The sequence below is a fragment of the Prionailurus bengalensis genome, chromosome A1, assembly GCF_016509475.1.
Source record: "Prionailurus bengalensis isolate Pbe53 chromosome A1, Fcat_Pben_1.1_paternal_pri, whole genome shotgun sequence".
NCBI classification, from domain to species: Eukaryota; Metazoa; Chordata; class Mammalia; order Carnivora; family Felidae; genus Prionailurus; species Prionailurus bengalensis.
The window spans coordinates 136,407,071-136,525,073 of record NC_057343.1 but is presented as its reverse complement, the minus strand read 5'-3'; the positions used below and the strand labels follow the sequence as shown (position 1 = coordinate 136,525,073).

The following is a 118,003-nucleotide window of genomic DNA, read 5'->3' as shown; positions in this document are numbered from 1 at the left end:
GAGTAGGCATTTCGAAGTCTATACAAGGCTACCTCTTACTCTCTGCCTTACTGGCGTTACTTGATACGGTCTTGTTTTCTCTGCCATTAGTCCTGATATTAAACTGCCGCCTGATTCCAGTATGAGAACTCAGAAGTTCATTTTTCTTTTTTAATTTTTTTTTTTGTTTATTTTTCAGAGAGAGAGAGAGACAGAGTGTGAGCGGGGGAGGGGCAGAGAGAGAGGGAGTTAGACTCCAAAGCAGCTCCAGGTTCTGAGCTGCCAGCACAGATCCCCACCAGCCGTGGAGGGGTGGGCTTGAACCCACCAGCAGTGATACCATGACCTGAGCCGAAGTCAGACACTTAACTGACTAAACATAATTCTTCAATATCATTCCCTCAAAATTACATGAAATTTTGTGAACATTAATTTTTATGTTGTTATAATTTCTGATACACAATATGTTGTGGCCATTTAACATAATTTTGTAGGTAATGTAGCCATAAACGACTTCAAGCACAGTGATAAATTTGTTTTGATGACCTAGGTTGGCGGCTTCTGAATCTGGGAAGAGTTTTAAAAATACTTTACCAAGCGCCAAAATGGGCCCTTCTAATAAAATTTAAACTATGCTGAAACACTAGTTTCACCCATCCAACTGGTCAACATACATAATTTGGGTAACACATTCTGGGGCGGCTGTTGGGAAAGAGGCACTCACACACATCATTGGTGGGATCAAAAGATGGTATTTGAAAACTTACATACTGAATGACTCCAACTATATGACATTTTGGAAAAGGCAAAATTATGGAGACAGTAACAGGATAATTGATTGCTAGGGACAAATAGGCAGAGCACAATGGTTTTTAGGACAGTGAAACTCTTCTATGATACCATAATATAAGTATGTGTCATTATACATGTTAAAATCCATACAATGTACCACCTTTGAGGGATAATGACATGTTAATATAGGTTCAGTTGTAACAAACATACCAGGCTACAAGGAATGGTGTTAGTGGGTAAGGCTGTGAATGTGTAGGAGCAGTAAGTATATAGGAACTCTACTTTCTCTCAATTTTGCAGTGAACCTAAATCCAATAAAAATAAAAATAAAGCCTAGGCCAAAAAAAATTTGTTTTGGGGCACCTGGGTGGCTCAGTTGGTTACGCATCCATGTCTTGACTTTGGCTCAGGTCATGATCTCATGGTTTGTGAGATGGAGCCCTACATCAGGGTCTGCACTGACAGGGTGGAGCCTGCTTGGGATTCTCTCCCTCTCTCTCAAAACAAATAAACTTTATTTTAAAAAATTGTTGTAAGTCACCACTGATGAAACCAGATACTGTGTTCTTAAAGCTCAAAAGTGGTGACTATAGTAGGTAATACTGTATTGTGTAACTGAAATTTGCTAAGTAGAACTTCAAATGTTCTCACCAAAAAAAAAAAAAAGAAAAGGTAAATATGTGGGGTAATGTGTTAACCCAACTGTGGGAATCTCTTCACGATGGATATCAAATCATGTTGTACACTTTAACCATCTTACAACTTTGCCAATGACCTCAATACAGGTAGAAAGCTCAAAAGCAGCAGAAGCTTAGATTTCTAGTACAGAGAGAAAAAGCAAGTTTCTATGTAAATATCTACATCAGATTCTCATTCTGAAGTCATTTAAAAGACACAGACTTTCTGGGTTACTTTTATAAATAAACGCTTTTCATTTTCCTTTATGACTGTGTTTAAGAAATGAATATGGACAAAGAAGTGCCATGATTTAGAGCCTTTATTAAAAAATAAACTTTCCAGGGGCACCTGGGTGGCTCTGTCAATTAAGCGTCGACTTCAGCTCAGGTCATTATCTCATGGTTTGTGGGTCCAAACCCCGCATTGGGCTCTGTGCTGACAGTTTGGGGCCTGGAGTCTGCTTCGGATTGTGTCTCCCTCTCTGCCCTCCCTGCTCATGTAAATGAATAAATTAAGTAAGTAAGTAAGTAAGTAAATAAATAAATAAATAAATATAAACATTAAAAATTTTTATTTAAAAAAAGTTTTAAAAATAAACTTTCCAGGACACCTGGGTAGCTCAGTTGGTTGGGCATCCAACTTTGGCCGAGGTTGTGATCTCATGGCTCAGGGGTTCAAGGCTTGCGTCAGGCTGTGCCCTAACAGCTCCGAGTCTGGAGTCTCCTTTAGATTCTATGTCTCCCTCCCTCTCTACTCCTCCCCCACTTGTGCTCTCTCTCAGAAATAAACATTAAAAAAATAAACTTTCCAATTCCTCACATACACAACAGTTTCCTGGGAATACTTGGTGACAAATTCAGAAAATGTCAAATGCAGTACAAATTATTGGTCACATTGGTATGGATTTTGTTTGGGGGAGTCAGGAAAATAATGACTTTTCTCTAATGTGGGCTCATTTATTTATTTATATTATTTTTTTAATGTTTGTTGATTTTTGGGAGACAGAGTGCAAGCGGGGGAGGGGCAGAGAGAGACATAGAATTCAAAGCAGGAGGTGGGGCTTGAACCCCAGGAAACATGAGATCCTGACCTGAGCTGAAGTTGAACACTTAACTGACTGAGCCACCCAGGCGCCCCCTACTGTGGATTCATTTCTAAGTGTTGACATTCATACTCCTTCACAGAATTCTCATCCAGCTCCCTTCTGGATTAATTCTAGGATGAAGATGATAAAGTAGTTAAAGTGAAGGGAGCAAATTGCCTTAACCCCCAAATCCTGTCTTCTCTTCCTACTGCCACTCGGTTTCTATCAGCCACCATCAGATCTGTAATCAGATCATTTGATTACTTACCCCATTCAGACTCTCTGATTTTTGTCTACACCCTCAATTCTATTATTTGACTATCTTCTTCCTTTTTTTTTTTTTTTATGTTTATTTATCTTGAGAGAGAGAGAGAGAGAGAGAGAGAGAGAGAGAGAGAGCAAGTGTGAGCAGGGGAGGAGCAGAGAGAGAGGGAGACAGAGAATCCCAAGCAGGCCCCATGGCCTGCACGTGGAGCCAACATAGGGCTCAACCTCATGACTGCAAGATCACTACCTCAGCTGATATCAAGAATTGGATGCTCAACTGACTGAACCATCCAGGTCTCCCTTGATTATGTATGTTCTTAACGTTACTATCTCTGGGCCTTTGACTCCTTTCTTGTATGGTATACCCTGTTCCTGATACTGGCTGTAGATCTCTTAGGCAAAACCATGAATAACAGCCTTCTGATGTAATGCAATATGAAGTACCTAGTCACAACTGTAATTTTTCTTGATAAAAAAGTTTGAGAGACGCCTGGGTGGCTCAGTTGGTTAAGCATCCAACTTCAGCTCAGGTCATGATCTCATGGTCTGTGAGTTTGAGCCCCGCGTTGGGCTCTGTGCTGACAGCTCAGAGCCTGGAGCCTGCTTCAGATTCTGTGTCTTCCTCTCTCTCTGCCCCTCCCCTGCTCATGCTCTGTCTCTGTCTCAAAAATAAATAAAAACATTAAAATTTTTTTTTAAAAAGTTTGAAACTACAAAAAAAATTGAAACTATATTTAGTAAAGCAGATCTAAGTTTTAGTTTAAAGGAATACAGAGGTCAAACAAGCTACATAAACTACTCGGAAGCAATCAGACAAATCATAATAGAAAATGGTCTGCAGGTCAACAGGTTTCTTTAAGTCAGTCGACTGTAAGAAAAATAGGGTGCCAGACATATAATCTTTTGCAGCTACTCAGTTCAATTATTAACCCAGTGTAGAGGGAAAACAACCAGAGATCATATGTAAATCTATGGGCATAGCTTTGTTCCAATAAAACTTTATTTACAAAAACAGGCAGCTGGTAAGCCACAGTTTGCTGATCTTTAACACGGATCAACCAACCAACCAAAACAACTATGACCACCACCAACCACATTTAAAATCTACATTAACAAAAGCACTGGGTACCTGGGTGGCTCAGTCGGTTAAGAGTCTGACTTCGGTTCAGGTCATGATCTAACACTTTGTGAGTACGAGCCCCCATTGGGCTCTGCTCAGACAGTGCAGAGCCTCCTTGGGACTCTCTGTCTCTCCCTCTCTCTGCTCCTACCCAACTTGCTCTCTCTCTCAAAATAAACAAACTTAAAAAAAAAAACAAAAAACAACAAACCACTGGTCCAAATTTAAAGACTGACAGATGTAAAAGTAAAATATTTGAATCCCCAACTGAGAAAGCTGTTCAGGACACTCTCTAATGCCCTCTTCAGATATGGCCAATGTTAGTAATGCAAAGGGAGAACACAGCAAAGGGCAGAGTCAAGAAAGGAACTTCTTCCAGTGAGCAGCACAAAAGCCTAATCAAAACATGTTCCCTCTCCTTAGGAAGGAGCACCTCCTATCATTTGCCAAGCAGGATTTCAGAATCGCCAACCTTGTCCACTATTGTTTGCTGACTGCGAAACAAAAGAATTTGTCTTTTCAGTTTATAGATCTCCAGATCATGAAAAGTCACATCTGGACCTGATGGGAAAGACTATCAAGAGATCCTGAACTTGGGAACTGTTATGACTGGATGACACTATTAACTTTATTTCCTTGGGCAATGTTGTGCCTTTTACATGCACAAGGAAAGTTAATATTTAAGACCAAGATGGCAGACTGTGGTAGACTGTACTCTTTCCAGCAGATACCCATTTTCTACCCCCAGCTCTGAAACCTAGCACTCCCTTGCTCTGGGAGTATACTTTCCTGTCTCAGTGATGTCTGGCATGGTGAAGAGAGCCTTGGTGGAAATACCGTACACTTCTAAGTAGAAACTTTAAATGTGCTTCTGCAATTTTGCTTGGTCACATAAACCATGGAATGTTTCATATAGTGAATGCTCTTCATGTCATCTAGAGATCAAACTATGGACCTAAGAGCGTTATCAATGTTTGTTACAATTCAGTACTTCAGGAAAAACTGACTAATGAAATTTCTCTCTCAGAGTTGGACTTTGGAAGGGAACACACAGGATAATAAAATCCCAGGAAAATACAGAAAGTTTTTCAGATGATGATAAGTCTTTGTTTCAGGAAGGCATTTTCCAGAATAATGCTTTTCCATAAGAAAAATATAACTTGAGCCAAAATCGTCACTTAGCCAACTAAGCCACCCAGGTGCCCCTCAATTAGAGTTTTCAAAACATGGAATGGGGGTCACCTGGGTAGCTCAGTGGCTTGAGAGTCTGATTCTTGATTTCAGCTTGGGCCATGATCTTGTGGTTTGTGAGTTCCAGCCCTGCATCAGGCTCCATGCTGACATTGCAGAGCCTGCTTGGATTCTCTTTCTCTCTGCCCCTCCCCCACTCTTTAAAAACAAACAAACAAACAAACAAAAGGAATGAGATGCTATACAAGAGGCCAAGTTCTATTTTTTAGAAGTTTATTTACATGTTTTTTAGTAATCTTTACAACTACTGTGGGGCTTTAACTCATGACCCCAAGACCAAGAGCTGCATGCTCTACTAAGAGCCAGCCAGGTGCCCCAGCAAGTTTTATTTTTTAATAATACAAAGTAACATTTGCTCTTTTTATTATTTAACTTATAAAAGTAATGCGTGATATAGAAATACAAAATTTTATAAAAAGTCACAATTGGGGGATGCCTGGGTGGCTCTGTCGGTTGAGCGTTTAACTTTGACCCAGGTCATGATCTCATGGCTCGTGAATTCGAGCCCCACATTGGAATCTGTGCTGACAGCTCAGAGCCTGGAACCTTCTTCAGATTCTGTGTCTCTCTCTCTCTCTGCCCCACCCCCACTCATTCTCTCTCTCATAAATAAACATTAAAACAAAACAAAACAAAACAAAACAAAGAGTCACACTTGGGGCTCCCAGGTGGCTCAGTAGTTTGAGCACCTGATTTTGGCTTACGTCATGATCTCACCATTTGTAGAATCAAGTCCCATGTTAGGCTCCATGCTGATACCAAGGAGCCTGCTTAGGATTCTCTCTCTCCCTCTCTTTCTCTGCCCCTCCCCTGCTTGCTTCTCTCTCAAAATAAATGAATGAACGGTTTTTTTTTGTTTTGTTTTGTTTTATAAAAAGTCACAATTACTCTACAACAACCACAACAGTTACACTCTGGATATTTTTTTGTTTTATTTTTCAAGGTTGAGGTGCTTTATTTGCATCTCTATTTAAAGATGTTGATGGGGTGTCGGGGACTTGGGGAGATGTTGGTCACAGGTCACAAACATGCAGTTAGAAGATGGGTAAGTTTTTGGAAATCTGACGCACAGCATTAGTGGGTGGTTATAGTGGTTACAATTAACAATATTCTATTACATACTTCAAGGTTGCTAAGAGACTAGATCTTAAATGTTCTCACCACAGAAAAAAGAAATAATTATGTAACACGATGAAGATGTTAGCTAATGCCATGGTGGTCAAATCAGCCCCTTGTACACCTTCAACTTACACAATGTTTTGTCAATTTTATCTGTGTATTAAAAAAAAGAGAGAGAGAAAAAAGAATCTGTGGGGAGATAAATATAAAATGAGATTTATCTGAATAAAATACAACTTAGAGTTGGAAAAAAACACAAGAAGTGGATATCATTTTCTAATATTTCTAATATTTTAGTTGACTGACAGATGCACAGAAGTATTCCAAATGATGGTGGTCGGGAGGATGGGCTAAATGGGTGATAAGTATTAAAGTGGACACTTGTGATGAACATTGGATGTTGTATGTAAATGACAAATCACTAAATTTTACTCCTGAAATTAATATTACACTGTGTGTTAACAAACTAGAATTTAAATAAAAACTTGAAACTGCAGATAGAAAGACATACAGAAAGAACAAAAGAACGAAAGAACGAAAGAAAGAAAGAAAGAAAGAAATTCCAAATGACAGTTGGGATTGCCAGGAATGTTGTAAAAAAATGTCTACATTCAGTGGAAAGCCAGATGAGATGTCTTTTGGGAGGGAACTTTGCAAGACTAAAATCTTCAGATTCTTTTGGAGTATGCCAGTCACTTTAATTATCATATTTAAAACAATAGATTCCGTATTATAGTGTTAAGTTACAAAAAATTTGCAGTATTAGAATAGTTCCAAACACACTAAAAAAAATTACTTGAAATATGCTATTTAAATGATATATGAAAGATAGAAATAAAAAATAATAAAACAGAAATTCTTATTTGATCATGGTGAGATTCTTCTCAAGCTGTAGAACAATTTCCTTAAAGGCAGAATCCTCTGCCCAGTTGGCTTTACTTCCTAAAATGAGGTTCTGTAATTAAAAAAAAAAAATAGAAGAAAATTTTTACATTAAATTTTTAAGTACTTTTGAAAATTTAACAAGCTTTTTAAAAATCTGCTTTCAACGATGTTTTGAAATATTTACCAAACTAGGTGTCAGCATTTACTCTATGAAAAAAATACATTCTTGAATATTAATTTCCACTTTAAGTAAGACTTCGGCCTTGATCCCCATAATGCTAAGGAATATTTACAATGTTTATAACAATTTTTTCTGCTTCATCAGTTTTGTGGATAGTTTTTACCTGCTAAGGAGTTTTACAATGGTATTCTAGATTAAAGGAAAAAGACTGCAGCTCCGATTCAGAGTCATTTTGCACTTCTACGGTGAAAAATAGCTTAAGCATAAACTGTTATGCCCTATTTATTATTTTAAAACTATGGCTCAATGATAGCAAGTTACTAATTGAAATCCTGTTAAAACAGATTTTAGAATATAAATGTTATATTGTTTTGTACAAAATTATAAAATTTGGTCTATCTATAGTATTTTCTTGCTCTTGGGCTAGTGTTTATAAATCCAATTAAATTACAAAGGCAAGTGGAAGTAAGCATTCAAATAGAAGTAAACCCATTAGGGGCAGGAGCTCCTAAGGTAGCCACAACTATGTTCTGCTTAACAAAGCAATGATTTCATTAAATAAGACTTAATTAAGAGTATATGAATAAAACTTTAGAAAAGCAAAATAACAGAAGACTCAATGTAGTAGAAAGGAACATGTACCCCAAAAAATTAAAATAATCCTGTCCTTATAATGCAATCCTCCACTTGAGGATAGCCTAGGGGACTTCCTTAACTCCTAATCAAGTAACCCACTGTTACTAAAACGTAGGTTTAAGACCTGAGGACAAATTTCTTATGCTCAGATACAAGAACTCATATTCTACAAGGATATGCTTTACACATAATAAGCATTTGCTTTGACACATAATAGGCAGTTAATAAAGGAACACATAAAATTTAAGAGGTGAAAAAAGTTTTTAATAGGTGACATGATAATAACTACCAACACTTACTGAGAATTTAATTTGGCCAGACATTATACTAAACAGATTAACATGAATTATCTTCTTCAGTTTTCACAACCTCTCTTTCTAAACAGGGAAACTGATGTTTAAAAAACCTTAAATTATTTGTTCAAGGTCCAGAACTATTAAACTGCAGTCAGTATCGTAATTCTAGATTCCCATCACCCCCATCCATGTTTTCCCCATTCTCCCTAGTTCAAGTCTAATGGTCTCCACCATTATACCATTCTGCCTTCACGGAGCTGCTAAAATCATTCCACTTATAAGTGCCTAAGATTAAACATAATAAAAAAATCAAAGCCTTAAATATTAAATACACATAAATTCCAAATATATGTAAGCAGACTAGTATACAGTATTACATTCATGATTTTTTCAGGGTCAAAGACTAACTGAAAGCAAATCTGAAAATAAGAGAAACAATCATTTTTAAAAAGTTCTTTACCTCCTTTCCTAATTTATATAAATGTTACCTGGAACACATGTTGAATCACTGTAGTAACTTGTATCTCCGTCTGTAGGTTTTGTTGTACGGTCTTTATCTTGTCTGAATTTTCCATAATGGCCAAATCATCTTTCTGTTTGTTCTTTTCAGTCTGTATTTCTAAAAGCTTACTTTCTGAAGCTTGTTTTAATTCTATTAGGTTAAAAATAAAAACAAAAAAACACTACATATAACAACTACAAACAAGAATACTGAAAAACTGTGAAGCAGAACAGTTCCTGTCTATTTCGGTCAAAAGAAAATATGTAATAAGCATCATTTTAGGGTGCAAAGTTCCATTTTGATCTGAAAATGACTTTTGTGGTACAAAATACCAATATTTTAATTTTACACTTAGCAATGTCCTCCATGAAATGTTTACAGTATGTATGTATGACAACGATGGCTGTCTACATATATTTGAAGGGGCATCATGTTAAGTGGACTTATACCGGGCTGCCAAAAGAATAGACAGAGATATACATAAGGAAATATTTTTTCCTCCTTTATTTACATAAATGACATATCAACAAGATAAATTTTCACCGAAAAGATTCTCTTCTCCAGAGATAAAAATATCAGCAACCTTTTAGTGTAGTTCCTGAAATGTTCTAAGAATTAAACGATTTGAAAACATAAATGGGTGTGTCCCAGGAGCTTGGTTCCTTGACATTAATGGATCAAAAGTAGGTTGGGATCAATGGAAAAAACATTAAACATCCAAAAGATGATTAGATCAGATGACCAAGACTACTTCTGACCCTGAGATTACTTACAAACAGGCAAATTTGTGTGATATTTAAAAATAAATTATGCCTATACTATTAAGTAAAAAAGGCAGTTTACAACATAGAATAAAATGAGGCCAACTTTGATAAGAAATAAGCACTGAAGATGATTATCTCTTGATAGTTTACTTTTCCTAAGTATACTTTTCTGTTTCTAAATTCTGAAAATGTGTATTACTTTTGAAATAAACATTTCAATAACTTTAATACAAAAAGCCATCTCATTCATGTTCATTAAGTTAAAAAGCTGTAGAATCATATGTATCAACCGATCATTTAAAATAATGTATATGTATATTAAAAAATTATGTACATATTAATATGTTTATATGAGCAGGGAAAAATGCTGGAATGATATATGCTTAACTGTGGTCACATAGGAAGGAGGTTATGAATTTCACACTATACTTTTCCGTATCATTTTTTTTTCCCTGAGAATGTATTAATTTTGTGATTTAATGGTCTAAAACAAACAAACAAAAAAAATCAAGCTAAATACACTTTAATACTACTTTTATTTATTTATTTTTTAAGTTTATTTCAATTTATTTATTTTGAGAGATACGGTGTGAAGTAGGGAGAGAGAGAGAGAGAGAGAGAGAGAGAGAGAATCCCAAGCAGGCTCTGTACTGTCAGTACAGAGCCCGAGACAGGGCTTGAACTCATGAAACTGTGAGATCATGACCTGAGATCATGACCAAGAGTCAGATGCTTAACCAACTGAGCCACCCAGATGCCCCTGACTACTACTTTTAAAAATGCCATGTGTAGGGGCACCCGAGTGGCTCAATTGGTTGAGCATCCAACTTCAGGGCAGGTCATGGTCTCGAGGTTCCTGAGTTCGAGCCCCATGTCGAGTTCCGCATGGACAGATCAGAGCCTGGAGCCTGCTTTGGATTCTCTGACTCCATCTCTTTTCTGCCCCTCTCTCCCGGACTTGCACACGCTCTCTCTTTCTCAAAAGTAAACTAAAAATTTTTTTTAAAAATGCCATGTGTAAAATTATGAGAAAATTTGAAAGCTAAGAAATTTCTCAATGGCTGAGATAACTGGCCTTATCAATCTCCATAGTAAGTGAAAATGTTTTCTACAAGAAAACAAAATGAAAGCCAAAACAAACTGTTCTACATACGTAATCTCTTCTTTCTAACATCAAGCAGTTTTTCCTCCAAATCCCAAGATTCCTGTTATTAGAAATAAAGATTAAGGCACATTACCTAAGAACAAACCTGTAACACTTACATCATTGAATTTTATCTATTAGTTCTCCTTTTCCAAACCTCTATCTAGCTCTCGATCCCTTTATTTCCATACAAAAAAGAGACAAAGGACAGCAGCTTAAATTACAAGTAGATAATTAGCCACAATGTCAGAAATAACTGAGTTATGAAAAAGAGGAAACTTCAGGACTGTGAATTCCAATCATACCAGTAACCTCTGGGAAATCCTATATAATGATACACAATACAGTTGCCAGCATCAAGTTACTGAAATCATGAGAATGTGTAAAGAGCCCAAAGTGCAGTTACCTGCTGTGACTTCATGATTAATTTGTTTAGCTTTAATATGTGTTTCATGTTATCGATGAGCACACTGAAAAGGAATAAAAAATATGACTTGTTAACCTGAATTAAAAATAAAAAAATCTCATTAATGAATACACATCGATTACTGTCTATTTCCTTTCATGGAATTTACTGTATACTTTAATAGAAAGTCATCATTTAACAAAATAAACTGGAGAAGTTTGATGTAAACTAAATTTGCATTTAAAATTAAAGATGCAGGGGCGCCTGGGTGGCTCAGTTGGGTCAGATGTCCAACTCTTGATTTTGGCTCAGGTCATGATCCCGTAGTTCATGGGTTTGAGCCCCATGTCGGGTTCCATGCTGGGTTTGGAGCCTGCTTGGAATTTCCTCCCTCCCTCCCTCCCTCCCTCCCTCCCTCCCTCCCTTCCTCCCTCTCTCTCTCTACCCCTCTGTCCCTCCTCCTCCCAGGGCCTCCCTAGCCGTCTCCGCCCTCCTCCCCCTCCCCCCCCCACAGCAACCCCCCACTGCTCACTCTCTCTCAAAATAAGTAAACTAAAAAAAATTACAGATGCAAAAAAAATAATAAAAACAATAAAATTAGAGATGCATTTCCCTAGAAAAATCTGTAATCACAGACAAAAAAATATTAAATTTAAGCATGTATGAATGTTTCTAAAAATCTATTTTGGAGAAAAAGCCCTAATAACTTGCTAATAAGCTGCTTTAAAATAAATACATTTTATTTTTTAGAGCAGTTTTAGGCTGACAGCAAAACTGAAGGAAGGGACCCATTTGCCCCTGCAATGACACAAGCACAGCCTCCTTGACGATCAACATCCCCCAGGATAAAGAAAGATCTGTTCATCACAAATGAATCTACATTTAACACATCATTATCATTCAAAGCACAGTTTACATTATGGTTCACTCTTGGTACTATACATTCTATGGATTTGACAAATGTACAAAGACATGTATCTATCATTATAGCATCAACAAGAATAATTTCACTGAATAAGCTGTGTTTTTACCCTCATGTCTTCAACAAAAACCTGTGTTAGGCACCAGGAATGTAAAGTAGAATAAAACACAGAGAGGAAAAAAATCTGTTGAAAGAGATAAATAAATCCACAACTATAGCACAGTGCCACTACAACCAGCAATAAATATGAACTGCTGAGAGTTAAGCACAGAGTACAACAAGGGAAACCCTGGAATCTTAAAGGACATGAAATAATTACCTAGATCAACTAGTTTGGTATGGCTGGAGCCAAAGGGTGTAATGTAAGACTGGGTAAGAACAATGGTTCTTATACTTCAAAGTGCCACAGTCCTTTGTGGATCACCAGATCACCCCCACCACCCTCATTTATCTTCAGAGACTGAGTCAAAAGGTTTGGAATGGGACCAGGAATGTGATCTCTGTGATAATACTAAATGTTCTGATAAACAGCCAGGCATTTGAGAACACTGCAGAAGGAGTTTGTTAAGGAGGCTGAAAATGGGAATCTTTGCAGAGACCTGGGAAAGCTAAACTCATTTTCTACTAATTATAGCTATACTGGTTTGTAAACTTCAAAACATGCTAAAGGCACTATCACAGCCTACTTGGTCTTTCTGTCCTCTTTGGGTGTCAATATGTCCTGTACCTCTTTATTTTTTTAAAAAATTTTTTTTTCAACGTTTATTTATTTTTGGGACAGAGAGAGACAGAGCATGAACGGGGGAGGGGCAGAGAGAGAGGGAGACACAGAATGGGAAACAGGCTCCAGGCTCTGAGCCATCAGCCCAGAGCCCGACGCGGGGCTCGAACCCACAGACCGCGAGATCGTGACCTGGCTGAAGTCGGACGCTTAACCGACTGCGCCACCCAGGCGCCCCATCCTGTACCTCTTTAACTCAAGAATGTTTAAAGCTCTCCTTTCAAGGAGGGCCTAAATTCAGATTTTAGGATTTATGGAATCCTGGAGTTAAAGGGAATATGGGAGAATGCATTACCAGTCTGAACTAAGACACCCAAAAAGGGGAAGTGCTCAAATGCATCCAGCACTTTTATGGTGCTAATGGTAGGGGATCTTTTATCACAAGATTTTTAGAACAGGTAAGGCCTCTAAGACCAGACACATAGGACAAGATCATAGAGAACCTTAACCGCCAAAGTTTTTATTTTATATTCCTTCGCAAATAGTTTAACACATACAAACTCATTTCTGCCAATGAAAAATGAGGCATATAATTCCTATCTCATCGGGTTACTGGATTAAATGACATTAACCCTGTTCCTGTTTTACAGTAAACACTGAACAAAAATAAACTTTCAAAACCTTCCTTCAAATTTTCAGATTTTCTGGCTAAAAATCTCCATTGCTTCTTAGGGCTGCAATACAAACAAAATATTGGCAGGACTATAAAAAGTATAATGCTGAAGAGGGTGCACAAAACTTCCATCACTTTTCTTATTCCTCAGATACAGGTGGTTGGCATTGATGGTAAATTAAAAAAATGTCCACAAAACTGGGGTGCCTAGGTGGCTCAGTCAGTTAAGCAACCAACTTCAGCTCAGGTCATCGTTTGTGAGTTCGAGCCCCATATTGGGCTGTCTGCTGTCAGCACAGAGCCCGAGTTGGATCCTCTGCCTCCCTCTCTCTCTGCACCATGCCCCTCCTGCTCATGCTGTCGCTCTCTTTCTCTCCTTCAAAAATAAATAAAATCATTAAAAAAATTTTTTTTCCACAAAAATAAAGTCATTATGCCAATGTCCCTTCTTATTCTCATCCTTAACAAATCCAGAAGAAAAAACAAACGTACCTAGTCTGGGGGTTAATTTTCTCCAGGTTTTTTTTAAGTGCAGCCGAAAGTTGCATCCTATAATGCAAGGGAAAAAAGCTTGCATTATAAAACATGGATAACATTTGTGGTACATTGAAAAGAAAAAAATTAAATATTACAAGTTAAAGATTGATTTCCTTAAATGTAACCTAAACCAAAGTAGTTTTTAATACACTACTGTAAGGGAAATACTTTGACAAATAAGTTACAGAAATGAAAATGACAAGATGGCTAGGGCTGTGCACTACTATGCTGAGGGGCTGATGACACTTGAAATCAGCCTGAGGTTTGCTCTCCCAGCCATTCACCTTGGCAAAGGGCCAGCAGGAAGCATTAAGCATTAACACAGAGATTAGCACAGGCCTGAAATGGAGAAAGGGAATATAAAGCCATACTTGAACGTAAACTTTAAAATACACCTATATACAAACAAACTCCATAAATTATTTTTAAATTCAAACAGTTAATAAATAAATAATAATGAAAATGCAATCAACTTAGCAATATTTAGGTCATTTCCTCACGTATGTCACACAAAAAAATTTGACTCATTAAAATAAGATCTCTTAATAGTTCTGAAGTCATCTTGAAAAATATGATCTAGGGCACATGGCTGGCTCAGTGGGCAGAGTATGCACTCTTGAATTGGGGTCATGAATGCAAGTCCCATGTAGGGCATAGAGCTTACTTAAAATTAACTAATTAATTAAAAAAAAATATATATATATATATAATCTATACAATGAGCCAGCTTGAGAAGAGGGAAAAATGTTCACTGCTGGAAATGATTAAGAGGACTTTAACTACTTTTCAATTAAATGTATAAGAAATTCATCTGGGAAGGCCACAAATCTAAGGAAACAATTTAAAGTCATTCATTTAAGTGGAATTATTAATTCAGATCACAAATCTATAAGATAGCTTATTTACCTTATTCATAGCTGTATACCAACACCTACTATAAAGCTTAAGACATAGAAAGCACTCAAATATTTGTTGAATGAATTTTAAAACATGAATGAATGAATGAATGAATGAATGAATTTTCATATAGGCAAACCTATATGAAAAATATACTTAGGAGCGCCTGGGTGGCTCGGGTAAGCATCCAACTCTTGATTTTTGGCTCAGGTCATGATCTCACAGTTTGTGAGTTTGAGCCCCACTTCAGGCTCTGTGCTGTCAGAGGCGCTGCTTGGGATTCTCAGTCTATTCTCTGCCCTACCCCACTCATGTTCTTTCTCTCAAAAAAATAAACATTAAAAAAAAAATTATATATATTTATTTATTTAAACTTGATGACAATTCTTTTACTTGACTAATAGTTAACCGCAGTAATGGAATCTAATAATCCTTTGAAACATTGAATGGGATTTAAGCTCACCCTTCTACTTCCTTGTCTGATATTTCCTTATTAACTGAATCTTATATAACTACTTCTAATGAAGGTATAATGAATGATGTTAACTTTTCTCTCAGGGCTCAAAATTTGTGTGACCATTATCTGATGATCATTTCACTTGATTAATCATTTAGACTAGTTAAAATATTAACTCTACCTCAAATCATACCGATTTTGCATTCAGTTCACGATGTTTATACCAAAAATTTAATAATTACCTGTGTAATGCAAGCCTTTTTATTTCAAAAGCAGTTTTCACCTCTTCAATTTCATTTTCCAGGTCTTCAATTTTACTATCAAAGAAGCATGAACAAAAGAATTTCAGCAATATAAAAAAAAAAAATTCCCCATTAGAATAAATATATAAAGCAAACCTTTTAAAAAGTAAAATGACTCTCTTGATAAAAACATTCTACAGACTCCCCACATTGATGCATTTATAGATTTGATAAACAGATACCTCTGAGATACTTTACTAATTATGTTGTAAAGGGGATGCCAAAAGTGCTAATGGGATCACTAATGTAACGTAAGAACATACCGTATATCAACAACTTCTCAGTACATGCATGAAAAATTACTTGGAAAAATAAAGAAAAGGAAAAAGAAGACAATGGTGTAAGATGGGTAATAGTATCAAATCTTAGTAAAAAACACAAAATTGAGGGGCACCTGGGTAGCTCCGTCGGTTAAGCCTCCAACTCTTGGTTTCAGCTCAGGTCCTGATCTCACAGGTTGCAGGATCCAGTCCCACATCAGGCTCCATGCTGACAGCATGGAGCCTGAGTGGAATTCTCTCTCTCTCCCTTTCACTCTCTCTGCCCCTCCCCTGCTTGCACTCTCCCTCTCTCTCAAAATAAATAAATAAAAATTAAACACACACACACACACACACACACAATTTAAAAATATGACATACGCTTCAATTTGCTTATCTTGCATGATTTGTTCTGGAGTTTTTTCTTCACCTACAAATAAATAATTTTTTGAAGTTAGTAACAGTTTAGAAGAGTGCTGTCCAGGGACATCTGGTGGTTCAGTTGGTTAAGCATCTGACTCTTGATTTAGGCTCAATTCATGATCCCAGGATCTGGGATCAAACCCTGCATTGAGCTCCATCCACCTTGAGCATGGAGCCTGCTTGGGATTTTCTCTCTCTCTGCCCCACTCCTTTGCTTGCATTCTCTCTAAACAAATGAACAAACAAAAAGATTCTCTCTCTCTCCCTCTGCCCCTCTCCCTTCTTCTTCTTCAAAAAAAGTGCTGTCCAACAGAAATATAATGGAAGCCAGAGACTCGAACCAAACATTTAATTTTTTTTTTAAAGTAGGCTCCATGCTAAAATAGAACTACCATACAACTCACAGGTATTTATCCAAGGGATACAGGTATGCTGTTTCGAAGGGGCACATGCACCCTAATGTTTATAGCAGAGCTATCAACAATAGCCAAAGTATGGAAAGAGCCCAATGTCCATCGATGGATGAACGGATAAAGATGTGGCATACATATATACATGTATATATACACATACATACAATGGAGTATTACTTGGCAATCAAAAAGAATGAAATCTTGGGGCGCCTGGGTGGCGCAGTCGGTTGAGCGTCCGACTTCAGCCAGGTCATGATCTCGCGGCCCGTGAGTTCGAGCCCCGCGTCGGGCTCTGGGCTGATGGCTCAGAGCCTGGAGCCTGTTTCCGATTCTGTGTCTCCCTCTCTCTCTGCCCCTCCCCCGTTCATGCTCTGTCTCTCTCTGTCCCAGAAATGAATAAATGTTAAAAAAAAAAAAAAAAAAAGAATGAAATTTTGACATTCTCAAGTAGGTGGATGGAACTAGAGGGTATTATACCGAAGAAATTAGTCAAAGAAAGAAAGAAAAATATCGTATGACTTCACTCATATGAGGATTTTAAGATACAAAACAGATGACCATAAGGGAAGGGAATAAAAAATAATAAAAAACAGGGAGGGGGACACAAACATAAGAGACTCTTAAATATGGAGAACAGAGGGTTACTGAAGGGGTTGTGGGAAGGGGGGGGATGGCCTAAATAGGTAAGGAACATTAAAGAATCTACTCCTGAAATCATTGTTGCACTATATGCTAACTTGGATGTAAATTTAAAAAATAAATAAAAATTAAAAAAAAAAAAAAAAAAGTAGGCTCCACGCTGGGCATGGACTTGAACTCATGAACATGAAGCTTGAACTCATGACCCTGAGATCAGGACCTAATTTGAGATCAAGAGTCAGATGCTTAACTGACTGAGCCACACAGGTGCCCCCCAAAAACTTATTCTTTTACCACCCTCCCAATTTCCCTAAATTTAATTTTAAATTTCTCATTTCCATGTTACAAATCAAGTAAAAATATTTCAGTATAACTTATTTAAACCCAATAGGTCTAAAATATTAGCATTTTAACATGTAATTAATTTAAAATTACTAATGAAATATTTTACAATTTTTTTTCTGTATTTTACATTTATAGTTCCTCCCAAGGACTAATCACATTTCAAGTGCTCAATAGTCACATGGACTAGCGGTTACCATATGGAAGAGGCCGGTTTTAGAATAATGGAGAAAAAAAGGAATAAAATATTAACATGAGCAATGCAATATCAAAAAAATCATCTCTATGTCTATCTGTTAGCAACAAACAACTAGAAATTAAAAGATAAAATTACGTTGCAAAATTTTTTTCAAAAACATGAAATATTTAAGGATAAATTTAACAAAATACGTACATGAGCTCTACAATGAACACTTTAAAATAATGAAAAGATACATTATGTATAGGTATTAGAAGAATCAATACAGCTAATACAATTTCCCCAGTATGATCTATAGAGCCCAATCAAATCCCAAACAAAATTCTAATACTTTTTTTTTCTGTAGAAATTGTTAAGCTGGGGATGCCTGGGTGGTTCAATTGGTTAAGCATCTGACTCTTGGTTTTGGCTTGGTTCAGGATGCATCAGGCTCTGCACTAACAGTATGGAGTCTGCTTGGGATTCTCTCTCTATCCCTGTCTCTCCCCCTCCCCAGCTCACAATCTCTCTTTTTCTCGCAAAACAAATAAACCTCAAAAAAAACAAAGAAAGAAAATGACAAGCTGATTTTAAAATGCATACAGAGGGGTGCCTGGGTGGTTCTGTCAGTTGAGCCTCCAACTTCAGCTCAGGTCATGATCTCATGGTTTGTGAGTTCAAGCCCCACGTCGGGCTATGTGCTGACAGCTTGGAGCCTGGAGCCTGCTTCGGATTCTGTGTCTACCTCTCTCTCTGCTCCTCCCCTGCTTGCACTCTGTCTCCCTCTCAAAAATAAATAAAAACATTTTTTTTAAATGCATAGAGAAACACAAAGGACCTAGAATAGTCAAACCAATATTGATAAAGAAGAACAACACTAGAAGTCTTACAGTAGTGATATCAAGATTTACTATAAAGCCACAGTAATGAAGATACTGTGGCATTATTGTAAGCATAGACAAATACCTCAAGGGAACAGAGAAAAGAACCCCAAAATAAACCTACACATAAATAATGGAGAAAGGAAAGTCTTTGAGCAAACGGGGCTAGAAAAACTAGATTTCTGTAGGGGGAAGAAAAATGAATCTTGATTCTTAGCTCACACTATACAAAAAAAATTAATTCAAAAAGGACCACAGAACTGAATGTTAAATCTAAAACCCAAAGCCTCATAGAACAAAACAAAGGAGAAAATCTTTATGACCTTGGAGTGGTCACAGATTCTTAGGACTTAAAATCATATACCACAAAAGACCAAATAACTTGATAAAAAGCACTGCATCAAATTAATGCCTTTGGTTCCTCAAAAGATAGTTAAAAAACAAGGCAAGCAACAAACTGGGAGAAAATACTTGCTAGTTATATACATAGATACAGAGATTCCTAGATATAAATCTATATGTATAGGTAGATACATGAAAAGAAAACCTGCATTTATAAACAAAGAATGCAAATCCAATAACACTAATAATACAATTAAAGGGGGTGCCAGAGTGGCTCAGTCAGTTAAGTGTCTGACTGTGGCTCAGGTCATGACCTCGTGGTTCATAAGATCGAGCCTCATGTCCAGGCTCTGCGCTGACAATGCAGAGCCTGGTTGGGATTCACTCTCCCTCTCTGCCCCTCCCCTGCTCGCACTCTCTCTCTCTCAAAATAAATAAACAAAAAATATATTTTTAGAAAGCCTGGAATATCAGACAATACACGAGAACTACCTTCAGATCTATGGACCTATAAAACAAATTGAGCAGAATCTGAAAAGTTCCTAAGTTCAATCATGTATTCAGGTGAAGTAAGATATCTATGTGGCCCCTCAGGTTTTCCACAATTCTTTTTTTTTTTTCTTAAAATTTTTCAAGTTTAGGGGCGCCTAGGTGGCGCAGTCGGTTAAGCATCCGACTTCAGCCAGGTCACGATCTCGCGGTCCGTGAGTTCGAGCCCCGCGTCAGGCTCTGGGCTGATGGCACAGAGCCTGGAGCCTGTTTCCGATTCTGTGTCTCCCTCTCTCTCTGCCCCTCCCCCGTTCATGCTCTGTCTCTCTCTGTCCCAAAAATAAATAAAAGATAACTTTAAATCTGTTCAATGTTTAGAATTGAAAATTTGTCATTCATGTCTTTAAGCTGATCTCCCTTCTGCCTCTCATCTCTATATTCCAGTGTTTCTCAAAGTATAGATCTTAGATCACTTGCTTAACAATCATCTCATCTGCTAATTTAATCTCCAAGTTGTTGATGGTAGCAAGTTCTAGGACTCCTTCCCACAGGAATTTCCCAATTCTCTGATCAACAGAATTTAATTGTCCGGCATTGTTATTTACTTTTTAAAATCGATTTCCTGAACCCGTAACAAGTTCCTGAGGGCTGGGGCAAGCTTGTTTTTTGCCTTCTTACATAGTATACCACTATATTATGCTGCCACTCCTGTTCCTATAATAAATGAGTTTTTGTAAAGTTGATATTCTTTTCTCTAGGATACTATTCATCATCAAGCTCACAAAATCTTATTTGAAAATGAAAATACTTACTCGCATCAAGCATTGACTTATATTCCAAGAGTTGCTGTTTAGTTTGTGCTCTCAGCCTAAAAACAGATAAAGAGAAGAGAAAGTAATATGTGTGTGTATTTTTTTTTTAATTAAGTAAACTCTACTCCCAATATGGAGTTTGAACTCATGACCACTAGATCAAGAATCACATGCTCTATTGACTGAGCTAGCCAGGTGCCCCAGATGGTCATATATTTACTGAGGTTATATTCATTAATATAGGATAAACCAACTCATTTTTTTCCAGAAGTTTATGCATTTAATGAATGTAAATAAACTCAGCAATAAGTCTTCTAATTTTGCCTGATTTATTTAAAGTGGGCCTAAAGAGGGGTACCTGGATGGCTCAGTCAGTTAAGTGTCCAACTCTTGATCTCGGGGTCATGAGTTCAAACCCCATGTTGGGTTCCATGCTGGGCACAAAGCTTACTTAAGTAAAAAATAGGGGCACCTGGGTGGCTCAGTCAGTTAAACCTCAACTTGGGCTCAGGTGATGATCTCATAGCTCATGGGTTCGAGCCCTGCATTGGGCTCTGTGCTGACAGCTCAAAGCCTGGAGCATGTTTCAGATTCTGTGTCTCCTTCTCTCTCTGCCCATCCCCTGCTCACACTCTGTCTCTCTTTCTCTCTTTCAAAAATAAATAAATATTTAAAAAGTTTGTTAAAAATTAAAAAAAAAAGAAAAAGAAAAATATAATAAAGTGGGCACAAAGAGTTCTGGTTCAAGATGACAACATAGAAAAACCGAACTCAACTCCTCCACAGAACACACCAAATTACATCTATTTTTAAAAAAAAATTTTAATATTTATTTTTGAGAGAGAGACAGACAGAGCATAAATGGGGGAGGGGCAGAGAAAGGGAGACATGGAATGTGAAGCAGGCTCCAGGCTCTGAGCTGTCAGCACAGAGCCCGACACGGGGCTCAAACTCATGAACTGTGAGATCATGACCTGAGCTGAAGTTGGACACTTAACTGACTGAGCCACCCAGGTACCCCATCAAGTTACATCCATTAAATGCCCTATTCCTCTTGAAGAACTAAGGGCTGAGTGAACAGCTACTGAATAAACCAACAATAAAGAGAACAAAAAAACAGCAGGAAGAGAGATGGACACGTGCTACGATTTGGAAGAGAAACTAGCATACATAGCTCCAGCTCCAGCCGGCAAAAGTCACCAACCACACAGTCTGCACTGGGGACACCATACACAAGTGCACCCCTTCAAGTTTAGGAGAAGTAGCTTATTTGCCTAATCCATAGAAACAAACACAAAAAATCAAGCAAAATGGGGAAACAGAGGAATATGCTCCAAAAGGAAAAATAACTCAATGAAACAAACAATATGCCTGAAAAAGAATTTATTTTTTTTATATGAAATTTATTGACAAATTGGTTTCCATACAACACCCAGTGCTCATCCCAAAAGGTGCCCTCCTCAATACCCATCACCCACCCTCCCCTCCCTCCCACCCCCCATCAACCCTCAGTTCTCAGTTTTTAACAGTCTCTTATGCTTTGGCTGTCTCCCACTCTAACCTCTTTTTTTTTTTTTTTTCCTTCCATGGGTTCCTCCATGGGTTTCTGTTGAGTTTCTCAGGATCCACATAAGAGTGAAACCATATGGTATCTGTCTTTCTCTGTATGGCTTATTTCACTTAGCATCACACTCTCCAGTTCCATCCACGTTGCTACAAAAGGCCATATTTCATTTTTTCTCATTGCCACGTAGTACTCCATTGTGTATATAAACCACAATTTCTTTATCCATTCATCAGTTGATGGACACTTAGGCTCTTTCCATAATTTGGCTATTGTTGAGAGTGCTGCTATAAACATTGGGGTACAAGTGGCCTTATGCATCAGTACTCCTGTATCCCTTGGGTAAATTCCTAGCAGTGCTATTGCTGGGTCATAGGGTAGGTCTATTTTTAATTTTCTGAGGAACCTCCACACTGCTTTCCAGAGCGGCTGCACCAATTTGCATTCCCACCAACAGTGCAAGAGTGTTCCCGTTTCTCCACATCCTCTCCAGCATCTATAGTCTCCTGATTTGTTCATTTTGGCCACTCTGACTGGCGTGAGGTGATACCTGAGTGTGGTTTTGATTTGTATTTCCCTGATAAGGAGCGACGCTGAACATCTTTTCATGTGCCTGTTGGCCATCCGGATGTCTTCTTTAGAAAAGTGTCTGTTCATGTTTTCTGCCCATTTCTTCACTGGGTTATTTGTTTTTTGGGTGTGGAGTTTGGTGAGCTCTTTATAGATTTTGGATACTAGCCCTTTGTCCGATATGTCATTTGCGAATATCTTTTCCCATTCCGTTGGTTGCCTTTTAGTTTTGTTGGTTGTTTCCTTTGCTGTGCAGAAGCTTTTTATCTTCATAAGGTCCCAGTAATTCACGTTTGCTTTTAATTCCCTTGCCTTTGGGGATGTGTCGAGTAAGAGATTGCTACGGCTGAGGTCAAAGAGGTCTTTTCCTGCTTTCTCCTCTAGGGTTTTGATGGTTTCCTGTCTCACATTCAGGTCCCTTATCCATTTTGAGTTTCTTTTTGTGAATGGTGTGAGAAAGTGGTCTAGTTTCAACCTTCTGCATGTTGCTGTCCAGTTCTCCCAGCACCATTTGTTAAAGAGGCTGTCTTTTTTCCATTGGATGTTCTTTCCTGCTTCGTCAAAGATGAGTTGGCCATACATTTGTGGGTCTAGTTCTGGGGTTTCTATTCTATTCCATTGGTCTATGTGTCTGTTTTTGTGCCATGAAAAAGAATTTAAAGTAATGATCATAAAGATACTCACCAGGCTGGAGAAAAGAGTGGAAGAACCCAGTGAGATTTTCAATAAAGGCACAGAAAATACTAAAAGGAACCAATCAGAGTTGAAAAATGTAATAACTTAAATAAAAAGCACATTAGAGGCCATCAACAGATTAAAGGATGCAGAAGAATGTATCAGTGATCTGGAAGACATAGTGATGGAAAGCATGCAAACAGAACAGCTAAAAGAGAGAAGAAGTTTAGATGCACAGAGAATTCCAAACCAGATGAACCCAGGGAGGTCCAGACCATGACACATACTAATTAAAATATCAAAGGTTAAAGATAAAGAGAGGATGCCTGGGTGGCTCAGTCAGTTAAGTGTCCAACTCTTGATTTCAGCTCAAATCATGATCTCACAGCTCATGAGTTTGAGCCCCATGTCAGGCTCCATGCTAACAGCGCAGAGCCTGCTTGAGATTCTCTTTCTCCCTCTCACTCTGCCCCTCCCCATTCATGCTTTCTTTCTTTCTCTCTCTCTCTCAAAATAAATAAACATTTTTTAACAAGATAAAGAGAGAATTAAAAGCAGCAAGAGAAAAACAAAAAGTACCTATAAAGGAAAACCTATGAAGCCATCAGCTGATTTTTCAGCAAAAACTTTGCAGGCCAGAAACAAGTGGCATGACATATTCAAAGTACTGAAAAGAAAAAACTAACCTAAACTTGCAGGGTTATCATTAAGATTTGAAGGAGAGATAGGGTTTCCCCAAAAAAAGAAAAAATAAAGAAGTTATCACCACTAAACCAGTGTTACAAGAAATGTTACAGGGGCTTCCTTAAGTAGAAAAGAAATGGCCAAATAAGATATAAGAAAACGATACATGAAAAGATGTAAAATATGACAAGATATATATAAAATGTGGAAAACACAGTAAAAAGGGTAGAGAAGGGGAAAATATTTTTTCTTCCACAGTTTCCTGGTTTTTGTTTTTTTTATAGAATATGTTTGAACTTAAATGAACATCAAATTAATATGGACTGCTATTTATTTGGATGTTATATAGGAACCTCATGGTAGCCACAAACCCAAAATCTATGATAGATACACAAAAAATAAAGAGAAAGAAACCAAACACTACACTCACCGATTACAAAGAAAGAGAGCAAGAAAGGTCTTTTGCAGAAAAATTACAACCACACCAGAAAACACATTTTACAAATGGCAATAAGTAGGGGCACCTGGGTGGCTCAGTCTGTTGAGCACCGGACTGCGGCTCAGGTCATAATCTTGCGGTTCGTGGATTCGTGCCCCGCCTCGGGCTCTGTGCTGACAGCTTGGAGCCTGGAGCCTTCTTGGGATTCTGTGTCTCCTTCTCTCTCTGCCCCTCCCCTGCTTGCACTCTGCCCCCCTCCCTCTCTCTCTCTCAAAATAAACAAATTTTTTTTTTAAATGGCAATAAGTACACACTTATCAACAACTACTCTCAATGCAAATGGCTTAAATGTTTCAATCAAAAGACAGAGAATGGCGGAATGGATTAAAAAGAAAACAAGATCTATCTATGTCCTGCCTTAAAAGAGACTCACCTCAGACCTAAAGATGTACATAGACTGAGAGTGAAGGGATGGCAAAACATTCACCATGAAAATGGAAGCCTCTCCTCACCCCAAAAGAACCTAGGTAGCAATACTTATATCAGACAAAATTGACTTGTTTTTTCTTCTTCAAAAAAGACTTTAAAGCAAAGACTTGGGGCACCTGGGTGGCTCAGTTGTTTGAATGCTCCATCTCTTGGCTTCAGCTCAGGTCATGACCTCACTGTTTGGTGGGTTTGAGCCCCACGTCAGGCTCTATGCTGATAGTGCAGAGCCTGCTTGAGATTATTTCTCTCTCCCTCTCTCTGCCCCTTCCCTACTCACACTATCTTTCTCTTTTCTCTCAAATAAAAATAAACTTAAATACATTAAAGCAAAGACTGTAACAAGAGACAAAGAAGGGCATTACATAATCAGAAAGGAATCAATCCAACAAGAGGATATAACATTTTTAAGTATCTACAAACCCAACAATGGAGCACCTAAATACATAAAGAAATATTAACAGACACAACAAGAGAAATTGATGGTGATACAATAATGGTAGGGGGACTTTAACACTACACTTACATCAATGGATACGTTATCCAAACAGAAAATCAATTAGGAGATAATGCCTTTGAATGACACGTTGGACCAGAGGGACAAAACAACATATATAGAACATGCCATTCAAAAACAATAGAATACACATTCTTTTCAAGTGCACAGAGTGTACTCCAGAAGAGATCATAGATAAGGTCAAAAAACAAATCTCAATAAATTGAAGATTCAAATCATATTGTGCATCTTTTTTGACTACAATGGTATGGAACTAGAAATAAATCACAATACAAAAAAACTGGAAAAAATACAGACACGAAGACACTAAACAACATGATACTCAACAACCAGTAGGTCAGTGAAGCAATAAAAGAAAAAATAAAAAAATATATGGAGACAAATGAAAACGAAAACACAATGGTCCTAATTCTTTGTGACACAGCAAAAACATTTCTAAGAGGGGAGTATACAGCAATACAGGCCAACCTCAAGAAACAAGAAAAGACTCAAATAAACAATCTAACCTTACACCTAAAAGGGACTACAAAAAGAACAAAACCAAGGTAAGTAGAAGAAAGGAAATACTACAGATAAAACCATAAATAAATGACATAGAGACTAAAGAAAAACTGAACAAAACAGAAAAAAGAAAATCATGAGACCAAGAACTTGTTCTTTGAAAAGATAAACAAAATTGAACAACTCTTAGCCAGACTCATCAATAAAAAAAGAGAAAGACCCAAATAAATAATATCAGAATCAAGAAAAGTAACAATTGACACCATAGAAATACAAAGGCTTATAAAAGTATACCATGAAAAATTATATACCAACAAACTGAACAATCTATAAGAAACGACTAATGCCTAGAAACACACAATTTTCCAAAACTGAACAAGGAAGAAATTAAATAGTCTTAACAGACTAATTACAATAACAAAATTGAATTGCTAATCAAAACACCACCAGAAAGTAAAAGTCTAGGACTAGATTGATTCAAAGGTGAAGTCTACCATACACTTAAAGAAGAGTTAATACCTATTCTCCTCAAACTATTCCAAAAAGATAGAAATGATAGGAAAACTCTGAAATACATTCTACAAGGCCAGCATTACCTTGATACCAAAACAAGATAAAGACACCACACACACAGGGCGCCTGGGTGGCTGAGCTGGTTGGGCATCTGACTTCGTCTCAGGTCATGATCTCGAGGTTCATGGATTCGAGCCCCACAAGGGGCTCTGTGCGGACGGCTTGGAGCCTGGAGCCTGCTTCGGATTCTGCGTCTCCCTCTCTCTCTCTCTCTGCCCCTCCACCGATTATGCTCTGTCTCTATTTCTCTCTCTCAAAAAAAAAAAAAAAAAAAATTTTAAAAAAGGACACCACACAAAAGAATTACAGGCTAATATATCCCTGATAAACACAGATGCAAAGATCCTCAACAAAATATTAGCAAACCACATACAACGATACATTAAAAATATCACTGGAGCGTCTGGGTGGCTCAGTCAGTTAAGCCTCCGACTTCAGCTCAGGTCATGATTTCATGGTCTGAGTTCGAGCCCCCCATTGGGCCCTGTGCTGACAGCTCAGAGCCTGGATCCTGTTCCAGATTCTGTCTCCCTCTCTTTGAGCTTCCCCCATTCATGCTCTGTCTCTCTCTGTCTCAAAAATAAATGTTAAAAAAAATTTTTTTTTTTTAAATATCATTCATGGGGGCACGTGGGTAGCTCAGTCAGTTAAGTTCATGGATTCAAGCCTGGTGTTCAAGGCTGTGAGCACAGAGCCTGCTTGGGATTCTGTCTCCCTCTCTCTTTGTTCCTCCCACATCCCTCCCTCCCTCCCTCTCTCTCTCTCTCTCTCAAAAATAAATTAAAAAAAAAATCATTCACTGGGGCACCTGGGTGGCTCAGTTGATTAAGTGTCTGACTATTGGTTTTGACTCAGGTCATATTTCATGGTCAGTGAATTTGAGCCCCACTTGGGATTCTGTGTCTCTCTCTCTCTCTCTCTCTCTGCCCCTCCTCCACTGACACACACACACTCTTTCTCTCTCAAAATAAATAAATAAACATTTTTAAAAAATCATTCACCATGATCAGGTGGGATTTATTCTAGGGATGCAAGGGTAGTTCAATATTTGCCAATCAATAAATGTCATACACATCTACAATACAAAGGATAAAAATCATATGATCATCTCAATAGAAGCAGGAAAATCATTTGACACAATTAAACATTCATACATTATAAAAACTCCCGACAAATTAGAGTTAGAGGGAACATACCTCAACATAATAAAAGTCTTCCATGAAAAACCCACAGCTAATATCATACTCTATGGTGAAAAACGGGGAGCTTTCCTCTAAGGTAACAAGATGAGGATGTCCACTTTGACCCATCTTTATTCAACATAGTACTGGAAGTCCTCTCCATAACAATCAGACAAGAAAAAGAAATGAGGCATCCATATTGGTAAGTATGTTAAACTGTCAGTATTAGCAGACAACAGGATACTATACATAGAAAACCCTGAAGATTCAACCAAAAAACCTACTGGAAGTAATAAATGAATTCAGTAAAGAGGCAGTATTTAAAATTAATACCCAGAAATCAGTAGCATTTCTATATACTAACAATGTCACAGAAAGAGGTATTTTTTAAAAACAACACCATTTACAACTGCACCAAAAGGCATAAAATAACTAGGAATAAACTTGACCAAAGAGGGAAAAGACCTGTACTCTGAAAATTATAAAACACTGATGAAAGAAACTTGATGATGGCACAAACAAAGGTAAAGATATTCCATGTTCATCTATTAAAAGAATATTGCCAAGGGGCGTCTGGATGGCATAGTCAGTTAAGCACCTGACTTCGACTCAGGTCATGATCTCAAGGTTCATGAGTTTGAGCCCTGCATGGGGCAGTCTGCTGTCAGCACAGAGCAGATCCTCTGTCCCACTCTCTCTTCCTGGCCCTCCCCCACTGACATTATCTCTTTCTCAAAAATAAAGATTAAAAAAACGTTTTAAAATATTGCCAAAATGTCCATACTACTCAAAGCAATCTACAGATTCAATGCAATCCCTACCAAAATACCAACAGCATTTTTCATTAAACTAGAACAATTAATACTGAAATTTGTAGGGAACCACAGAAGACCTCAAATAGCCAAAACAAATCTGAGAAAGAAGAATGAACCTGGAGCTTTCACAATTCCAGATATCATGATATACGACAAAACTATAGAGATCAAAGCAGTATGGTGCTATCACAAAAACAGAGAAATAGATCAACGGAACAGAAGAGAGACCCCAGAAATAAAACCACATGTATATAGATAATCTGTGACAAAGGAAGCAAGAATATACAATGGGGAAAAGACAGTCTTTTCAATAAATGGTGCTGGGAAAACCGGACAGCTACATGCAAAATAAACTAGACTTCTTCCTAACACCATACATAAAAATAAACTTGGGGCGTGTGGGTGGCTCAGTCAACTGAGTGTTGGATTCTTGACTTTGGCTCAGGTCATGATCTCAACAGTTCATGAGACTGAGCCCCACATTGGGCTCTGTGCTGACAGTGAGGAGCCTACTTGTGATTCTCTCTCTTCCCTTCTCTCTACCCCTCCTGCATGTGTGCAAGCAAACATGCACTCTCTTTTTTCAAAATAAATAAACATTTTTTAAAAATAAACTATTGGGATTACATCAAAATACAAAGTTTTGCATAGCAAAGGAAACCATCAACAAAAAGAACAACCTACTTGAATGGAAAAAGATATTTGCAAATGATATATCTGATAAGGGGTTAATATCAAAAATATACAAAAAAGTTGCACAACTCAATACCAAAAACAAACAATCTGATTAAGAAATGGGCAGGCAACCTGAAGAGACATTTTTCCAAAGAAGACATACAGATGGCTAACAGACATGTGAAAAGATGCTCAAAATGACTAATCATCAGGGAAACAAATCATAACCACAATGAGATCACTCACATCTGTTAGAATGGCTAAAATAAAAGACAAGAAACAAGTGTTGGCGAGGACCCTCGTGTGCTGTTGGTGGGAATGTAAATTAGTACAGCCACTGTGGAAAACAGTATGGAAGTTCCTGAAAAAAATTAAAAAATAGAAATACCACATGATGAGGGGGGCCTTGTGGCTCAATCTGTTAAGCATCTACCTCTTGATTTCAGCTCAGGTCATGATCTCATGGTCATGAGATCAAGTCCCATGTCAGGCTCTGTGCTGAGCATAGAGCCTGCTTAAGATTCTCTCCCTCCTCTCTCTCTGCCCCTTCCCTGCTCACACTCCCTCTCTCTCATAAATAAATAAATAAATAAATAAATAAATAAATAACAAATGATCCAATAATTCCATTTGGTATTTAACCAAGGAACACAAAAACACTAACTCCAAAAGATATATGCAGTCCTCTGTTTACTGCAGCATTATTTACAATAACCAAGACATGGAATCAACCTAAATGTCCATCAGTAGATGAACAGATAAGGAAAATGTGTGTATGTATATATATATACCTACACACACACAGTATTGAGTATTACACAGCCATAAAGTATGAGATCGTGCCATTTGAGACCAAAAAGGTATTATATTAAATGAAATAAGTCAGACTGAGAAAGATAAATACCATATAATTCCACACATAAATGCAATCTAAGGGAAAAAATGAATAAACAAAAATCAGAAGCAACACTATAAATACAGAGAACTAATGGTTGCCAGAGAAGAGGAAGGTGGGTGGGGGTTGGGCAAAATGGGTGAAGGGGAGAGGGAGATACAGGCCTCCAGTTACAGAATGAGTATGTCCCGGGAATAAAAAGCAGAGCATGAGGAATACAGTCAATGATGTTGTAATAGTGATATCATGGGACAGATGGTAGCTATACTCCTGGTGAACACAGCATAATGTACAAACTTCAAATCAGTGAGTTGTACAACTGAAGCTAATGCAACACTGTGTCAACTACACCGAAATCTTACAGGGTGCCTGGCTGGCTCAGGTGGTGGAGCATGGGACTCTTGATCTTGGGGTGGTGAGTTCAAGCCCCATGTTGGGTGTAGAGATTGTTTAAAACTAAAATCTTAAAAAATAAAAAAGTCCTCAGAATAAGACACAAAACACAAAATGGAATCCAGTGGGGAAACAGCATCTAAGAATAAAAGTTAAAAGTTTGACTTTTAAATTTATTCTTAATACACCACACTGAAGAAATAAATATGGGCCACACAAACAAACAGATCAAAATGGTGAAAACTGCAAACACGGTAATGAGTTTAAAAACAGACTGTAACATTTTTAGGAGACAGAGAAAAATAACAAAGATACTACTCCTTGGATAGATAATTCATATAGTTTCTCAGTTGTCCTATGATTGTAGTTAATTCAAGATCATACATAAAATAAGTAGAAAAGCTATGGGTAAGATGCTAACTAGTTATTAAGTTATACTTAACATGTTTTACATTTACATGGTAGTTTCATAATTCTGAAACTGCTTTGTGACTTTGAGACCTACATAAGTAGCTAAGTAACATTAGACAGATTTCTAAATCTCCATGGTATAAGTCCCTTAGATTTAAAGTTCCAAATGAAAAGAACGATTTCTTATAGGTTAAGAAGGTAGGCTAGCATTTTAAGACACTGTAGGAACAGTTTCCTTTTACCTGAGATACAAAAGGTGATCTCTTATTTTTTTTCTTTTAATTTCCTAATGTTTATTTATTTTTGAGAGAAAAGAGAGACAGAGCATGAGCGGGGGAGGGGTGGAGAGAGAGGGAGACACAGAATCCAAAGCAGGCTCCAGGCCCCGAGCTGTCAGCACAGAGCCCCAGGCAGGGCTAGAACTCAGGAACCGCGAGATCATGACCTGAGCTGAAGTGGGACGCTTAACGGACTAAGCCACCCAGGTGCCCCTGACCTCTTCTTTTTTTAAGTTTATCAATTTTTGAGAGACAGCGAGAGAGAGCAAGTAGAGAAGGGGCAGAGAGAGAGAATCCCAAGCAGAATCCGGATACAGGATTCGAACTCAGAACCATGAGATCATAACCCGAGCTGAAACCAAGAGTTAACAACCGACTGAGCCACCCAAGCGCCCCAAAAGGAGAACTTTTATCTTTAATATTTTAGCATTTTATATTGTAGGTATGAAGGAATTTTTAAAGCAAGGTTGTGAGGCTTAGTAGCCAAGACCTTTCAAAGCAGTGGTAAATCTAAAATAGTTACAATGCTTTGGGGAGTTAAAGCAAAACAAAACAAATCCCTTGTTAGGGTTTAGAACAAATTTTTTTCTGTAGAGGCCAAACAACAAACATTTTAGTCTTTGTGATTCATAAGGTCTCTGCTGGAGCTACTCAACTCATACCCTGTAGCAGGAAAAGTTGTTCCAATAAACTCTTTCTTAAGGGCACTGAAATTAGAATTTCAAATAATTTTCACGTGTTTTTAAATTTTCCTCCAGGAAATTTTTTTGTCCCAACTACTTAATAACATAAACATTATTCTTGTATTTTTTTTTAATGTTTATTTATCTTTGAGACAGAGAGAGACAGAGCATGAACGGGGGAGGGGCAGAGAGAGAGGAAGACAGAATCGGAAGCAGGCTCCAGGATCCCAGCTGTCAGCACAGAGCCCGATGCGGGGCTCGAACTCAGGAACCGTAAGATCATGACCTGAGCCGAAGTCGGACGCTTAACCGACTGAGCCACCCGGGCGCCCCAACATAAACACTATTCCTAGCTTGAGAGGCCACACCAGAACAGGCAGTAGAGTAGACTTGGCCCTGTGCCATTGTTTGCCCACCGGATTGATATCCTTTCTCATCACATCTTCCCGTAGCAACTGCTTGGTGGAAACGTATAAACATCAATCATTCTCTTGGTAGAGAAATACAACAAATGAGGCTTCTAGATTGAAAAGGGTCATAACCATAAAAACAAAGAGGAAAGACAACGTTTATTCAAGTAGCTGAGGCCTTAGATGCACCTCACTACGCGCTGGAAAATCGGGAGCCCAGGACGTGAGTGCACGAGAAAAGGAGAGGAAATTACAGCTCCGAAGGCCTTAAGGGCCCTGGTCTCTGTGCTAAACGCTTGCCTCTGAGCAGCTCATTTACCCCCCACTGCATCTCTACTAGGAAGGTGTAATCTTCCTCTGTTTCTAAGATTAAGAACGGTGCTTAAGGCGTTTAAATGAAGGACTCGAGGACACTGCCACGAAGCGACCGAGTCAGAATTCGCAGCCTTAGGGGCTCTGAAAGCTAAGGATGGAGCTCTCCCCAACGACGCCCACTTGGATGCGGCCGAGCGAGCCAGAGGGAACAACCTGAGCAGCAGGGTCAGGCGGTCCTCGGGACGTGCCTCCTGGGCGCCGGCGACCTGTGGTGGCCTGCCTTCCCCGCCTCCGGAGTCCGGGGACTCGGTGGCCGCTTGTTCCCTGGGTTGCATCTCCATTCTGACTGGCGCTGGGAAGTACGGCCTGGGACGGGAAGATGCAGCCTCAGAGGCCTATCTTCCCGCCACTAAATTGTCTCCCGGAAAGGGCCGAAGGACCGTCGCTTCCCGTCCGGCCCCTTCCGCCACACGGCTCCACCCCTTCCGTCCCGTCCCCTGGTTGCCGTGGTTATTCTGTTTCTCTAGTCCTGGCTAGTATTTGCAACCATTACAGATCACTAATAAGAAAAGTTGAACTTTAAGCATCAGCTCTGTCGAGTGTTGGGCTAGGAGTTGGGCTACAGCCCTTTGGGACACACCCCGGCGCCCAGGAACAGGCTGGAAAACTCCGACATAAATGGTCGTTCATCCTTGGCTCTGGGACAGGAGATCTTCGAGACAGTTTTGTGGGTATTTTGTGTGTGTGTGTGTTTTGTTTTTTTTGTTGTTGTTGTTGTTGTTTTTGTTTTTTTTTTTAACCCATCTTGGTACTCCCTTAACATTCGCGGGCTTGGAAAGGGAAACACCGGAAGGTTGTTTAAGTAGACTTTCCATCTGAGCTCATAGTGTCCAGACTCCCTCATTTGGCGGAGAACAGTGGCTAGAGTTCAGAGATAACTTAAAGCCCGCTATGAGTCAGTGCATATACTTGAACCCCAGACTTGCAGCGTGAAATTTCACTATCCGTAAGATTCATTCTTACAACAGTCCTGTGCCCCCAAGTGCCACCTTGTCGATTTATCAGCTTGCAATCAAGCTTTTTTAGCTGGGCAGCTAAATGAGCGGCTAATGGAGACAATGTGGGACGTAAAACGCCCCATTGATTGGTAGTTTTTCATTAGGGTCGGTCGTGTAAGGGACACTCTAGCCTTGTAGCACAAGCACGGCAACTCAGACCTCTTTGAACAAGGGAGCCGAGCATTCCCCTCGTATAACTAGTTTCCGCTCAGTTACACTTGATCACACAGTGCTCTCTCCTTTCTTCCTCTTCATTATCAAAGTAACAGCTACCGGCATTGAGTGCAAAGACAGGAATGTAAATACGACGTTAGGTTCGCCACTCCTACCCACAAACTCCTGGAAAAACATGGTTTCCTTTCTTTTCTTCCTTTTTTATGTTTACTTATTTAGAGATAGAGGCAGAGAGAGACGAAAGGGCAGAGAGAGGGGGAGACAGGATCTGAAGCTCTCCGTGCTGACAGCAAGAGAGCCGGATGCCAGGCTGGAAACCATGAAGCATAAGATCATGTCCTGACCCGAAATTAAGAGTAAGTCGCTTAACAGACTGAGCCACCCAGGCACCCCCACCCCCCATTATTTGTTTTATACAAAAAAAATCTTGTGCTTTGGCTTTACCCTGGACGTCTTCCAGTATCTCACATGAATCTCATCCTTTTAAACCTATCAGGTGTCCAAGGCCAAATCTGGGACAAAGACAATGCAGTAGTTCTCCACCTGAGCAGGAATGAGAATCATGGGGAGGACTGGTTTAAAACAGACTACTAGGTGGATGGGAAGATGGGTGAAATAGGTGAAGGGGATTAAAAGCACAGTTACTGTGCAGAACACTGAGTAAAGTGGAGAATTGTTGAATCACTACATTGTACACCTGAAACTAATGTAACACTGTTATACTGGAATTTCAAAAATTAAAAAAAAAAAAAAAAGATTGCTTGGTGTCTCTCCCAAGTTTTGATTATGATTTATGTTTCTAACAAATGCCCAGGTGATGTTCATGCTGCTGGTTCGGGATGACACTTTGAGAAGCACTATGGTACTGGTTTATAACAAAGGTTTTTTGTTTGTTTTTTAATCCATAGTAAAACAAAAAGGGACAGATGTGAGTGTGGAGCTATTCTTTAGAGAATCTCTAATAATATAGAAGGGATAATGCAATTAGGTAATACATCATGTCATTCTAGTGAGGTGTTGGTTTCAAAGTTAATATTAATGAATAATAAAACTAAAGAGAACAGCGCCTTTACAGCAAAGCTGTATCAAGTAGTTACCACCTTAACCGGATGATCAAACACAATATCTTCAGTAGTAACAACTAATATTTAACTCCAATATGCATACGTTGTACAAATCACCTATATTCTTGGGGAATGCATAACCTGAATTTAACTATCAAAAAACAATCAGACAAAAAAAAAAATCAGACAAGAAATCTAAAATGAGGGACATTCTATAAGACAAATGGACTAGACAGTTCATGTCCATGCCTTGAAAAACAAAAAGCATGTATATGGAAACAAATTAATTTTAGTTGGAACCTAAATTGGAAAAAAAAAGTTTGTAAAACATTTTGGGACAATGGAGAAAATTTGAATACACACTGCATATTACACATAGAAGTTGTTAATTGTCTTAGCATGATAAAGATTGTGGTTATTTAGGAAAATGACTGAATTCTTAGGAGATGCATGACCTAGTATTTTAAGGTGACCTTATCTTGACATCTAAAATTTACTTTGAGGGGCACCTGGATGGTTCAGTTGGTTAAGTGTCCTACTTCGGCTCAGGTCATGATCTCATGGTTTGTGAGCTCAAGCCCCACGTTGGGCTCTGTGCCAACAGCTCAGAGCCTGGAGCCTGCTTCCGATTCTGTCTCCCTCTCTTGCTGCCCCTCCCACACTCATGCTCTGTCTCTCAAAGAGGAATAAATGTTAAAATTTTTTTTTTCTTTAAATTTACTTTGAAGTGGCTCTGAGAAAGAAAAATATATGCAAACAGGTATATATCCCCCCCATCACACAAACATACTTTTTTTTTTTTTTTTTTTAATTTTTTTTTTTCAACGTTTATTTATTTTTGGGACAGAGAGAGACAGAGCATGAACGGGGGAGGGGCAGAGAGAGAGGGAGACACAGAATCGGAAGCAGGCTCCAGGCTCTGAGCCATCAGCCCAGAGCCTGACGCGGGGCTCGAACTCACGGACCGCGAGATCGTGACCTGGCTGAAGTCGGACGCTTAACCGACTGCGCCACCCAGGCGCCCCTATACTTTTCTTTCTTTACACCTGTAGTTTAATATTTGCCTACATAAGTACCTACAACTTTGCCCCCTATCAGAAAACAATTCTTTCTTGTATCCTTGGAATATTTACAGAAGTCTTTCAAGTACTTACCCACAGAGAAAACGTGGTTTCAGAGTCTTTTTAAAAACCTCCATTTCCAATGAAATTAAAAATCACCACACAAACAATTCCAAAGTATTCCAAAGGAAAACTACTTAGAGAAACCAATTTGACAATAAATTTCATATATTAAAAAAAAATAAAAATAAAAAAAAAGAAAACTACTTAGAAGTTGAGCAGTTAAGGGGTGCCTGGGTGGCTCAGTCAGTAGAGCAACCAGCTCTTGATTTCGTCCCAGGTCATCATCCCAGGGTTGTGGGATCTAACCCTACGCCCAGCTCTGTGCTCAATGTGAAGCCTGCTTAAGATTCTCTCCCTCCCTCCCTCCCTCTCCCCTTTTCCCTTGCTCACTCTATCTAAAAGAAAAGAAAAAAAGAAAAAAAATTAAAAGGAAAATGAGCAGTTAAATAATCTCCAGATCAAGGAAGGACTGCAAAAGAAATTTTAATGACCAGAAAAAGATGAAAAGGAGGGCTTCAGAAACAAGCTGTCTCAAAGGAGAATGCATCAAGGATTTTACCACTAAAATACATGGAGTACTTAACTGAAACTAGAAAAAGAAAAGAAAAAGAAAAACAGATGGTGAGAATTGATGTAAAAGCTAAAATTACAGTGACCTCTGGCTCTTGGTTTTGGCTCAGGTCATGGAGCTCATGGTTTGGTTCTTGGGTTCAAGCCTCGTGTGTGGGTATGCGGTAACAGTGCGGAGCCTGCTTCGAATTCTCTCTCTCTCAAAGAAACTTAAAAAGTTAAAAAAATAAAAAACTAAAACTACAAAACAAAGGTAGCAGAAATGGTAACACCAAACCTGGCTCTTTTAGTAAATGTGCTGCCGAAGCAAGCACAAAACCCTTTCTCTCAAAACACCAATAAAAACCCTCCAGTCAAGCCCAGTTAGAAAACAAAAGTATAAAGGATGAGACACAAACTATATATACGACTATAATTTTAAGAATCTAGAATAGTTATTTCATATTAATAGAGGGAAGGTAATTCCTAAAAAACACTGGCAATGTAAAACATACCATTCTAAGCAGATCCAGGCCAAAGGACTTTACGGTTTACATTTATTTATTTTTGAGACAGAGAGAGACACAGCACATGTGGGGGTGGGGCAGAGAGAGAGGAAGACACAGAATCTGAAGCAGGCTCCAGGCTCCAGGTTCTGAGCTGTCAGCACAGAGCCTGACGCAGGGCTCAAACTCACAAATTGTGAGATCATGACCTGAGCCTAAGTTGGACGCTTAACTGACTGAGCCACCCCAGTACCCCAGGACTTTACAGTTTAATTAAAAAATTTTTCGGGGTGCCTGGGTGGCTCAGTCGGTTGAGCGTCCGACTCCGGCTCAGGTCATGATCTCATAGTCTGTGGGTTCGGGCCCCGCGTCGGGCTCTGTGTTGACAGCTCGGAGCCTGCTTCAGATTCTGTATCTTCTTCTCCTCTCTCTGCCCCTCCCCTGCTCATGCTCTGTCTCAAAAATAAAAACATTAAAAAATTTTTTTCAATGAACGAGTAACTTTCAATTACGAGATGTAAAAATGTAAATGTCTTTGATCCAACTTAAAGGTAGTAAGAGAAAAACTAGAAAACCATAACAAGACTGAACCAGTTTACCAAATAAGATACAAAATCCTCTCAAAGAAACAGATTAAACCCATGTATCATGAACAAGAATTCATTCCACTTTAGGAAAACTCTAATGTGGAATATTAAAGCTGAAAAAGCAAATGAATTTCCACAGCCTTGCCACTTAACTCTAAACAGAAATAAAAGAAAAAAATCTAAAACATAAAGACTACTTAAAGCCTAACAGCAAAAAGAGTAAATAAAAATACTTCGATGTCTAATCCAGGAACAAAATAGAGGGCTGGGATCTGTTTATTATGATTATTTTGGAGATTCTAATACAATAAACACCATAAACACTGAAAAAAAAAATCTGTAGATTTAAGGCCTAGAGAACTCCATTAAAACAAATGGAGTAAAAAATCAAACCAAAACAAACAAAAAACACAAATTGAATAAAAAAACTGATGTCAGTTGGGTAAGCAAACTACAACTAGCAATAAAATTAGTGGGAAATAGATTGTATTCACAGTAGTGACAAAACCCCCACAAAACCAGCAATAAACTTGACAATACAAGTGCAGTAATTATAGAACTAAAATTCTAACATTCCATTGGAGGGCATGCAACAGATCTTGGAGAAAAATGCTTCTGGATGGGAAGACATGATGTATACTCAAAACCTCAAAGGAGCTTCTCGGTAACTGGACATAACTTTCTGTTATGTTTGAAACTGCCCCCAAATATCTGAGAAATAGTGCTTTGCTTCACCTTACCAGATAATATAATAGTTTTACACTTATCACAGGAAAAAAGATTAGGAAATAGATGGGAATTGTTTCAATTCAGCTGGACAAGGATAATCTTGATCATGTGACACTGGCATAAGTGGGCACCCATCTGGAAGAGTCATACTTTATGCCATATACAGAAAGTTTATTGAGGGATTATAGATATAAATGGGGAAAACTCCAAATTTTACATGTTTACTGTTTTGAGATGGAGTAGATCTTAAGACTGAAAATCCAAAAGCAACTGTAGAAAACAAGATTTGACAATATAAAAACTTCAGTGTCTGCATGGCAAAAGAGCATAAACAATCAAAAGACAAATGACAAAATGGAAAAACCTTACATATCGATAAGTAATCAACAAAAATTTATTCAACCTAGCTATCAGAATTAAAAATTAGGACAGCAAACAACTTAGATTATTTCTTGCCAAATTCACAGAAATTGGAGAATCATTATCTTCGGTTCTGGCAAGGAAGCAGAGAAATCCAGCACTTTTGTACATTGCTGATGACACTTGAGAGTCATCTGGCAGCACCTGCCAAAACTTAGAATGCACATACCTAGAGAACCCAGAGTACAAAAAGGAAAGCATGGTATTTAATGATCAACAGGTTTATCTGTAGGAGCAAAGAGGAAAAGCAATCTGAAGATCAACAGAATGGATAACCTATAGTTTATCCATATTATGGAATGGAAATGCCCACACACAGGTAAGGCCTATACATGTTAAAAGGAATTGCTTATATATAGAATGATTCCATTTCTTAGAAATCCCCCTAACAACTTATTTATAAGCATATTTGTATTTATAGAAGCAAAGAAGGATACAACCCAAACTGTTGTTGGTGTCTTCAGATGGATGGGATTGAGCTGTAAGAGTAGGGGGTGGGGAGTAAATTAACTTTTTTTTAGATACTTTTATGTGTTTTGAGGATCTGCTTTTATTTGATCAATCAAGAAAGTGAAAAAGTGTAGAATATAAAGTTCTTATTTTTGCAAATAAAAAAGTTGATAGTTTAAGAAATAGTGGTAGAAGTAAAAACTACTTAGAATTATGGCAGCAACCACCACAAGAAACAGAAAACAGGAGGACTAGGGGTAAGGTGGCAGATCTTTGACAGAATAAGGCAGCATATTCTCCAAGATAATTGGGCTTACATGCAGTATGCCCTAGAGAACGGCTTTAAATGCCTTCATGACCATAGTAATTCATACAAGAATGCAAAGCCAGGTACATAAAACAAACATCACACAAGTAACAATTATATATATGTGCTGGGTCCCAATAAACTGAAAGCACTTTTTATATTCCCCATCGTATCTTTAACACACCTTTTTGGTTACCCTTGAGTAGGAAGTAGCCACATTCAAATGAGTTAAGGTGTAAGAAATAAAAAGGACCACAAACTTTATTAAAAGTAAGTAAATGTAACATATAATATGTACAGGTGGCACATGGTGCCAATTTTATTTGTAGTTATTATAGTACTCCAACTCAAGTTTACAAGTTACACCTTTGCCACAGCCTTGGCTAAATCTTGAATTAGTGCAGAATTTAGTTGTGCTAGAGTGCTGATCTTAGCATGCTTAGATGTGGCATACTTGTTCTTGATAGTCTGGAAGACAAAAGCATAATAATTAATGAAGGGAAAAAGGAAAACATTGTGAGACCCAATAGTACAGAGAGTCACTTAAAATAATTCCAAGGGCACTTGGGTGGCTCAGTTGGTTAAGCGCCTCGGTTTTGACTCAGATCACGGATCTCAGAATTCGTGGGACAGAGCCCTGTGTTGGGCTCCACACCATTGCCAGCGTGGAGTCTGCTTGGTGTTCTCTCCCTCCCTCCCCCTCATTCTCTTGGTGTTCTCTCTCTCTCAAGTATTAATACACTTAAAACAATAACATTATATATATAAAAAAAAATCAACTCCTTGAAAATAAACTATTCATTTACAGACTTGAAGTCTTAAGTATTTTCACTTGTCCTCCCAACATCTTACAATGCCCCTGACTTACCATGTGCTTTGTAAGCCCACGATTCACCATGACTATATTCTTAGCCAGGTGTTGCATAACATTTAGAAGGGATTCTTCAGTGTATGACAGGTAATGCTGTAAAGTTGGTGTCTATGGCAACAAAAGTTAATGTTAGAAACGCTCACGAAGAATGGTTCTCAGAAAATTTCTGTAAGTTAGTCAAGAGTAGGGGGTAGGAAGAGGGATTCTGTAGGACTGATTATAATTGAAATTTAAGATAAATTTAAGATGCCTTCTTCCCCTAATACTCTTCTTTCATGCTTCTCCAGGACCCTGTACTTATTAAACCTATTATACACTAATGTGCTCAAACCTAATTAAACTTCTTTAATTGCTGACTAGTGTACCCTCCAAAGCTGGGCTCCAAATTGTTTGACACCAACATTCACATGCCTAATACTACTCCTAAGGCCTAGGGTAGCACATGGCACATAGGAGAAATATGTGTAGAATCAGGGAGTATGAATGGACTTCTAGCATGTCATCTGACCTGCCTGAGAGTCTTCATCTGTGTAAGGTGAAATTAGGTAACGAAGTGGGAATATCTTATGAACACATAGTAAACAAGATAACATTTTTAATCATTCTCTCAGTCAATGCTCTATTTTTAGAAATCATTTGAATTGTCCTTTAATGAAAACGGTCCAGTATTAGCGCAAACATCACTTAAAAATTAAAAGCTTCGGGTGATGTAAGTCTGCGGGAAGAGCTTACCCATTCACCATTGTCGAGAATTTTCAGTGCTAGGCAAAAAGCTCCTGCTGCAATCTGAGAAGGAGGAAAGTGCACCATATCGTAATCCAGCATAGTTAGCTCCATCAGGTATTTGGCCAAAGTATGTTGCTCAACATCAACCTGAAACAAAACCCACAGGTCTCTGAGCTTTTGTCAGAATTCTGTTATGGCAATAACCAGTATACCCTTAACTATAATTACAAGTATTTGTCTATAAACTCTCAAATGCTGGGGTGCCTGGGTGGCTCGGTCGGTTGAGCATCTGACTTCGGGTCAGGTCATGATCTCACAGTTTGTGAGATCAAGCCCTACGTCGGGCTCTGTGCTGACAGCTTGGAGCTTGGAGCCTGCTTCCGATTGTGTCTCCCTCCCTCTCTCTCTCTCTGCCCCTCCCCCACTCCCGCTATATCTCTCTCAAAATAAACATTAAAAAAATTTTTTTAAACTGTCAAATTCAACTACCCATGGAAAGCCTCAATGAAAACATTAATACATAGCCTGACTGGAAATAACAGCTTGATGTCTTCCTCATGTAGAGTTATAAGTCGGGTGAATCAGATCTTTGTGATTAGCAATATTTCATAATGTCCCATACTAAAGATTATCCAAGAAGTCTGTACCTCTCCAATCTTAGATGCTCTCCGAAGGAAATGCAGGGGTAGAGGGCGGCCCAGACCAAAATTTAAAGATCTTAGAATCTTCATTTCCATCTGTCTGATTTGGTGCTTGGTGTAAGTGTTGTCAGTCACAAAGGCAAAGTCACCAATTTCTGGAGGGTACATTTCTTCGTATTTACTTGCAATGAACATGGCAGTGACACCAACCAGCTGCAGCATCTTCTTGGGTACACAATTATTCTGCAATGGGAATTCCAACCTGATGAACAACTAATATGTACTTGAAAAAAAAGAGACAACATAGCTATGAAGGGAACATGGGAAAAAACATTCTAATAGCAAAATCTCAATTAATGACATTCTACCCCACAAGACAGATGTTAGCCGGAGAAGTTTGTTTCTTAGGACTCAGCTAGAACCCTGGAATGGAGAACCCTCAGGTACTGAATTATGCTCACCTGCATGAACCGATCAATAATGGAAACAGTCATGTACATGGTCTCCTGCAGTAACCTGAATTTCATTTGAACCTGTACTAGCCAGTCAATTAGGATGGCTCTCATGTTTCCAGTGACTTCACGACCCAGGAGGTATTTTGGTCTTACTGCTTGCTCTTCCTGCAAAAGAATGCTGATTATCCTTTAGAAGCAAGACTCCCTGTGACATTTCTGATCAGAAATATTAGTCATCACAGAACAGTAATGGAGCATTTAGAATCTCTAACAGGTGCCAACTTAATTCTTCATACTGTCACTACAAACAGCTCTATCACTGAGGAAGAAAGCAAACATTAAATAGGGCAGTTTGACAGGTTTTTCATATTGGCAGATCTCACTAAGTTCAACTTACCATCACTGTTACCTGCCCACACTCTGTTATCACTTCAACCCCAAAATATCTTGCCATCATCTCAGATCTTTTCACTTAAGACTATAAACCCAGAACCTGAGCTTTATGAAGTAGAGAAAAACAGCACCAGCTATTTTCCAGATCAGCTGGAACCTATATGCTACCACTCTCCTGCTGTAGGATTTAAACCCCCAACACACCATAGGTAAAAAGAATGAACCATCAAGGACCAACACATACATCTGCTAAACCCACCCCACCAAAGTTAGAAAACTTTAAAAAGGGAGATGAAACCCAAAGTGGAAGCCTGGTCCTGGCAAGGAAGTCTTCTTACAGAACAATTGTATAGAAAATCTTTTGGATGCCCAGAAGAACCAGACAAGAGAGAAAAGATGTTAAATGGTGCTGAAAGAAGAGAATGCCTTATAAACACACAACTGGGCAAATGTGCTTGTTTGCTTTTTTGTTAGCATACAGAATGCTTCCTTGTTTTGGCGGGCAGGAGGAGCAGAGGGCACATGCCACTAATGAAGTTTCAGAAGTGATATGAAGTGGAAGAAAACCAAAAACTTTTTTATTGTACTCTCAGACACAGAAAAATTTCCCTGGTGTTACATGCACATCAGCCACAAGGACCCAAAGTGCCTTGCGTTGCTGGTGGTTATAGTTTTTCGGCATATTCTCCATTATGGCCTACCTCCTGCCTCTAATCCTCAAACACAGAGCCTGGGAATTGCCCATCCTTAACCTATGGGCATTCATTAGGGTTCTGGGGGCACCTGGGTGGCTGAGTTGGTTAAGCATCTGACTTTGGCTCAGGTCATGATCTCGTGGTTCGTTGAGTTTGAGGCCTGCATCAGGCTCTAGGCTGACAGCTCAGAGCCTGGAGCCTGCTATAGATTCTATGTCTCCCTCTCTCTGTGCCCCTCCCCAGCTTGCACTCTCTTTCTTAAAAATAAACATCAAAAAATTTTTTTTGAAAAAGAGAGAAAAAAAAAAAAAGCATTCGGGCAGTACCCAGTGTCACTTTGAATTTTCTCTGTCCAAAATGGCAAACAAAAGATATCCTTGGTTTGTCTGGGGACTTGATTTTTGGTACCCCACGAAGAATTTCCAAGTGGCATATGTTAAGAAACGCTACTTACATCCTGCTTGAATTCTTGTAAACAAAGTAAAATATCTTTAATAAAGCTAAGCACCATTTCGAAAAAACAAATATTCTGGAAGTAATACAGACCTCAAGTTGTCTCAGATAAGCATAAATATCTTTCACATATTCACTACAAAGGTTTGGATCAGCTCCATCTTCTGCATCCACATCGTTCACTGCAAGAATTACATCAGAGAAAGCCTGACACAGATATTCTTCTGCAGGGGCACATCCAGACGTTTCCATTGGGCTTGGAGACGGAGTATCAACCTTGAAATAGAGAAACCTTTTGAAATAATAGCAAAGAGAAGCATACCATCCGGGAATGAAGGCCCAATTATTGGTACCAATTCAACAGACCAACTGCTAAAGAGACATATAATTCACAATTCATTTCCTTAAAGGAAAATTAGTTTCTTTTCAAATTTATTCAGTTTCTCTTTAGGACATGATTAATACAAAAGTGAAATGCCCAAACAGAATGAGCCACTTTGAAATAAGTAGAACCTCGACACGAATGGGTAAAACAGAGAAAAAGCAAACAAAATCACATGTTAGACTTTCTTCTAAAGGAAATGAGTAAATAACAAATCTGTTTATCAGTGTCATGTGAAGTCAATCCAAATGAATGAGTCTTTTGTCTTCATTTCAAAACACGGACTGCTTCTCACTGCCCAGGAAAACACAATGTCTGTCCTGACTACCAAGGACTAACAGAGTTCATTCGTTATCATTAACCATTTCCTTCAAGCTCCAGTTTCCCCTTTGTTCAAACATTCATTGATCATGTTCTTCTAGTCAAGCCCTGTGCAAGACATGGTCTTTACAGTGTCCTCAAAGGGATTTGAATCTATCTATCTATCTATCTATTTTTTTATTTTTTAATATTTATTTCTGAGACAGAGAGAGACAGAGCATGAGTGGGGGAGGGGAAGAGAGCGAGGGAGGCACAGAACCCCAAGCAGGCTCCAGGCTCAGAGCTGTCAGCACAGAGCTCAACATGGGGCTTGAACTCACAAACTGTGAGATCATGACCTGAGCCGAAGTGGATTCACTCAAGTGGCTGAGCCACCCAGGCACCCCAAAGGGATTTGGATTTAGAAGACAGAAGTAAATAAAATGAGGAGATAAGAGTCTAAAAACAGGGGTGGGGAAAGTTAGGGAAAATTTCAGGAGTTGACGTTTGAGCTGTTTTGAAAGATGAAAAGATTACTAGCTAAAAGAGTGTGAGGGTAGGAAAGGCCTTTTTTAAATAAGTGGGACAGCAAAGACCATCAGAATGGGACTTTCAAGGAAACCACACATAGTTGGTATGACTGTACATGCTATAGGTTTCATGTGTCATGTCCAGAATGTTAATACTAAAGCAACAGCCTCAGATCTCCCACCCTTAGATATAAGGGGCTAGGCTGAATGACTTTTACAGATCATTTTCTCAACTGGTTTTAACTACTTTGTTTGGTTTGTATGTTATGTATGTATGTATGTATGTATGTATGTATGCATGCAATTTTTTATTTAGGAGTGGAGCCTGTGCTTGATCCCACCACCCTGGCAGATCCTAGGACCTGAGCAGAAATCAAGAGTGGGAGCGGCGCCTGGGTGGCACAGTCAGTTAAGCGTCCGACTTCAGCCAGGTCACGATCTCGCGGTCCGTGAGTTCGAGCCCCGCGTCGGGCTCTGGGCTGATGGCTCAGAGCCTGGAGCCTGTTTCCGATTCTGTGTCTCCCTCTCTCTCTGCCCCTCCCCCGTTCATGCTCTGTCTCTCTCTGTCCCAAAAATAAATAAATGTTGAAAAAAAAAAAAACTGCTTTAAAAAAAGAAATCAAGAGTGGGATGCTCAATTTACTGAACCACCCAGGGGCACCTACTTTTTGTTTTTTAATTTAAAGATGCCATTGTAGGGGCACCTGGGTGGCTCAGTCTGTTAAGCGTCCAACTTTGGCTCAGGTCATCTCCAGTTTATGGTCGAGCCCCACATCGAGCCCTGCACTCTCAGTGCAGAGCCTGCTTGGGATTCACTGTCTCTCCCTCTCTCTCTGCCCCTACCCTACTCTCTCTCATGTGCTGTCTCAAAATAAACACTGAAAAAAAAAAGTATTCTTATAAAATTAGAGCTTCATTAAATGCAGTCCATTGTAAATTCAGCAAAGCCCCTTTTAGGTGCCCTGTTTCTCCTTCAAAGGAGTGGATATATTTACATGACTGATGTTTAGTTAAGTTCTTAATTTTAGTTTTTGAGGCCAAATGTTAACACATTTTATCTACTCTGAAAATCTACATTTTTTTCTGCTTTCACTTTTATATATTCCAGTGTTACAGGCTTATTAATTATTCAGTGGCCACATTAGGGAATAAAAGGATTCAAGATCATCTGTTTCAGTCAATAAATTCTGGTCAGATGGCTTGTACCAAAGACAGTAAAATCTTTGATCCATGCACATATGATAAATCAATACCATTAATAAAGACCGGGAGGGGCTCCTGGGTGTCTCAGTCTCTTAAGCTTCCAACGACTCTTGATTTTGGCTCAGGTCATGATCTCATGGTTCGAGGGTTTGACCCCGCAGTGGGCTCCACATTGAAAGCATGGAGACTGCTTGGGATTCTCTCTCCCTCTCTCTGCCCCTTTGAGAGAACTTTCTCTTTCAAATAAACTTAAAAATAAATAAACAAATAAATAAATAAATAAATAAATAAATAAATAAATAAAAAAAAGAGGGGGGAGGCAGTATAACAAAAACGATTTAGAGCCTAGGTTCTGAAGCCAGATGGCCTGGGTTTAAGTCCATATGTGTGATCAGATGTGTGACTCTAGAAAATTTACCCAATACTTCACTAAGCCATTATCTAAAAAGTAGAGGTAGTAATACAAGTAAGAGAGTCCATACAAAGATTGGGTGAGTTATGGGGCGCCTGGGTGGCCCAGTTGGTTAAGTGTCTGACTTTGGTTCAGGTCATGATCTCTGGGTTTGTGGATTTGAGCACTGCATCAGGCTTTGTGCTGACAGCTCAGAGCCCAGAGCCTGCTTCGGATTCTGTGTCTCCCCCTCTCTCTGCCTCTCCCTCGCTCACACACACTCTCTCTCTCAAAAATAAATAAACATTAAAAAAAAATTAAAGATTGGGGGAGTTAAATGTATTTGAAGTGCAGAGGCTACCTCCTGCTAAGCACTCTATAAATGTTACTATTATTACTATTTGTTCAAACACTGATTCCACGTTATTATTAAATGAGGGAAAGAAACAACCAAACCAAAGTAAGTTTACCAAAATAGGCTCCGGAGAAAGCTTTTCTTCTTTAACAGGCTCATGTTCTGGCTCTGGTTCTGGCACAGGTACAGACACAGGCTCGGGTGCTTTGTCCAGAGGTTTTGGTATTTTTTTAGCAATAACTTTTCCAGGAGCCAAAGTTTTTGCTTCCTGTGGATGAAAGAAGAAAATGAACTGTTTCTGCATCAAGGGTCACAGCTGTAAGGTGGACTCTTACAGAGAAGTTAGATCAGGAAGAGGTAGTTACCTTTTTCAGAGGCAATTTGGCTTGTGGCTGTTCACTGACTTTGTTACCAATGTCTCCGAGGGCTGTTCTTGGCCTCAGTCCCGGCTTGGAGGCTGCAACAGTGGCCAGAGGCACGCGCTTTGCGCCTGCCATACTGATCTTTGCCTTATTTTCAACATTAACTTTCGTGTTCTGAAAGAAGCAAGACCACTTTCAGAGCTGGCCCAATCAGAGCGGAGTAAGTCAAGGGTCAATTAAGGTGGGGCAAGAAAGAGGCTCTCAGGACAAAAGTTGGCTGTAAAAAAAGGGTTCCCAAGGAAAACCGGGGTTCCAGGATCTACTCTTCGGTAGTGACATGTCAATTTCTTCCCAGAACCTCTTCACTCATCTATTCAGGGGTGGTCGGTTTAGTCCCGGTCGACCCTAAAATTCCACGAATTTACATTTGAAAGGAAATAGAAAAGCCTGCAATTGCAGGCATTTTCTCTCCGGGAAGGGGGTTATGAGGTTGGTGGGTGTCGGCTCTGAGGCCCTCTATCACATTTTAAAAGAGGTTTCCTGTGGACCCTCCATCGCCCTCCCCACTCGCGGCAAGCATTTATCCAAGGCTGGTCCAGTTCTCTTCCTCTCTCCGTCGGTCCACCTAACTCCCCCACCAAGCCAGGGGCCCACCGATCCCCCCCGCCCCCGTCCTCCTCCCCAAATCGCTGCCCTGGTCCGCTCGAGAGCCTCCGGCAGGCGACAGAGGATGTGAGGACACGCAGCAAGCCAGGAAGGCCGCGTTTGTTCATCGTCCGCAGCAGCTCACCCTGGTGACCCGGAGCGCCATGGCTTCCTCTTCACCAGGCAGCAGCTCAACGGGGAGAAGCAGAGCACGGGAGCCACCGAAGAGCCGGGGACCTGAACGCACCGCAGACCAACAGTCGTTCCACCGCAGCACGCCGGGAGGAGCAGTACTCAGCCTCAGGTTTAAACCCCGCACTGCTCCCTCCTCATTGGTCTGTTCGTGGCACTCGCTCCCTTCCCATTGGCGGCTGCCTGTTCCTCCGAGAATGCGTTTCCTGGGCGATCCCGCGGAGACGTTCGAGAGGGGGCGGGGCCAGGCCTCTGCTCTCTGGCAGCTGTGCTGCCACCTGGAGAGGCGAGCAGGCAGTGTGCCGCCGGCCTGGAGAAGAGACCTTGAGCGCAGCGGGAGCTCGCCCAGGGAGTGGCTGGTGGCCTCTGAAAAGTGCCAGTGGGGCAGCGAGAGTTGGAGAAACTGAGAAGCAGTTATGGCTGTAATCTTGCTTATTGTTACACACTTTCCTCTTCTGCAGTGGACTGTAGCAGGAAAGGGTTTAAAATACATTCTTTCATTTGATTTGAATATCTTTCATTTGTTTTCATTCCTGGGGTGGAGGAACTGAAGCTCAGAGAGGGTTTGGGTGACTTTCCCAGGATCACAAAATGAATTACGTGGGACCGAAACTTTGGCTATTTTTTGGATCCCTGAAGTTTCCACAGCACAAATTGTATGTTAAGAAAATTGTCAGCTTCGGGGCGCCTGGGTGACTCAGTCGGTTTAGCGTCCGACTTCGGCTCAGGTCAGGATCCCACGGTTCGTGGGTTCGAACCCCCGCCCCCCGTCAGGCTCTGTGCTGGCCGCTGGGAGTCTGCTTTGGAGTCTGTGTCTCCCTCTCGCTCTGCTCCTCCCCCACTCAGTCACTCTCTCTCTCTCTCTCAAAAATAAGTAAACATTAAAAAGAATATTGTCAGCTTTTTAACCCGCCAGATTACTTTAATCCAATTGCTTCCCAAAGCCAATCTTTTATTTTAGCTTTTTATTTGAAAATGATTTCAAATTTAGGAAAGTTGCAAACAAAATTATTACAAAGAACATACATATACCTTTTGCCCAGATTCAAGTACCCTTAACATATTACTTCATTTGCTTTATCATTTATTTTTCTCTCTTTCTATATATATCTCTATGTCTCACTGTATATAAAAATTTTCTTCCTGGGGCACCTGGGTGGCTGGCTCAGCTGGTTAAGCCTCTGACTCTTGATTTCAGCTCAGGTCATGATCTCAGGATTTGCAAAATCGATCTTACTGTCAGCACAGAGCCTTCTTGGGATTCTCTCTTCCTCTCTCTACCCCTCTCCTGCTTGCAGTCTCCCTCTCTCTCTCTCTCTCTCTGTCTCAAAATTAATGAACTCTATGAAAAATTTGTTTCTTCCTGAAACATTGGATGGTAAGTTATACATACTTACGGCCCTTTATCCCTTAATTCTTTGGTGTGCATTTCCTAAGAAAAAAGGATAATCTCATATATAACCACAATACAGTTATCAACTTCATAAGTATACTGTTTTTAATGTTTATTTTTATTTGTTTATTATTATTTTTTTCAACGTTTATTTATTTTTTTGGGACAGAGAGAGACAGAGCATGAACGAGGGAGGGGCAGAGAGAGAGGGAGACACAGAATCCGAAACAGGCTCCAGGCTCTGAGCCATCAGACCAGAGCCCGACGCGGGGCTCGAACTCACGGACCGCGAGATCGTGACCTGGCTGAAGTCGGACGCTTAACTGACTGCGCCACCCAGGCGCCCCAAATGTTTATTTTTAGAGAGAGAGTGCACATGTGCATGCACATGAGCAGGTGAAGAGCACAGACAGAGGGAGAGAGAGAATCCCAAGCAGGCTCGGAACTATCAGCACAAAGCCTATCTCAAGGCTCAATCTCATGAACCATGAGATCATGACCTGAGCCAAAATCAAGTGTCAGCAGCTTAACCAACTGAGGTGCCTCATAAGTTTACTTTATTACAATATTAAATGCAACCTAGTTTATATTCCAGATTTGTCAGTTGATCTCATAATGTCACTTACAGCGTCTTCCCTCCTCCAGTAGAGGATGCAGTCTAGAGCCAGATGTTGCATTTAGCTTCCTTTAATCTGGAACAGTTCCCACAGCTTTTGCTACAATGCATAGGACAGCTCCCACCCTCCCAAACACATACACAAATAATTATTCAGCCCAAAATGTCAATAGTCTGGTAGAGCCAGAGTTGAGAAATCTTGCCAACTGTGTACATACCTATAGACTCATTCAATATGCTAGTTTTGGGTTTTGTTTTGTTTTGCTTTGCTTAATTAGCATTAAGTACCATGGATCACCTCCTTTCTTTACAATATTTAAAAATGTGTGTGTCTTCCTCCTAAGTGAGCTAACTATACAGTGTGAAGTCAATGAACTCAATGTTCTCTCCTCTGGCCAAGTTAATAGGGCTGACTACATACCAGGCCCTGTTCTAAGTGCTAGGAATATATCTCTGAACAAAACAGAGAAGTGCCTCATTCTCACAAACCTTATATTCCAGTAAGAGAGAGATAGAAAGAGAAAGAGAGAGACACAGAGAGAGAGAGAGAGAGGGAGAGAGAGAGAGAACAGGTAAATAAACAAAGTGAAAAAAAGAAAAGTCAGATACTACCAAGTGCTAGGCAGAGAATGAAAAGAAAGTGATATAAATAGAGTAACTTGGTAGCTAACTTGGACTTGGTAGTCAGGGATGGTCTGAGAAGGTGACATAATTCCTAGGTTAAGGTGAGGTTTAAATGACAAGAAGGAGAACATTCCAGATAGAGGAAATAGCCTTTTAAATACCCAGGGATAGCAATGAATTTGTCATATTCTGAAAAGCGTGTAGCTAGAGTATGGGGGATAGAGTGAAAATGAGATTGGAGAAATTAGAAAGGATAAAATTACACAAGTCTTTGTAAAGCAAGGTAAAGAGTCTGGGCTATGTAAATGCAGTGCAAGCTTTTGGAGGGTTTCAAGCCAAACTGTGGCATAATCCATCTTTCAAAAAGATTACCTTAGTTACTGTGGAGATAATGTATGTAGGTGGGGAGGAGGAGGGAAGCAGAAGGAAGGAAAAGAACAGTCAGAGGAGCCTTTAAGAAACCATTGTAGGAGGGGCGCTTGGGTGGCTCAGTCAGATAAGCATGCGACTCCTGATCTCAGGGTCGTGAGTTCGAGCCCAGTATTGGGCTCTGGGCTGGCAGCTCAGAGCCTGGAGCCTGCTTTGGATTCTGTGTCTCCCTCTCTTTCTAACCCTCCCCCACTTGCACTCTGTCTCCCTCTCAAAAATAAAAATAAAACATTTAAAAAATCTATTAAAAAAAAAAGACTATCGCTGGGTCTTGATGATTTACATACTTGGGAGTGAGAGAAAATGGAGTCAAGGGTAATTCCCAGGGGCGCCTGGCTGGCTCAGTCAGATAAGCATGCGACTCTTGATCTCAGGGTCTTGAGTTCAAGCCCCACATTGGATGTAGAGATTACTTAATGAATAAAACTTTAAATAATAATAAGTAAAGTGTAACTCCCAGGTTTTGACCTGAGTAACTGAAACAGAAAGACTAAGAGAGGAGCAGCTTTTAATGGGTGGCAGGTTGTGAGTACGAGATCAAGAATTCTGCTACATTTGGAATGCTTAAAGGTATGGGGGAGGAGAGGTCCACTAGGCAGAGCCCAGGGAGGGAGCTTAAGTGTTCTTTGGCTGTAAATGGTATTTAAATCCTAACACAGAGGAGGTCATCCAGAGAAGGAATGTAAAGAAGCCTAGATCCCAAGAGCAAGCCCTGGGGCACTCCATATTTAAAATTGAACCAAATGGGAGAAGTCCGTTAAGAAAATTGGGCAATAAGATCAGAGAGGTTGGAGATCAGTGTTGTCTCAGAGGTGTCTCAGAAAACAGAAGGCGATGGTTCACTGAGGGAATAGTGGTTTAACATGACAGACTGAATATACATAGTCTGTTTCTCCCTGAAGACAGTAAAACGCGTAACTCTCAAGGATAGGTGAGGAGACAATAATGCCATCATTTTGGAAGCAGGAAAGCAAATCAAAAAGTGGTAATGGAAGTACCAGAGAGCCCAAGAAAGTTGAAATCTAAGCTAGTGGTGGGAAACCAAGAAGCAAACTGAATCTTGCTATAGGCTCCGGCAGGTTTCAGGAATGCGGAGTACCAGGAGCCTATGAAAGTGGTGGTGTAGGTGGAGCTGAAACAGAATTAGTTGATTCCCTCCTACGCATTTGAGTGCAGTGAGAGCACAGCATCTTTCTGGTCCCAGCTGACTGGAAGTTTATGTTTGGAGAGGCTGAACTAAAGGAACTCTGGATTCGGGTGCTGGGCAAGTTGAGAGAGGATGAGGTAAAATTCTCCACACCAAATGGCAAGACCTCCAGTTCCTTTCTTCCACTCAGTCCCCTAAATGCAGGTACCTGAACTTATATCCTCCCAAATGAGATAAGGCCTTGCCTCTCTGGGGAGTGGACCTGCCCAAGAGAAAAGAAAAATCTCAAAACAATACTGTTGGGTAGACTACCCAAAGAAATGGCTGGGTCACCCTGAAAGTGATGCTCATTACTTGACATGCTGGCATGCTGACACAGAGCTTCTAGTCACTTTTAGTGTTTTACTCTTAATCATTAATATACACGGGCGCCTGAATGGCTCAGTTGGTTAAGCATCCAACTTTGGCTCAGGTCGTTATCTCATGGTTTGTGAGTTCGAGCCCTGCATCAGGCTGTCTGCTGTAAGTACACAGCCTGCTACAGATCCTCTGTCCTCCTCTCTCTCTGTCCCTCCCCCACTCACACACATGTGCAGGTGTGCTCTCCCTCAAAAATAAATAAACATTTAAAGAACAAACAAACTGGGGCACCTGGGTGGCTCAGTTCAGTTAAATGTTTGACTTCAGCTCAGGTCATGATCTCACAGCTTGTGGGTTCGAGCCCCACATTGGGCTCTGTGCTGAGAGCGTGGAGCCTGCTTTGAATGCTCTCTCTTTCCCTCTCTCTCTGCCCCTCCTCTGTGCTCTCTCTCTCTCTCTCTGAAAAATAAATAAGTATAAAAAAATAAAATAAGAGACAAATAAACAAAAACTATTAATAGCCAGCCATTGAGCACCAGACATTTGAGGACATGCTCCAACTTGAAAGAAAGAGACCAAAACAAACAAAAAGAAACTTCAAATGAACAAGCAATTCAAGTAGAAAGCCAAAAAATAAAAAAAGTTACCACCCATATCATCAGAAAAATAAAAATAATGCATCCACAAGTAAGTTTATAAGACAGCACTGCAAGCTTAAAAATATGACAGCAAAGGGGCGCCTGGGCGGCGCAGTCGGTTAAGCGTCCGACTTCAGCCAGGTCACGATCTCGCGGCCCGTGAGTTCGAGCCCCGTGTCAGGCTCTGGGCTGATGGCTCAGAGCCTGGAGCCTGCTTCCGATTCTGTGTCTCCCTCTCTCTCTGCCCCTCCCCCGTTCATGCTGTCTCTCTCTGTCTTAAAAATAAACGTTGAAAAAAAAAATTAAAAAAAAATATGACAGCAAAAATTAAAAATGCAATAGGTTTGAAAGAGAAAGTCACAGAAATTTCCCGGGAAAAAAAGGATAAAAAGACAAAGAGATGGACTATAGAAAAGAAAAGAAAATTAGAGGATCATTCTACAAGGTCTAATATACAACTAATAGTTCCAGAAAAATAAACCAGAGAAAATTCACGGAGGATACTGTTAAATAAACAATACAAGAAAACTTCCCAGGACCAAAGAACATAGTTTCATGAATTCACATCTGATCACTCTGCAAAATAAATGAACAAAACACTGATCCCATAACATGCTGTGCTGGCATATAACATTAAGAATAAAGGGAAGAGGGGTGCTGGGTGGCTCAGTCGGTTAAGTGTTTGACTCAACGTCAGCTCAGGTCAGGATCTCACGGTCTGTGAGTTCGAGCCCTGCGTCAGGCTCTGTGCTGACAGCTCAGAGCCTGGAGCCTGAGCAGCTCAGAGGCTGCTTCGGATTCTGTGTCTCCCTCTTTCTCTGCCCCTCCGCTGCTCGGGCTCTGTCGCTCTCTCTCTCAAGAATAAACAAACATTAAAAAAAATTTTAAGTTTATGTTTTTTTTTTTTAAGTAATTTCTATGCCCAACATGGGGCTCAAATCCACGACCCTGAGATCAGGAGTCACACGTTCCTCCGATGAGTCAGACAGGCGCCTCCGAGGCCTAATTTCAGTCCTTGTAGTAACTTTAGTTACTGTGCTGAGTTAAGGGATGCCAAGAAGGCTGAGGCAGTTAAAAGGGAATGAAGAAAAGGAAGGGCCAAAGAGGCGTGAGGGAGAATGAGAGAAGGCCTGTGCTAGTCCTGGAAACTGAAGTCAGGCTTCTCTTCTGCAGTCCACTACCGATGTGATCTGACTTGCTCTGCACAGTAGTCAGTCTTTGTGGAGTGACTAGTCTAGTAAAGCTGCATAGCCTGAGGCTCTGAGACTGTGGCTAAGTAACCGGGGGGCTGGTCCAGAGGAGAAGCTTTACAGCACAAGTTACGTCTTGCAATGGTGCCCAGCTGAACTCTACAATCAGCTGTTGGGTAGAGTCAGAGGTGGGGAGTAGATGAAAGGTGCCACTGATCCTGTAAAAACTCTGTGATGCTCCTGAGGAAGCTGAAGCTCAGAGTTTAAGCTGCTTTGTCATGTGGCCAGGATGAGGACAAGTCTAGTTCAAAATCATCGTGAATTTCACTGATTTTTCCTATTAACAATGTATGCCTTCTTCTCCATAAAGGTTTTTCTAATCTCCCAAGAGAGTTTTCTTTCTCTTCTGAACTCAGAGCGATATTTCCTTCGTCTTTTCCCCAATATCAATCTCTTCTTTCTCATATATATGCATATATATGTATATATATTGTGTATATATATGTATATATATACATATATACATATATACATGTATATACATATACATACATGTATATATACATATATATAATATATATACATATATATGTATATATAATATATATATACATATATATACAATATATATACATATGTAATATGTATATATATATAACAGAGAACATCAAGCAGGAGCTGCACTGTCAGCGCAGAGCCTGACTTGGGGCTTGAACTCACGAGCGCAGAAATCATGACTTGAGCCGAAACCAAGAGTCAATGCTTAATCGACTGAGTCACCCAGACACCCCTCATTCACTTATTTTTATATGCTCAGTAACTATTGCTTTACTGTAAGGACAGAGGCCCTATCAGACCTCTTTGCGTCATCCACTCTGCTTTATACATATTAGGCCATTAATGCATCTTTTATCTAAATAGGTAGGTGCCTTTAACAAAAAAGTTCCCGTACATTAATTTAGAACAATTGCCTTGGGGCACCTGAGTGGCTCAGTTGGTTAAGTGACCGACTTTGGCTCAGGTCATGATGGGTCGTGAGTGCGAGCCCTGCGTGGGGTTCTGTGCTGACAGCTCAGAGTCTGGAGTCTGGGAGTTCCGATTCTGGGTCTCTGCCTCTCTCTGCTCCCTTCCCCTCCTCCTCTTCCCCACTCCCCGATCCTGCCCCCATCTGCTCACGATCAAGCTTCTCTCTCTTTCAAAAATATACATTAAAAAAAATTATATAAAAAAATAGAACTATTGTCCTCGGGCGCCCGGGTGTCTCAGTAGGTTAAGCATTCAACTCTTGATTTGGGCTCAGGTCATGATCTCAGGGTTTGAATTTGAGCCCCGGGTCAGGCTCTGTGCCGGCAGTGTGGATCTCCTTGGGATCCTCCCTCTCCCTCTCTCTGTGCCCCTTCCCTGCTTTCACTCTCTCTCTCCCAAAGTAAATAAATAATGGGGCGCCTGGGTGGCGCAGTCGGTTAAGCGTCCGACTTCAGCCAGGTCATGATCTCGCGGCCCGTGAGTTCGAGCCCCGCGTCAGGCTCTGGGCTGATGGCTCAGAGCCTGGAGCCTGCTTCCGATTCTGTGTCTCCCTCTCTCTCTGCCCCTCCCCCGTTCATGCTCTGTCTCTCTCTGTCCCAAAAATAAATAAATGTTGACAAAGTAAATAAATAAATCTTAAAAGAAAATAAAAAATAAATATATCTATTGCCTTAATTTCATAGGAATGAAAGGGATAATCTTATGTTCACTGGATCCAAACCCCATCATTTTACATCTGAGAACAAGTGACCAGCCCTTAGATCACGGCTGTGGTGATTCCTAGGCCAGCGTCCAGCCCACTGTATCAACTTGCAGCCTTTCAGATTAGGCATTCCTATCTTGCTTCTATGGAAAATCAAAGCAAACCCAAATGGGACCCTCCACTTGAAAAGTATGTGTCATTTAGCTAACGTTTTTTACAGGGCTAGACAATAACACCCCCATAGGATTACCTAGAGGTCTATGGTTAACTTGTACTCTGGTATTCAAGTACCCTCAGCTCCCTCCTCTTAAACCTTCTAATCACAGGCCTAAGAACTTCATATGCGAAAGCCATGATTATGCAAAACTGAAATACTAATGGGTTTACGCAGTTCACTCTGATGGAATTAAGCCCCTTGCCGTCTTATTTCCACCAGTTCTTTGGATTTGTCAAATGCCACCTCCTTCAGCTAAAAGTGACCTACCTCTCCATACTGAATTTTACCACTCCCTTATGGCATCAAATCTCTCCAAATCTTGAATTATAGTTATTTTCATCTTATCTTCTCTGCTGTAACGAGTGTGTTGAAGAAAGGGTTTGTGTCTGATTTTTTTTTTTTTTTTTTTTTTTTTTTACTTTAAATGGCAAACTTACAAATATGAGGCAATGAACATGTCACATAGTTCAAATCACCATCCTCTCTCACTGGGGCTTGGGCAAAAGCCTTCTAACTCCTCAAGGTTGCACTGTCACTCTCCCACGCTGATCCTCTTGAAACCTATCAGCTCAGTAAGTCCCTTCCTCCAAGCCCTCTACAGGCTTTCCATGTCCTGACTACACCACCTGCCTGATTTGCTTTCACACTGGTTTTCCTGCTCTTCTTCTAGCATGTTAAGCACCTCCTGCCCCAGATGCCTTGCATTTGATGCGCAGTCTAGAACACTGGGTATGGGTAGAATAGTCTAGAATTCTAGATATTGTTTGCCTCCTTACTTAAATCGGGTTCTCAGGTTTTCTTCCACGGAGATCCTCTTTGGCCATTCTCCAGCACCATGTTACTCTCTATCCTTGTGTTGTGCTCCAGTGGAGTCTTAGTCCTGAAACTGGAGTGCCTGGTTTGAAAAGTTGACTTTACCACTTACTAGGTGTATGGCTTGGGGCAAGCTAAATTAACCTTTTCCTGCCTTAGTTTCCTCATCAAGAAAGTGGGGGTAATTCTGTATTTGTTGCTTGGAACATTGCCCATCTGATACACGATAAGGGGCCAATAAGTTATTGCTTTTCTCAACTATCACAAACTATTTTTCACATATTAGTCTGTCTCCTCGATTAGAAAGTCAGCTCCATTAGGGCAGGACTTTGTTTCACTTATGACTTTATCCCTATAGCCGTGTCTTGGTAAGAAGGACTCCCACAAATTCTTGTTGAGTATGAATGAATTTACTGAATGTCTAAAAAGCCATAAACCATTGAATGTATTATTTTCTTATGTTTCCCGTAACTAGGCGACTGTTAACATTGATAGATCTGTGTACTATACTTTGTTGCAGGGGGAAATCTCCTTGGTCTTTAAAATCAAGTGGAAGATGGCAATAAAGTGGAACAAAATGTACCTGAAAAAATCTTCTCCACCAGCCTGCATTATTGAACTAGATCAGTTAAAGCAAACTTGGTATATAACACCAGAGTATGAGGAGAAAAAAAATACAGATGATTATGTAAACTGTTTATACAGTGCCTAGCATATAGTAGCTTCTAAATGAATACTCACTAGCAAATTATAGGTACACTTACACAAGTGCAATAAGTAAGTTATAATTAAAGGATTTTGCCAATTATATACACCTATGTTAGATCTAGATATAGAACATTTCTATTACTTCAAAAAGATGCCCCTTGCTCCTTTTTCAATAAATTCTGTCTCCCCAAGCCAACCATGTGGTAGGCAGAATGAGCCACTCCCCTTTAAGATGTCCTTGCTGGGGCACCTGAGTGGCTCAGTTGGTTAAGTGTCTGTCTGACTCTTGGTTTCAGCTCAGGTCAGGATCTCATGGTTGTGAGATCCAGCCTGGCGTTGGGCTCTGTGCTGGGCATGGAGCCTGCCTAAGATTCTCTCTCCCTGTTCCTCTGCCCCTCCTTTGCTCATGCTCCCTTGCTCTCTCTCAAAAAATAAATAAAAAATTAAAGAAACTTCCTTGCCCTAATGCCTACAACCTGAGAATATGAACATACCTTTGAATATGTTTCATGGATGGGCCTGGTGTAACCACATGAGTCCTTAGAAGTAGAAGAGAAAGGCAGAAAAATAGGTCAGAGAAAGATACAACAGTAGGAGAGGAAACGAGAGATTTGAGGTGAGGAGCATATGACCCATGGTACTGGGTTTGGAGGTGGAGGAAGCCAAGGAATGCAGGTGGCCTCTAGAAGCTGCGATACCAACAAAAAAACAGGGACCTCAGTCCTACAACTACAAGCACTGAATTCAGTCAACAATCTGAATGAGCAAGGAAATAGATTCTCCCAGATGCTCTTGGATTTCATATACAGGTAATCATAAAGTAAGAACTCTTTTGAATCTGGCTTCTTTCACTTGACATAATGTTTTTGATATTTACCTACATTTTTAGAACAGTAATTTTTTTTTAACTGCTCAGTACTGTTCTATGAATATGCCTCAGTTTATTTATCCATCTTGTTGACGGCTATTTGGGTTGTTTCTGGTATTTGGGTATCATGACTAGGTACATTCTTATACAAGTCTTTTTGTGGACACACCTTTCCATTTCTCGGGTAAATTGGGTAAATACCCAGGAACAGAATTGCTGGGTCACAGGGGAGATATATGTTTAACTTTAAAAGAAATTGGCAAACAGTTCTCCAAAGCGGCTGCATGTTTCATGTTCCCTCCCACTTGCCTGGAGTGAGCTCACTGAACTGAGCACTTAAAATCTATGTATTTCATTGTGTACCTAAGTGTACCTCAACAAATATATCAGAAAAGAAAAACATGTAACAGAACACTGTATTTGGATATGCAGACAATATAATATTATCCATCTCAGAAACGGTACTGTGGATACAAGGAACAAGTCATAGAATAAATTTGATTAAAAAAATACAACTTTACCATTTTAATTTTATTATACATTATTTACTAGAAAATTTTCCTTCTGAAAGGTCACTCTGAAAAATGAACACTAGTGGTTTTATAATCGAATTCAGTTTAGCATCTGTATATAATCTCTGCATATTTAACTTGCACATGAATTAGGGCTATAAGAAATGTTTGCCCCCAAATTCTTAAATTTTTAAGAATTTTATTGTCTTAAAATTCTTTTTTTTAACTGTTAGAATTCTTATTAGGTGAGATTTATTTATTATTTGTTTGTTTACTTATAATATCTATGCCCAACATGGGGCTCAAATTCACCACCCTGAGATCAAGAGTCACATGCCCTACAAACTGAGCCAGCCAGGCACCCCTGGTCTTAAAATATTTTAAGACCTCTAACATTGCTGATGGAAGGGTAAGCTGTTACAATCTCTATGGAGTACAATTTAGTAATATTTTTCACATTTATACAAGCTCTAAACCCTTTGACCTTGAACTCCTGCATGTTGGAATACATTCTACATATTTACCTGCTCATATGCACAATATTCATGCAAAGCTACTCATATCAGCAGTCTGTAATAGCAAAACATTTGAACCAATCTAAAAAAATGCAGGGCTGCTAAATCACAGGGTTGCTACACAGCTGAGGAAAAAAGTGGGGATGCTACTTAATGTTTCAAGTATGGAATAATTTCTAAGGGAAAAATAATACATACATATATTTGCACATTCATAAGGTATTTGGAAGGATATACTAGAAACTGAAAAGTGGTAATTTCTTTTTTTTTTTTTTTTTTTAATATTTATTTATTTTTGAGAGAGCAAGAGAGCAAGCCAGCCGGGAAGGGGAAGAGAAGGAGGGAGACAGAATCCTAAGCAGGCTCTGCATCTCTGGGCTGTCAGCACAGATCCCAGCGCAGGGCTTGAACTCATGAACTGTGAGATCACGACCTGAGCCAAAACCAAGAGTCAGACACTTAACCAACTGTGTCACCCAGGTGCCCCAAGTGTGGTAATTTCTAGAGAGGAGGGAGAGCTGTGTATCTGAGTGACAGGTGTGAAGCTTTTTGCCATTCACTCTTTAATTCTGAACAATGTGACCATTAACTAGTAAAAACAAACGTCTCTGCATTAAAATTTTAGGGGAGAATGATAATCTAAATTTAAAGTAAAACGAATCCTATGTTACAGATATTTAATTATATATAGAGCTTCATTATTCTATTATGATTAGAAAAATGTAAAGTTTGTTAATTTTTTAAATTATTTTTTTAAATGTTTTATTTTTAAGAAACAGAGAGTGAGCAGGGAGATAAGGAGACAGAGAATCTCAGGTGGGCTCTGTGCTTAAAGCAGAGAGCCTGATGCAGGGCTTGAACTCTCATATGACGAGATCATGACCCGAGCTGAAGTCGGATGCCACCCAGGTGCCCCAAAAGTTTTATCAATTATTATGTAAAAGGAACAATAAATCTATACTATAACAGATGTAAAGTTAATTCTAAGTGGAAATCATGAGCTCCCAAGTTGGTAATAAGGGAAAAACAATGCTTGGAATAAAGGGAAGGGGAAAAAAATTAGTAGGTGTGGTAAACAACCATAACCATTCTTCTTGGTGCAAATGAACTGTTACAGGCTACTGTTTGGAGTATTATTTTGAACTTATTCATACATTTAACATGTAGTTAATCTCTTGGGATGGTGATTTTAATAGAAAAAAACAGACAAATTGAAAGCTACCTTTAAAGGCAGATTTAAAATAGTAAGAAAACCTCAACTTTATTTAGCCCTTTTCAACTTTCAATTCATTAAGAAAATTTTTTCCTTACATTATTTGTTCATACATTATTCCTTTTGCTCCTCATAACCCTACGATTTTGAAATTTTATTCTGACTTTACGTATAAGGAAAAGAAAGATACTGAGAGAAGCTAATTTACCTCAAATCACATGGTTTTGTATGAGCTAGACCTAGTACCCTGGTGTTCTTAACACTGGTGCTACTTTCCATCTGCAATCCCTTAACCTTCAGCCCCTGCCCTCTCTCTCACCTTATCTCTCATCACAGTAATTTAACTTTCCTGCTGTTTATATGCCTCCAAAGGGAAATGACAATTTTGATAATGGTGCAATATTTATTGTACCTATCTATTTAAAATTTTTTTTAACAAACCAAAATTGCATTAAAACATCAATATGCGATTATTTTCCCACCACTCAAAAATTTTAATATGTATTGAAGATTCTGGACCAGAAAATGTGTAAAGACAAAGAATATCAAAATAACTTATAACAAATTTCTAAAACCTCTCACATATTAAAATTGGTAAGATAAAAATATGATTTACAATACATGTTTGCCATTATGGTATAGATAAGAAAATAGTAACCATACTAAAATTATTTCATCCTACTTATCAAAATTCCTATTATAAGAATGAAAATATTCACCTGTTTATAAATAGGTATTCAAAAATGTCTTTTGAACAACATTCTTTGGTGTTCATAAAACGGCATATATTATAATATATTTATCATACAGTCTTTTCAGACTATAAATTCATTTTAAACTGGAAATGAAAAAATATAAATTAGATATTGCTATAGAAAATAGTTACAGGGTAAGTATTTTGATGTCATGGTGCCCAAATACTTATGGACAAGATTTACCTACTAAACTTTAAAATAACTACCTTTCCTTTGATATTTCTTATAGATCTACATGTTCCAGAACTTAAAAAAAAAATTACGTTAGTCTAAAGGCAGAAAATTCAAACATGAATTGACAATTATCTATGATTCTCTCAACTGGCTATTCCACAAAATATGGAGCTAATTGAATAGATGAAAACCCTAGCACTGCGTGGATACCAGCTTGATAAGCAACTTGGAATGGCAGATGCATTACAAGAAATGGAACATTCTACTACAGAGGAAGAAGACAAGTGATCGAATAATATGCACACAACTTGGTAAAATTCTTTACCCTAATAAAGTAATTATTCATTTGCAAATATTACCAAAAGTAAAAAAAATTTATTTTACAGAGTGGTTGGTTTTCAATACATCAATAATGTTTTAATTCCCTATTCTCATTTCAGCTTGTCTCATTTCAGTGGTTGGTTTCTCCTAAATAATTTAGTTTACATTTAAAGTGGCAATACAGCTTTTACGTAATGGATTTAAGTTATAATTAGAAACCAGTTTTATATACAGAAAATCCATAAATATAGAACTTTTATTCCTATTTTATCCTAGGGCTATGCAAAAAATTGACTAAAAATTTTTCATTTGGGTCTTTGTAATAAACATGTAAATACATTATTTACAATGGAGATATTTTATGATAGAAAGTAAACACACAGAAGTAATTTTGGTCTTCACCAGAATCCATCATTATATGTTCATTTTCGAAGATGATGTGACACATGTTCAAATTTTAAGATTCTCATTATACACGTAATTCAAGTAATTATTTTACTTGTACAATTAATGCTTCATTCTGTATTTAAATTTCTTTTATGAAAGATTCCTTGATCCAATAGTAGGGAACTTTAGAATTTGTCTCAAATACAGCAAAATGTTTCTGTACAATTATGTGCAATTTTCTTCCTTCTGGCAATATTATAAATACCAAGCAATTTCATCTTCATTGTCCATACCCCAGAGGTAATCCTTGAGTTATCTCACATGATGTAAGTACCATCTTTGTAGTATTTCATGGACTCCATTTGTTTGGTCATAGCTAGAACATCATGAAATCCAGTACTTAGGCCAGACATATGTTGAAAGTATGCCTCTTTTTCCACTTGAATTGTTAAATTGTTTACTCCAGCATCTTTAAGTATTCCTGTAACCTGTTATAAAAACCCATACATTTTAAAGCATTTAGATTAGTGCATTTAGTACATATGTCTCAAATAACTGATAGGACATTTTTTTCATAGCCACAGATAGTCAAAGATAATCCCCGGGGCGCCTGGGTGGCTCAGTCAGTTGAGTATCTGATTTCGGCTCAGGTCATGATCTCACAGCTCATGAGTTTGAGCCCTACATCAGGCTCTGTGATGACAGCTCAGAGTCTGGAGCCTGCTTCATATTCTGTCTCTGTCTCTCTCTCTGCCCCTCCCCTGCCCACGCTCTCTCTCAAATATAAATAAACATAAAAAAAAAAAGATAATCCTCAAAGTAATGTTTATTATTTACTTGGTAAAATGTTAAATATAATCTTTTAGAAGACCTGTAAATTACTGACCTGACATTCCAATTTGAAAAGAAAAACAGCTTTTGTTTCCAATTTGGTATGTTTAGAAAAGGGATATTAAAACTATTTTGATTCTTACCTCCAACCATAGCATATACCTTGCCAACTTTATTGTGATTATTATTAATCTAGAGCTATATTTATAATAATTAATCTCTAGATAACCTATTGGGAACCAAGGTGGATCACAAGTGATATTTTAACATTACCTTAAGCTTGTGCTCTAAATACTAAAACTTAATTTTTACCATTTTTGGGCAGAAAACAAATCTAGATGTAAAAAATAAGTTATATTATCTTTAGACAGCCAAAGACTGATGTTTTTGAACAGTCAAATGATTACTGAACTGTGTAATTTATGATGTGTGCAAATTTATGCATGAATTAACTCAACTGAAATTACTTTAAAAAGAAAAGCTGATCACCTGCTGTACTATTCTTTGCTCCAGCACATCGGATGCCACCTGTATATGAACTGTTCCTGCCACAACACTGGCTGAATGACGCCAAAAATGAGGGTCTCGGTATGATATTAATCCTTCAATTTTCTGTATCTGTAAGATAAAAAAAGAGGTGATATAAATGGACATAAAGCCTAATTTATTTAACACAAAGCAATCTTTTTGGTCCAGGAACCAGATGATTAAGTGTCTGACTCTCGATTTTGGCTCACGTCATGATCTCAAGGTTCGCGGGATCGATCCCCACATCAGGCTCTGTGCTGACAAGTGTGGAGCCTGCTTGGGATCCTCTCTCTCCCTCTCTTAAGAAGAAAAAAAAAAGATAATAAGGAGAGCAAGGAAGTGAGAAAGGAAAGGGACAACTCGCTTGAAGTAAAATATTTCCAAAAGAGTGATGCCAAGGAAGACAGCTCTGAATCGGAAGTGAATAGTTGCACACCCATTTTCCCTTCTTGAAGAGGTACTTTACCGATGCTAAACTTTGGGATACATTCAATGGACTAAATGGTTTCCTCATGTTGATACATACATTCACATATTATTTAGTATAGAAACATGTTCAAAAGATATCCTTTATGCTTAGTAATGGAGAACTGGTTAAAAACAGACAACACATATAATGTAATAGGACACTGTCATCAAAAATGTATTAAAGGTATTTATCAATATGACATAATTAAATGGGGAAAAATTTACAAAGTAGCACAAAATAGTTTTTTGCCATGTTCAAAATACCTAAAATATAGAAAAACAATTTTTAAAAGTGCTTCTTTCCAGGGGCACCTGGCTGGCTCAGTTGGCAGAGCATGAAACTCTTTTCTTTTTTCTTTTTAAATGCTTTTTTATTTTATTTTTAGAGAGAGTGAGAGACAGAGTGTGAACAGGGGAAGGACAGAGAGAGAAGGAGACACACAATCTCCTTCACAGGCTCCAGGCTCCGACTTGTCAGCACAGAGCCTGACGTGGGGCTCGAACTCACAAACCGTGAGATCATGATCTGAGCCGAAGTCGGACACTTAACCACCTGAGCCACCCAGGTGCCCCTCTTTTTTTTTTAAAATATATTTTTTTAATTTACTTATTTTGAGAGAGACAGAGACAGCACAAATGGGGAGGGGCAGAGAGAGAGAGAGAGAACCCAAGCAGGCTCTGTGCTGTCAGCTTAGAATCTGATGTGGGGCTCGAACTCCTGAAACGTGAGATCATGACCTGAGCTGAAACCAAGAGTTGGACGTTTAACCAACTGAGCCACCCAGGCACCCCTAGAGCATGCAACTCTTGACCATGAGTTTGAGCTCCACATTGGTGGCAGAGATTACTAAAATAAAATAAAAATAAAAATAAAATAAAATAAAATAAAATAAAATAAAATAAAATAAAATATAAAGAGGTTTCTTTCTAGGTGGTAGATGTGATTTTGTGTGTGTGTGCTTTTCTGTATTTTGAAGTTTTCCTTTTCCCATAATGGACATACATTATTTTTGAAATAAAACTTTTTTTCACTTTTAGAATAATGTAGTATTCACTAATAACAAGAAGGTGAGGGAACTACTAATTTTATTTATGAAAACAGTGGGTTAAGATGCTATTCCTTTAATATTCAAGATGCCAACTTTTCATCAGCAGATCCTGATTTAATGTGATATGGCAAGGGTGCCTGGTTGGCTCAGTTGGTAGAGCATGTGACTCTTATCTTGAGTGAGTTTGAGCCCCACAATGGGTGAGGCTTTCTTTAAAAGAAAATATGACATGGCAAACCACAAGCTGAAAAAAATTTCTATTGTATTTGTTTTTTCTGTGAATTGCTGATTTATATTCTAGTCCATTTTCTTACAAGACTTTCTTTTTTTTTTTTTTTTTTTTTTTTTTTTAATTTTTTTAAAATTTTTTTTTTTTCAACGTTTATTTATTTTTTGGGGGACAGAGAGAGACAGAGCATGAACGGGGGAGGGGCAGAGAGAGAGGGAGACACAGAATCGGAAACAGGCTCCAGGCTCTGAGCCATCAGCCCAGAGCCTGACGCGGGGCTCGAACTCATGGACCGCGAGATCGTGACCTGGCTGAAGTCGGACGCTTAACCGACTGCGCCACCCAGGCGCCCCAAGACTTTCTTTTTTAAACAAATTTGTTTTATAAAAATATTTTTTTTATTTTTAACAGAGAGAGAGAGAATGAGAATGAGAGGGGTAAGGGCAGAGAGAGGGAGACACAGAATCTGAAGCAGGCTCTAGGCTCTGAGCTGTCAGCACAGAACCTGATATGGAGCTCAAACTCACGAACTGTGAGATCATGACCTGAGCTGAAGCTGGAGCTCAACCCACTGAGCCACCCAGGCGCCTCAAGACTCTCTTGATTTTTTTTTTTTTAATTTTTAATTTTTTAGTGTTTGTTTATTTTTTGAGAGAGACAGAATGTGAGTAGGGGAGGGGCAGAGAGAGAGGGAGTCATAGAATCTGAAGCAGGCTCCAGGCTCCAAGCTGAATGTAGGACTTGAACCCATAAGCTGTGAGATCATGACCTGAGCTGAAGTCAGCTGCCCAACCAACTGAGCCACCCAGGCGCCCCAAGACTCTCTTAATTTAAAAAATTATGCACAGTAAGTCTCTGGTTGCTTATATGTGCTGCAAATATTTTTCTCTTGTCTGCCTTCTGTAATTCTTATTTGTTAATGGAGTCTTTTGCCAATCAACAATTTTTAACTGCTCCAATCTATGGATTGTTTTTTGTCCTTTTTTGGCTTCTGGTTTCAATTCGAACTTATTAAAAAGGCTTTCTCTACCTCTGTAGCCCTGAAAGTATTCTTCTACTTTATTTTAGTACCTTCATCATTTTTTATCTTTTACATATCCAGTACATTGGAAATACATTTTGATTTTTGGTGGTAAAGAGATACAGCTTTTTATATTCCACTAAGTAGAAATATTAATTAGGTCCACCCTTTCTCCCCACTGATCTAAAATGCCAAGCTTTGCTACATACTGAATTCCATAAATTCCTGGGTCTGTTTCTGGACCACCAATTTAAAAAAAATTGATTTATGTGTTTACTGTTGTGCAAAAACAAAACTATTATTTGTGTTGGATAATTCCATAACTTTATAATCACCAAACAGCATCCTATTAGTTAATTCTGTAATTTATGGTTTTTTTGTGTTATTCTCAAGCATTAACTCTTCCAAATAAGCTTCCAAGTAATACTGGATAACAAAATAAAACAAACAAAAGGAAAAAAACCCAAAAATCCCAAGGAAAGGCAACTGCACTGAGATTTAAATAAAAGAAATGCAACATCTTTACAATACTGTTTCCCATCCAAGAAAAATGTCTCCATTTATTCAGTACTTATTTTTATGTCCTTTAAATAAGACTGTATTTTCTTCATTCATATTTTTCACATTCCTAGTTGGGTCAACTTACTCAATTTCAAATGCTATTTTAAAAGGAAAAAATAGGGGCACCAGGGTGGCTCAGTCAGTGTTCATTTTCAGCTCAGGTCATGATCTCACCATTTGTGAGTTTGAGCCCCGCACTGGGCTCTCTGCTGTCAGGGCAGACCCCACTTCGAATCCTCTCTCTCCCTCTCTCTGCCCCTCCACCCGTTTGCATGCGTGCACATGCTCTCTCTCAAAAATAAAATAAAACATTAAAAAATAACAATAAAAGGAAAAAATATAGTAAAGAAATTACACACAGTACCTTTTCTAAAGCAACATGTAGTTCTTTTTCACATTCTGGTGGCAATCTCAAAAGTAGAACCTGACAGGCATCTTTAATCAGTGGAACAACACTGAGAAATATTAATACGGCAATAAAAAGAGAACAGAGGGGATCAGCAATGAACCATCCAAACTGCTCTATAAGAACTGTGGATACGATCACACCAATACTGCCAAGCGTGTCTGCCAAAACATGTAGAAATACACCTGCAAGTAAAACACGTGAAAACATTAAAAATTAAAGCACATCTAATTTAGTTCTTTTATCCATTTTATAAACAATACTGGGTATCTACTATGCACCAGAAATTCTGCTAGGGGATGGTACTTAAAAAAAAAACAACAACAAAAAACAAGGTCACTGCTCTCAAACAATTCACAGACCAGTGGTAAAGGGAAAAATATAGGCAACGGTAACAGAGAGCGTTAAGTTTTATGATGGTGTGGTTTTCCTAGAAATCACACATGAGCCAAGTTTTGACATTACGCAAATTACTTCTATTAAACCATCAGAATATATAATTTAACACAGTAAGTGATAAAAATTCCCCCATGTATATTTATAATACAATAAAAATTTCCTGGTTCTTTTGTAGTGAAAGTTCATAATGACACACTCAGTGTTCCCGTTCCAAATAATATTTATGCAAATGTCACAGGAAAAGGACTCTATAATAATCTGTTTAAAAATTGACATTTATGAACCAATGTGAGCATTTTCTACAACAGATGACTTTATTTATTTATTTATTTTTTAACCACAGATTGTTGTACAAAAATAAAGCTGTACCAGAAGCCTAATACTTAATACAAGTAAGACAGTGTGAATTCAGAACACAACTGAAAGGTAGGACAATATTTGGCAAGGACTCACCCCTCATGTTAGCATTCATGCCTCTGCCTGCAGATCCGTGGCTGTGACCATGTCCGTGGTCACTGTGTCCATGCATATGGTGGGAATGGCTGTGATCAGACGCATGACAGCTTCCCTGAGAAGCTCCATGGTTATGGTTATGGGCATGGCTAAAGGCACAGATACCAATAAGGTTTACTATCAGCCCTCCAACTGAGACTGGCTAGTAAAAGGAGAAAAGAAAACCTTCAATTTGTAGTTAAAAAAATAAATTTGTTACTTAAAAGTTACTACAGATCTAAATGTTTTTCTGTTTATGGTTTTAAAAGTATGGTAAAACCTCACAAAGTTCAATAAGGAAATTCAGAAATTTTATTTACTTATTAATGTAGTTTTGTTTGGAAATCCAAAATTTTTAAAAATCGGATTTTTGAGTATTTTAGAGGAAACATTTTTAACTTCCAAAAACCAAAGTTTTGGCAAGTAGAAGGATTTGGACTTGCTTTAAGCAAGTGATTAAGAATAATATGCACCTGGTTCATGGTTCATGAATAAATAAATTATGCTAAAGTTTTGTTTTGTTTATTTAAATAGAGTTCGAGGGGCGCCTGGGTGGCGCAGTCGGTTAAGCGTTCGACTTCAGCCAGGTCATGATCTCGCGGTCCGTCAGTTTGAGCCCCGCGTCAGGCTCTGGGCTGATGGCTCAGAGCCTGGAGCCTGTTTCCGATTCTGTGTCTCCCTCTCTCTCTGCCCCTCCCCCGTTCATGCTCTCTCTCTCTCTGTCCCAAAAATAAATAAACGTTGAAAAAAAAAAAATAGAGTTTGAAAGTACTGCTTAAGTATACACTGTAGTTGAAATCTCATTTATATTACTAGGTAAATTTCAGTTTGTAAGGCAATGATTATAATTTACTAACTAGTAGATTCCAAATACATACAGTCTTATTGTGTTTTAAATACAGTAAAATTTGCCAAAGTAAAAAAAAAAAAGTATAATGGAAAAGCAAAGATATAAATGGCATTGTCTGGATTTAATAATGCCACAACAATATCCTAAAGGATACATAAAGTTACTTATCCTTGATTATTCTTACAAAATGATTTTGGGTAATAGTTAAGGGTGTTATTTATGTACGTCTACAATTTCTCCTTCATAGAAATTCATTTGATTTATAAAAAGAATATATGGGGCGCCTGGGTGGCGCAGTCAGTTAAGCGTCCGATTTCAGCCAGGTCACAATCTCGCGGTCCGTGAGTTCAAGCCCCGCGTCGGGCTCTGGACTGATGGCTGAGTCTGGAGCCTGTTTCCGATTCTGTGTCTCCCTCTCTCTCTGCCCCTCCCCCGTTCATGCTCTGTCTCTCTCTGTCCCAAAAATAAATAAACGTTGAAAAACAAAAATTAAAAAAAAAAAAGAATATATAAAAATAACGGGTACAGATAATTCTAATCAATTTCCAAAGGATGTAAGAGAAGAGATTTACTTTAGTAATCATATATGGAAACTATGTATTTCTTATTGTGGCTCATTTGTTTGTCAGACTTTAAAATTTTAGTTAGCTTTATGAGCTTGAAGATGGTTACTGAACTTTGAATTAAATCAAATACTGCATAAAGAGATCCCCATCATCTCAACTACTTGTCCTCTAATGATAAATACTTCATTTGTATAGATTTCACCAGAAAAAAAAACAACATAGAAAGTATAATCCCCCTTATAATTCTAACCCTGAGTTAGTCACTAAGAGAATAGTGTACACTCTATGCATGTACTAAAATACATACATCAATCCCCTTTTAAACCAATAATAGCATCATGTTATAATACTGCTTTGGAAAATTTTTTTAACTTAGTACAGCTTACAAATATTTTTCATGCCTGTATATACAGATGTACCTCATTCTTCTTACTGGGCACCTAGTTTTCTATAAACAATATCTTTATTTAATTAGTCTTTTTATTGATTTTTTTCGCCATAATGAACAATGGCACAATGAATCATGCACCTTTACACACCTGTGCAAGTATTTCTGTAATAAATATTAAAGGTTAAAGGATGTGAGCATTTAAAATTCAAAATATATTTCCAAACTGTAATCCAAAGCATTTTACTAACATATACTTCCACCAACCAGATTCATAACTACAAGCCAAGTGCTAGAATTTAACACTTAATAATAAACCATTCAGGTCCCCAAGATACTTCACTTACATGTGGAAGAATGACAAAGGAATTAACTCAATGTTGCTTAAAAAAAAAAAAAAAAAAAAAAGCAAAAAGCAAGATACAATGCGAATAGTGAGAAAGGGAAATCTAAGAAACTGAGGAAGGAAGACAGGAGTTAAGGGAAAATCTCTCACTTGAGACACACAAGCAAAGTCTTGAGGAAGGTGGAAAGGCAGATATGAGGGAAGGGCATGCCAGCTTCAAGAAACAGCACATATAAAGGTATGGCAATACAGGGAGAACATTAAAAATTTCTAACAGTAAATAATCTGTAAGATAAAGCCTTTAAAATGATAGCATTTTTCTGATTCGCTAACATTTTGCAAATTTCCTCAGGTATTTAAAAGCACATCTTGGGGCACCTGGGTGACTCGCAAGTGTGGAACTTTTGATTTTGGCTCAGGTCATATGTCGCGGTTTGTGAGATCAAGCCGCACGTCGGGCTCTGCTCTGACAGCCAGAGCCTGTTGCAATTTTCTCTCTTCCTCTCTCTCTGCCCCTCCCCCATCCATGCTTGCTCCCTTTCAAAATAAATAAACATTAAAAAAAAAAATAAAAGCACATCTTCATACAAAAACACTGGATAAGTCAGAAAGATATCTGTTATGTATTAGAATGTCATCTAATATTCTGACTGCTAAAATATGAGAGAAAAGGATTAATTTCTAAGAGTCAGCAGTGTAAATGTAAATACAGGGTCAAGAGCTTATGTTAATTTAAATTATAAAAATAAAGTAAAACCTTCCTACATCAATAATTACAGGTAGTTAAACTTTAGCATGGAGAAACCTAAAGGGGTTATGAGTAGAAAATCAAACAGGAAAAAAAGAGACTTACTGTTAACATGTGTGTGTCTAATTCCGGAGGATCAATTAATCTAGCCACTGACTCCATAAACACAAAAAAAGCTATTACCATTAGAAAAAGTCCATTAATAAATCCAGAGAGAATTTCTATTCGGCCATACCTAGAAATGTAAAAAATATTTTTAGAAAGGAAAATGACAAATATTTTTATTTTATTTTTATTTATTTATTTACATTTTTAATGTTTATTTATTTTTGAGAGAGACAGAGTGCGAGCAGGGAGGGGCTGAGAGAGAGGGAGACACAGAATCCAAAGCAGGCTCCAGGTTCTGAGCCATCAGCACAGGGCCTGATGTGGGGCTCGAACTCACAAATGGTGAGATCATGACCTCAGCCAAAGTAGGCCGCTCAACCCACCCAGACGCGCCTACAAATATTTTTAAAGCATAAACATTATTATGTTACAAAAGAGGATATATAAGTCTAGATCTTCAATTATGTACATAATTAGTAAGACTAGAAAATTATCAAGATTTTAAACACCACACCAATGCTGAAAGAGTCTTTCTGTATATGTTTGTTAAAATTTTAAATATTTATCAAAATCCTTCTTCAATGTTCTCTCTTATACAAGGCCTTGCCTAATTTATTAGCAAGAAGTTACTTCTCTCTCCTTTAAGCCTTTGATGGGCTCTGTACCTCTGTCACAACACACAGATTCTGCTTTGTACCAAAATTATTTGTATCTTTGGCCCCTCTGTCTTTCAGAATATAAACGGTTGAAAATAGCTGAATTTATCAATCTATTTAGGGTCTTATCAAAATTCATCATATAAATCAGGGATTCTAGTATTTGTTGAAATGAATTCAGTTGAAATGAATTCAGTTAATGAAAGGGCATTTCATGCATAGCCACTTCAAAGTTTGAATACTGTTTATAACAGCAAAGATGTGAATGACCATGCACATTCCAGTGTCTCAAAGAAACTGTTAGGCAAAGAGCTCAAAATCTAACTAATTTTTGCTACCTCCATTAAGATGGATTTGGCAGAGAGCATAATCTTGAGCTCACTGCCATTCAGTATCATGCTTGGTTTATTTCCTCTTACTTAATTCAAATTAAAGAAAAAAAAAGCTCTGAAAAATTATTTGTATTAAAAGTAATACAATTGTATTTTCTGGGGTGCCTGGGTGGCTCAGTGCATGGGGGGCCAACTCTTGATTTCAGCTCAGGTAATGATCTCATCAGGCTCTGTGCTAACAGCATGGAGCCTGCTTGGGATTCTCTCTCTCCCCCTCTCTCTGCCCCTCCTCCACTCACGCACGCATGCATATTCTCTCTCCCTTTCAAAATAAATTAAAAAAATTTTTTTTTAAAATTTTATTTCCTAAGATGGAATTTGCCCTGAGAATCTTTTCATTTTGTCACATCACCTTGATGGTCAAGGTACCTACCCATAGGAAAAAATCCGAGTTGCTTTCCATCTACTCATCAGGGCTGCAAAAAGTCCCATGACCAAAGCAGAGCAGTCAAAGAGCATGTGAAATCCATCTGAGATCAGACCCAGACTATTGGTCAACACTCCATAGAATAATTCCACAAAGGTAAAAAGCTAAAATATGTTTAAAGACAAATAGGGGAGGAATGTGTTGGGAAATACTGTTTCAATACATTTATCAGAATGCAATCATGACAATTTTAACCGTTTATTACACAAACCTTACTTGATGATATAACTGCTATTTTATTTCATTTCATATAAACTGTTAAGATACTAAATCAGATAGGTTCATCTTACACATCATTTAAAAGGAGACAGTTTCATTTATATGACTGTAGAACTCAATAAACTAGGCTACAAAATGTTAGCACTGTGGTCTGTAGTGAGATCCTGTAAGAAGTAGATAAAAATCTTTACAGGATACTATATTTACGGATTTGAAATAGTACACTAAACTGATGCAACTAAAATGCCTCAAAAGTTGCATAAGTAGTCTGAATATGATCCTGTAATCTTCCTATTACTTACAGAAAATATAGTTTTAGCCCCTGATGATCAGAAATTTTGGTAATTACTAAAATTCTACCAGAAGTATCAATATTAAAAGATTAAACTTTTTAAGGTATGTCATTAATATTTAAAAATCTTACCAGATTCAAGCACAAGAAGTAAAAGATCTGCCTAGAGTCATTTTCCTCAAGAATTTGTTTTAGTGATTCCTTAATAAACCTAGGGATCGATTGGGAGCTATGCTGAAAAGCATCACCCATGAAGTTATAAAGAGGTGTTCCTTCAGGAGAATATCCAATTAGAGTGCCTTTCTGTCCTCTCTTAGAAGGAGATGATAAGATGTTGGCAGCTGAAAAAAGGAAAAAAAAACCCATGAACATTATAAAAGCTTTAAAAGCTTAAGCTACCAAACCAACACTGTACCTGTCAGCACTAAATGCAAGCACTGAACAAATTCCCAAATTAAGTAAATGACTTCCACACCAGAATCCATAAGATGAAATTTCCTAAGGGGAAAAGTGCTCACATAAAATGAAGAATATAGCGCTCACTACCACTCCTCCGGACAGGACGTGTTCAGTGCTTTCCTGGTGTGCTGCTCTGTTCATAGCTCGAAGCTGGTCTGTTATTGGATGTGTCCAAAAGTTTCCAAAAAGTAAAGCACTAATAAAAATGGGAAAGGATCCATAGCGGGCACATTTGGAAACTTCCATTTTGACTGAACAAACAGAATCGACATAGAAATCCAGGATCATGACAAAAAAGATAACTGTTGTGAAAGGCATAATGAGAGAAAACCAAGACTCGACTTTACTCTAGGAATTAAACAGAGAAGAAAAAAAGAAATTGTCAGTACTGCACAGGTATAAAGTTCATATCTTATGTTTTAATCTCTTTATATATAAACAAATACTGTGATTAAATATGATTCATAAAATGCCAAAATATAAGAGATATAAAATATTACTGCATTTTCCTAGTAGTCCCCAAAGTATTAAAAAACAAAAGCATTATGGTTTAATAATTTTATAAATACTAAGTGATCCACAATCCTTGTGTATAAGTAACACATGGTTAAGTATTAAATTGTGTCTTTTTTTTAAAATAATTTTTTTTTTTTTTGGAACCGCGACGCTTTCCAAGGCACGGGCCCCTCTCTCAGTGCGAACCCATTCCAGGGCGCCCTGCCCTTCACAAAGAAAAGAGAACTTTCCCCGGGGCTCCCGCCAGGGCTCCCGCCGGCTTCTCCGGGATTGGTTGGGATCGGTTGCGTTACCACACTTAAAATAAATTTTTTAAGTGTATTTATTTTGAGAGAGATACAGAGAGTGCTAGCTGGGGAAGAGCAGAGAGAGAGAGAGAGAGAGAGAGAGAGAGAGAGGGAGAGGGAGAGGGAGAGGGAGAGGGAGAGGGAGAAGGGGAAGGAGAGGGAGAAGGGGAGGGAGAGGGAGAAGGAGAGGGAGAGGGAGAGGGAGAAGGGGAGGGAGAGGGAGAGGGAGAAGGGGAGGGAGAGGGAGAGGGAGAAGGGGAGGGAGAGGGAGAGGGAGAAGGGGAGGGAGAGGGAGAGGGAGAAGGGGAGGGAGAGAACTAAGCAGGCTCCACAGGGTCAGTGCAGAGCCTAAACAGGGCTTGAACCCACAAAACCCCAAGATCATGACCTGAGTGAAAATCAATAGTCAAACGCTCAACCGACCGAGCCATCCAGGCACCGTGTCTTTTTTTTTTTTTTTTTAATGTTTATTTATTTTATTTTGAGAGAGAGAGAGCAAGCACACATGTACATACATGTGGGTGGGAGACGGGCAGAAAGAGAAAGGGACAGAAAATCCCAAGCAGGATTCCCTTTCAGCACGGAGACCAACATGGGGCTTGATCTCACGACCCTGGGATCAGGACCTGAGCCGATATCCTGAGTCGGATGCTTAACTGAGTCACTCAGGTACCTCCTAAATTATGTCTTTAACTGATTCCTTTGAGCTACAGGAATGGGAGGGATATATATATATATATGTGATAGTACTTGATTTATATTTTCTATAAGCAATAAAAATTCCAAAAATTTTTCAAAAATTATGAAAAAAAGCAAAGATAACTTACAACACTTGTAAGCTCGAAGTGAAATAAAATACAATGTACTGAAATGAACTAAAATTTATAGGTAACAGCAATTCATTTTACTTATGACCAATACATTCCTGCTCTTACCTCAGTTGTCACAGAAAGAACAATGACCCATGGACATAAGAGAAGCACAGAAACAAGATGGGATAAAGCTTGAAGACGCTTGGCTCCACCAACATCTATAGAGAGTTTTCTGGATGCTGTATGAAAACCAACTTTACAACACAAAGCCAGTACTAGCAATAATACTCCACCCTATAAATAAAATTACATAAGTTTGGTTAGAAACACACGGTTCATTCAATCCTTCAATACATAGTATTGGAAGAAATGGAACTATTATGTTTTTTCCATATCCTAAATTACCGAACTACTTAAATGTCAGGCAGTACTGTAAATTACTGATAACTTACTTTAATGCACTTTTAAAGTTACAGTTGTGGTAATTTTTCAAAATCTCTTGATTATGTTAGGAACAAAGAAAAGAACATACCTTGTGATCTGCCACACCTAAGAAGGCAATGGCTGTGTAAAGCATGTGAGTTAGAGCGCTGTCATGATGTCCTTCAGCTAAGTGAGTTGCAGTAAAGGAAGAAAAACCCCAAATATTAACTCTTTGAATTCTGAAGTCCTCCTAAAATTTTAGCTACATTATTTTGGGTTGACTAGAGACTAGTTTGGGAACCCCAAACCTGACTACCTGCAACAATATATTGCCCTTAAAAACAAAACAATTAAATATTTAATTTTGGGACATAATTTATAAATTGGAATGGCTTGTATTTTTGTTGTCTCCAAAACAATTATAATAGTGCTTGAGATACAGTTGTTAAATTTCAGGAGTTAACCTTCAAAAGTATATGCATGCATACTATGAGTAGGGCAAAGGGACAAGACCAAGGAACATTTTGGACCATTCCTACCAAGGAATTAAGGTTGCTCTTTCAGAACAAGAGGTCGAATCAATCCTAAATCTATTTCTAAATCACTGACCACATAAGCCTCAGTAAAGCAGCAAGTAGAAAGGGTTGGTGGGGCGGAGACATATCACAAGCAATGTGGAGTTTTGCAGTCATGCCACCCTCTTTCAGTCTAAGAAAGTAAATTGTTGTTTAAGTAACAGGCTCTAGAACAGTATCAGTAACCAGAAGAATTAAAACTGGTGTTCCAAGTTCTGCTAAGTGGAGCGGGCAAAGGGGTATGGACAGGCAGGAACAAGGCATGTCTGTTTGTAGAGGAAAAGGGGTATACTTATTTGACTGGAAAGTTGGGGTTATAGAAGAGTAGAAGCTGAACTGGAAATAACAGTTTAGAGCAAAAGAGTGATTACCAGGTTAAGGAATTTCAACTTTTTCTTTTCGGCAAGAAGATGCCAAAGATTTTTCATTAAATTTCAAAAAAAAAGTTTATATTTAATAATTGCAACTGACTTCTAAATCAAGTATTTGAATTGTTAAATTTGTTACAAGGGAGCCAACAGATTGATTTTGTTGACTGGCAAATCCTTTTTTTTTTGTTTTGTTTTAAGCACCAGGACATTCTAAAATATTCTTTCACTGTCTCTGTAGAATATATTGATTAGGACGCCATAAAATATTTAATTTAGAATAAATTTACTCATTATTTGAATACCTACATTAACTCATGGAAGTTTCATTCATGACTGATCAGTTTAATTCAATCCTCCTTGTCCCATTCTGCCAGTTTCCTATTTTCAAGACTATATAATTCCAATCTATTGCAAAAGGATACGGTGTTCAGCCATTTTAGCCATGAGATCATCATTGTCGAAAAGCAATAGGCAGATCACAGCAATAATGAAAAAAGCAGCCCCTCTTGTCTGAAAATGAAGAAAATATTACTTAGGATGACTATTTTAAGAGTTGATTTTTAAGACCATGACTATACAAATACTAAAGAAAAATTGTTTTCAAATAAATATGTGAAGAAAAAATAACAGCTGACATTAAAGCCCTTCTACTATATAACATAAATAAGCAGTATTAACAGATAAAAAAAGCAAAGAGCTACAACAAATTCTGCAGAATAGTTTAAGGGCATTTAAGGCACATAATAATGATGACTTCAACTGTCTCCTTGTTCATAGGACTAGGCATGTTACCATGCACAAACCATTTATGTTTGCAGAATTAATATCCCTAAATGTTATTTTGCTTCGGGTTGAAAAGCTCAAGCAGCTACAGAATTATTAGCATGAACTTACTTTATTCTACAACATGCAAGTGATAGACAGTTAATTTACAGCTAATTATTGATAATAATATCAATATTCTAGTTATGACTCTTCTGTGGAAACAGAACTAAGAGGGCACATTAAGAAAATTGGCAGTCATTTCTCATATCCAGTAAAGGTGCAGAGCATTTAAAAGCTGATAAATTTTTAAATTTTATATTCTCATTCCAGGGAAAGGATTTTGATGAAAAAAAAAAATCATAGGAGGAACATACTGCCTAGTTTATGCAAATACTTCAGAATTTTGGGTATAAAAGCCATCCAAATAGCATTATTATACATTCTGTATTTATAAATTTATAGGTGTACTACCATACACTTTCATTAAATAAAAGTTAAAATTTAAAGCGAGAGTCCTATTCATTAATGTGATCACCACTATACTTGATAAATTCTCTTAGAGTGGTAGATATTTTGACAAAAGTCAGTACACATAAACCACACAATATCAACAATACCCAGCTATGGAGAATGTAATTTAATCTTTTGTCAAAGAGAGCAAATGAAATTTTGTAGTGCTTCAGTCACAGCTAAGAAAAAAAACCCTGCTGGTGGATAGATGCCCAGATTTGTAACACACTAATGAGAAAATATATATGATTTATACTCTCATTTCTGAGTCTAACTGCAACAAATTTTTTGTTTTTAAGTCATTTTTATTTCTTTCTTAAAAAGCATTTAGTGTGTGTGTGTGTGTGTGTGTGTGTGTGTGTGTGTGTGTGTGAGAGAGAGAGAGAGAGAGAGAGAGAGAGTGAGTGAGAGTGAGAGAGAGAATCTCAAGCTGGCTCCATGTTGTCAGTGCAGAACCTGACGTGGGGCTCAACCTCACATCATGAGACTGAGATCATGATGGGAGCTGAAATCAATAGTCAGATGCTCAACTGACTGAGGCATCCAGGTGCCCCTAAAGTCAGTTGTATTTCTTTTGTGAGTTGTCTTTCCCCGCCCTTGGATCATTTTTACTGAGAATCTTAAGCATTTTTCTTAACTTACTTGAGTGACTTATATTTTAAAAGAAATGTAAAACTTTTACTTGTGGTAATTTTTGTTGTTATTGTTAGTTTGTTGTCTGCACAATGACTTCTGTTACATAGAAGGTTATAATCATAATGAAATCAAATTTACTGAGTTTTCCCATTGTGATTTTTTCCCACTGCTTTTATGCTCAGAAGGTTTTCTCCTCATAATTTATTTTATTTTACATATATTTATTTTATATATTATACATGTTTATATTATTTTGTATGTTATATATTTATATTATTTAATACATTTTACATATTTTAATTCTACATTTATTTTATTATATATTTGTGTCCACAAAACTCTTCAATCCACTTGACATTTTTTTATTTTTAAATATTTATTTATTTAAAATAATGAGAGAGAGAGAGAGAGAGAGAGAGAGAGAGAGAGAGAAAACCCATGAGTGGGGGAGGGGCAGAGAGAGAAAGGGAGACGCAGAAATCCAAAGCAGGCTCTAGGCTCTAAACTGTCAGCACAGAGCCCAACGTGGGGCTTGAACTCACAAAACTGTGAGATCATGACCTGAGCTGAAGTCGGACAATTAACCAACTCAGTCACTCAGGTGCTCCACTTGACATTTATTACGGCATAATATATGAATGGGATCAAAGAAAGAGTGGCATACAGGGTACGCCTGGGTGGATCAGTCAGTTAAGCAACTAACTCTTGATTTCAGCTCAGGTCATGATCTCATGGTTTGTGAATTCGAGCCCCTTGTTGGGCTCTGTACTGATGGCACAGAGCCTGCTTGGGATTCTCTCTCTGCCCCTCTCTCTCTGCCCCTCTCCTGCTCACGCTCTCTTTCTCTCAAAATAAAATAAACATTAAAAGAAAAAAATATTGGCATATGCTTTAATATTAATGATCCTATTTGAAATCTATGGGCTGGGTAGTCTCTCTGCTCTCCTTGGCATATTACTTTGTTCACTTAATTTTATTCATGTGCCTCCAATACTCAGCTTGAAACAGCTCCTTTTAGAACACGGACTACTACACCTTGTTTATCTTTATTTCTCCTTTCCCCTGTAACTGGGACAATGTACCATGCACAGAAAGCATTCAATTTGGTAAAACAGAAATACTGTAGTTTTAAGAATTTGGAATTGCAGATTTATGACTCATTTACCAAAGAAGGATAATTCTTAAGTTATTTAAGATAAAGAAGGCTTCTGGGGTACCTTCAGTAGGTTAAATGTCTGACTCTCAATTTAAGGGTCGTGAGACTGAGCCCTGAGTAGGTCTCTGCACTGAGTGTATAGCCTACTTAAGATTCTCTTCCAAGCCTTCTACCCTTCTCCCGCTCATGTGTGCACTCTCAAAAAAAAAAAAAAAAAAAAAAAGATAAATAAAGCTGCCTAGTTGGCAAAATGCTCATTAGACTTTATAACAAGTTCTTAGGTATTTTCCAAAAATGACAAATAAGGGTTAAAAATGAGGTGTGTGAGGGGCACCTGAGTGGCTCAGGTGGTTAAGCAGCTGACTCCTGATTTTGGCTCAGGTCATGACCTCATGGTTCGTGAGATTGAGCACCGGGTTGGGCTCTGCACTGACAGTTCAGTGCCTGCTTCTCGCTCCCTCTCTCTCCCTGCCCCTCCTTTGCTCTTTTTCTCTCAAAATTAATTAAAAAAAAAAAAAAAAAAAAAAGAAAGAAGAAAGAATAAGGTGGGTGACAGGCCTGGCTACAGCATGATGGAGATTTTTGTGGTGATCAAACAGTTCTGAATCTTGATAAGGTCTATGGATTATATCAATGTCAATTTCTTGGTTTCCATAGTGTGTTTGAGTTGGGTAAGAAGTTACCACTGAAACTGAGTGAAGGGTGCTCTTCGTGCTCTTTTTGCCACTTTCTGGGAACATATGATGATTTTGGAATAAAAAGTAAAAAAAGTTTGTAAGAAAAAGTTAAAATTAGCAGAAAAAGCCCCTGAATTCTTTTATTTATTTATTTTTGAGAGAGAGAAAGTGTGTGGGCAAGCATGGGGGGAGGGGCGGAAAGAGAGGAAGAGAGAGAGAGAGACTCCCAAGCAGGCTTCCAGCTGTCAGTGAGGAGACCAATGTGGGGCTCGAACTTATGAACTGTGAGATCATGATCTGAGCGAAATCAAGAGTCAGTGCTTAACCGACTGAGTCATCCAGGCGCCCCCACCTTTACATTCTTTTAAATGCTAAAAGATATCATTTAATTGCTTTAGTTAATACTTTACATGTATACTTTCAATATTCAAGTAACTAATAAAAGAAAATTGTACCTTTGCTGGTCCTCCTCCAGAATTAGTGAACAAAACACTGAGTAGTGAGATGACAACAATATCACTGTGTTCAAATAGCAGCAAAGTCCTAGAAAAATACAAAAACATTATCATTCACATAAAATATATCTGATCTTTACCAAGAAGCATGAATTCAACAAGAGTAAGAGAAAATAAGTATTTATTCCTGATTTCATAAAACACTGAGAAAAATAAATAGGTACAAATGCTTTAGAATTAGCTACCTTTTGGCATTATCTACCTGGTAATACTACTTGCATGATTATATCACAACAATTTCTTGTGTACGTGTGCCAGGAAACACTTAGAAGGTTGCTCATACCAGCTTTGTTTGCAGTAGCCTCAACTTAATGCTACTGATAAGAGAAAAATATAAATTAGAGTGTATCTATTCAATGGACTATTTTACAACAGTAAAAAATGAATAAAATTATATGAATATATTAAGAAATGGTGAATACTACACTTTAAATGTGTTATAGACTGCATGTTTGCATCCCCTCTAATTTTCTAGGTTGAACTCAATCCCCAGGGTGAATCCCCTCATGAATGGAATTAAAGCCCTCATATAAAAGAAGATAGAGGGCTCCCTTTGCCCCTTCTGCCATGTGAGGTTATAGAGAAACCAGGAAGCAGTGCCTCACCAGACAGTGAATCTGCCTCACCTTGATCTGAGACTTGACAGTTTCCAGAACTGTGAGAAGTAAATTTGTGCTGTTTAAAAGCTACCCAGTCTTTGGTATTTTTGTTATAGCAGCCCAAATGGACTAAGAAAAAAGGAATGAATCTTAAGGTATGTGAATCTTATATTTAAAAATTGCCATAAAAATGAACTATATATATATAACATACATCGAGATGGGCAAGTCTCAGACATAAATTTAAATGCAAAAAAGTACACTGTAGAACATACATGCAAAATCATCTATGTACATAAAGTAAAAAACTTGAAAACACTAAAAAAACCCACAACTAAACATTAAAAAAAAAAAGACTTAGGTACATATGTGAAAAAACTATAAAGGAAACCAAGAAAATGAAAAACAAAACTTAAGATGCTGACTACACCCAAGGGTAGGGGGAGATGGGGATACAGTCAGGAGGGAAACACCAGCATTCAAAGGCATTGGTAAGATAGGTATTTTTTTTTTTTTTAAGTTTATTTATTTCAAGACAGAGAGAAAGCAGACAAGGGCAGAGAGAGGGGGAGACAGAAAATATCAAGCAGGCTTTGAACTATCAGCACAGAGCCTGATGTAGGGCTCGAACTTACAAACCATGAGATCATGACCTGAGCTGAAATCAAGGGTCAGACGCTTAACCGACTGAGCCACCCAGGATCCCCATATATATACATGTGTTATATACACATATACAGATATATATATATATATATATATATTTTTTTTTTTTTGAGAGAGAGAATGCACAAGTGAGCATGCGGTATAGGGGAGGGGCAGCAGGAGGGAGAGAGAATCTTATGCAGGCTCAACACTCAGTGAGGAGCCCCATGTGGGGCTTGATCCCACAACTGTGAGATCATGACCTGAGTCAAAATCAAGAGTCACTACCCTTAACTGACTGAACCAACCGGGTGCCCCCAAGTATTGGTAAGATTTTATTTGGGGGACTGGATGCTGGATACGTAAATGTTCACTATTATTAAACATATTTCCTCTCTTATCTGTGTGAAGTATTTTAAAAACTTGAAAAACTATCACCAGCAAAAACAGGGCTTATAGGATCTAAATAGTAAGATTTTCAGCTGCTCTTTTAACACATTTTCATTTTTTCTCTTTACTCAAAAATCTGTAATACAGAACACAGCAATACTAACTTTAATTCTATTAATGATTATGAGGTACAACTTAAGAAAATAAATATATCAAAAGAGTAATACCAACCTGAAATGAGACAGGCTATGGAACACCAAAGAGGTCTTTTTTATTTGAGAGAGAGACAGTATGTGTGTGTCTACATGTGCATGAGGGAGAGCAGCAGAGGGAAAGACAGAGAATCCTACGCTGGCTCCACAGGAAGCATGGAGCCCACTGCAGGGCTTGATCCCATAATCCTGGGATCATGCCCTGAGCTGAAATCATGAGTCAGAAGCTCAACCGAATGAGCCACCCAGGCACAACTCCACAAAGTCTTTCTAGTCAAGAAACTGCATGATAGTTTTTATTTTTTAAAACTTAAGTAGGCTCCATGCCCAACATGGGGCCTGAACTCAGCACTTTGAGATAAAAGAGTTGCATGCTCTACCGACTGAGCCATCAAGGCACCCTGCACGATGGTTTTAATAAAAGAATGAGAGGGGCAGTGTTGGCACAGGAGCTGGCAGTGAGGGATTTTAAGGGTAGGAAGTAGAGGACTAAATAAGGAGTCAAGTAAGAATTTGACAATTTTCCCCTTCTTTCCCTACCCTAATGTGGGGACAGTGATTTAATAATATACAGAACAAAACATAATTTCATGGAAAAGAAACTTAAAATATTAGAGATGGTAATACTGTTAATCATATTCAAGCATAAAGTGAAAAAGCTCTCCCAAGCTGAGAAAATCCAGCTGCCTTACCTACCATTCCAGGATGCTGCTGCTGTCATGGACAAGGACATGACATCTGGAATTATGTATACCCTGCATCTGACGAAGTACACAGTAAACAAGCTAAAGGGACTCAAACCTGGAAGCTATTCTATTAGCCAAAAGAGGGGAAAGGATTTTCACAAAGCATTTTCCACCTACCATTTTTACTCTGTCTACCCCATTATTCTGAGTGAGATTCTTTAAAATATCCTTAATTTTATTCCTTTCCTCTCATCATCATATCCCCCTCCTCCCAACAATGGCCAGGTACTTTTTCTTATACTTTCAATCAATGAATAAAACCCTTTAGCTACAGAGAAGCATTAAAAATGTTTATGCAGAGTTGTACATGTTACAATTCCTATTAAGTGGCCCTTAAGCACCACCCCCCACCCCCGGGAATTGGTCCATTACACAAAAAGATTGCTCTATATAGATCTAGGGGAATATGAGAGTTAACTCATCTTTAATCTGATGATTGACACACTGTTATCAAGCCTTTGTTTACGACCATATTTTTTAAGAATTTTCTGTTGGTAAGAGTATTTCAGAGTAGTGAAGAAAAAAGTGTTTAAATAAAGATTTTGCTCTTCTACTGGTTTATTTTATTTACCACTTCAGACCTTTTAGTTTCTAAAATCAGTTGCTAAAAGGGATCACCAAGGGATGATAAAAAGCCACCTATGCTAAAACTTTTCTGAAACTGGATTTAAAAAAAATTTTAATGTTTATTTATTTCTGAGAGACAGAGTGCAAGCAGGGGAGGGACAGAGAGAGAGACACACAGAATTTGAAGCAGGCTCCTCTGAGCTGTCAGCACAGAGCCTGACAAAGAGCTCAAACTGACAAGCCATGAGAGCATGAACTGAGCCAGTCAGACACCTAACTAAGCCACCCAGGCGCCCCTGAAACTAGATTCTTAACTATTAAAATATCATGACAGACCATGAACAATACATTAATGGTGTTCACCAAAAGCTAGACCACAAATTCAACAGGTTCTCTCCTTCCCACCCTCTCTCCCCCACTCTATATGTTGAATTGTATCCAATGCTATACAAGTGATAGAAGCATTTGCACATAACATAAGCATTTGATATTATATATAATGGAAGAAAACTAATATTCAAAATTAAGAAACACAAACAAACATTCAAAATATGCACTTTTACCTTAGTGGTCCACAAAGAGTGAGGCCAAAAAACCACAAGAGTGAAATGATACACCCAGCAACTGCATGCTTAAATATTTTGATCCACTATAAATGGAAACAAAAAGTTAAAAATTTTACTCATGTATGTTTTGCTATTATCTCAAAGTCTTAAAACACATAGGGAAAGAAAATAATGGTAGCACTTAAATATTTTAAAGGCTAAATAATTACGTATCTTGAAATTAAATAGAAAATGTTAAGATCCTTTGACTAAATCTAGATTTGTAAGACAGTAGTCTGTTTTCCATTTTCTATATTCTTATCTGTTGTTAGATTTTGAGATCTTTTTCTATAGAGTATATTTTTTTTCATTAGTTTCTCACTAGTTTGCTAGGAACATGTATTGTTTTAGTCTTTAAATTCTTTTCTAGAGATATTCAGAGCTTTAATTACTTCAAAAGAGAAAAAAAGTTATGATGGGGTTTAAAATATTAATCCCATTTTTAAAACACGCATGGTCTCTAAAAGAGAGGTACCTACATTTGTCATTTTAATAAAAAATTGCAGTACAAGTTTCTAAGTTGTGGCATACAGCAAACACGTAGTAGGATATACCTCTACTGTCCAAAGAGGTGATAATATGAGGTGACTATGCAAAATGCAGGACATTTCTGCTATGTATCCTGAACTTCAGGGGTCTATAGAAAATAATAATGAAGATGAGAGTAACAGCTAATACTTACTGCATAGTCACTATATCCCAGGCACTACTTCAAGAACTTTATATATATTAATTCATTTATTCCTCACAGCTTCATTACAATGGTATTATTAACTCCATTTCATAGGTGAAAATATTAAGGGAGAAATTAATTAACTTGTTCAAAGTAAAAGTTTGTAAGGACAGACAGAATATGCATCTGTCTGCCTCCAGAAGCCTCATTCTTAACCCCTATGCTTTATCTGCCTCCTCATGACACTTGTACTAGGCTCCTGGGTATGTCTCCATGTCTCATTCATAAATCTTTCAGAATAAGGATACTGCATTACAAAAAAGTACTGTATACCTTAATGTTTTTCTACTTTCTTCTTCATATTTTTTTTTACCCTATGACCCAGCAATAGCACTGCTAGGAATTTATCCAAGGGATACAGGAGTACTGATGCATAGGGCCACTTGTACCCCAATGTTCATAGCAGCACTCTCAACAATAGCCAAATTATGGAAAGAGCCTAACTGTCCATCAACTGATGAATGGATAAAGAAATTGTGGTTCATATACACAATTGAGTACTACATGGCAATGAGAAAGAACGAAATATGGCCCTTTGTAGCAACGTGGATGGAACTGGAGAGTGTGATGCTAAGTGAAATAAGTCACACAGAGAAAGACAGATACCATATGTTTTCACTCTCATGTGGATCCTGAGAAACTTAACAGAAACCCATGGGGGAGGGGAAGGAAAAAAAAAAAAGAGGTTAGAGTGGGAGAGAGCCAAAGCATAAGAGACTCTTAAAAAATGAGAACAAACTGAGGGTTGATGGGGGTGGGAGGGAGGGGAGGGTGGGTGATGGGTATTGAGGAGGGCACCTTTTGGGATGAGCACTGGTGTTGTATGGAAACCAATTTGACAATAAATTTCATATATTGAAAAAAAAAAAAAGATTTTATTTTTAAGTAATGTCTACACCCAGCATGGGGCTCGAACCCAGAACCTGGAAATCAAGAGTCACACATTCTACGGACTGAGCCAGCCAGGTACTACCCTCTTCTGCATGTTTAAACATTCTGTAATCTTAACACTTTAGTTTACTCTTAAAGCTTCGATACTGAAAGACAAATCAAGACCAAGTTAACTCTGGAAATAATCTGCTGTGTACTTAAGTCATTTTTTAAGTAACCATGCTCAAAGAAAGGGCACTGTCTCTTGGCCCACTAACTAGGAAGCTGCTAGGAAAAAAGAATTGTGCAAAAACACTCACCTGGTGTTTGGTAATACTTTTCCCAGAAGAAAATGGCTTTTGAAACAAAACCATAAAAAATGCAGTTCTGTGGATATTGAAACATTAATATATTAATATTTGTCTTATATACAAGGTGTAATCTTAAGATATTTATCTTAAACAAATACACTAGAACTTGAAAGGTATGTTACCCTCTAAAAAATTATACTGGAGAACAATATTTATTCAAATAAAGCTTCCACTGCAACATTTTGGGGAATGCTTATTTTGTAATTATCTTCAGAACCAATTCACAAGCCACAAAAGGAGTCTCAATGTTTTTTCATACTGGGAAATAGAAAAAAAAAAAAAAAAAAAAAAAATCTATCTTCTCCAAAATTTAATAACAAATCTTGAAATAAAAGAAATGAAGAAAGTACTTATTGTATGTCTTTAGGTTTCACATTCCCAAAATGATTACATAAAAATGCATACAACTGCTTAAAATTTCCTAGTAAAGAATCACTTTCCATAATTACTAAAATTAACTCCCAGGAGTCTTTAATAATAGACTGTTATTAACAGAAAGTGGTCACTATCAATCTCAAGATCTAGAGAAACTTTATTTACAGAGAATTTCTTGCAATATGCAGAATAATGTAAATTTATATTAAATGAGGACCCTGTAGTGTGAAGGGAACATATAGTGAACAAAACCCAGCACAGATTAACTTAGAAAATAAGGAACATCTGTGCCAAGACAAGTCTCAGGTAACATTCTACCTGCTGGAAAGCTGAACTACACCAGTGGTATGGTCTGGAGACTCTTTTAGGGAAACTGTAGCATCAAAACTACTTTTACAAAAATTCTAATAAATTATCTGCTCTTTTCACTTTTATGCTCTCAGGGGTATACAGTGGAGCTCTTCAGAGGTTAACTGATAAAAGAGGTCCTGCAACAGACTGAACGCTGAAACAGATATGAGAACTTAGCAATCTTCTATTAAGCTGGACATTAAAAGAAATCTACAAAAACTTCATTAATGCAAAATACAGTATAAGTCTAGTTTTGGCAAGCTATTACAGTGCAATAATCATTTAAAAAATTCTCTTTGTACCTCTAACCTTAGGTATTCTATTTTTTTATTAAATTATCATACATTAGTGAGGAGGGATAAATAGCACAATATATTCTATCTAAAATTTCTTAAAGATACTCAGTTAAAACAGGAGTTTCAAATAAATAAAACATAAGGAAAAAGGAATCACACAAACTCACCCAAGTTTTAATATAAAAATGAACTGAACAATGTGAACTGCTTTTAGGAGATCGTATGATTCAAAAAGTCCCACAGCCTTCAAAAATTTAGTCAAACATAGTAACACAATATATTTTGTTAATCTGAAAAATAAAAGCAGAAACAAGTTTCAGTATCATTAAAATCACAAGGAACTCTGTCATCTGTTCTTTTCTTATTATACAAGTATTGGGATCATTATAAAAACCTCAGATATTCATTAAAAACATCAAACAAAAGCCCAAACAACTCACCATCTACATAACTACTATTAATATTTTGGTATATATACTTGCAGATTATGTTCTTTTTAATGTTTATTTATTTATTTTGATAGAGGGAGGAGGGAGGGGCAGAGAAAGAGGGAGAGAATTCCAAGCAGGCTCTGTGCTCTCAGTGTGGAGCCTGACTCAGGGCTCGACCCCATGAACCGTGAGATCCTGACCTATGCAGAAATCAAGAGATGGTCTCTTAACGAACTGAGCTGTTCAGGTGCCCCCAGATTCTTTTCAATGTACAGATCACGTGTCTATGTATATGGGTGTATGTGTGTGTATAGTCTGTTGAAAAACAGACACCAAACTCTACCTGCAATGAAACTAGAAGAGCACACTGTAGGAAGAAACAGAGGAATGGTAAATGCCTTAGATTTACCCCTCCTCTGCTTTGCTATGTGGCTGCAGTGAAAGTCATGGTTGAAAAGTCAAACAACCTGCCCTACAGAGTCTTGTAAAGGCTCAGGAATCTGAAGCACCTGAGAAAGGCCTGGGGAGTTAAAAAGAGAAGCATCAAGAAGTCTTCCAAGTAGTTAGATCCCCACATTCTCACCCAGCAGAGCCAGGCAACTACCTCTCCTCAATCATGACAGGACAGATGAGGCTTAGCTTCTGGAGACGTCTAGACAAAAGGCAAAGAGAGGAGGCATGAAGTGCTAGAATAAAACCATGGAAATTAAAGGAAGTTTCTTAACACCACCCCACCTCCCTTTCCTCTTCTACCTCCAATATCCTAACGGCTGGGCTGCAATCTCCCAGCAGAACCCTTCTAGGGATCCACTAGGGTTACGCCTCACACTGGTATTCATTCAAATTAGCTTTTTAGCCCTCACTCAAATATGAATAGCAAACATAGATAATCAATCCTTTAAGATAAGCTTATGAAAGGCCAAACAAACAGAAACAACAAATTTAACAGATAAAGATATTACAGGTAATAGCAGAAAACAACAAAGAATAATAAATAATATTCTCTGAGATATAAGAAAGAATATTGCACGCATGAAAAAATTAGTCTGCCATAAAAAGAAAGAAAAAAGGAGCTCTTGAAAAAGAAACTAAAATTAGGGAAGAAATTACTTCAGTTTTCTAGCCTAGTAGTTTTCTTAGAATAAAACCATTATTCTTTGAATGAAACCTATTATGTGTGTACATTGTAACCGTGTAATATTGAACCGTGAATGCTGTAATAATGAACATTATAAAACATACACAAATTAGAAATAAAAAAGAAATAAAAAGTTGAGAAGTTTAATATTTTTTCCTTCACCCTAATAGGAGATATTGTGTAAGTAATACTCAGGAGACCACTTTTTAAGTTTACATCAAACAGGTGTTAGTACATTAAAAAGTAGGTGTAAGGGATGTCCAAGGCCAGCACACTGGCAGAGGTGAGAAGTCTCTACCAATGGGAGAAAACATTCAAAAAGCAAACAGAATTTTAAAAGAAACCTAAGTCACTCAGAGTTAAAATAATCTGACATCAATGGGAATATCAATGTATATAGGACAGTATAAAACTTGATGAATGTGAATAATCAAGTGCCATGGCAGTGAATTAACATGAAAGAGCTAAACCACACTAAACAAACAGTAATCTGATTAAGAAGGCATGAAAATATAGATTTTAGGAAGATTTTTTATTTATTAAAATAAATTTTAGTCCTTGAAAGAATGAATCTCAGCATCTTCACCAGCCAAGATGGCTCATTTTCTGTTTTAGTCCAGATAGTATCATACTAAATTTAAAAAAAGAAAAAAAGATTTGAAGCAAAGTGGTTTTTCTTATCATGAACATAATCTGGGGGGCCTTTTATAGTGCAAACTGGGGATTTTAACTATGTGAAAATTAATCTCCCAAAAGCTAATAAAAATGTTATTGTCAAATCTTGTAAGTCACATCCTAAAGCATTCTAAAGAAGTTCCCATTTAACCCATTTGTTGATCAGCATAAACTTTCTTAAAATTTCTGTTTGAAAGATCAATCAGGGGGCGATGGGTAGCTTAGTTGGTTCAGCGTCTGACTTCTGCTCAGGTCACGATCTCACAGTTTGTGAGTTTGAGCCCCACATAAGACTCTGTGCTGACAGCTCACAGCCTGGAGCCTACTTCAGATTCTGTGTCCCCTCTCTCTGATCCGCCCCCACTCATGCTGTGTTTCTGTCTCTCTCAAAAATAAACATTAAAAAAAAAAGATAAATCAGATTTTCTGGGATAATAAAAAATGTCCTATAACTTAATTATGATGGAAGTTACATAAGTTTACACATTTGTGAAAAATGCAAACTTACACCTTTAAAATAAAGTGATTTATCTATCTATTTATTTATTTATTTATTTATGAGAGAGAGAAAGAGAGAGAGAGAGAGAGAGAGAGAGAAAGAGCGAGAGCATGAGAGAGCACATGCACACAAGCAGGGGAGAGGGACAGGAGAAAGAAAGAGAAAGAGAGAAAGAAAGAGAGAGAGAGAGAGAGAGGCATGAAGGGAGGGAAAATCTTACTCAGGCTCCACTCGGAGTGTGGAGCCCCAGGTGGGGCTCGACCCCACGACCTTGGGATCATGACCTGAGCCGAAATCAAGAGTCGGAAGCTCATCTGACTGAGACACCCAGGCACCCCAAGTGTATTTTGTTTTTGGACTGTCTGTAGACTGGCTAAAAACACACAGTACAACAAAAGAAATCTACCAAATGTCTAGCAATTGTACAAGTATGAAAGTAAATGTACATTGTGCTAGAAAAAACTGAACACTAACACCTTAGAAATTCTCTAGTTCAATTCCTCTCCTGTCACAGATTGGGAAATTAAAGCCCACAAAGTTAGCTAGGGTCAAGCCCCTGTCCCTTAAGTATGCTCGCTTTATTTATTTATTTATTTATTTAATTTTTTAAAAATTTATTTTGAATGAGAGAGCGCACAAGTGAGGGAGGGGCAGAGAGAGAGGGAGAAAGAGAATTCTAAGCAGGCTCAATGATATCAGCTGAGAGACTGACAGGGGGCTCAATCCCATGAACCATGAGATCATGACCTGAGCCGAAATCAACAGTCTGTTACTTAACTGACTGAGCCACCCAGGTACCCCTTTATTTTTTAAGTAGGCTCCATGCCCAACGTGAGGCTTGAACTCACAATCCGGAGATCAACAGTCACATGCTCTACTGACTGAGCTGGCCAGGTGCCCAAGTATGCTCTTTTTAATAAGTCACACACAAAATCAAAGTTCATCCAAAGGCTTTGAGGGTTCCCATCTCAATTACACATTACACATTCATAATAATTTATTACACATTGTAATTATTACACATTTATAGTGGCTCACACAAACAGTAAAATCATCTTTAAATTATACATTTGTAGTGGCCTACACGAATAGTAAAGTCACCTTTATTAAAAATTTTTTTTAAAATTATTTTTTACAGAGAGAAAGACAGAGTGTTAGTGGGGGAGGGGCAGAGAGAGAGGGAGACAGAATCCAAGCAGGCTCCAGGCTCTGAGCCGTCAGCATAGAGCCCTACAAAAGGCTCGAACCCATGGACTGCAAGATCATGACCTGAGTCCAAGTCAGACGCTTAACCAACTGAGCCACCCAGGAGCCCCAAAATCATCTTTAAATATGAAAGACAAAATGCACATTAAAACCTAGGATTAATTTATATTTTGGCCCATTTAAGCTGGAGAAAAAAGTCATATAGACTCTAGTACAGTGAACATATTAACTATATGAATGCTAAGTAAATATTCTGGTCAGGGTAGCAATTCAAAATTAACCAACGAAAATAAAAGTTGGGCTAGAAATCCACTGTTTATTAGTTCAAAACCCAGGGACCGTCATTATATGTGGTCAGCAAATGTTCGCCAAATGAAAGAATGCGAACTCTACAACTACACTTATGCGTTACAGTACCATCTCATACAGTAACATATAGAGTGCAAAAACAGAGTACCTTAGGTGGTAGTCCAAGCTTGTGGCAATCTGAACTATCAGCAACCCAGGCATGGACTCAGAATGAAAGAAAAGAATGAAATCAAGTAGAGAGGGACACTAGAAACCTCAAAGGCTTTACTCCTTAAGCTCTTAATTAGGTGTAATAATAAGGCAGTAGGATAGAAGCAAGGACACAAAGAACAACAATGTCAAGATAGGGAGAGGAAAAACAAAGACCAGGAAAACCAGACAGACATACATTAAAAATCACCAGTGTGGGAATTCTCAATGTCAGCAAAGAGCCTTGTACATTCTCCATGGGGCTAGTTAGCCATTCTTCAAATTTTGTTTGCACACGTACTATATGCCAGATGCCATATGTGGCCAATGAGATCTAAGGGAAGACTGACAGGGTGGCTTCAAGTATAGCCTTCCCTCTTCCTGATAAAAGGGCAAGATCCAGCTGGATATGCTTCTGTCTTCTTTCTGCCTTCAAGGGAGGAGCTTTATCTAAAAAATGTTATCAGAATGTTAACATTATCTAAAAAGTGTTATCCATCTTCTAACAAGCCTGAATATGAAAGCTGATACACTTAGGATGGCAGAAAGCAGAGGCAAAGAATCTGGGTCCTAGATGGTATCACTGAGGTTCTGAACAAATACCTGCAATCACTGGTTTCTTTTATGTGAGAAGAATATATCCCTATTTGTTTAAAGCTCTTAGTTTGGTTAGTTACAACTAAATATATTTCTAGGTGCTATCTGTGACTCTTAATAGAGACAATGCTCTCAAGGAGTCTGAGGCCTAAGAAAGTGAGGCAAGCAAACAAGTATTTATGCGACCCAAATAAGTAATGGGACTTTTAAAATAGATGAAGAAGCAATTAACTCTAACTTTGGAAGCAAAGGTCTGTCTTCAGAGTTTGAGATGTGTAACTATGTATTAAAGACTAAGTAGGAATTACAATGGAAGAAAAGGGAAAGGGTATTTCAAAGCAGACAGCAGCATTTGGAAAATACTAATACTAGGATTAAGCCTTTGAATAAATGTATTTAAGCTCAATTAACCAGATCATAATGACCAGAAGTTACTAAGGAAAAGGTAAGTTATCTTTAATAAAATTGTTCTGCCAAGATGGGGCAATAGGAGAAATTATTTCTAAGTTATTTTTATTATTTTTCTAAATGTTTTTATTTTTTAGAGCGAGCGAGAGAGAGAGAGAGAGAGAGAGAAAGTGTGAGTGGGGGAAGGGCAGAGACAGAGGAGGAAAGAGGACCCTAATGCAGGAATTACTTTTATAATCTCTGTATTTTATAAATTAAAAAAGGAATAAAGAAAATTAGTGTCATCATAATAGAGGGGCACCTGGGTAGGTTCAAACTCATAAACTCATAAACCGTGAGATCATGACGTGAGCCAAAGCTCAACCGACTGAGCCACCCAGAAGCCTCTAAGTTACTTTTGTTTAAAGTATTAATAAAACTTTAAAATAAATAAGTTTGGTACTTCAAACACAAGATTTAGTCAGAAGGAACATTAATTTAAGTAAAATAGTTCTTGATAACTTACTACTATTATGATTTTTTATTTTTTTATCTTATATTTTTTAATGTTTATGTATTTTTGAGAGAGAGAGCATGCGAGCAGGAGAGGGGCAGAACTCACAGACTGCTAGATCATGACCTGAGCCTAAGTTGTACTGGTAACCAACTGAGTCACCCAGGTGCCCCATATTATAATCTTTTTTAAAAAAATTAATTTTTTTGAGGGGGGGAGAGGCAAAAGGGGAGGGGCGGTAAGGAGAGAACCTTAAGCAGGTTCAAGCACAGGGCTTGATCTCACAACAGAGAGAGAGATAATGACCTGAGACAAAATCAAGAGTCAGATGCTTAACCAACTGAGCTACCCAGGTACCCCTCTATTATGATGACACTAATTTTCTTTATTCCCTTTTTAATTTTTAAACTACAGAGACTATAAAGTAATTCCTGAGAAGCTGCTTGTTATTAAAATTTTAGGTAAAATGGTTCCTAACTTCCTCCTCATAGGTGACCAACTGGTCATCCTTCCAAGCCTTTTCCTTTGCACTTCCACGTAGACACATGCATATATTATATATTGACATATTTACAATTGTACACATATTTTGATATTGCTATATGACTTTCTAACATGTTGAAGATTTTTGCTACTATTATTAAACTAGGAAAATTATTTTAACATTTAGTTAAAAGTTGGACTCTCTGATTTTGAGAGAGAGCATTTCTTTGAGATAGAGAGAGAGAAAGAGAGAACACATGTGCAAGCACGGGGGAGGAGCAGAGAGAGGAGAGAGCAGGCTCTGCACTGTCAGCACAGAGTGCGATGCGGGGCTCGAACCCATGAACCGTAAGATCATGACCTGAACAGAAATCAAGACTTGGATGCTCAACTGACTAAGCCACCTGGCTGCCCTGGACTCGGATTTTTAAAGTCTCAATGAAATTTTCCTGCTGGCCTACAGATGAAACACCAGCTAAGGTGAAATAACCTTATACTAATAAGTAGGTATCTGTAGTTCATATTGTGTAGGGAAACACTGAAACAGCTTTATTTACTAAGGAAAGATGTGGGGGTGAGGAGAGGGAGGCTCTTCAACAAGGGCAGTGGTCTTTGAGCTACTTTCTGGGCAACTCTGGGAGACATACTTGACCTACTCAAGTTATAAATCATGATTTGCCATTAACTAGTTCCATGAAACATATCACTGGTCTTTTATATATAGGATTACAAAAATCTCTGGTTCTCTAAACTGGAATTACTGAAATTTGGGTTTGGGTCTAAATGTGCTTCTTGGGCTTTGCCCAGCGCAGCAGCTCATGGTTCTCCAGTAAACAAAAAACAAAATCAGTGCATGTAAGGCATGGGGTTTAGGATAACTGATTCCTAGTTCAGTTATTCTTTCTGTTAACTTCTGACAATAAACTTTTTTCTATATATCAGTTTCTTGATCTGTGAAACAAGGATACTATTATGTAGTCTGTAGCACTGTATTAAGGATTAAATTAGATGCTATACTCAAAGCACATCGGACACAGGTGTCCAACAATGTTGACCGTCACCCTGTTTCCTGCAAAGAGTACTTACAGAAGCCGAAAAGAAGGATTTTAAACAATTGTTTTAAATTGTGAATTTGGGCATAAAAATACACACAAGTAAAGGATTTGTGAACTAGTTTCTGCTGCAGATTATAACTAGTATTGGATTATTAGTCTAGACAAAGGAAAATGCTTGCAACTGGGAATCTATTAAAAATGCAATCACTCCTGAGTTGAATTTTTCTGATTAACTACAAGAGCAGTTCTGCTAAGCAAAAGACTGTTTACTACATCTACTTAACATAGTAATCTCCTGAATAAATAATAGCTTGAAACTATTTAATAAAAATAATTTCTAGTTTACAGAAAAGTGGCAAGAATCATATACCCTTTACCTGGATTCCCTCATTGTTAATTGTCCCATTCGCATTATCTCTCTCTCTTTAAATACATGCGTTTTTTTCCTCAACCACTTAAGAATAAGTTACTTACAACACATTTTTACCCCTAAATTTGGATTTCCTAAGAACATGGACATTTTCTTATAAAATCAGGAAAGTTTTCAACTTCAGAAAATTTAACATTTTTATGCTACTTCATCACCCATGGTCTAATTTTGTCAACAGACCTATTACTGTTCTTTACAGCAATTTTTTCCCTCTACTACGAAAATCCAGACCAGAATAGCCTATTGCATTTCCCTGTCATGGTTCGGTCAATAATATGTGATGCTGTTATTTACAAGAGATTAGAAAATTAAACTTATACTACAAAAATGCAATTGATTAAAGTTCTGTTCCAGCATTTTATGTGTTCTTTCCTTTTCAGTAAAAAAAGGTGTGTTAGCAACGCTATTTCTACAGTTCCAAAGGATTTATCAAAACAATCTTTAAATTTCAAAAGGAGTAAGGAAAAAACAGAACCTCATTAAAAATGAAGACACTAAATACCAATTCCAACAAAACCGTTGGGCTGAATTCTATGCATCTTTGACACTACTTCAGAACTTAAGACAAATCAAGAAGGAGACACTCGCAAGTGGTTACTGTACTTACCTCTGGAGGTTAGTGGGAACATGGGGGGGGGGCTGGTAAGGTGGTATTTCCGCTTTTCATTCTAGAAATTTTTGTAGTGTTTGAGGTGGGTTTTTTTTTTTTTGTATTTACCATGAGCACACATTTCTCATTTAATAATAAAAAAATAAAATCAGAAAGATAAAGAAAACTAGATGCCGGGCTGCATTTTTGATGTACGGGGTTAACCTGAATATCGAAGTTCATCCGTTTGTACTTTGGTTTCTTCGCCTGAAGATGGTGACACCTTCCCTAACTTACGCAGGGAGACGCCAGAAAGGTTAAGTAGTCACTAAACTACTGTTGCAGGGAGAAAGAGCCAACAGAAATGTTTGTCACGGACCAGAGAAACGTCTCCCGTGGGCCGGCTGGCAGAGCGAAGGTTAACGGTCTGCCTTGAACAGACCAGAAACTCCAGCAGAACGGCCCTGGGTTTTAGAGCGTTCATTCTGCAGCGGGCAACAGGGGAGCCAATGAAAGTCACAGGTACCCGAGGCAGAGGGAGAGGACGGACGGCTCCCCGCGCGCGCGAGCTGAGCTGAGGGCGCACCGGGCTGTCAATGGGACAGGAGGGACGCCGGTGCCCGCACGCCCGGGGGGCAGCTGCCGTCCGGGTCCGCGAGTGGGAGAGCCGCTCCGGAGGCGCGAGCCGGGTGGGTCACACCTACCGAGCGCTGGGCACGTCCACCGGCCCGAGGCCACCGCCGCCGCTGGGGCTGGCTAGCACGTCCCCGCCGTATTTCTCCTCCATCCCGGGGCTCAGGAGCCGCCGCCGCTGCCCCCGCCGCGGGGTTTCCTCATGTCTCGCCGCTGCCGCGGAACAGCGGGCGCAGGCGCGTCACTCCCCCATGATAGCGGCCCCCTCGGGTCCCCACAGGCCAGGCCGCCGCCGCCGCCGCCGTCCCCGGCTCCTGCTCACTAGCACACGCGCGTCGGGACTAGGCCGCGGGCAGTTCCGGCGGCGCCGGGCTCCCCCGAGGCGCACCGGAGCGGACGTAGCCAGGCCACGTCATCGGGCCCAGCAGCCCTCACTCCCGGGGGAGTGCCCAGCCCTGCGCCTGCGCATAACAGAACACTCGCTTTCTCTTGCCCTTCCTTAGGCACCGCCTACACGGGTGACGGGATCGGATCGTTTCTCGGGATCAGCTCCTCGTATTGACGCTGCCATCGCGCTTACCTGTCCCTGCAGCGCCACCTCTGTTCCGTCAGGAATACAGCCGATTCTTGTAGCACCGCGGAAGAAGGCATAGAAAATGGACAATGTGTGATCAAATACAATACAGTATCTTTTAAAATTTGGCTGCTAGACTATGCTACTTAATCCTGGTACATCAGTAAATATTGGGTAGGGAGGACCAGGCCTTATTAGGGTTTTTTTTTTTTTTTTTTTCTGTTGCTAAAAATTTAGGAACGTGAGCTCTTGTGTCTGTCAGTTTCAATTGTAACTCTGCCACTTAATAATTGGTCACTTGGCCTTTCTGTACCTCAATTTTCTTATCTGTAAAATAGGGATAGAAATATGTATGTCATAGGGTTGTTGGGAAGATTATATGTTATGTGAAAATGTCTAGCACATTTTGAAAGGTACACAGTAATCAGTGAATGTTAACTGTTATTATTACTCATAGGGGAATTTGTGGACTGGGTTGGGAGATGGAATGGAGTTTGGAGCGGTTTACAATACTGTACTTAATTTGAATATACATAAAAAGTCTTAATAACCTATAAAAGATTGAGAAATCACTGTCTGTGCCTGCTCTGGCTTCATAATCTATTGTGGAAATATTTAGCAGTTTGCGAGCAAGGCCTGGTTCACCACAGTATGGTTAAAGGCACAAATGCTAAGGTTTCCCAAATAAGGTGTGATATGATTATACCTAGAAAAGACTCACTGCTAGACAGAACTTGACTTGAAACTTGGATAAGATTTTAGATATGGGAGGAAAGCACTGTGGGATGACACATCCCATGTATAGAACACACAAGAATGGATGACTTAAAAAATTTTTTTTTCAATGTTTATTTTTGAGAGCGATTGCACACACAGTGCCAGCAGGAGAAGGACAGAGAGAGGGAGATATAGAATCTGAAGCAGGCTCCAGGATCAGAGCTGTCAGCACAGAGCCCCATGCGGGCCTTGAACTCAAGAACCGCAAGATCATCACCTGAGCTGAGGTTGGACAGTTAACCTACTGCACCACCTCGCCGCCCCGTGGAATGCATGACCTTAAAAGCTAAAGTGACTCCAGGGGTGCCTGGGTGGTCCAGTTGGTTAAGCATCTGACTTTGGTTTAGGTCATGATCTCATGGTTCTTGAGTTGAGCCCTGCATTGGGCTTCTGCTGTCAGCATAGAGCCCAAATCAGATCCTTTGTCTCCCTCTTTCTCTGCCCCTCCTGCAGATACGTGCTCTCTCTCTCAAAAATAACTAATAAACACTAAAAAAAAAAAAAAAAAAAATCATTAAAAAAAAAAAAGCTAAAGTGACTCCAAGTGACTTTTCTGTAGCAATTTTTGTAGAATTTTTATTTTCCAATTAGAGTGGTAGTGTTAACAAGTAACTTGTTTTTCTAGAGCAAGTTCCATTCTTTTGGAGCTCAGAAAACGAGGTAACATGACACGTGTGAGCTTGAATTCACTTGATATTTCTGATTTGGTTAGAATTATGGCACTTTTCTTTTAGGCCGATATAAGGACATTTCCTACAACTGTGGAAGTTGTAGTGGAAGGACAAGTGCCTCTATGCTATTTCCCTTTGGTCACTTCTCAATCCATTTCAACCTGGCTTCTCCATCCATCAGTACCCTGAAATAGCTCTCTCATGGATATTTTTGAGCCATATATTACCTCACCCCTCTAAAGCTGTCGACATAGATGAACTCTTTTCTTGAAACATTCCTTTTTGTTGATTTTGTGAACTCCACAATGGTTGTCTCAAAGGAAGCTCAAGTTCTTTACGTTTCAAAGCCAGTGCGTGATCTTTCCCATAAACCTGATTCTCTTCTAATGTTTTCTACCTCATTGAATGGCATCATTTATTTAGCTTAGCAAACCAACAACTTAGCTATCATCTTGAACACCTCCCCTTCCTTGTGATCTATATTGAATCCATCACCAATTCATGTCATTTTTTACCTTCTCAATATTTCTTGAATCAATCTAAATTTTTCCATTTCTATTACCACCATCAAGTCTAGGCTACCATTAACTTTTGTTTCAGCCACATTAGTAACCCATTCCAATTTTTTTTAAGTAAAAAAAAATATTTATTTTTGAGAGACAGAGCGAGCAAGAGAGGGGCAGAGAGAGAGGGAGACACAGAAATCCGAATCCAAGGCAGGCTCCAGGCTCTGAACTGTCAGTGCAGAGCCTGACGACTTGGGACTCAAGCTCACCTGAGCTGAAGGCCAAAGCTTAACCAACTGAGCCACCCAGACGCCACAGTAACCCCTTACTCATTTTGCAAGTTCAGTCTTTTACGTTATCCAATCTGTTTTCCACATTTTGTCATAGTATGGTAATATTTTCCTAATGCAAATCTTATAATGAACTGCCGACCCCACTGCATTTCACCCTGCAGTCTTTCAGTGGCTTTCTGTTACTCTTAAAAAAAATTTTTTTAATGTCTGTTTATTTTTGAGAGAGGAGAGAGAGAGAGCACAGGAGGGGCAGAGAGAGAGGGGAGAGGGTCCAAAGCAGGCTATGTGCAGACAGCAGAGAGCCTGATGCAGGGCTTGAATTCATGAACTGTGAGATCATGATCTGAGCTGCAGTCAGATGCTTAACCAACTGAGCCACCCAGGCGCTCTTTCCATTACTCTTAAGGGCCTCCATTACAAACTTGAATCAATCAGGAATTCACACTGATACCTCCAATTACAATCCAACTGTAGATGTTTCATTCTAGACTTTCCCCTTGTATTTCTACCTCTCTTCCCTGAGAATGAGAAACATGGCTCCCGTTATCCTCAATATACTGCCTTATTTTCTCAGTCTTCTTGTGTGTAACCAATCTCATGATCATGTAGGTCATCTCCTCTTTGGCACAGCCAACTCATGCTAGCCTGGGAGGGCTGAGACTTCTCCCTCCCAGCTTTTATTTTTTAATCTACATTTGACTCATTTGCACACAGGGACAAATATGGAGCTGAAACATTTTCTTTCACTTTCACTTTCCATCATCTGGAAGGAGCAAGAAAGGGAACTAAATTTTTGGAGTGGCTCTTCTAAGAACCAGGTAATCTCTTATTTAATTTTTCTTTATTAATATTTTTAAAGTTTATTTATTTATTTATTTTTGAGAGAGGGAGAGAGAGAGAGAGAGAGAGAGAGAGAGAGAGAGAGAGCGAGCCAGCATGGGCAGGGGGAGGAGCAGAGAGAGAGAGAGAGAGATAGAGAGAGAGTGCCAGCATGGGCAGGGGGAGGAGCAGAGAGAGAGAGAGAGAGAGAGAGAGAGAGAGAGTGCCAGCATGGGCAGGGGGAGGAGCAGAGAGAGAGAGAGAGAGAGAGAGAGAGAGAGAATCCCAAGCAGGCTCTACACTGTCAGTGCAGACCCCAATGTGGGGCTCAAACTCACAAACTATGAGATCATGACCTGAGCAGAAAACAAGAATCAGAGGCTTAACCGACTGAGCTGCCCAGATGCCCCTCATTTAGTTTTGAGATCCTTTCAAGGTTGGCATTATTTTATGCTGCAGAGTTAAACCCAAAAAGGGTTAAGTAAATTGTCAGTTATTATATAACTAGTAAGGCAAGACTACCCCCTAGAATGGCAAAGTGCCCTTCAGTGTCAGCTGTTTTACTCCTTTCTTCCTGATCGCATGAGTGACAACTGATTCCAATGTAGTAAGAGAACCAGATGGGGAGTGCCTGTTTCATAAACCACTGGTGGGAATCTTGATTAAAGAATATGGTGGACGTTGTCATAAGGGGCAACTTAGCACCAGCTTCCTTCCTTCCAATGAATTTTGTTGAGTGCTTACCATATTCTAGGTCCACTTTCAGGTACTTGTTGCATTTCCCAGAAGCAAACTCTGAGGTAAGAATTTGAATAAAAGTGACTTACTAGTAAATATTCCCAGGAAAAGCTGGAGAGTGGGGAGGAGAACAGGAAAGAAAGACAAGTAAGGATGTGATATCAGGAAAAGTCCCACTGGGGAGCTTGGATACCGTGAAGATCACACCTCAGAGGGTCCTGATGGCGGTGAGCTGTCTTAGTGCATCTGGGCTGCTATAACAAAAGTACCATAAACTGGGTGGTTTATAAACCACACACATTTATTTCTCCTAGGTTTGGAGGCTGAGAAATCCCAGATCAAGATGCTGGCAGTGGCAGTGTTAGTATCTAGTGAAGATCCACTTCCTGGTGTCACCTTTTTGCTGTGTCCTCACATGGTGGGAGAGGTGAGCTAGCTCTCTGTGTGTTTTTTATGTATTTGTTTGTTTTAATGTTTATTTTTTTATTTTTGAGAGAGAGTGTGAGTGGGGGAGGTGCAGAGAGACGGGGGGACAGAGGATCTGATATGGGCTCCATACTGACAGCAGGGAGCCCAGTGTGGGGCTTGAACCCATGAACCATGAGATATGACCTGAGCCAAAGTTGGATGCTCAACTGACAGCCACCCAGGTGTCCCATCTATGTGTTTTTTTTTTTAAATAAAGGCACTAATCTGAATCATGAGGGCAGAGCATAATAACCTAATAACCTCCCTAAGACCCAACTCTTAATATCATCACCTTGGGGGTTAGCATTTCAACATAGGAATCTTGGGGGAATACAAACATTCAGACCATAATGCAAGGGAATTGGGATATTTGGGGAGTTCTCTGACAATGAGAGGATGGTACTGGTTGTTAGGAGTGCTCCTTGCATGTGTAATAATGGGAAAGGGATCCAAGGGCATATAGGCAAAGGCCTTACTGACAGTATCCACTATAAGATTACACATATTTTGGTCATTTTCCAGGTGCTGTGTTCTACCGTCCCAATGTTGAAACCAGAAAACTCATAGCCTAGACTTCCTTGAAGCAAGGGTTCTGGTATATGACCTGGGTCTCATCAGTCAGACATATTCAAGTGTGACTTAAGTTCAGCTGAGAAAGCAGCAAGTGGGGACACTTTTTTTCTTCTCTGGAGGAGGCATTTAGTACTTTGAAAGCATCAATGGCAGAACTTCTGGTGTCCATTCCTAGGGGTCACTGGTGCCAAGCGGCAGTGACCGTGGTGTTGTTGGCCGAGTGACCCCCTGGTGTGGTTGGACCTTGCTTCTGGTTGCCCAGTGGCAAAGCCTGGCTCTCTGGTCCTACAAAGGTTCCATGAATTACCCAATATCCCTTGATACATTCCTGCATGAACTAGTCAGACTGGAGGTGGTGGTTTGCAATTAAGAACACTGAATGGTACGGCTGATATGGTACCAAACCCTGACTAACAATAAGCTGCACATAGATTTTGTTAAGTGCTTTTTACTTTAGACCAAGAAACAGTACCATGCTTCTAAAAATCAACTCCTAATATGTTGCACCTTAGTGGAGAAAGCTTCCCCAAACCCACACAAGGACTTTATCTGATGCCAAACATATTTTTATCCTCTATTTGATATCAGAAAAGGAAAGTAAGACAATGTTCAGTAATTCCATATCTGTCCTGACCAGGGTAGGAAGCAGGTTGGGGTTGGAATTCTCAGAAGTATTGATATCGATATTCTCAGAGATAACGGGCTCCACACTACCATTGCAAAGCTATACAGGGAAGTAGTGTGTTGTTTTAAGGATTTGAGTTCTTAGCAGTTAGGGACTCTGTGTAATGTTTTTAGCAGACATTAAATGTGGGCAGTTAAAAATGAAAAACACTATCTACAGGAGTGACGAGGAGGATGCAAATGAGGAGATGGAGAGATATAGTTCATATTTGCACATTTTCAACTAGAAGATCAGAATTTTATTGTGAATCTTGAAGTTTCATTCAAGAATTCATTCACTAATTATGCCCCATGTGTTTCAGGAATTTATCCTTCCATTTATCCATTCATCCACCCAGCTGTCAAAAAGGAAATATTTAATGAAGGCCTACTATGTGCCAGTACCACTTATATTCCAAAGTGGAGGAAAACACAGTATTATCTTTCTTCTCAAACTGATGAGAAACTCAGCTGATAGCAACACACTTTGGGGGAAAACAAACTGAAAAGAATCTTGCCGAAAGACAATTCTGTATAGGCCTTTTGTGTTTCTGCGTGTCTTTTCAGCAAAGGCATTGACAGCCTTTGTTAGAGACTATGTTTTCAAGGATGTTTGTATAGCAAACAGCCTTGGAAGGTAGAGGTAATAACTCCTTTTGGGGCAGAGGGAAGATTTATTGCTGATCAGGATAAAAAAGATAAAGGCTCACTCTAAGACAAGGGTTGGGGAGGTTGGCTAGCAGACTCTTTAAAAAGGACTGGAATTTCTTAAACTTTCAGTTGCATGCTTAGCACCTACTTAGGGTGTGAGGCATCACCCTCATGGGATTTGAAGGTGCGGGAGGCAAGGCGAAGTGATGCAAACGTGAGGTTCATGTTACCTGTGTGGTTAACAAAGTCCTTTGTCTCTGATCCAGGAGTCTTGGTCAGACTTCTGCTGGCTTCAGGAAACTGTGGCAGGCTAATTGTGAGTTTGCAAGCACAGTAACATCTTAGTCCCTTCGTGGTTCTTGCCACATCTTTCCCCCACCAAAATTTTACTTATCATTTAATTAGAAAAATTCGTAGTACACTATCATGAGGGGTGTGGGTTTTCAGGGGTCTTGAGGTATTCAGACTGGAAAGAGAGAAGTAAAGATGTTGGTATTTATAGATGACATGATCTTACATGCAGAAAATATGAGGAACCCACTAAAAAATTGGTAGAAATTATCAAGTTGAGCAAGGCTACAGGATGCAAGATCAATAAACAAAAATAAATTTCATTTCTATGCATTTTTAAAAAGTTTATTGATTTTGAGAGAGAGAGAGAGAGAGAGAGAGAGAGAAAGAGAGAATGAGTTGAGGAGGGGCAGAGAATGAAGGAGAGAGAGAATCCCAAGCAAGCTCTACACTGTCAGTGCACAGTCCAACACAGTGCTCCATATCAAGAACAGTGAGATCCTGACCAGAAAAGAAATCAAGAGTTAGACACTTAACTGACTGAGCCACCCATGTGCCCATTTCTAAATGTTTGTAATGAACAATCTAAAAATGAAATTAGGAAAACAATTCAACAATTCCATTTATAATAGCATCAAAAGAATAAAATACTTAGGAATCAATTTAACCAAAGGAGGTATAAAATATATATTTTGAAAACTGTGAATCATGTTGAAAACAATTAAAGAAAACCTAAGTTGGGATGCCTGGGTATCTCAGTGGGTTAAGCAGCCAACTCTTTCTGTTTTTTTTTTTTTTTTTAAGGTTTATTTTTATTTTTGAGAGAGAGGAAGAGAGAGAGGCAGAGCATGAGTGGGGGAGTGGCAGAGAGAGAGAGAGGGAGACACAGAATCTGAAGCAGGCTCTAGGCTCTGAGCTCTGAGCACAGAGGCTGATGTGGGGCTCAAACTCACAAACTGTGAGATCATGACTTGAGCTGAAGTCGGATGCTTAACCCACTGAGCCATGCAGGCACCCCAGCAGCCAACTCTTGATTTCAGTTTAGGTCATGATCTCACAGTTCATGGGTTTGAGCCCCACATTGAGGTCTGCTCACAGTGCAGAGCCTGCTTTGGATCCTCTGTCTCCCTCTCTCTGCCCCTCTTCTACTTGTGCTCTCTCTGTTCTCTCTCAAAAATAAATGTTATAAAATTTTTTAAAGAGAACATAAATAAATGGAAAGGTGTCCATGTTCATGTTTAATATTATTGAAGTGGGCATATTCCCCAAATTGATTTACAGATTCAGTACAATCCCTGTAAAAATTCTAGCTGGATTTTTGAAGAAATTGACAAGCTAATCTTAAAATTTAGATGGAAATTCAAGGAACCTAAAATAGCCAAAATAGTATAGAAAAAGAACAAAGTTGGAGGACTCACATTTTCCAATTTCAAAACGTACTACAAAAATACAATAATCAAAATTGTGTGGCACTGGCATAAGAATAGATATATAAATCAAAGAAGTAGAATTGGGAGTCTAAGAAGAAACCCTCACACGTAACACTCAATTGATTTCAACAAGGGTGCCAAGAGAACTCATTGGAGGTTGAATGAGTGTCCCAACAAATGAATGTCCCAACACCATTTGTTGGGACAACTGGATATTCATAAGCAAAAAAATGAATCTGAATCCCTACCTCACGCCTTGGACAAAAATTAATTTCAAATATTTAAAAATATAAATTTGAGAGCTAAAACTATAAATCTGTTAGAATAAAATATAGATATAGATCTTTATGACCTTGGATTAGGTGATGGTTTCTTGGCTATAACAATTAAAAGCACAAGCAACCAAAGAAAAAGATAAAAAGATTAAAAAAAAAAGAAAAAGAAAAAGATAGAGGTGCCTGGCTGACTCAGTTGGTAGAGTATCTGACTCAATCTCAGGGTCATGAATTCAAGCCTCATGTGGAGCCTACTTAAAAAAAGATGCAAAAGGAAGAGTAAGTGAGACTTCATTAAAATTAAAAATTTTGTGCTTCAAAAGGGCACTATCAACAAAGTGAAAAGATAATTCACAGAATAGGAGAAAATATTTGCAACCATATGTCTGGTAAGAGTCTTATGTAGAGGCTACAACATGGATGAATCTTGAAAACATGTAAGTGAAAGAAATCAATCACAGAAGGGCACATATTGTATGATTCCATTTATATGTAATGTACACAATAAACAAATCTATATATAATGTGGGTTAATGATTGCCTAAGGCTAGGGAGTGATGGCTAAAGGGTAGTGTTTCTTTTGGGGGCAATAAAAAGGTTCTAATATTGATTGTGGTGATAGTTGTACAACTGTGAATATACTGAAAACCATTTAATTGTATGCTTTAAATAGGAGAATTGGATGGTAGATGAATTACATCTTTAAAAAATTAAAAAAAAATTTTTTTAGTGTTTATTTATTTTTGAGAGAGAGAGAGTGTGTGAGCCAGGGAGGGTCAGACAGAGAAGGAGACACAGAATCTGAAGCAGGCTCTGAGCTGTCAGCACAGAGCCCAATGCAGGGCTCGAACTCATGAACCATGAGATCATGACCTGAGCTGAAGTCAGATGCTCAACCAACTGAGCTACCCCAGCGCCCCTGAAAAAAATTTTTTTATGTTTATTTATTTTAGAGAGAGAGAGAGAGAGTGAGAGTGGGCATGAGTGGGGGAGGGGCAGAGAGAGAAGGGGACAAGTGGGCTGTGCACTGACAGCCCCACATGGGGCTCAATTCAGAAACTGTGAGATCATGACCTTAGCCAAAGTTGGAGGCTTAACTGACAGAGTCACCCAGGTGCCCTGTGAATTACATCTTAATAAAGGTATTATTTAAAAGTTTGGAATGTATTTTTTGATACCTCAAAAATAAAAAAAAATAAATAAAAGGGCAAGGATTTGGGGCAATTTTATTGTTAAAACTTTTTGTGTGTCATTGTTATTTAAAAAAAAAATTTTTTTTAATGTTTTATTTATTTTTGAGACAGAGAGAGACAGAGCATGAGTAGGGGAGGGGCAGAGCGAGAGGGGCACATGGAATCCGAAGCAGACTTCAGGCTCTGAGCTGTCAGCACAGAGCCTGATGTGGGGCTCGAACTCACAAACCACGAGATCATGACCTGAGCTGAAGTCGGACGCTTAACCGACTGAGCTACCCAGGCACCCCGTGTTATTGCTATTTTTAAAAGATGTTTTATTGGGGCGCCTGGGTGGCGCAGTCGGTTAAGTGTCTGACTTCAGCCAGGTCACCATCTCGTGGTCCGTGAGTGAGTTCGAGCCCCGCGTCGGGCTCTGGGCTGATGGCTCGGAGCCTGGAGCCTGTTTCCAATTCTGTGTCTCCCTCTCTCTCTGCCCCTCCCCCATTTATGCTCTGTCTCTCTCTGTCCCCAAAATAAATAAGAGTTGAAAAAAAAATTTTTAAAAGATGTTTTATTTTATTACAAATTTTTAAAAATGTTTATTTTATTTTTGAGAGACAGAAAAAGATAGAGCGCAAACAGGGGAAGGGCAGAGAGAGAAGGAGACACAGAATCTGAAGCAGGCCCCAGGCTCTGAGCTGTCAACACAGAGCCCAATGTGGGGCTCGAACTCAGGAACCACAAGATCATGACCTGAGCCCAAGTGGGATGCTTAAATGACTAAACCACTCAGGCGTCCTTATTATTATTATTATTATTATTATTATTATTATTATTATTATTTAGAGAGAAAGAGAGAGCAAGTGGGGGAGGGGGGCAGAAGGAACGATAGAATCTCAAGCAGGACACCTCAGGGGAGGCTGGATCCCACGACCCGGAGCCAAAATCAGGAGTCAGATGCTCAACGGACTGAGCCACCCAGATGCCCCAGGTGATTTGTATTGTTAAACTGAATTGTGGGAGTTCTTTATATTATGCAAATACCATTCCTTTGTTAGCCAATGTTTCATAACATTTTCTTCCAGCAAAAAAAGATAAAATATAAAAAAACCCATAAACCCAATACTAATACCCAGGTATTTATACATTCTTTTAATAAAACTTCAAAAAAATAGCTCCGCTTAGATGGGAAGGTTGTTCACAAGATCTCAGTTCTGATACATTGCATGATTGCTAATTTTAAGCAACTTTTCCCTACTACTTTTGGGTCAGGGTCAATATCTTATTTTTTTCTTTTCTTATACCTTGTAAGGTGTCTTAAAGCCAATATTTATTGAGTGATTTTTTTTTCTGAGTTGAAATCCAGTAGTATTTTTGTTTCCTGAAGAATAGGTGTGGAAAATTTTGTCCTTAGTTACAATTTCATTACAGAGAGATGATATTAGCTCTCAGTCATTGTTAATTCGCTGTGGTTTGTTTGCTATTGAATGGTCTTCAATCAGGAGTGACAGGTGCCATACATTCAAAGAAGATTATTTCAGAGGGAACCCCTTCCTTTTTGGAACTCCTTAAAACTACCTTTCTATCACTCTCTTGGGGCACTTCTAAAAAAGATTTAATTTAATTTTTTAATTTTTAAAAAATTTTATGTTTATTTATTTTGAGAAAGAGAGCACAAGCATGAGCTGGGGAGGAACAGAAAGAGGAGAGAATCCCAAGCAGGCTCCACACTGTCAGTGCAGAGCCTGATGCAGGGCTCAGTGCCATGAACCTGAAGATCATGATCTGAGCTGATATCAAGAGCTGGACGCTTGGGGTGCCTGGGTGGCTCAGATAGTTGAATATCTAACTTTGGCTCAGGTCATGATCTCACGGTTCCTGAGTTTGAGCCCCATGTGCTTTGTGCTGATAGCTCAGATCCTGTAGCCTGCTTTGGATTCTGTGTCTCCCTCTCTCTCTGCCCTCCCCACCCCCCCCCCCCCCCCCCACATGCTCTGTTTCTCTCTCTCTCTCTCTCTCTCTCGCTTTCAAAAATAAATAAATAACTATTAAATATAAAAAAGAGGTGGACACTTAACCATCTGAGCCACCCAGGTACCCCAAGATTTTATTTATTTTTAAGTAACCTCTATACCCAATGTGGGGCTTGAAGTCATAACTCTGAGATCAAGAGTCATCTGCTCCATCAACTGAGCTAGCCAGGCTCCCCTCTCTTGGGCACTTTGAAACACTAGTTACGTAGAATCTGTGTGGACTCTGGTTTGTCCCTACACTATAGGCACTTTGAGGGCAAGGGTATGTCCCACTTACACTCCCCCCCCCCACACCCCCAGAATGATCATCAGGGTGCCTTGCACATAGCAGAAGCAATAAACAGTTGTTGAATTCTACATAAAGTAAAAACAAAAAGTCAAAACCCAAACACACAATATACCAAACAGACAAAAGAAAGATTAATGGGTCTTTAGTGTACACAGTTTCCTTATTTAGTAAGTGAGCTGTTCACATTTCAGACATGACTGAGACGTGAAGGCTCACTTGAAATGCCTTGCAGTTACAATGTTCTGGAACAGAGACCAGCTTCTAACACGTCAACTGTGTACCGTTGTTCTGATCAATAGAGAATGTGAAGTTATAATTTTTTGAAATTTTGCATCCCCAGGCTATACTGCCCCAAAAGGTTACACTGGAGGTCCTTGAACCTGAACTAGAGGCAAAGGCAAAAACCACAGCATTATCCACTTTCAAGGAAAGTCAAAGATGGTGTAAGGAACCTGAGCCTAAATTACCTGGGTACCCATTCTCTCGTGGAAGCTGAACAAGGTTATCTAGTCATGGTCATCATAGGGTCTCTGCCATTCATTCCAGTCCATTTAACAGGTATTTTTTTTTAACACCATATGTTTTGTGTGGCTCTGTGATAAAAACTGCCCTTAGAAAAGGAAGACGAGAACTGTTTGAAACCACTAGAGGACAGTGTAATACAACAGAATCCTCCGTGAATTTGTACAGTACTTGCTGCAAAAAGCCAGACTGGGGCAAGAAGAGCGAAGCAGGAATGACTGGGGAATGATTAGAGAAGGAAGCAGGTTTCTAGCCTGATCTATTGTCAATAAAAAATTGTGTATATTTGGGGCGCCTGGATGGCTCAGTCGGCTAAGCCTTTCACCTCGGCTCAGGTCATGATCTCACGGTTTGTGAGTTCGAGCCCTGAGTTGGGCTCTGTATTGACAGCTCAGAGCCTGGAGCCTGCTTTGGATTCTGTGTCTCCTTCTCTCTGCCCCTCCCCCACTCGTGCTCTGTTTCTCTTTCTATCTCAAAAATAAATGAATGTTGAAAAAAAATTGTGCATACTGTTCTGCCTAGCACCCATTTCACAGGCTGGTTATATATGCTGTTTCCTAAAACTAGTTTATGTTTGGCTTTTTCCTGCATCTAGCAGATCTGCTGAATACCTGCTCCTTTTTAGAGGTGCTTACTTTATTCCTTTGCATGCAGCTGGATTTTGGGAGCTCACAGCCTACTTTGTTTTCATCATAATATACTTTGATTTACTCAGAGTTAAAACTTATGAACACTTCATAACTAATTATTAAAAAAATTTTTTTTCTAAAGTTTATTTATTTATTTTGAGAGAAAGAGACAGAGAGAAAGCACAAACAGGGGAGAAGCAGAGAGAGGGAGAGACAGAATCCCAAGCAGGCTCTGCACTGCCAGCGCAGAAGCCCAACACAGGGCTCGATCCCACAGACTGTGAGATCATGACCTGAGCCAAAACTGAAAGTCAGAAGCTCAAATGACTGAGCCATCCAGGGACCCCCAGAAAAGTTTCTTTAAATTGATGTACATCAAACTGAATCTTAGTTTCTCGTGGAAACAAAAGTAGTGAAGGGAGGTGTCACCCTTGCTTTGGGGCTTGATTTCTTTTTATTTATTTTTCTTAATGTTTCTTAAAAATTATTTATTTTGAGAGAGAGACAGAGAGCATGAGAGGAGGAGGGACAGAGAGAGAGAGACCCAGAATCCAAAGCAGGCTTCAGGCTCTGAGCTGTCAGCACAGAGCTTAAAGTGGGGCTCAAACCCACGAACCTCAGATCACGACCTGAATTGAAGTTGGACACTCAACCGACTGAACCACCCAGGTGCCCCTTTCTTTTTAAAGAAGTTATCCCAAAACACTATATTTGTAAAGTATTAAGCTTTCCAAATTGTTTACATTGACCAAGCAGGTCACAATAAAATACTATATATAATTACACTTCATATGCTATAATCGTACAGAAGCCTAGTCAAAGTTGTTATTGAAAGGGAGAAGAATATACCACCCCAAAATGTGCCATTTTGGCATGTGGATTATTTTGAGCTGAAGGTGATCAAGACCCAACAGACTCAGGGAAAGCTTTTTACCCCTCCCTTATCTGCCTAAAAGAATTTAGAGAGGGAGCTTGTACCAGGAAGAAAGCTATAGCCAGAGATAACTTTTTACAAGGAAAAGACTAATATGCATGGCCTGGCAAACTTTTGTTTACCACACATTTGCCCTTCTGTATTCCTGTTACTTGTCTTCCTTCCCTTTGAAGTCTCAAGCCCTTACCCCCTTTTCCTTAGCTCATGTTGGTTTGTAAGCCTCAACTGCATGACTGCCTTTCAGTCTTGTGTCATTGTGGGGCTCCAAGATACATGTAATTAAATTTGTTTTTCTCCTGTGAATCTCTTTTATGTCTATTTAACTATTAGGCCAGACAAAGAACCTAGAAAGGAAGAAGGGAAATTTTTTCTCCTCAACATTACCTTCATAATTCTGGTCTTAGTTTTATTAGAAACATGGGAAGATGAACTTCATAACAGACATAAATTGGGGAAATCTTCAGAGTCTTTTTTGAGTAGACTTTTGGAGAGACCTAGCACCCCTCGATGTGCTCTAATGAGAAACTAATTCTGGAGCATCTGTTACGTTGTTTTTGCTTAATGTATGTGTTAAAGCTCGTTGCAAATTTTCTTGAAGTGAGTATAGGCTCAAGTCGTTTTTTTTTTCCCCTTAGAAACAAAAACTTTTATTCTTTCTTGAGAAGCTCTTTCATCAGCTCTGGAAGCTTCTCCTTCATTCTGGTGTTATGCTGATGTTGGGGAGCAAGCGTCCTTGTCGTCTTCAAGGTCCTTCTGGTTGGACTAAGAATCAAATTGACACAAGACAAGAGGAAATCAAATTTGATAGGGTATGTACAGGGAATCCACACAGACAAGGAAATTCCAAAGATAGTCAGGCAGAATGAGGTATATATGTCATCCTGACCTAAGGAGAAAGAAGTAGGGGTCTGGGATTTCAGGGGAAAGGAATGCACTTCACAGGGCAATAAGAAGAGCAAATATTTGGTAATCAGAGGTTTGCCTTGTCAGACAGATGGGTCACTCAGAAGAAATTTACCTCTGTTAATAACCCTTATTCTGGAAATAATTTAGATTCTACTATGTGGTTAAGGGAGAGGCAGAAGTTTCTCTTGAACCTGTAGGATCTCAGTTGTCTTCAGCTGAGAGTAATCTTCATGTCAGAGTGACCCATCTTGGGGCATCCTGCCTTGGTCCCTACACCAGCCACATCTGTAACAAGATGCATGAAATACAGACCGAGACCCTGGTTTGTTTCATCCTTACGGTCACTCAACACACACTTCCATCACAGCAGTAGTGAATTTGGCTTGCGTGGACGCTTGAATGCTGAATTTGAATCTGAAATGCACAAAGTTTAAATTCTTTCATTTTTTGTAAAGCTCTGCAATTTGCCCGATAGCAGTAGATTACAAGGATCACTAGAGCACTCTCCTGTTTTATAAGCTACTTAAGGACTTAAGTATGTGCTATAAATAAGATAAGAAACTAAATAAACCTAGCAGGATCTGTAGGTCACATGCATAGCATTCCTTTGAAAGTTTTCCATTTTGTGATATGGTGGTAGAATGCGTGTTCACGTACACTGATAATCTTGGAAATGCTGAGAAACCATAGGGATAATTAAGTTGGAGGACTACCTAGCCAGGTGCCATGGTTCTTTCTGTGGGACAATTCAAAGGTGTTTCTGTAAGTGCTTCTTAATTGCTCCAAATATAAAATAAATTATTTCTGTCCTCTCCAGAGAAGGACAGAAAGACTAAGTCTAGAAAGTTGGCCTAAGAATTAAAACAGATGGGAAATATTGTGAGCTACGACAGCATATTCTTCAGATCACGTTATTAAAGAGGGCACTGTCGAAAAAACCACAAATAATACGAACAGACTCAATCAGATATTGGAGGCCTGTGCCTATAACTGACCAAGGCTGTTAGGACACATACTTGAAATAGGGTGTAAGAGTGCCATTTCCTTCCTTCCTTCCTTCCTTCCTTCCTTCCTTCCTTCCTTCCTTCCTTCCTTCTTTCCTTCCTTCCTTCGTAATCTCTACACCCAAACGTGGGGCTCGAACTTACAACCTCGGGATCAAGAGTCTTATGCTCTACTGACTGAGCCAGCCAGGTGCCCCAAGGGTACCATTTCTATTGAAAATCTAATCACTGAAAGAATGAATGTGGGATTTTTTTTACTGCTCAACTCATAATTTTTTGTCAGGTACACTAAACCCAGCATAAAAAAAGGCAGTCTGGAGTTTTAGGGTTTATTAATGGCATTTAGAAAAAAATATATATAGTTTGAAAAGCCCAGAGGCAAGGTATGCCAAAAATGAGCATATCTGACAGTTTTATAGATTCCTAATGTTAGAAGTTTTCATGGAATTGTGACCTGAATGTAGGAGCAGAATTATCTGAATCTATGGAATTCATGGAGATGTTCCTTGATGAGAAGCAGATATTCCTCATGGACCTTGTAAGTTTGAAACAGAAAAGAGAAATAAAGAAACCAAAATTTATAGCTTTGATGAATAGCAAAATTTGTCAGGAAGAGCTAGATATTAATTAAGTGATTAATTTGTAAGAAGCAAAGCATAAATCTCCTTTAGCTGTGGAAAGGGAAGGAAAGGAAAGCCAGAGACAATCATATTTGAGACCCTGGTCTGAACTTGTGCTGGAAAAAGAAGTTTTTTCTTCCGTTCTTATTTATTATTATTACTATTTAAATCAAGGAGGATAAAGCTTGTAGGACGCCACACTCCCAGGAGCTTGGAAGTAAAAGGTGCGCATGATGAGGCAGGACACTTTTGAGACGTGAAGGAGCAGATGCTTTGCATTATCATTTCTTTTACTATCCAAGAGTGACAAATAGATTGAAAAGAAATGTCACAGCTGAGATATGAAATAAGGCAGATGGCCAGAGCTGAGAAGGATGACAAATTAATGCACACAAGGGCTCATGGGTCACTGGAACTATTGTACCTAGGTGTTCTAGGCTTCTGATTTTTGGGTTCAGGCTTCTGATTTTTTAAAACTCAGAAACATTCTAGTTATTAGATATTACCATACATACTCTACTGTAGCCTGCAAGAATCAGGTAGATGTAGTTTGCTGCTTTATCTTATACCACAGTGCCACCTATAGGAAACTTCTAGGAACTACATGCAGAAGTTCTTAAAATCTATTGGAGACCTGTCTAAAGAATGATTAGAATCACAGGATTTTAGAGAGGATGGGACTTCAAAGGATCCAGCTTTCTACTGAAAGCTTGAATCAATTAAAAACATTTTTTAACGTTTCTTTTTGTATTTTTTGAGACAGAGAGAGAGCACGAATGGGGGAGGGGCAGAAAGCGTGGGCCAGAATCTGAAGCAGGCTCCAGGCTCTGAACCATCAGCATAGAGCCTGAGGCCAAGCTCCAACTCAAGAACCACGAGGTCATGACCTGAGCTGAAGTTGGTCGCTTAACCGACTGAGCCACCCACTCACTTGTATAAATTATTTGATTAGTGGTTTTCTAACTTCAGTGAATGGAAACACACTCTCACCAAGCACTTCGTTCTATTCATATTTTCACATAATGCTACTTAAAAAAATTTTTTTTTAACGTTTTTTATTTATTATTGAGAGACAGAGAGACACAGAGCGTGAGCAGGGGAGGAGCAGAGAGAGGGGGAGACACAGAATCCGAAGCAGGCTCCAGACTCTGAGCTGTCAGCACAGAGCCCGATGCGGGGCTCGAACTCCCCAACCATGAGATCGTGACCTGAGCCGAAGTCGGTTGCTTAACCAACTGAGCCACCCAGGCCCCCCACATAATGCTACTTTTGACTCTGTGCTTCCCCACTCCCTTCTGCAGTACCTGGGCCTCCTAGTCCCAGGCCTTTTCAAGGTTGTTTGACATGAATTTGCTTCATTCTCAGTGTACCCCTCTTTGCAGGCACTTCATTGGTGGGTTCTGCCAATTCAGTTCCTTTGCTTTCCATGTTTCAAATTACTGCCTATATCTCCTGTCCTCTTTTTCTCCTCACTCCTTCTTTTTGTGCTTGTGGATTTATGCTTTTATTAAAAAACATTCATTTACTGTTGTTTTGGTAGGTTTTTTAAAAAAATATTTATTTATTTTTGAGACAGAGCATGAATGGGGGAGGGACAGAGAGAGGGAGACACAGAATCTGAAGCAGGCTCCAGGCTCCGAGCTGTCAGCACAGAGCCTGAGGCAGGGCTCAAACTCACGGACTGTGAGATCATGACCCGAGCTGGAGTCGGAGGCTTAACCAACTGAGCCACCCAGGCGCCCCTGTTTTGGTAGGTTTTTAAAAAAGAGTTTATTTAATTTTATTTTTTAAAGTGTATTTACTTATTTTGAGAGAAAGAGAGCACAAGCCAGGGGGGCGGGCAGGGAAAGAGAGAGAGAGAAAGAGAGAGAGAGAGAATCCCAAGCAGGCTGTGGCTGTTTCCTGACTCAGGGCTGCATCTCAGGGACCTGGAAATCATGACTTGAGCTGAAATCAAGAGTTGGACACTTAACTGACTGAGCCACCTAGGCACCCCAAAGATTTTATTTCATTTTTTAAATGTTTATTTATTAAGTTTGAGAGAGAAGGAGGGAGAGAGATAGAGATAGAGAGAGAGAACAGGTGGGAGAGGGGCAGGGAGAGGGAGAGTGAGAATCCCAAGCAGGCTCCTCACTGTCAGTGCAGATCCCGAGGCGGGGCTCAATCTCCCAACTGTGAGCTCATGACCTGAGACAAAATCTGGAGTTGGATGCTTACCTGACTGAACCACCCAGGCGCCTCCCAAAGATTTTAAGTAATCTCTACACCCAACGTGGGGCTCGAACTTACAACCCCGACATCAAGAGTCACATGCTCTACTGACTGAGCCAGCCAGCCACCCCTGTTTTGGTAGGTTTTGGGAAAAAGAAGAAATAAAAGCAAGAGGTAAAACCCATCATGTTTGATTCTGACTCTTATGCATTAAAAAAATGTAAGTGTAGTGTTTTACGTTTATTTCAAAGTTTTCATTGTTAAATCTAGCTTGTTTTTATGGCCATTGAATCTTCACTCTGCCATTCAATATACTGGCTACCTCTCCCAGTCATCAAGGCAGAGGAAAAGGAAGCTGGCTATACACTCAGCTACCTACTCAGTGAACAGGACGAGGCTGAAGACAGAGTCTAGGGACTCTGGGTTGCCATGGATTTATAATTATCATCTCTCTTTGTGGTTATCTGGACCACAGTCCTCCATATTGTTCACAGGTGGATGTCTCTGTCAAACACTGAGCTAAAATGCCGAAGCACAGCCTTGACAGCTTTCTCTGATTTACCAGTCTGGCAGAGTTTAAAAAAAAAAAAAAAAAAAAAAAAAGGAAGGGAAGTGCTGTTAATTCATTAAATTCTGACTTGTCCTTCCTGACTCCTGGGCATGTTTAAGTGCTTCCGGTCCTCCTCTCTGTGTTCAAAGTGATGTTCAATAGCCTGTCTGAGAATTGCATTGTCCATCGTTGCCCCATTTTCTAAGATGCTTCAGAGATAACGAACAGCAGCTCATTTTATCACCACGTTCTTCTAGTAGTAGACTGGGATGTAGTTTGTTGGGGCTGGGAGGTTTGCACTGATGTCGTGAACCCAGTTGCTCTCTTATAGTCTGTCCATCAGTTTGGGTTTTTAGGTCTCTCATCTGAATGCTTGTTGTTACTATTTTCTGTCCAATAATCCTTCTCCTTGTTAGAGATGAAAGGTGGAAAATAGATCAGGCGTTCCACAAATTATGTATCTGGCCCTGCGGTTAAGCTTTTTGCTCCTATATAATTTCAAATTGTCATCATTAACATTTAAAAGTTTATAGTAGAGGCACCTGGCTGGCTCAGTTGGTAGAGCGTGTGACTCTCGCTCACAATCTCAGGGTTGTGAGTTTGAGCCCCACAGTGTGTGCAGAGATTACTTAAAAATAAAAAATATATATGGAGTGCCTGGGTGGCTCAGTCAGTTAAGCATCTGACTCACCTCAAGTCATGATCTTGTGGTTCGTGGGTTCAAGCCCACGTTGGGCTCTGTGCTGACAGCTCAGAGCCTGGAGCATGCTTCGGATTCTGTGTCTCCCTCTCTCTCTGCCCCTCCCCTACTCGTGCTCTGTCTCTTTTTCACTCCCAAAAATAAGCATTCAGAAATTAAAAAAATACGTAAAACGTTTATAGTAGACCACTAGAATTTTCAGGGAATTGTGAGTTAGTCAACATTTTTGGTATTTAGCAAATTGATTTAAAATTGGGGGGCACCTGGATGGCTCAGTTGGTTAAGTGTCTGACTTTGGCTCAGGTCATGATCTCATGGTTTGTGCGTTTGAGCTGACAGCTCAGAGCCTGGAGCCTGCTTCGGATTCTGTGTTTCCCCCTCTCTCTGTCCTTCTCCCACTCATGCTCTGTCTCTCTGTCTCTCAAAAATAAATAGACACTAAAAAAATTGTAAAATTGGAAGTAAGGTACTGTGAGGTGATAGAAAACATATATTAGTCT

The 118,003-nt window shown here is 38.9% G+C and overlaps 3 protein-coding genes and 1 long non-coding RNA gene across 4 annotated transcripts; all 4 read right to left on the bottom strand.

Annotated features, from left to right (window-relative positions):
• Positions 1-6,078: 6,078 nt before the first annotated feature.
• Positions 6,079-32,907, bottom strand: CENPH (centromere protein H). Its single transcript, XM_043584698.1, has 9 exons — positions 32,671-32,907; positions 20,393-20,448; positions 16,255-16,303; positions 15,554-15,628; positions 13,913-13,969; positions 11,105-11,168; positions 10,708-10,759; positions 8,777-8,940; positions 6,079-7,245 (listed from the first exon to the last, which is right to left on the bottom strand). Exons 1-9 carry the CDS (start codon positions 32,796-32,798, stop codon positions 7,150-7,152), a joined length of 741 nt encoding a protein of 246 aa, XP_043440633.1. The 5' UTR covers positions 32,799-32,907; the 3' UTR covers positions 6,079-7,149.
• On the bottom strand, positions 11,824-13,668 carry LOC122485750. The gene is made up of 2 exons (XR_006297944.1): positions 12,995-13,668; positions 11,824-12,753 (listed from the first exon to the last, which is right to left on the bottom strand). It is a non-coding gene; the product is annotated as an uncharacterized LOC122485750 (long non-coding RNA).
• Positions 32,908-39,668: 6,761 nt separating the features above from the next.
• On the bottom strand, positions 39,669-48,199 carry CCNB1 (cyclin B1). The gene is made up of 9 exons (XM_043584571.1): positions 47,973-48,199; positions 47,186-47,356; positions 46,936-47,088; positions 43,753-43,935; positions 42,125-42,283; positions 41,670-41,906; positions 41,029-41,169; positions 40,294-40,404; positions 39,669-39,893 (listed from the first exon to the last, which is right to left on the bottom strand). The coding sequence occupies exons 1-9, from the start codon at positions 47,991-47,993 to the stop codon at positions 39,786-39,788; spliced, it is 1,284 nt and encodes a 427-aa protein (XP_043440506.1). The 5' UTR covers positions 47,994-48,199; the 3' UTR covers positions 39,669-39,785.
• Positions 48,200-62,275: 14,076 nt separating this feature from the next.
• Positions 62,276-97,673, bottom strand: SLC30A5 (solute carrier family 30 member 5). The gene is made up of 16 exons (XM_043584437.1): positions 97,273-97,673; positions 88,234-88,356; positions 86,994-87,060; positions 85,029-85,114; positions 81,247-81,334; positions 77,470-77,557; positions 76,211-76,287; positions 75,802-75,972; positions 74,123-74,411; positions 73,737-73,945; positions 73,040-73,197; positions 71,616-71,745; positions 68,574-68,775; positions 67,680-67,906; positions 63,949-64,077; positions 62,276-63,116 (listed from the first exon to the last, which is right to left on the bottom strand). The coding sequence occupies exons 1-16, from the start codon at positions 97,353-97,355 to the stop codon at positions 62,946-62,948; spliced, it is 2,298 nt and encodes a 765-aa protein (XP_043440372.1). The 5' UTR covers positions 97,356-97,673; the 3' UTR covers positions 62,276-62,945.
• Between the last annotated feature and the right edge of the window lie 20,330 nt (positions 97,674-118,003).

Bases quoted from the DNA above. Each gene is read 5' to 3' on its own strand.
- CENPH (XM_043584698.1), bottom strand. From the start codon at position 32,798: ATGGAGATGCAACCCAGGGAACAAGCGGCCACCGAGTCCCCGGACTCC. The intron at 16,304-20,392 runs GTAAGTATTTTC...ATTTATTTGTAG, and splicing joins TAAGTCAATGCTTGATGCGA to GTGAAGAAAAAACTCCAGAA. The intron at 11,169-13,912 runs GTACGTTTGTTT...ATTCCTTTTCAG, and splicing joins AAAATTAACCCCCAGACTAG to TGTGCTCATCGATAACATGA.
- CCNB1 (XM_043584571.1), bottom strand. From the start codon at position 47,993: ATGGCGCTCCGGGTCACCAGG. The intron at 43,936-46,935 runs GTAAACTTACTT...CTCTATTTCAAG, and splicing joins TTTCTCCGGAGCCTATTTTG to GTTGATACTCCGTCTCCAAG. The intron at 42,284-43,752 runs GTCTGTATTACT...ATTCTTTTGCAG, and splicing joins CTTATCTGAGACAACTTGAG to GAAGAGCAAGCAGTAAGACC.
- SLC30A5 (XM_043584437.1), bottom strand. From the start codon at position 97,355: ATGGAGGAGAAATACGGCGGGGACGTGCTAGCCAGCCCCAGCGGCGGC. The intron at 88,357-97,272 runs GTAGGTGTGACC...TTTATTTTTCAG, and splicing joins GTGGACGTGCCCAGCGCTCG to ATTAACAAAATATATTGTGT. The intron at 76,288-77,469 runs GTATCCTTTTGC...CAACTCACTTAG, and splicing joins GGCTAAAATGGCTGAACACC to CTGAAGGACATCATGACAGC.